We start from the raw sequence: 144,179 nt of genomic DNA, 5'->3' as shown, positions 1-144,179 counted from the left end.
GGGTAGATATTGCTGAGCTCTCTATACCAGAGCTGCCGTAAGGCCCCTTTCCGTGATGACGCATTCGGTCCCGCCTACCAAGAGAATAAAACCTTCACTCAAAAGGAAGATCCTCCTCTTTTTACCCTCTCAAGACGGTACGGTAAGATCTCCTTGTTGAGCTGTGTGTGTTGATAGAAAAGAGCTTCTCAAGTCGATTCCAGTCGGTTGTATTTCCCCTGCATTCATGCTGAAAGCTGGCTTTCTGAGAGTACAAGTGTCCTCCTCGGGGCTAGGCCTTGCCGCATCCCCACTGTCGAGTAGTTCTGCTGGCACAGACCTGCCACTACGATGGTTAGGGCCTTGTACGAAAGGTGTACTCTCCCTCTCTTTGCTATCTTTCTGTGTTTTGCTGTCTGTTTAAACTCACCCACGGTACTCTGTGCGCACGGTGCTTGGTAGGCAGGTCTCTAGTACGTCAGTGCACATAGTGCCCTCGGGTGCTCGGTGCACGAGGTGCCTCGTTGCCTTCTGCCTGTAGACACTGTAGGCTGCGCGCTGCCCCGGTCGTGTGATTGCACATAGTCCAAGCTAGACATCCCTGTCCAGTTACTAAGCTATATTTACTTTTTTTTCTGTGTAACAGCCTACATTGCTTTGAGATTGCAGTCTGCTTAAAACCTTACAGCACTCGTTGTTTTGTATTTTCCTCTGCAGTTTTAAAAGAAAAAGAGGCACGTGATCCTCCACCGGACCCCGGCTCTTCCTGCGCCCCGTTGTGGAGTTGTCTCTGCTGGACTGCCTCAGCCTGCCCGCTCGGTGCGCTTAATTTCAGTTCACCTGCGTTGCCATGGTGTCTGTTGTACTACCCTCACAGCTTGCTGTTGTGTGCATGTATGTGTGGTTTTATTTCACTGTCTTGCAGTTTAGAAATAAAAATAATACAAGCGTGATTCTCCACCGGGACCCAGCTCTGCTGGCCCTGCTGTTGACTGGCTTCCGCCGGCTTCTTTCAGCCCACATACTCGATGGGCTGGGAAAACCAGACAAAATCAGTTACCTGCGTTGCCATGGTAACAGTTAATTTTTTACCCGCACAGTTTGCTGTGGTGTGTGTGTTTCTTTACTGTTGGTGTTTTTTTACTGCCTTGCAGTTTGAAATAAGTAAATAATAAGCATGACTCTTCCATGGAAACCTAGCTCTGCTGTGTCCCGCTGTTCAGTTGAATCCACCAGCTTGTTTCGGCCCGACTACTATGCGCACTGTTTACAAAAACAAAACAGTGCTGTGGTGACTGCTATATTACCCTCACAACTTGCTATTGTGTGTGTATATTTGTTTTTCTTTACTGCCTTGCAGTTTAAAAAAAAAAAAAGTAATAGCAGCATAATTCCTCCACCAGGACCCAGCTCTGCAGGGTCCCAATGTTGAGTTGAATCAACAGGCTTATTTTAGCCTCCCCAAATGAAAGACTCACATGCCGCCTATGCATCAGGTTCTATCGTATCAATGTGATAGACCCTGCATTGCCTTCTGTAGGCACAAGGGTCCTTGACGGTGTAAGTTCACACCGCTAACCTTAGACAATGTTATGCGTCCCTCAGTTGCTGCCGTTCCTTCTCCCTCCCGACGGCTTTGGTATAAGTTATCCCATACCTATCTGGTGGTGGTTGTCTTCAAATTGAAAGGCAACGTTAGGTTACTTACTGTAACCCTGGTTCCCTGGAAGAGAAGGGATCTTCCTGTGCATGACGGTTTTATTCCCTTGGAAAGAGAAAGGGGCCTTTCGGTACCTCTGTTATAGAGAGCTCAGCAATACCTACCCAAAGGGCAGGAATATCCCATACCTATCTGGTGGTGGTCGTCTTCTCTTTCAGGGAATCAGGGTTACGGTAGGTAACCTAATGTTTTTTTTTTGTATGTCTGGCTATGTATCTATCTATAAACATGGTTGGAGCTGGTCATTGATTTGTGGCGGCCTGCTTTGAAATAGTGACACATTACCAGTTCTATAACATTGAAGAGCATCTTCATTCACATCTGAAATATTGTAAATACTGTCTCCTTTTTGTTAATTAGAATCACTTATGTTATTTTCTCTTTTAGTCATCACATCCTGGTGACAGTTTATAACTCAGATGTTTGAAGCACCTCTTAAAAGAGTTCTCATACAAGTCTTCTCTCCAAGTTCAGCTGGTAAACCAAAGTGTAATCATGAACCTGCCACCCCTGCAGTGTTGCAGTAGGACAGGTTATGGGTACACTCACGTGTGTCATGTTTGAGAGCCCTGTTGAGGCTACAGGATGCTTTGATCATCTAAGTTTTTAAAAAGTCACCAGGATCTAGTGGCTAAACCAGAAAATGATGTACAAATTGACTCTACACAAGAATACGTTAGTTAAGATGAATGTGAATTTGTTTATACCCATACCTAGCTTCTCTTTAAAACTTTGAACCACTTTTTACAAGCTAGGATGTGTGGGAGACATTATGTATGAACCCTGAAAAAAAAATGTTACTGAAAAGCAAATATAATCCTATTCGCCATTAATGGATTACACCCAGAGAGCATTTTATCCCAAGTTTATGGTTCATGTTCAGCACTGGACCTTCTCTGTACAGGTCTTCTGTATCCCTAGCAGGGTCTGCTTAGGAATTTGTAACAAAGTAAAACCATCTCATCACATTACATCTTGCTGGGCCAACCAGCAGCCTCTATTTCTTCTGTTCTGTTGACATTCTTACTGTACATTTTAATTCAATAACATACTTGTCAAAAATTTATCTTTGTATGTGCATCTGTAATGGGAGTCACAAGCTAATACAATTATATATGAGTGCATCTGTCTAGGCCTGTATTAGTTCCTTTCAGTTATTATTCCAAAGATGTGTTTTCACAGCTGTTTACTGTGGTTTCGGGAACTCTAAGCTTACTTCTATTGTGGCAGAGCAGCAGCTGTGTTAGTCTTCCCGTTACAGGAGTAAGTCCGTAATATATGGTCTAGTTAAAATAAAACCATCTCTTAAAATAAAGCCATCTCTAACATTGCCAAGTAGATGTATGCTAAATGCCTGATTCCTAGGTTTAAATACTAAGTTGAAAAGAAACTAAATTATAAAAGCTTTAGACTTGACTTATTTCAGATTTTATTTGTCTTTAGTTTGGCTCTAAAATATGTAATTAGACACCTTATTTTGAACAATATTGTTTTTATGGTTAAATTGAACATGCTTATTATGCCATATGTCCTCTAATCAGCTTTAGATCTAGCCTAAGAGAAGTCTACAAAGAAAAAGTCAAATTTAAAATTGCATATTATGGATGCAAAGGAGAACGATATTCAAGTGCTTCTCAGATCATCCATTTTCCTGTATGAAAGCCACAATTAGTGAAGACCAAGCCAGCATCTTATGTATGGTCGCATCTCCGCCTTTTTCAAAAGGTCACACGAGGTAGCGCGGGGGCATTGAAGACAGGTGAGTCACAGGAAAAGATGTGTTACAGAGAAGGAGAGTATCCGACTAGGGGAGTTACTGACAAATCTAAAAAATAGTGTAGAAATACATAAAAGTAATTGCAGATTGTTATAATAAAGCGATCAGCCAAAATCATTAAAACTTACTCATTGGCTATAAATAGCACAGGGGTGAACATCCTGAGCTCACCTAAGAGAGGAAGCTGGATTCTTTCTAGTAAGACATGTTTCATTTTAAGTATCTCAGTACAGTTGTTCTGTACTAATTTGCATACTAAAACATAGATTACACAACCTTTAATCATCCATGTGAAGTAGAAGAAGAATAACAAACAGCTTCTCGGCACTCGCCACAGATGATTATCCTGGCTTTAACTTTCTAAATAATAAAATAAAAATTGAGCATTAGTAGGGCATGATGGCTTTGGCTTTCACCAAGGAATAAGTGCTTAGGTGTATATCCAGTGAAACAAACAGATTGCTTTCATTAGGCTGAGAATAAGGTTGAGTGGTAGAACAGGAGAATTGTCAGCTTCGGCCATTAAGACAGCATGCAGTGTATTTTGAAGAAGTGAAATATAATTTTAGTTCCCTGAATTTAATGAATTTCTCAGACAAAATGTCTTTGGCATAATTTAAACCGTGCACTGCATACATATTTTACCGGCTGGAGAATTGTAATTAGATTTTTGTTTTGTTTTGTTTTTAATCCAGGTAATTTAATTTAAGGTTCCAGCCGTTATAAAGGATTAGAAATGGATCTTTTTAATTATCCTCATCTCAATCAAAACCTGGCCTAGTACCCTTGTACCCAATTATTTATTTAGTAATTTCTCGAGGTTCAATAGATTGCTTGTGTGCTTGCTTGCTCGCTGCTTGCTCTTTGCTAGCTTGTTTCCATAGCAACACTTGTTATTCCACAACAGCCTAAGATTCATGCCAATCACTCGCCTTGCCTGGTTGTCACAAAGACTGCTGTAGTGGGAACGTCAGACCAGAAGAAACACACAGTACTGCGAGAGGAAATGATAAATGGATGTGCTGCTGTGCGGTTTATTATTATAAAATAAAACAGTACAAAAAACAGGACACGGCACTGGCAGCCAAAACAAAGAGACAAGCAAAAACGAACTACACAGACAAACACGGTGAGCTGAAATTATGATTTACTTTACGTTATTATTTTATTACTACCTCCGTCTCCAATCCTGTTCTCCACTCACCAAACACACCACCCCGAGTGAGTGAAAACATGCAGCTATTATGCAGCTATACCGAGACTCGATTGCTAATCAATCATTCAATTGGAGTCGCGGTACAACTGCAGGTGAATTAATAAAGAGCAATTCCCTGTGCTCACATATTACATTTTATTTGCACGTGAAGTGCTGTGCAATCCTCGTGCCTAAATACAAATATACATTTTAAACACTCATGTTACACAAACCCGTTTATATCCCGTGTACCAATGACAATACACCAAAATTAACACACAACATACAACACAAAATACACACAGGGGCGGGCACTTTGCCACACTGGTATACAGGCTATGGAGACTTAAATTAGGAACTATTAGGAAATTAAGGTACAATTTTGCTGTGTAGCCGCTGTTCAATCTGGTTAGCCAATCACTGTGCCGCTACTCAATACACTTGAACTCATGACATAACCACCATTCTGTTACTTTGAGGAGATAATGTGCTGCTGCAACTGTTAATTTAGCTATAATATATATATAATATATATATATATATATATATATGATATCTATATATTAATATAATATATATAATATATAATATATATATATATCTATGATAATCACGTCTACTGAAACTGCACGGATGGTTTACAAAGGCTTTGCACATAAGCACAGTGACTTGGTATAATTGTATGAGTGAAAATCTGCTGTTGCAAAATTCCTTAGTGTTCTCCAAAATGATTGGAAACCTGCCTTTCATTATTTAGAGTACCCTAAATAGTCTCTAAATGTCATGTCTCAGTGCCATTTAATAAGAAGTGATGCATTTATTCACCTTAAACAACCCATGCCTGAGTCAGCACCTATACGAATAGGAGATAATCACTGCCAACCCCCTTTCTTTTAAGGATGTACACTTAGTGACCACTGAAATCTCTGCCACTTTATTCCAGTGCAGCTGACAGATAACAGTTTCTACCCACATTCATCTACATTTGAAAATAAGCATATATTATAATTGTCCAGTTAACTGCTTTATCAAAGAAAACCGCTCAACAGACAGCTAAATGTATAACTGAAAAGGTATATACTGGGTAATAAAGGGTATACTGTCAATAAATAAAATGCTGTCCTTATCAATTGAATAAGTAGAGATAACTCTGTAGCTAAAACATTGGGTTAGGATAATTACAATGGTATCACATTGTGTTAAGCCTGTTTTAACCAGCATTATTTCCATGTTCAGTGGTGCAAACAATATAATACAAATCTCACTGTGAAATCTGTGTCTGGTTAATTAAAACCCAACGCGAAAGATTCCAATTGCTCTAAATACCTTGCAAATTACTAGAATGCACGCTTCTTTTACTTGGTCCTGTGATAATTGTCATCACACAAAAAGGCAAAGCATTTCTGTCCAAAGAAATTAAATATGCTGACATTGGAGCTTTTGAGGCTTTTGATGTTACAGAAAAATATAGGAGCAAAAACAAAGAGGGCTGCAGGCAGTGATTGAAATTGATTCTTACATAAAATATGTCTCTCTGACACTGATGAAATGCATTACCCATCAATTGTTATTTAATTCATATTTTAACCCTTTATTCGAATCTGACAATATTTAGCACTGTATAAATGCATAATCCTTCAGAATGCATTTGAAAGCCAACATAACATGCTTATTAGTATTCTTTTTTCAATCAATTTTTTGCCGTAGCGTTTTATTTCCTAACCCAAGCCTGCTCTTTAAAATGGGTTTTATCTAATGATGTCCCTAAATGACATTTTGAATTGAAAATAATATCTTTCCCTTACTGTTTGAAGTGTCTCGTGGTTTAATTAAACATTAAGCTTCGTTTTTTTCTTTTCTTTTTTTATAGCTCGTTAAAACAAAAGCTTTGAAAACTACAAGATGTGTTATCGGGAATAGAAAGAGGCATTGTAAGCACAGGCGAAAAGGCCCCCAAACACACTCTTCCGATAATGAAATGAAAAATGCCTGTGTTGGCATTCAGTTTGCCTGTGGCTGAAAACAAGAGTACCTGGGTCATGTGATTACATTGTGCCGTACAGCAGGGCCATTAAAAAAATGGAGCCAAGCAGTGAAAGAGATAGTTGACTTTACCTTGCAGGTCAAATTGCATTAAGAGAGGTTTATATAAAATATAAAAAGTAAAGATGATGACAAAATATATTAGACTGGTAAAGGGTGATATCTTTGTAAAATGTCTTAAAATAGGGTCCAAACGGCATTTGCAGCGGCAGCTATGTTGAATTATATTTCTGTAATTAATGATCAATTGTATGATTTTTTTATTGTTATGCATTATGTATGTGACAAGACAATTGAAGCCTCACTCCCCTGGAAATTGAAGCAAAAAAAGAGGTTTCATGGAACCTCTAAAAATACATATCTGCCTTTAACACAACACATAGACAGGAATCATCTTGCACCAGAAATTAACAGACAGCCTCATACTTACTAATCATTTAAATAAGGCAAAAAGTGTCCTGTTTCTTTCTTCGTAACATGTCATTTATTATAAAGCCCACTGTCTTAAATCAGTAAGATTTGTTATGAAGTCTCTCAAGCTCCCTCTCCATTTTATTGTGTCTTGTGAATGAAACTGGCTGTCACATCTCCAAGCGATTTTGTCCTGTTGCATGAATGTTCTTGTAAATTGCCTTCTTGTTACTGGAGCAGCGCTGTATCACATATACCCTCGTTGCTGTGCTTTGAGAAATGTGTAAAATACATTTTCTCGCCAAATCTAAAGCTGGCACCAGGAAGTTGTGTTGATCAATCTATATCCTTTCCAGATTAAGACACTTGTTTTTTTCAGTGCATTTTACAGCACACACAAATCTACCTGGATTGCATCAACCACCTGTCCATAGTTACCCTGGCATTAACCCAACTGTAATCCATGGTGATTCAGGATTCCATTCCTTAACACTTGGGGTGTAATCTGTGGTTAGTTATTTTATGCAGTTTTGGATAGGGAAGTCAACCAAGTGCCTGTTAAGTATTAGTCTTATCTTAAATTTGCCCACCTGTGAACGCTGACTTTGATATGCAGCTTTTATATTATACAGAATGCATTTCAGGTTTGACAATTGTGTAACAAATAAACCAGTCATGTGAGTGGTAATCCATTTACACACGTGTGTGCGACATGTTGTAGGTGGCTGTTATGTTTTAAGGCTTGTCAATGTTATTTATGTGTTTCCAGTGTAAAATTAAATACAATGGTAACTCCAAACATACATAGTGCATAGACATGGCCAATTAGGCTGAAAAAGACCAAAACTAGGAAGCAATTGAAAATTAATAATTGTATGACCATGTGGCAATGTTGCCCCGCCTCTGTGTGTATTTCAGTGTTGTATATTACGTGTTGTGTGTTAATGTTGGTGTATAGTCATTGGTACACGGGATATAAATGGGTATGTGGAACACGAGTGGTGCTCCACAGACGTGCAGGTAAAATGTAATAATATGTGAGTACAGGGAATTGCACTTTATTAATTCATGTGCAGTTGTAAAGAGACTCCAGCTGAATGATTGATTAGCAATCGAGTCTCGGTACAGCTGCGTAAAAGCAGCATGTTTTCACTCACCCGGGGTTGTGTGTTCGGTGAGTGGAGATCGGGATTGGAGACGGAGGTAATAATAGTGATAGTAAATAGTAATATCAGCTCACTGTGTTTGTCTCTTTATTTGGGCTAAAGTGCCATGTCCTGTGTTTTGTTTGTCTTACAACCTTTTATTTTCTGTCTGTTCATTTATTAAATGCTGAGCAAAAACAATTGCTCAGCTTCACCAAACTCCACCTCTCTGTTGTTTATTTGTTGGTTCCTGGTTCTGGTCTGACGTCACCCACTACAGCCGTCTTTGTGACAGACCACCATAAAATAGCTTCTTTCTACTGAAGTGAAAGACAAGATAACGCCACTTTAGACTTAAACCTAATGACAAGAGAAAGCAAAGGAGCATGATGAGCGCTGGAATCGGTTTTTATATTCATTCTGAACACAACTTCCAACCAACTGAGACCTTCTCTTAGTGTTCCATACGGCTATATGTGTAACCATTGTTACTGGTAATTAATATGATGGTTGTAAGATACTGGTACAATATCATTTTGTGGGTTTTTTTGTTTTTTGGGGGGTTTTTTTTACAACCCTAGCCTCAACTCAAAGCTTGACCTACTCAAAAGAGAAAGAGATAAGTATCTTATTTAATTACTCTTGCTTGTTTTATGCAATTGAAATGGTTTTTATTCCTCTCAAAAAAATTGCCCTTGCAATCTTTGCTAAATAGTGACCCCAGAGTCAGGTAGGAGCAAGGAGGGAGGAAACTGTATGGTAAATATAAATATTCTTTCTGATAGAATGCAAAGAAGGCTAAGGTATGGACAAATACCTATACTGAATGCTTGGGAAATAAAAACTGATAATGACTGTGGGAAACTCCACTGCACCCAGCAACTAGAAAATACATTCATAATTCCTTGAACAAGCCTACGTATTAGAATCTGAATTTAGAAGTCAAGCACATGTTATGATTCCTCTCTTCTGAAGATATACCAATTTATTTCTCATGCACTTGTTGCTGTGTTGAGACTGTCTGACGAAGACTACAAGAGAAAATACACTCTCAGCATGATTAGAGGTAGCCACCGAACACTTATAAACACATAAGGCATTAAATCTAAATAAAAAACAGACATAACGTTGATGTTAATGTATTTAATCTTTTTGCATAGATTATGTTGTAGTTTAAATGTTTAGAATTCTTTTTCATCAACATTCTGAGTGCGACATCTACACCAAAACTATAAGTCTCGTTACTCCCAATAGAGTCCAGTGGTGACGTGGCTTACAATAAACATAATTTTCAAACTACTGTAAAACATTTTTATGACCAGGAGACTGAACATCAGTTTCTCATGTTACCTTTGCAACCATCAGAAGATTCCCAGACAGCGATTAAAAAGGTACAATATTTTTTCAGTAATAAAATATAATAAAACATTGAAGATGTTTATGACAAATGACCCCCGACTAATAAAACCCTCAGGTCCATCTGGACTCTGGTAAAGTAAAACTCCAAGGAAAAGGTTAGCTTTGAAGAAATACTACTGGAGCTTCCTGATAGTAATCGAGTTAACAATCAAGATACTCACAGTCTTGTAGTCACTTCCAGTGGATTTACAGTAGTAAGTGGAAACATGTATTTTATTTAATGTCTCTAAATCTATGTAATTCCGGAAGCATGTTAGATTGCCTAGTGGACACTTAGAGTAAGTAATGGGGTTCCGAAAAACATAGCGTTAGACGCCCCCACATGTTACTCCAACTGTTTAAATAACATACCTGTAAAAAAATTCTCCTTCGCTTATCAGTCATCAATCCTGGGTCCAGTTTATATGTAGTTGTTTTATGTGCCCACTGAGTGCCAAGACCACTAAACTAAAATCTCCCCTGAAGTGCAAATTCATGTCTGCTCTGTAACCTTAGGAGAGGTCATAGTGACATGTACAAAATAAAGCACAGTGGTGACCCTAGTTCATTTGGCAAAATGTTGTAGAAGTTAAAGAGGAAGTAGCAGGGTTAGGGAAAATAATGTTACACGCCCACCATGTGTTGCTCCAACTGTTTTAATAACATACCTGTAATTTTTCTTTTCATTGTTAACATCTTGACAACTTTTTACACGTCTAACTTTAAAGTCTGTTTTAAAGCTCTTTTCTAAATGTCTGCTCTAGTGCACTGGGTTTTGAGATCTGTCAAATCACTGTAGGAAGAGCAATTAAAAAAACAAAACAAAAAAAGCATAACACGTGTTCTGGCTTTTCTATTTCATGCCACATCGTGGATTGTTATTGCTGTTACCTGCTTGATGATTTGGGCAATAATTCTGACCCTACCAGTGCACTAGAGCAGCAACCCAGCAACGGGGTTGAAAACTAGTGATTTAAAGGAAAGATCTCAAACCCCTGTGAACTAGAGCAGACATTTTGAAAAGAACTTTGAAATAGACTGACAGGCTATGGAGATATAAAATATTGTACGGGTATGATGGGAACTTGGTTTAACACCCCTGCTCTTCTTTAGAAGAAAACCTTAAGATCTTTCATGTCCACGTAGTAAACAGAATCTTGTTTTAAAGGGTAAGTACTAGCTTGAAATAACATTTTGTATACTTACAATATTGACATAGAATGCCATGTTTTACATATTTTCTTTAACCAAAGGTGAGTTTCTTTGGAATTAGGTGATTTCTTTGAATTTCTGGAATTCAGAAGTACTCAAATTGAGACATCAACTAGGATCCTACAGGCACAGGAAATGTTAAGTGAATTCTGAAACAGTGCAACTGTTTTGTTTTGTTAGAATTGGTTTTAACGTGCCAAGGTTCATTATGAACAAAGAAGCAGTCATACATGGTTAGCGGTTTTCTGCACCGCTTATTAATGAGGCTCTAATGTACCAGCTGAACATTTTTAATCATGATCATTAAATGTGTTTTTCCAATAATCTATAGTGTTTGTCATAATTATATAAGCATCCTGTGTGACTCATTCTCGTCAACCCAAAACAGGAAAAAAAAACATAATCTAAGAGCAAACTGTTGTTAAAGATACATGCACATAAACTGGCACATTAAACCCTGCTTATATACTGAAGTAAAACAATACAACTATATGAACTTACTTCCAGAAACAGACCACCACATTGCACATATTTCATATCCTATGCATGGTTTGACATGTTTTTTTAAATATGCATTACCATCCTCTCTGTGCTTTACAGTACTTTTCTATGCTTTACCATGCTGCCATCATGCTTTATTGTACTATGCTATGATTTTACTATGAGAACCTGTTCTAAGAAATACCATATGCTAGACTTTTGCCTAGTCTGCCTTTATTACAGATCCAATGCAATGCCACAGAATATAGTTAGTTTTTAAATCAATAGTTTTGAAACAAAGCATTTTAATGAAATGCACTATGTTTGTTAGTGTGTTACTCCAAAGTGTAATTCAATTTAAACATTAGCTTTAATCTATGACAGTACTCATTTGAAAGAGGTTGATTGATTGATTGATTTTCTGATGCATAGGATTTAGTCACAAATAAATTTCACTCAGGTGTGCCTAAGGGTATAATTTGAGATGACACTATCTATAAAACCAACTGCTGTGTCATTTACTAACACACTGTTAATACAAAACAAGCTTTACAATCTTGCTATTAAAGTACCAATCTATTCTGATAAGAGCATACTACTCTGTCTGAGGGCCTTGTACAATCACACAGCACATAAACTGGATGCTTTGGCTGATAGATAGAAGCCGTTCATTGCTAGGAAAATTTCTGGCTGGTATTTTGTTATCCCTGTAGTTGTAAATAATTGATACACGTAGGTTAACATAAAGAAATAAGTAATTATGTTGGCTATCTTTCTAAAACAAGAAGAAGAATGTATTTAACAAAGTTATTTCCCCGATCATATAATTTTATTTTAATGTACCAGTATTTTGAAGTGCATACAACTTTAATACTGTAAACATACCTGTTTACCAGTCATCAATCCTCTCTATACACATATCTTGTTAATATTTCTTGCTGTAGGCACAAGACAGGTTTGGGTTTGGATCTCAGATTGAGAGTGACGTTGCCAGTGTGATCTCAGACTGCACCAGCTCTTTATACGAAGCACTGCTCTGTTTGAAACAAAAAGAAACGTTAGAAGAGAGGATCCAGATCAATTCTAAGCCAAAATGTCTTCATTCATTTATTTTACCTTAAAGCAGAATTGCTGCATCAACTCGTCTCTGAATATGGCTGGATCCCATATTGGACCAGACAACAGCAGAGCAGGAGACATCTTGTAGATTTCATGAAGTACTCAATGAAGGAGACAAGCATTTCCAGCCCAGGACGAACATGCAGCTGACAAAGCTCTGTTCTACAGCGGTGGGTATCAACGGCTCTTGAGGGCCTTTCAACTCCAGCTTTAGGAAATATAATGCAATTATTATATTAATATATAGCTATATATATATATATATATATATATATATATATATATATATATATATATATATATATATATATATATATAGAGAGAGAGAGAGAGAGAGAGAGAGAGAGAGAGAGAGAGAGAGAGAGAGAGAGCGCGAAAGAGAGAATCATAATTTATACCCTGTTTTTTGAAATGCAAATTTAAATTGCCCCTCACCGCTGCCAACCACTTAGATTAGGAGGATTGAATGGATGAACTCCGTTCCAGCTGTCAAGCCAATCCTTTTTCATGCAGTCGATGTTTCCAAGCTACTTGAGGTGAAGTCTTGCCTGTGAGGTCTCTGTTTGGATTCATCGGGCGCCAGACTAGTAGAGGTCGCTTAATCGCAAATTTAGGGAAGCAAAATGCATGTTCCTTGTGGGTCACCAGTCAGGATTGTGAGGGATTCAAACTACCTTCTCATGGTTCATGTGGACTTGCCCCTAACAATTTAGACTTGCCACATCATCAAGTAGTTTGTAGGGATAGAATTCAGATACAAACACACCTGAAACAGAGAGTCAGTTTGTAACGAGGATTAATGCCTAGCCTATTATGAAAACACTATTTTTACTTGTGACTTTTATACAAACCCAGGCCCCAGAGATGATCTGCTGTTAGATACAGTGATGCTGGTAAGTTGCAGTCACAACCCATAACCTCCCAAACTTCCTTATTTGGGGTTAACTTGAGTTATCTGGTTGCTAATGATTGACAGCTGATTACCCACAGGAGCACATCACAGGCCCTTTGCATCACCATGCAGCCTGCTTTTATCTAAAGGTCAGTGATTTTTCTGTTCTATCACATCCCTATAAACAGGCCAGATTGCCAAAAACAGAACGGCTGTTGTGCTTTTCGACGGAGGAGCCACGCGGCGCTGCTTATAAGGTGAAGAACGTCTTATACCAGTGAACACCTCAGACAGCTTTTTAACCCAAGGTCTTAATCATCCACCTCAGTACAGCGTTGGCAGCTCTGCATTTGCTAAATAATCAAATTTCGTCTATTTCCAATCCAGTTTAAAAAAATGAAAAGTGTTGTGAAATTCTTAAAGTTCTTCTGGATTTTCACCTTGTACATCTTCATTACTTGTCCACTGTACTGTTCTCACTTGCTTGCCTGTTTGTAAATGCATCTCATATACAAATCATAATAGTGGGTGGGATGTGATGCTTCATTATATCGGCAGAATGACAAATGACATTGCTTCATTTTATGAATTACATTTACATAATCAAGTACAGCTAAAAGGTGGATTGAATGCAATTCTAATGTGAGATGTAAATTATAATGTAGTTAGACTGAAGAAACAGAGGTCTTGGATTTGTTTAACAATGACTTTGGAATGGTGTGTCGCTCCTAGGTGAAAACTCATTTTGGTGCTTGTTAATTTGCATATCTTTCTTGCTTTCTAAAGATCTGCATCTAGCTGCCAAGGCTATTGATATAATGTCGCTATCATGAGCTGTATACTGTTTTTATACATTTCATTTTTTTTTTAATGAAAGATTGTGTTTATACCCTTATACATTTTCCCATAGTAAAATATTTGGACAGTATATTAAAGCATAGGTAAGCATGAAGCCCAGAGGGTTTGCATGGTACAGCATATTAAAAACATGGCAAACCATGGTAAACTATAGCCCCTTTCACACTGGCACTCCTACCAGGGACTAGACCCAGGTCCTAGCTAACCAGCTATCAATCCCACATACTGTGAATCCATGTACCTGGGACAGGTGGCCCACCTCAGGATGTGGGCTGACATGAGCGAGACAAAATGTTTGACAGCCATTCGTGAGCCGACAAATAACAAACAGCCATGCCTGCGTGAAAGTTTCACTTCTGCAAGGAACATTTCTGTTTACTCTGTTTAGCCATATTTGTGTTGCTTGAGACACACCATGAGCCGGATTTCAGCAGGGATGAAGAAACATTTGCTCTCAATCCAGAGATGCTTGGATGGAAGCGTCTGTAACAAGCTGCTTCCTGGGCATCGATACGCGCATTGTGTACTTCCATCTGTCACCCAGGTCAACCTTGCTTTATCAAAAGCAGTGTAAAATCACTTACCCAACCCTCATGACACTAGGTTCTGCCCGGGTGGGTTCTGGCCTGGGTAGATCATGCTATGTGAAAGGGGCTTATGAAAAATGCATATTATAGCCATGGGAAACGTATGGGAAAAGCATGAGAAAATATCATGCAAATTTACTTTGGCAAACTATTATAAGGGTCATTTCTGAATACCTTGCTGGATTGCTCTGTAAATGTGTATACACCTTCATAATTGTGTGGGATGAAATAGGCACAGATACAGATTTGTATACCAATATTTCCTCCAAAATCCACTATTGAATATGGAAATATTTGTGCATAATCTTTTTTAATCAAATATACCCAGGAGGAATTTCAACAGCAATATTTTAAAATGTATTTTAAAACTCAAAATTTTGAGGATTTCAACAGTATTATTTTGAGATTTTTTTTTCTTGAAATAACAGATGGAAATAGTTTATATGAAATTTACAGGCTAGTAAATAAATGTTTTAGCATCTTCCACTATGCGTTAAAAAAAAGAACATCAGTCAGATGTACTGGCATTCTACACCGAACCTTTGGATAGCAAGCAGAATTTTATTAAAATATTGCCACCAGCTGGGTCAAATGCTCAGTCTACAAAAGGTGGGTGCGCTATAATTTTCTAACTTTGCTACATCCTGTTTAACTTCTGCTGTTAGTTGGGAGATTTTAGTTTAGTGGTCCACATAAATTGGGCCCAGGACTGACGACTGATGAGCGAGGGAGAAATTCTCTCACAGTGCTTGACTTTGGTCAGTGTAGTTGCCATCATTCTAAAAAAAAATGGAGAAGGTCTAATCAATTAAGTGTAACAAATATGCATACAATACAAAGCTAAACAACACAGGCTGTCAAAAATACACATGCTCTGTAGTGTTAAGCCAATAACACCCAAGGTCCGAAAGTCTCCAAATTAGGGTAAGGAACGCCTGAGCTACCACAATGCCTTGTCGTGGTGTTCCAGTGAATAAGAGGACAATTATTCAGGTTATCAAGTCATCATTGCCAACCAGTATAGTGCACAACACTCTTGTCACTTGTCCCACATGTTAAGGAGAACATATATACATCCCAAGCCCTAAGGACATGCACCACAGCCATGCAGCCTTGCTTCCTGTTGTTGTTTCTAGAGAAGGACGAGCTGCAGACCAGAAGCTGTAAATGAATTTCAATGTTCCCTGTGGTGCCTCATGTGTAATATATGTGTTTGAGGATCATTCAAACTGCTATGATTTTTCACTGCCCTTCATTCTCTCTGATTGCAGATACAGACAATGAATCATGGACTCACTGGTCTGTTCTATCTAATACGCCCCAGAGAAACTTGACATTTACCAAGCGTGCGCTATACTGCACACCAACATCTCAAACAGCAAAATAATTGCATTTTTAAATACACAGACAGAAGGTTAATATGTCTGTTTGTAAAATGTACTTTCCTAGCCAGTGGTAAGGAAAAAACAATGGGTAATATCATATGAGAAATCTATAGCAAGATTAATTGTTCACTTGGTACTACATCCATCATGAAGGCTTGTGTGGGTATGCTGTTATTAATTAGGATGTTTTCTGGGGTTTTTTTTTTCATCTTAAATCAAATTACAGCTTGGTGAATACAAAGATCTACAGGGCTCTAATAGGTACAGGGCTACAAATAAACATCTAAAGGCGACTATTCACAGACCCATAACGTCACACAGCAATGCAAGACTGTTAGACAGCTGAATAATGGGAGTTCTCCTTTAAGTTCAGCATAGTTGCTTATTTGGGACCGTGGTGTCTATTAAATGAATATACAGTAAATTATCGTGGGTCTACATAACGCTGTTCAAATCATTAAAATCAAATCATGTTTGACCTATAACTTCTTTAGATGACAGTGCAGTGCACCCTGTCAGTGTCAATGGAGAACTAGTGAGAGTTCTAGTATGCTTTTGAGGAAGCTGGTGGAAATTGTAAGTAACTGTTTTGCTGTATTGTGGCACCTAGAGGCACCTAAAAGGGAATGTCACTTACATGGACTTAGAAGTAACTTTTCAAAACCTGTTTTGACAACAACAAAAAAATGGCTTGCCATTAATGAAACTGTTTTAGACTATTATTGGTTTCTTAACCGACTTTTTAGAAATGTTTTATGATCATTAATGCATATCCAAACTTTAACTTTTAGTTATCTTTTGATGAAACTTTTTTCAATGGGGTAACTGTATTTTTAAATTCAGCTTCAAAAAGTGATTTCCAGTATGGCTAACATGATTTGCAAAACACCATCTCGTTATTTATTTATATAAGTGACACGTTATTAAATGCACCCATTTTAATTAACGTCTTCGTTTTTTAGCTCTCTTTGTGCAAGGATTCATATCACATTTGAATGCGTATGAGACGTTTATATGTCAGAGCCAGAGACCCCCTTTGGGAATATTATCTCTATAAACTGCAGTGCAACCCACTTCTGAAGTGAATTACTCTCTATCTGTACCGCATGTCTGTTCACCAACCGGTGGACGAAAACTGGGGTTACTGACTGCAAAACAATACTCTACCACGTATTTGTGGTAAAGTAAATCACATTTTGTGGATGTATAGAAGGCGGGGTTACATTTAAACCATTTCTAATTTTATAATGTCATAAGAGATTTTCGATCTCGTCTTATTTAAAGGTAGGCAAGAGATGTATTTTCCCTACGCAGTATTTACGCAACATACGGGAAATCAACTGTATAGTCTCTGCAGAATTCCATTAATCTTATTTAATTAGCTTTTTTCTGTGTCACATGCATTGTGCCTGCCCTGTTGGTCTTTTCCCTGCCTTTTCAAAGAAGGAGCCTGTGATCATGATGATGCTCGCAGGTTTGAAGGAGCTGATGCTGGTCGGTCGCTATATGATCCGTGAGGATGACATCACAAAGCCATTGACGTAAGAAGCTGTTGAATGGGGGCATATTGTTAAATAATACATTTGGATTTGGTCACGTGAGTGAGCCTCTGCATAATTCAAGACATTTTTACATCACCGATCTCTCCCGTCAGTACAGATTCTGGATGCTTGCAAATACTGCGCCTAAAATGGAACTTGATAAAACCACCGTGATCCATTAATCCGAGGGTAAAATCGTGAGTTTTTATTTATTTATTTATTTATTTATTTCCTTTTTTGATCTTTTTGAGTAAAAATGGTGCAAATGGAGTAGCAGGTTTCATTACTTGGTTATATATATATATATATATATATATATATATATATATATATATATATATATATATATATATATATATATATATATGGAAACGAAACGGAAATGCTCAATATTCGAAATATCACCCGCTTTAAGCCCAACATGGGTCTGGCTATATTACTTTGCTGTGCGGGATGCTTTTCTGAACTCGTAATCATATATACAATATGTGTTCTGTATTTTGATGTATTACTATGAATCTATTGCAGCTATTAAATGCAGCCATTATAATGTGTTTTGTTATGGCATCATGATGCATTTTTTATGCTCAATGTAGTACAGATATATTCAGATTATTTATTAATGATCCATATTAATTCAGTGCTGGTACTGATATATGAATATATGAACATTATAACCATACAATGCAGAAAAAAGTGTATATAGTAAACTTTGAGCTAAAAGTGCGGCAACTGTCAAATGATATTTGATACACCGTAGTGCTAAGAAATATTGCAAGAGCAACAAATATTGTTTTACTATTTAATTAATATAAACAGAAATGTGTGTTAGATTTCTCTAAAAATGTGGTCCTTTTTATGTTAAATGTAAATAATAATAATAATAATAATAATAATAATAATAATAATAATAATAATAATACATCGTTGCCAAATTAATTTGAACGCTGTGACCAAATGTATGTGTTAGGGTAGGTAAATAAATTGAACATTTGTCATTAGCAGAGAACATCATTCATTTCTGGGTTGAACAATAGGGTAGGTTGCTGCATTGTGTTGTCATAGTCTTGTTAACGAAGGAACACAACCCCTTTGGAAACCTTGGCATTTGATATACAGCACAGGCTTTCGTTTTGACAAAAGTGCTATTGTGTTGCCGAGTACAATGGACGGTAATTGTCACAGCTGAGTATCACTGACCGAACTTGGACGTGTTAGAGGGGGGTTAATCTCTAAAGACATGCATGGTACCAGTTTAGAGTGGTTTCTCTGTAAATGCCCATCCCATAGGTGAGCGATAAAAATAGTATTTAATATCGCTGATTACTAACGTCCAGCCCCTTCAGCGTGCAGTTGATGCGCTCATTCACAGGAACTGACCATGGTGCTGAATGTAGCATCTTGGTTTCATTCAGCGTTAACCATTATTTACACGAAACGTCTCGCTGCTTTGAAGCTACGCTTAGGTAAAACAAACTCTATTATCACTCCAGTTGTAACGTAAGCACCTTCCCACATTATCAAAAACAGACCAGATATTAAAGCTATTTTATACTGTAGTGCAATACCGGCACAATATTAAAAGATATATGTGAAAGTGTAATATTGGATCACTGATAAATTCAGTATAATAATGATTTTACTATACCGTACTATATTATAAGGCTATACCGTAATGGTATAGGGGTCTATAACTGTACTTTAAAATCTAGTTTGCTATAATAAAGAAGGCTAGGTAGCAGTATGTGGTTGTGTTGAAAAAAAAAAGTTTTCTATTGTATGGGTATAGTTGCTACATATTTCTTTAAACACCAATGTACCTTAATGTATAATCTCTCTAGCAGAAACATACCTATTTGGTTCATGTAGATGGGGATATGGTGTAGAGTGCACAGAAGGCTGTGCATTATGGAATAAAGTAGCATTCAAACACTAAAGGATTATATTTGAATGTAATATTGAACATGATTGAGCAGCACTATATTTAAGTTTGTGTTTTGGAGAAGAGAACCATTAACCATAATAAGTATTATTATTATAGATGTTTTGATAACTCTTCAAACTCATAATATCTTATTTTTACTTCATACTTGAGGTCTCTTTAATTTGGTCAAGGCATTCTAATATGTATGGGGTTCTGGATTTGTGAAGTGCTGCCAAACCAAGGCAATACCTCAGTGTTATTAATCATTCATAGCTACCCCATACCTTGGATTTTCACCAAGCTTTCCATTAGGTATCAGCATTTATTGTCTTTTTTAAATCCTCCTTGTCTTGGCTGTTCTATAGAAAGTTACATTGTCTGATCCGCATCTTGAGTTATATTTACCCTTTCAAATATATATTTTTGGGGCTTGGTTATGCTGATACAGATACACTGTGTCCCTGAAGCTGTTTCATTCTAAGTTCCATTCTTTCCAAAATGAAGAAAAAGTGAAGGCAATTAGTTACTATCTTATTGCCATGACAGAATAGTTTTGGTATCAGTACTATTTGAACACATGCACAGTGCTCTTTTAACAGTCCTAAATTACACACTTTTATTGGATTTTGGTGTTTGGTGATGTTCTAACTTTTAAAAATGTATTTACACGATAGAGGCCATGTTGAAAAGGCATGTCATTTTCTAATAAGGTTAATATATAATTTATAACCAAATTACAACACAATTCTATGTATGAGCCTGTATGCAATATAGAGTTTTGTTGTTGCTAGGGATTTTTATGCATCATTTCTGAGTAGACTGACACCACTTAATTTAGTACATGCAAAAGCTTACATGCATATGGTAAAAGAATATGGAGGCAATCGGTTTGCTCTGTGACGTGATTGACTGAAGCCTTGACACAACTAAATGAATAGTGCAGGGCGGTGCTAGGCTTTACATTGATACAACACAAAGGTCAAACAAGAACATTAGCGAAATGTAATATTATCAGACTTACTTCTTCCTTGGCATTCTGAAACCAATGTTTCAGAATTACTGACATGTACAGCATTTTACCCAAATAAACCATCACATATTTCTCTTTGACGTGACTGGTGTGATTATTATTGGGGTTTTCTTCTTAACCCAGTGTATTACATATTAAACAACAACAAAAAATAAAACAACCAAAGACTTTTCACACTAGAAAAAATGGATGCTGGAGGTGTAAGGATGTTGTTAGTGCTAATAAGAAATCAGAACATTGATTTTAAAGCCATGTGTAGAGCTACTAACAATTCAGTGTATAGTAGCTCCAGGTCGATAATATTTTTATATTTGTCAGCTCAGCCATTTTAAGGCCCTGGTTAGTCTGAGTTTGTTTCCCACATTAATTATAATTAGAAGAACAGAAACAAGATTGATTTTCTAAATCGCCTGTTATGATGGGGTCTGAAACAAAGCAGGTTATAAGAAAAAAAAAGAAAATAGGAAAAATAAAGGTTAAGGCAGATTGTGCTTTTCTTTGCCAGCAACATGCTTCCCTGGAAGGGTATCTTACAAGTCTGTCCCATATAGAAACAGATGACCTCATTAAGAAGAGAGGACTGTACCATTTCCAACAAGGGGAGGGGGGGGAGAGGGGGGGGGGGGTTGTTGACATCCTGCTCTTTCTGAACTTCAGCAAGATGTTTAATTAAAAGATTGGCTGGGATTCAAAAAAAACAAAAACAAAGGTCTTGTTATTGTACCTTCTAAAGCGTGGAGCATATTGTGCAGCAAACCTGCAGTGTGTTGTGTGTTATTAACTTTTCATCTAAGTAAAACGGGGATCTGTTGACCTATTAAACATTAAACAGACTTTATACCGGATTACTAGATGGCACTATACCAAGCTTGTTCATTTATATACATAGCATCCCCCATGCACATGCAATTCAGGATGCTTTGCAAAAAATATAACAAACTAAAGAAAGCTCTAAACTGCTGGCTAATAAAAAGCCCCCAAAAAAATAAACAACCTGAATAGAACCGGGAAGAGAAAGCTGATGTAGTGACATCACAACTGGGAAAATAAGACAGGTGGATTTGGTTTGTGTAAGACTCATTATCATTTCCTGTTCACTAACCTATTTTATTTATTTTGTATCATTCTTTATCTGCATGGATCAGGCTTTCTGACTCCTCATTTTCAGTCATGGCAGTTGCTTCTGAAAATTCTCCTTAAAGCTGAATTTCTGAAGGGAGGTAGACAGCTGGGTTTATTTTTCAAACCACCTCACTTCAGAAATTCAGCTTAGGGTTCTTTTCATAAGCAGACCCATGGTTAAAAATCTTATTTTTGTCTGGAATAGTTACTAAGCATGGCAAATAAACATTGACACACAGCCTAGTGATCTGTTAACTAGAAAAGAGAATGATATGCATAACAGGATATTGAACAATTAAATATTATGAGACTGTGGATATAAATCCCTTTAAAATATATTCCGATGTATGTATCAATTGTATCCTCGGATACACTATTGCTAGTGAATTGTTTTATAGCACCAAAGAGAATAGTCAGCAGTCACATCTCCCTGCTTCAAGTGAGTCTTGTGTTTTGAGGCTGTGAGGGATAAACTCCTCACTGTGGCAGTGAAGGGTGGATACTTCTAATATGCTGCAGCTACTTGTTCTGCCAGACAGAAACCGCAGCTTGTGACTGCAACTGCATTGAAGGTAAATCAAATTTAAAAAAAAAAAAAACTGCCTGCAGTAATGTCAGAAGTAGCCTCCATAATGGATTCTGTAATTCAAAAACTAATATAGTAAAACCTCCCTTTTGAGTTACAAATATATTGAGACACACAGTAAAGATTCGGTCAAGTATTATGTCATTTTTTTTTTCACTTTCCTTAGTTTCCTTAGAAATGCATCACCTGTGCAGTGAATTGTGGGATTGTAGTCCTGGCGTTATCTCTGATTGAACCCAACAAAAACATGCAGATCCCAGACTCCACAGCGGCAGCTCGAGTTTAAGGAAAGGAAAGGTCACGTTTATAATCAGTTGCATTAGATAATTTTCCAATATATTTTCATCGTCAGTTTACAGCCTCTGTATGGCAGTAGCGCAGGAACAATGTCAGCACCCTGGATGAGAGGAAAATTTGCTTCCAATCAGCATTTAAAACAATCAATGCAGAGGTTAATTGATTGTTACTTGTTTTGATTTATTTAATACCTGCCGACGAATACATCTTAAAGGTAATTACTCGGAAAACTATAAGCACATCCCAAGTGTAAGGGGTGGGCTCCAGCCTTCCGGTTACATAAAGAGAATGGAATATATTCTGTCTCCATGGTAATACAGCATGACTGCCACAAAGTCCAGTCCCATAAATACTGTAAAGCACTGTAGGTTTCTATGTTAAACTGTTTAGTCTAACTTGGTTCTATTGTCATAACCATGTATTTATTGTGTTTCTTTCTATGTGTGGCAGGGCTACCTCTTGTTTTAAGAGAGCTGTCTTGAGCATTCTTTGTATGTAAGCGCCATATGTAAAAAGCCTATCAATAAATGTTCTTACTGCAATGCTTCTACAGCTTGCCTTTTGGTTTAATCTGTTTCCAATAAAGGCTATCGCAGCTGTTCATGACAAAAGTCACTGAAGAAGAATCAAGATCATGAATTCGTTTTTGAAGTCAGCTGGTTGTCATTTCTCAGTGGGATTTATGTTACAAAGTAGGTCACGTAGCCAAGAAGTTTTTAATCCAACTTAACTGGATGCAGAGTTCTGAATATTTAGTAATAATAATAATAATAATAATAACTGTTCATCACAGGGTACATACAAACATTCAAAGTCTGTTCAACTTTCCCTGGTTGGATCTTTTACAGGGCAATTAAATCTTCATCAACAAGCCATTATTTAACTACAGAGCTCCCTGAAAAACACAGTGTCCTGCCTTTTATTACACATGTTACAATGAAGCCCCAAATCCCTACATTGAAACAGATTGTGACAGGGCAGAAGCCTTGTGGGGGGGTGTAAGGTTGGCAGGGATGGGGTTAAATCTGTCCCTGCCAACACTCACAAGTGTGGTCATTCCTTAATTAGGTAACTAACTATAATATTTAACATTAGTAATATGACAGACTTCTTTGAAAACTGTAGCTACAGGCAAAGAACTACACAGGTAAACACAGTGCCAAGCTTCTCCTTATGCTTCACCAATGCATTTCTGTTTTCAGTGGACCTGTTCAGAGGGGCTGCGCCCAGTTCAAGGCTGCATCTCGGGCTGCCATCTGTGCTGTACAGTATGTGTCAAATAAGCATAGCAGACCAAGGCTACGTGGAAATTTTATTTTACTATTAAGAAATAACAAAAAGATAAACGAAAACCCAACAACATCAGGATGGCAGCTTTAATTAAAAATGTTCATGTTATTACAAAACTCTCTTTCGAAAGCTAGTGTTGATTTTCTGCACAACCTTCTTTTACTGAATGTCACACTTGTCACATTAAACAAAGCGAGTCAGCTGCCATATCAACCTTCTTCTTTAAGTTAATGCGTTGTGTGTAGGGTGTCTTTTAACATACAAAAGATGCCATCTTGTGCAGTTCAAGAACTGAAGCGAATCTGAGCTGGTGTTTTATGAGACACACAGCACATATGAATGAAAGACATAACACAAACTGGAGATGTCCCCTGGATAAAAGGGGTTAAAACTGCTCATTTTAAGTTGTAAGGCTGTCACTTTTTTGTTTTAGTTTCAGTGCTATCATGTCGTTTGTAAATTTCCATTGAAGTGTTCCTTGGCATCATCTGAAGTCAGTGGAAATGGTTGTTATCCTTACTAAGGGATTTTAGTAATGTATGGACCACTCTGGTAATTAAAAGTGCTGAGAAAGGGGCAGGTCTATCTTGCAGATGGAGCAGATTAATGTAACTAATATCATTAAAGTGAGTCTCTTTTAAAAGTTGTCTAAGCCTGCCAGATAACTAATTTGTCCTTGCCAGGAATGAAAATACTTGAGTTGATGATCCTTGAAAAAAAAGTGATCTCTGTCTTCCCTGCAATAAGATGATTAATGTCAGAATAAAATATTATAGGTTGGAAAATAGGAAGAGGCTGTTATTAGTTCAGCAAGATCGGCTAGACAAAGCTTTGAATCAGGAAGCATTTAAAATGGTGTCCAATACAACACAGTAAAATTATGACCTGTATTATGGCAGGTTTTCTGGTGCTATTGAATCAAACGTTCTGTCATAGAAGGAACAGACCTGTATTAACAAAAAATGCCAGAAACCTGTGTTATCATTCAATAATCCCTTTAATCTTAAACTCCTATAGATCGCCTCATTGAAAGTGTCATTGAATATCTCCTTATAACAGGAAAGAATGGCCACGTCAAACTTTCCCTAGTCAGTTACAAAAGGGACAGGCGACCTCAAAGACTGGTGCTTCAATGCTTGGTATGTTAAAGGTTTAAACCAGAAACCTCTTGTTCTATCTCACACTTGCCACGTCAAAAGATACCATTACTGACAACTGTCTTTTTCCCTTAATTTAATAAATAATAGCCCCAGGATTTTAAAACTCCATGGGCCCGATCTTCACGCAATCCCCATCGCAAAAAAATAGTGTTTTGGCACAAAATGTCTGATTTTTTGTTTTGTTTTTTTTTCTAATTTTTTTTTTTTATATAAGTCGTGCCGTGACAAAATCTACTATGGTAGCGCACTCTTTGATTTGTAAATGTAACGAGTTCATTCAACTACAAAGTAAACATCAATCAAGCATTTTTATATATACAATACATAGAAATGCATTATGTTATTCATTCTACTCATCTATTTGAACATCATGATTAAGCCCAGTTTGTAAGAATTTGAGTGTCGCCAGAATGGATTTTTTTCTTTATGACATTTTTTTTTTTCTGTAAGAATAATAATTAATTCAAAATATGCCCCTAAAATGTTAATTGTAGCCTACTATGATTTCTCAATAAATGAACAGTCTCAGTACAATTAGCTACATTGACATTCAGCAGACTGGGTAGCTGCATAAACAGCCAGAAGCTGCATGATTTTGTGGCTGAGAGTTGTAAGAAAACAGTCTCTGTACAATTAGCAACACAGACATTCAGCAAACTGTACAGCTGCATATTATTTTAGAGAGTTGTCTCTTGTTTTTATCGCTTCGCGTAGTTGACTAAACCATTTACTAAAACACCGACTCTTGTTGTTTTAAAAAAATTTTTATCAACTAAATGTATGAAAACTTGTTCATAAAACTAACAACAAATTTACACTACTTGGACTGACACAGAATTACATAAAATAACACATGATACAAGAAGAACAGGCTAACTTAACGACGATATATGAACCGATACTAGTGAGTATTCTCCCCAAATAATAATATATAATATATATATATATATATATATATATATATATATATATATATATATATATATATATAGATATATATAGATAGATAGATAGATAGATAGATAGATAGATATATATATGTGTGTGTGTGTATATATATATATATATATATATATATATATATATATATATATATATATATATATATATATATATTACTGCTATTGACTGTTGATCTACTAAAAAAATAGAAAGATATTGCATAGCTGGCAATCAGTTTGGGGTCATACACGTACTAATATATTTGTTCACAGTTTTTGCAAAGGCTTTGTTGGGCACAAAAGTCGTCGTGTTATATATTATAAATTATAAAACGATGACTTGTGTGTCTACAAAAAAAAAAGGTTTTCTGAATAAGGTGTCTAGAAGGGCTAGTATTCCGATAGTGTCCTAATACTAAGTGGGTATTCGGTATCACATTTTCGGAATAATGGTATCCAGAATATGGACGGATTCATTCAGAATACCCTGTTTACATGGCATGGAATAGCTATTCAAATTTTCCTCTATTCCGAATTGTGGCAGAGCAAAGCTCTGCCCTTTTTAAATTGGCAGGGATGGGGTTAATTTTCCCTACCTGACTGAAGATGAGTTCTCACGGTCTGTTTTGAATTTCACCCCTGCACTCCTTCCCTCACACCATTTTGTTTTCTTTTGTTATTTAATTATTTTGTTGTGTATAGATAATAAAAATAAATTATTTTATTTCTGTACACTGTATGTATTACTGTCTGTGAAATTCCATTTAATACACTCTCACCTCACACGAATACAACTGGAATCCTGATAGAACAGGACAACTGGAACAGCTGCCCGGATATATATATGGGTGCAGTCAATTGCACCTACCACGCGCGGCAGGTGCATGACCTCATAAAAACCCTTCATTATCTCCTCACTGTTTGCTCTGTTACTGGGGAATTTAATAGGTTCCTCAGCACGTCGCAGCAACGCGGTTATGAAGCGGTCGAGGTGGCGGGACACTGCTGTCCCAGTGGCCAGGATACACATACAGACAGACACTACCAATTGCTCAGACAAGGCATGACTGCGCAGGCTTGTTCTGGCCAGGTCATCATGCAGCATGAGACATGGATACCTGGTCACAACTTGTTATGTCGGGGTTGCTGTTGCTGGGTGTGTCTTGTATCATTCACATCCACATGTCGACAGACACGCTGCATGCTACCCACGTTTCCCATTGTTGCCTGTTTGTATTCAGTGCTGGAATGGTAGTGCGCGCGGAGTTAACGCAGGCCTTTTACAATCCTTATCCTGGATCACGCATATTGTCGGCCACTCCCCCCATATTGCGCGATGCATACATTTTATTTCTGCACAGCTCAGAATGGATTGTGACGCGCAAAAGGACGTTTCGAATATGGCAACTTATGGCAACGGCTATTTGCGATGCGCATACCCCTATGCGCAGTGCGCAAACCTTTCGAAGATCTGGCCCCATGTGTATTTTGAATGCTATTGAGCAATATGTAGTATTCTAAATTTAATCCAATACCAAATAACAGGTAGGAAAGGTAATGCTATTTAAAGTAATTCATTTTACAGAGAATATGCCTGTCACACACAAACCTAACCTAACATTTAAAACGTGTTTGATAACAGCGTCTTAAAATGTCCAGCTCTTCCGCAGAGTACATAAATACTGTTCTGTTTACTGTATGACAAGTTATCCGCTTACAGTGAAACAACGGCCTGCTGTGGAGGAAGGTAAACCCAACCTCTCCCCTGAAAAAAATAGTGTGTATCTTTCCATAATATATAACCTGGCATATTATTACATAATATATTCTTTATATTCTTACTGTTCCAGCACTTGGCCAGTGTATCACATCTGGGTTTTATTGAGTATTTTACAGCACAAGGTAATCAGCCTGAATTTCACCTAGGGGATTCATACTGTAGGTACTGTAAAATCCTATTAAATATCCAACTGTGGCTTATGTTGGGTATATGTTGGTCTCGTTAACCCATATGTCAACAGTTTTGACTAGTGCCTTCAGCATACTGCGCCTATGTTAATGTAAGGCTAACCAATGCAAAAACGTAGCAAGAGGGAAAAGAAGAATTGTCTGTAAGAATTATATGAGGTAGTAAAAAACAGTGGGGCTTCACAAAGCAAGGTAAGACTTATGTTCTAAAACGCTGTGTGTCTAAATGTGCTGGCACCACTTCTGTGAGTTCTAATAGCATTCAAAATATTTTTGGGATATTTCAGGTTGTGCTAGCTCTTGATCAATAAATGGTTTCTTTCTTTCTTTTATTCTGACAGCTGTGCCTGGGAAACTAGGTTTAGGATTGAGAATATCTGATGGATATTACACTTTGACGGGTTGAGGTTACAGCACCAAACAAAAAACAAACAGTACTGAACCCACAAGAAAAAGAAACAGGTGCTGGAGAATGGCAAAAATCTCAAAACACTCTGCATGAAATAAAAATATACAAAGAGTAAGGATAAGAGTGCTTGCCTTGATTTATACACGGGGGGTGAGGTCTGTCTCGAGATCTGGGAAGAGAATTTCTCATCCTCATTATCTTATATGCACCTACTGGTTCATTTAATAACAAGTGGTAACTAGGCAACTGCTGTGTAAAACTGGCTGCACAGCAGTAGTTGCTGCACAGTTCTTCTGGGGTTACTGCATTTACACTGCCAGACTCAGAAACCCAGCAATTATTTACAACATAACCACCACAATGCATGTCTGCTCTCTGAGTTCGCAATGGCTGTAATCACTCCTTTGCTGTAATTAGGAGTGTGGGTTAAAGGATGGACCCAGACTATGATTCTGTCTTTATCAGTGTCGGTTGGTAGGCGGAGGAGCGCTTTGAGTGCGCAAGGCCTTTTTCTGCGAGCTGTTGGTTTGCTTGTTCTCCAATGCTTTGCTTCATTTTCTGAACTTAACAATTATGGAAGGCGATAAAAAAAAAAAAATCTCAAATTATTGCTTTTGTTATCAGATTCTCGCTACTGTTTTCTAGGAATTAAATAGCACAGATAGAACTTCAGTCCTTTGTTCTAGCTTCTGTGAACCATTTTGTTGACAAGACTTCAATGGACCGTCTAATTCTGTACCATTTTATTGCAGTGCTATATTTCCAAGTCTAATGATCTGGGTCACTTAAGCAGCCTAGGCATTCATGAGAGACTAATATACCAAATACTGACTAATTATTTTAGTTTAATATTTTATGTATTACTTATGTTAGAGTTTGTGTTAAAAGTTGAATTATAATGTGTTGTTGAATGATAGATTGATGACTGGATTGCATGTGTGCTTGCTGTCCTCTGGGACCCTCATAAAAACAAGATGCTGCATTTCATGAGATTATCCTGGTGAGCAAAATTTAAAATAAATAAATAAATAAATAATACCTTATTTCCATCCGCCACTGAGATTGAGCTGAAAGCTATTTGAAATTGATCCTGTTAGTGTCCATCGACAGCAGAGCGATGACTATGACAGTTCAATTTTGGAATCCCTGAGTGGCTCACCTGGTAAAAGCAGAGCTGCACTGTTTGCAGGGTAAGTCCTACAGGCAGGGTAGTGCAGGTTTGCATCCTGGTTGTGGGAAGTCACCAGTCTTCGCTGGGGATTCAGGATGGAGTGGGTCCAGTGGGTTAGGGAGGCTAAGCTTTTTTCCTCCTGAGGCTGGTAGCTTGTTTACATCAGATCTCAAGTTGCTGGACATTAAAGAGAAAAGGGGCTTGGTCCTAGCATCAGAGGATGGCCATTGAAACTTCACTTATCCTGAGCTGTGTGGGGAATGGCTATGGTGAGGGAACATAATTGGAGATTCAAAATTGAAATGAACATCTTTAGGCCAATCACAGTTCTTCCATTGGGAGCTGTAAGTCTCCCTGCACTTAAAAGTCACTCTAACTGGACACCGATCGATTTCAAATTGAGTTCATCAACTTGATCTAGTGGAAGATGAAAACAATTCATAATCTCTGTAGTTTCTTCCAATGCTCCTCTAAACTAATTTACCTGTTTTTTTTTTGTTGTTTTGTTTTTGTGAAGCTGTCCATCAGTGGTGTTGCTGGGACTTAGAACAATTTTAGGTATTGCTCACCAAGTTTCTCAACACCGTCCCAACCATGTAAGGTGCAAAAAAGGGCAGAATTTCCCAATATTTATAGAAACAGGTAAAGAGTCAGCCACATACTTTCATTTAACATGAAGTATTGTGGTAAGGTAAAGGGGAAAGCATATAATCTATAGCAATGCAACAAGGGATTGGTTATTAAATGTTTTTTTAAAAGCCTTACTCCTTTAGACACTCGGTCAACAAGCATCCTTATCTATCCCAGCTTAAATGAAACAGTATTTTGGAAGTAGATGCTCAACAGATTACTATTAGCATTTAAACTCTATCAGGCCTTTGATATTGTGAAACATCTTAATAGCACATCTTAGTAGTCGGGGGAGGGGTGGGAGGCTAGATGTCTTTTACTGCCACAGGCCTTGGGTTCAAATCTGGGTCAGCTGACAAGTGAAATGGCAAGGCATCAGTCTTGCTTGAGAGAGCCCAAGATTGAATGGCAGGGGGTATTCAAGATTGTAGTGCACTCACAGAGCTTGTGGGTACTACAGTATAAGTGTAATACTTAAGCAGTAATTTAGATGTCAATTATTGGAAACCTACGTGTTTGTATTTCTTTTTTGCCATTTAATTCACACTGTCATGTGGAAACCAGTGAAAAATATAAAAGGCCCAAAAAGTTACTCAGAATTCTGTTAGGACAGCATCTCAAATAATGGTTATTTTGTCTGTTTCTTTTTTATAGGTGTCAGTCAATTAGCAAAATGCACAACCATTGAAGCATGTGGATAAAAGCTGATATGGATCTTCTGTAAAACAGAAAGACCATTTGCTCCCAACTGCTATTTACAGACACAAGGAGAGTCACGCCACCCTATTATTAACTCTGACATACCTGCTCCCATAGCTTCTCTTGTAACTCTGAATTAAAATGAGCGGGGCTTTCGCCAAGCTGGACCCAAGGCGAGTCCAATGGGGCTCCACATGGTACGCCTTTCACTCGCGGATCCTGCGCACCAAGCCAGTGGAGTCGATGCTGGATGGCGAAGGCAACGGCGCACCTCACAGCACCAAACTGGCACGGGTGCTCACCACCATGGACCTGGTCTCGTTGGGAGTTGGCAGCTGCGTGGGCACTGGGATGTACGTGGTATCTGGATTGGTTGCCAAGGAAATGGCTGGGCCAGGAGTCATTGTGTCCTTTATTATTGCAGCCGTGGCTTCCATCCTGTCAGGTACAGCGCACTTCACAATTGTCTTTGTGCTTAACTCATTACCCCTTGAATTATATTCTAATGTTTAATTAAATTGAAAATTAGATTAAAAGGGTTTCACTATGTTTAATCATATTGGTGAATTATTCACCCTTCATTGTCACCATATGGTAACAGTTCATTTAGTTGTATTCGGTGGGCTTAGCTAATTCTTGCTAGAAAATAGTTTAAACAGCTGGTGGTTGCTTTGGGGTTTTCCTTCTGAAAGTCATATTGCTTCTCTTTTAATACAGGTCTTTCAACCATGTGGCTGATTTTACTGTTTCAGTGTAAACGCTGGGTTTTCACTAGCACTAGATAGAACAAAATATGTGTTTTTTGCTGAAAAGAACATTACAATTCTTAAACTTCTGTATGGCCGAATAACTTTTCATGTCTTGGCAATTTAATTGAACATGTTTTTCTTTTATGAAAAAAACCCAAAAAACATTGCAACTATTTGAAGTAAAAACCTTTGAGATTCTGGTCCAATATTGATACGTTTGCTTACATTATATAAACACACTCGCTCTATGATAAACCTGTATGAGCAGACAGTGTACTGCTTTTCCAACTCCTAATTAAACATTCTGCCCAGCCCAAACGTAGCATTCTTTCCAGTAGATTATTTGGGCTACAACAGAAATGTGCTTACCAAACTCTAAAGAACCGTAACACAGTACTTTTTATTTTTAAGATGCAACTTGAGAACCACTAAAATAACGAACCCCTGCCTTGGGTACAGATTAGATTGTTTAGCACCATCCTTTGTCTACTTTACAGTTAATCAATGGTGCAGGAACTATTGAAAAAAAGAAAATAAACTGTATGTGCCTTCCAGTTATGACCAATTATGTTGCTATCATCATAACATGCACCATCTACCATGAAGTACCTTTCCTGAGACTTTAATGACTGTTTTCAATGGCTGGTATAGATCACTTGAACATCTCCCTGGTAACACACAGGATTTGCAAAATAAACAGTGTTTTTACACAACAGCCCTCCAACAAGAGTACAGTCGGTAGGAGCTTTAGAAAAGGCAGCTTTCACTGAGGAGACCTGGACTCTAAGCCACGGTGGACACCTGTACATTAGTACATTCATACTTGTTTTAAGAAAAGTGTGAAAAGTAATGCATGTACAGAGGCACCAGTTATTCAGTTACCCTATGATTTCATATGCATATGTATATAGTATAATAGTTTAATTGATAAAAAACAAGTATAGATTATATAAGTGTCCTCTCTTCAGTGCTGTAACCTACATTACAGCATGTGTTATTGCATACAGTACTACAGTTGTTATTAATTCAATCAGCATTAGATTGCATTGTGATCAAAATTAAGATATACCAAAGATCACATAAAGAGGTGTTTACAGTAAAACAGTGTTTTCTGTCACTACTAATGCAGCCTTACATATTACTGGGCAGACTATTTAGTTTAAACTGGTTGATTTAATTAACATGTTATGTCCTTAAAATCTGGTCATGGCATGCCATTGTTGCAATTTTTTTTTTTTTTCTCAAGTCATATGTAAATTGTATTGTTATTCACACATTTTTTTATATCTCTAGAACTATCATGAAACTTATGTTAACTGTCTAAAAATAATGTGCTATTTCCATTTAAGACCTTGGAATAGATAATGTGGCTCTCCCCCAGTGCTTGGGTACTTGAGTCATGTTGCCATGGTGTTACATTGTCTATCCCTAGACTCTCAGATAGAAATTGAGTACACAACATCCTGGCAGGGTTCTGGTTTGAATGAGCTATAAAGTAACATCAAAAGCCGCCTTGTGCGTGAGGTTGGAAATCAAAATCAAATTGAATTTATTATTTTTTTCCCTGTTGTAAAAATTAAATTAACTGTTGCGGGAGAGACAAGTGTGTGAAGTCTTTCTACCAGTCGCACAGTAATTGTAGAATTCAGTTGAGGAAACCGAGTGTTTCCATGAAATTTGTAATCCAGTGGCAGGATAAACTAGATCAAAGTCAATGCAAATACATTGTCACAACCCTGTCAATTTTCAAAGAAGGGATTCAGGCAGGTTTTCGGTTCTTGATTTAAAAAAGTGACATTTGATGAGACAAATGGGAATGCAAAGAAAGAACATAATTACAATTGCACAATTTGTGATAATCTCATGCCTCTGACAGTAATGGTAAACTACACTATGGTAAGTGCATTATATAACCATGGCAAAAGCATTGGGAAACTGCAGAATTACAACTGGTAAACTCCTATAAGGGTAATTCCCATAACTATGTGTCGATTATACACATGACTTTGACACTGTACATGGAAATTCAATTTTTTTAAGTTTGCATCTGCTTGATTTACATAACTGTTCTTACCAGAATTGAAAGAAAAAAAAATTAAAAACTATACGATATTAGTAAATTCCATTAAAACCTGCTGTGGATATTTGAGAAATTACATACCAAATCATTGCAGTGCCCACATTACATTATATAAATAACCTGGCTGCAAACAGAAAAGTAAACATTTGTTTCAGCATCTATAAAGGTTACTTCCATAGTTTCTTCAGAGGGAGATCACTGTGATAGTAAATACAGTCCAGGCCTGATTTTGATGGGTCATTAATTCCATTCAACCTGCGGAAATTCTCCATGTGGAAACTGTGCTGCTCTGAGCCAAATGAGTTGGCAACTGGAAGTGAGTCAGACTGAGGAGAGGTAGAGAATCCGTCATCTCCCTCAACGGGCCTCCAGCTTAACCCTGGGGAAGAACATGACACATAATGCAGGGCGGGGGAGCATTTCAGCATGTGGGGGGGGGCAGGCTAGGTGGTGCAGCTGGCCAATTCACTAGACTTCGCCACTGAAGGACATGGGTTTGAATCTGTCTCAAAACTTTTTTGCTTTTGTGAAATATAACACAAGAGAACAAAACATAATGAAATGTTTATATTTTCAGTATGAAATGTTTGAAAGTCCTCTTTAAAAAAAAATGGAGACCCTTATGCACTGATCCCATCTGTCTGTCTTTCAAACTGTATATGACGAACATGATAACTGCTTTGATTTTACACCAAAGCTCACCATGCTTTCATCATACACTTCCAGCCTCCTCCTTAGTTGTTTTAATAACATTTGACTATAAATCCAATATTTTTAACCTGTGATCTCATTACGAGATTATGAGGACCCTCTGTACTGTAAGTGTGTGCACTGGTTTTACAGTTGAAGGGATTCTGAAATACCAGCTGAAAGCAGGGTGTACCTGTAAGTAATCTTCAAAGTATTTTCTAATTCACATGAAAATTGGTCCCTGGTAAGACAATGTCAGACAGCCTATACAAATGCACATTCCTTGTAAAGCAGAGGCTTGCTTAATATAGGATTGAGTGATTATCTTGTGATGCTTTCCCATCAGGGGTGTGCTATGCTGAGTTTGGTGTGCGAGTCCCCAAGACGACAGGATCGGCCTACACCTACAGCTACGTGACAGTCGGGGAGTTTGTAGCTTTCTTCATTGGCTGGAACCTCATCCTGGAGTACCTGATTGGCACGGCTGCGGGTGCCAGTGCTCTCAGCAGCATGTTCGACTCCCTGGCCAATCACACCATCAGTCACTTCATGATAAACCACGTTGGAACTCTGAACGGCTTGGGTAAGCACTTATTATAATATACGCCATCACTGTGACATTTGAAAAAATAAACATTCTGAGAGAATTTCTGTATAGAGATTCAAAGGGCCAGCACTAGTGTATTTCAGTTTTCTTTTATTAATGTAAATAAATCACCTCATTTTATCTACCGAACTAAGCAGTTATTAAGCTACTGAACCCTAGAGCCAAGGGCCCAGTGTGATTAATGTCTGGCCATTCTCATCAGGCTTCTGACCAGTAGACAGGCTCTCTGCCAATACAGCACTCCTTATTGGTCCCCAGCTGAGACTGTCCACTTGCTGAAAGTGTGAACCCCATTTGCATGGCTCAACCTGTACACCAAACTGTAGTTCTTTAACTAGGTGAACCACTGGGGACTGCTACCTCATACGGTTTTATGAAAAACGGTCTATTCCCTTATATTACCTATTTCAGATAGTTGTTACCTTATACACCCATGGACATAGTAAAGATGCTGCAAATACATTATCAAAAAAGGCCCGCTTTGTTTTTGCTTGCTGGGCTCAAGGTGTTATTTTATATTTTATTCTTACTGCAGGGATTTTTAGCAGAAGCACGGCTGAGCTCAGAGAGATGTACTGGCAAGCAGGCTTTCAAGGGGAATGGAAGTCTGTGTCCCTCCAGCTAAAAGAAATATTTCAGGTCAAGAGAAAGGTCTGCTTTAGTAGGGATAAACAGAGACCAAGGAATGTTATGTTAGCGTAAATTCATCATAATTGCAGAAGCTTTTATAATATATATATTTTATATATATATATATATATATATATATATATTATATATATATATATATATATATATATATATATATACACACACACACACACACACACACACGCACACACATACAGTACTGTGCAAAAGTTTTAGGCAGGTGTGAAATAATGCTGTAAAGTAAGAATGCTTTCAAAAATAGACATGTTAATAGTTTATATTTATCAATTAACAAAATGCAAAGTGAGTGAACAGAAAAAAAATCTACATCAAATCAATATTTGGTGTACCCACCCTTTGCCTTCAAAACAGCATCAATTCTTCTAGGTACACTTGCACACAGTTTTTGAAGGAACTCGGCAGATAGGTTGGCCCAAACATCTTGGAGAACTAACCACAGTTCTTCTGTGGATTTAGGCAGCAGCCTCAGTTGCTTCTCTCTCTTCATGTAATCCCAGACAGACTCGATGGGCTTTGTGGGGGCCATACCATCACTTCCATGGCTCTTTGTTCTTCTTTACGCTGAAGATAGTTTTAATGACTTTTGCTGTATGTTTGGGGTTATTGTCATGCTGCAGAATAAATTTGGGGCCAATCAGATGCCTCCCTGATGGTATTGCATGATGGATAAGTATCTGTCTGAACTTCTCAGCATTGAGGAGACCATTAATTCTGACCAAATCCCCAACTCCATTTGTAGAAATGCAGCCCCAAACTTGCAAGGAACCTCCACCATGCTTCACTGTTGCCTGCAGACACTCATTCTTGTACCGCTGTCCAGCCCTTCGGCGAATAAACTGCCTTCTGCTACAGCCAAATATTGCAAATTTTGACTCATCAGTCCAGAGCACCTGCTGCCATTTTTCTGCACCCCAGTTCCTGTTTTTTCGTGCATAGTTGAGTCGCTTGGCCTTGTTTCCACTTCGGAGGTATGGCTTTTTGGCTGCAAGTCTTCCATGAAGGCCACTTCTGACCAGACTTCTCTGGACAGCAGATGGGTGTACCAGGGTCCCACTGTTTTCTGCCAATTCTGAGCTGATGGCATTGCTGGACATCTTCCGACTGTGAAGGGAAGTAAGCATGATGTGTCTTTCATCTGCTGCAGTAAGTTTCCTTGGCCGACCACTGCGTCTATGGTCCTCAATGTTGCCCCTTTCTTTGTGCTTTTTGAAAAGAGCTTGGACAGCGCATCTGGAAACCCCTGTCTGCAATGAAATTTCCGCCTGGGAGAGACCTTGCTGATGCAGTATAACTACCTTGTGTCTTGTTGCTGTGCTCAGTCTTGCCATGGTGTATGACTTTTGACAGTAAACTGTCTTCAGCAACCTCACCTTGTTAGCTGAGTTTGCCTGTTCCTCACCCAGTATTATTCCTCCTACACATCTGTTTGTGTTTCAGTTAATGATTGTGTTTCAACCTACATATTGAATTGATGATCATTAGCACCTGTTTGGTATAATTGTTTAATCATACACCTGACTATATGCCTACAAAATCCCTGACTTTGTGCAAGTGTACCTAGAAGAATTGATGCTGTTTTGAAGGCAAAGGGTGGTCACACCAAATATGGATTTGATTTAGATTTTACTTCTGTTCACTCACTTTGCATTTAGTTAATTGATAAATATTATCTATTAACATGTCTGTTTTTGAAAGCATTCTTACTTTACAGCATTTTTTCACACCTGCCTAAAACTTTTGCAGAGTACTGTGTATAGTTGTGTGAGTAGGAAAGTTATTCTGCTTCACAGGGTCATATCACACGTTTTACCACTTTGTCTCCAATAGCCACATTCTTTTCCCAGCTGTGTACACATTTAGAGGTATTACTGGCTGGTGCTGCAGCCATCTCATTAATGTAGCCTTTCTGAGGCTCAGGAAATGCTGGACGTTGTGCAGCTTTTACATGGAATGTGCGTCAATGCCAGAGGAGGAAAAACAGATACAACGGTGGGGAAAGTATGAAGCAGTCAATATGGCAGTCGGTTTTATAAAGTCTTTGTATTTCCTACAAAAGTAATCAATGTATAAAAGTAGTTGGAAACCCATTCAGCCACAATATACTGTACAGTTGCCAAAATAGCATCACATTTGAACATGTAAGAAGAATTTTCTTTACCTTCAATATCTACTTATTTGAAGAAGACACCTGTTGGCGCAAAAGCTAGTGTATTTTATACACTTTTTCATCTGATTGTATTAATGGTATTGCCAAAAAAGACCTGTGTTCTATTTGTATATGGACCAGCATAGGCTGTGGAGACAAAAATTGTCAATTTCAGTTCCAAGCAGTTTTACAGTATATTTTTGTCTTCAAGCTGGGTTTTAATGTCCATTGAAGTCAACTTCACAGGGCTGGGTTTTTGTTTCAAATTGAAATAGTAATGAAAAGCAAGCAAATTATTGTTATGTTTTCTTTTTTCACATTCTGCATGCTTTGTAGATAAATGGCATCTCAATGTTGCAGGTTTAAGAGTTTTGTTTGACAAACCCTCCTGACAAATAATCCACTGGGGCTTGGGTCGTCCTCGGATCCAATAAATGTAAATGCTGGTGCTGGTCCATGCAACCTTTACCTGAGAGCAAGTCAATCTATCCAAAACCATACGATATCATGGAGCTGAAATCGATCATTCACACTGCGGTACAGTTCACAAGTCAGACTACAAAGATAGCCTGTTTTTGTTGCACATTAACTTCTATTGCTATATGCATCTAACTTCTCCAAAAACGTATGGAAATAATAGCTATATTCCTATATCCCTGGAAACACTGTAGCGCATATTTTACAAACTGTGGTTATTTTTGTTATTATCATTTTGTCATTCCATTCAATTTAGGAATATTCAATGCAGCGTACAACCGAAAAGGCTGGGACACCAGATTAGATTTGTTTCTCCCCTGAACAGGGAACACAAGCAGTAGAATGAGCACAGATTAGATTTACGTGAACACGCTTTTTTTTTTTTTTAAATAATTCTGGCTAAAAAAAGATCATGTAATTTTGACAAGAAAAATGTGGCTTCATAACGTGTAACAGTTAGTATTTGTTTCACGTTAGAAAGCTGGTTCAGTTAATGGCGGCTTTGAAGTTAATGTTTGGTATTGCATCAGAGCTGTAATATCGATTTATAAACACACCCGTAATAAAAGAAAACAGATAAAGGGGGAAAATGCAGACTGCATAATGATATATCACGTGGTTAAAGCTGTTTGTTGTGTAGCACAACGTGTGATTGTGTAGAAATGAGTTTTTGCAAGAACTGCGTAACCAAATTTTGGGAGGTTTTTTGCGGACCACCTGGAGTTTACTCTCAAGGACCACAAGTGGTCAGGTTGGTAACCACTGTACTAGAGAAAATGAATAAATAAGGTTGGGATGTTTCCTGGAGCGTGGTGTACTGTCTGTGTGATGTGTTTAAAGGAGTGTCTACCTTTATGGTCTGGAGCCTAGTGCCTCAGGTTTGCTTCCTGTCAAAGGTATAACAGTTCTTTACTGCTATCATAGGGTCCCGAGAGTGCCATTTCTTTATACCATTAAGTCTGCACATAATCACCAAGCTGAAGTTTTGTGTTTGTAGTATCTTGTACTGGATCTGCTGATGAGGAGATTGTCATTTGGGAGAAATTTGAGAGTTCTGCTAAAGCTATTTAAACCACACACAACTGAAGCAACAAACTCCAGAATGTGCTTCCCAGGGTGCACAGAGCTGGCAACACTAAGAAACGAAACTCCTGCAGATCTTATCTCAAATTACAGAAACTTCAAAATAACAGGCCTGAGGTTTTAAGCTAATAAAATGAAATAGCCAGATTCTCCTGACATTAATCAGATACTTTAAAGTATTTAAGTTTCCCTGTATGCAGTATTATCTGATAATGATTGAGTAAATACATAATTGGGGAATGGCCATACCTGTGATTGCTGGCAGGGACAGATTTAACCCCATCCCTGCCAACCTTACATTCCCCCACACACACTGTTTACAGCAGAAGGGCTTTACCCTGCCACCATCTCAAATAATTAGGGATGTATTATTTCCTTCACAAAGATTAAAAGTTTGTAGAGAGAAGAATCTATGTTACAAAACCAAAAAATGTTGGATGGGAAAATGTTGGTCTTTGAACCTTATGGTTTGTGTTTTTGTGTCCAGCCCTTGCTTTTCCATTCAATTCAATGGGATGAGATGGATAAATGATTTAGTCTCAGTACATGGTATTGAAGTACTCTTGTAACTAGAAAGGCTGTCTCAGATATTACTGTATATGCATCTCACTGTACAAGGCCTCTTTTTTTAGGAGACTGTGTACGCAAACAGTCACGCAGACAGCACACAGAACATTCTTGAACTTCTACAGAAAAGTTACTACCAGTGTATTACCCTGAATAGAACCTGCAATCAAAGCTATGAGTAGGCTACAGCAATGGCAGTACAATGGATTTGGAACAAACATTGAACAGTGCAGTGTTCCTGATATGACAGTACTCTGGTGCTGAGAATATTGCAGTGGATGGCCAGTGTGCAATCATATCATTGTACTGTACTATACATGTTCAAATAATGTTCAAGAAATCCAGACCAGGAAAAAAACTAATTATTTACACCAGAAACAACACTGCACAGGGAACTCCTTCCATCCAGATGTATAATAAACCATTAAATTTGAATTTCTGCGCATGTACAGTAGATATTTTCTTTAATGTAACAGGTGCCCTTGAATGTATAAAACAGATTTTGCATAACTTTGCCTTTTTGACCTCAACTCCATTGAGAGCACCACTTTTAGAAGCTCACATGATAAATTCAAGGGAGGCACTCTAGGATTCTGGCTCCCAGTCTGATGAGAGGAGATGGATTTGTGTAGATTTCTAGGCGGTATTCCTACAAACTGTAGCTGGGTTGGCTCAGCCAGAATCTAGTCTTAGACCTCTCCCAATTTACCAATTCACTGTTAATGCAAAAAACAAAATAAAATTTCATGTTATGTAAATAGTTCCACTGACCACATTCCTTGCCTAACCCTAGGGTATGCAGGCAGGTTGAGTCATCATTCCAGTTCCACTTCTCTCTCAGTAATTGTGTCCGCCAGGCATTGTATGCAAGAGGTTTCTGAAATACAATGTGCAAAAGTAACTGCACCCCTGCTGTAAAAAAATACTTCAGTTAATTAAATTGCCATCCAACAGTAAGCAGATGTACCAAAGCAAGTAACTGTGTTTAACAGCAGATTTATTTGCGTGGTGGTCTGGTGTTGTTGACTGCTGATCACTGAGATCAGACCACCAAACTTTTCACTTGACATTGACCTGCCAGGATTCAAACCGGCCCTTCAGAGGTGGATATTTTGTAAATTATCCAACCACAGGAGTAGTTTTTAGTCAGTTGTCACAGTATAACCTGGCAGTGCCCCCAGCAGAGTGGAATCAACCAAGAATAGGGTCATAGGTCTAGAACACAGAAAATATAATAGTCTTGTTCTGGTCATGTGTGGTCCTGCTTTAACATCATTAGGTAATCTTGTCAGAAGTTTAAAATGGATATTTTACAAAATATTTTTATTATATATTATAATTTAGCAATAATGGGTTGTTTCTTGTTATTCTGTTCCTGGTAATGCACTTGTAAAATAAATAAAAGACTAAAATAACAGGTTCAATTATTTTACCATTACACACCTCTGTCTTTAGTTTACTTTAGACGCACCTTAAAGCTAACAGGACTTGAGAATCTCGAACCTTGCTTGAAATGGTAATATACTTTTCAAACAGCCTAAGCATTGTTTTTATGCACTAAAAACATTTGTTCGATTTATAATAGCATTTATCCTCCACAGTGGTAATTACCTGTAGATAATTTACCTCTTCTTACAGTAAGTGTCTTTGCCTTCAGTTCTGGGCACTTGATTGACACCACGGTCAGATATCCAGCAGGTAGAAAATTAAAACAGGAATATTAATCAAAGTGGGGACACAGAATGAAATAAACGATCGCCGCAGAGTGAATTGGTGCACCAAATAATGGACAATAAGGTTCGAAGGTTACCACCACAGTTCACAAGGGGAGAGCTGGGGACACCTATTAATTCTTAATGTGTTAGGTTTTCTGTCACCATTTCTACCAAAGATCGGTTCCCTTATCAAGATCAAATTTAAAACAGCAGAATGCAGCAGATGGCAGAAGTTGGGGGTGAAAATCTGCAACACAATTTGTTCTGAGGTGACCTGATTTGCATCTGTTACAGTCTTCATTTTTTCCCTTGCGTGATAAAGTAATCCTTAGACAGATATTCCATTCTGTGTGGTTAGATATGTTTTTGCCACAATAAAAAATGGCTAATGTGGTCTGACATAAATCAAATTCTATTTAATTTTGAAAATGTTAAAAAAAAAAAAAAAAATTACTTTATAAAATTAGACTGCATTAGGTTCCCCGGACACATGCCAGAAGGAGTGAGTGCAGCCGAGTGCGATCTCACGCAAGATACTGAGTGGTGCTGTCAGTGTCGAGTTTGTAACATCGTTGTTTTACAGGCAAAGGAGAGGAGTCATACCCAGACCTCCTGGCCTTGGTCATCGCTATCCTGGTGACAGTGGTCGTGGCGCTAGGAGTGAAGAACTCAATCGGGTTCAACAACGTCCTCAATGTTATTAACCTGGTGGTGTGGGTCTTCATTATGATTGCTGGGCTCTTCTTCGTCGACGGCAACAACTGGGACAATGCAAATTTTCTTCCTTTCGGATGGTCTGGGGTAAAGAAGTCCTTATCCATGACTTGAAACTCTCATAACCTATACAGAGGCATATATCCAAAATGTTCACTCCATGTAGACCCCATTTTGAATCAGTGCAAAAGCAAGTTATTTGAAAGGAATACAATTATTTGTGGTATAAATCTTTCAAGAAACAGCAACTGTATTAAGTCTTGCTTATAAAGATATTGCCCCGGATCTAGAAATTTCAGAAAATATGTTTAATTATACAGTAGTTGTTTCATTCCAGCTTTGTAAAATTTAAAGGTGTTTAACACAGTTTATTTGTATTACCACTAAATATTTCTTCACTTATTTACTGTGTTTAATAACTAAAGAGGGTCTGCCACCACACAGAATCTTACATAATGTTTACTTACAGGACACAGGGGTCATATTTTTAAAGCATTTAATCTTTAATTAATTCTTATTTTTTTTGTTAAATATACTTTGCTCCTTTTAAAAATAGGTTTTATAGGAGTTGAATACATTCTGTAACAAATGCTTCAGAAATATGCTATCTAGTTTCTTCCTCTGAATAGCTACTTTACAGCAATACAATTCTGAATGTTAATGCGTTTTTACTCATATTTTTAAAAAGAACCGATTTGCTAGAACTGTCATCAGCTGTGTGCATGTACGCTTGACTTAATTTGACAGATTTAAAATTGTTATTGAAAACTGCACTTTGTTACAGAATGAACTGTGGTATCCCATAGCAAAAGCATAGTAAAGTGCAAGCAAAGAGAGCGTGAAAGCATAGTATGGCACAGGCAAGCAAGGTAAAATACTAATTTGTATTATAAAAAATCTAATTTGCTGTTGTTGTGCCATAGTGCTGTCATTGGTAAAAAAAAAAAAAAAGAAAATAATGCCTTTTCATGGTGAAGCACAAGGAAATGCTCAACTGCTAAAATGGCTGTGGTAAACTAAACAAACACTAATCCAGTCATCTCTCTCTTGTCAGGTTTTACAAGGGGCAGCCACCTGCTTCTATGCCTTTATCGGTTTTGATATCATCGCTACCACAGGAGAAGAAGCTAAGAATCCCAACACTTCCATTCCGTACGCAATCACTGCCTCTCTGGTGACCTGCCTCACTGCATACGTCTCTGTGAGTAGCAGACCAACTGCTTTTAAATTACACATTGTTCTTGCTAGGGTAATAAGAAGAAGAAGAAGAAGAAGAAGAAGAAGAAGAAGAAGAAGAAGAAGAAGAAGAAGAATATAAAACCTTTATACCAGAGGTGCCATTTTACACACCAAACTGGAAATGCTTTTTGATAGAAATGTTGTCCTCATTCATAATAAGATTTTGCAGTGTGACTGTTGATACTGGATCAACATATGGTTTAGCCAATCACCTTGCTGCAGCAGGCTATAAACCAATGATGTCACTGTACAGTTAATTTTAAGGGGTTATGTTGTGTTCTGAGCTGCTGTGAGCCTATGGCTTGTGAAATATCATTGCTTTTTATTTTTGTAACATTTTGCGGTTTTTATTATAATATCTGAAAAATATATATATTTTTAAAATGTACACTGTAAGAACTGTTTCACTGTATGGTATGCTTATACATTATATACACTGTAATGAACTGGCATCTCTTCCCATTGAATTGAATGGAAAAGCAAGAACTGGACACAAAACACAAACCATAACATTTTGCCATTCAATTAAAGATGTCTTATAATGACGTCAGTATTATTAGCACATCAGCTGCTAGGAGGAGATTCGTTACAACCCCCCCACCCCACACACACACACACACACACCATTTAATCAAAGCTGATACTGTGTGTCATACAGTAGAGCATGAGACTCTTAATCTCAGGGTTGTAGGTTCAAGCCCCACGTTGGGTGCCACTGTGATGAATTGCCATCTCAGCCCACTGAATTGAATAGAAAGGTATGGGTTGGATGCAAACCATAAAGCATACCATTCAAAGACTAACAACTTATCATTTAACTAAAGAGCCAGCTCTGTAGTCGGGAGGCAAGTATGTGTCTTATGACGATGTCAGTATTATTAACTCATCAGCTGCTAGGAGAAGATCCATTAAAACATGCAATATACTGGGTGTCCAGTGGTACTCACTTGTAGCTCTTTCAATCCATGTCTTGGCATTTGTTCTAATCATGTCTTATATTATTACACTGACCAGCCCAGAGCCCTACTCCAAGGTCTTAAACTGTTTAACAGTACCTACAGCAGGTGTTTAGTCACGTGGTTAATGACCTGGAAAACACTGAAAAAAACTGTCTGTTTGTAGTGTAATGTATATTAATGCTAGCAAGAGTAATAGCTGTGGCAGCATCACTATTTTTTGTGTGCTGTTGTACACGTGAACCTTTAAATATACCAACAGTTTCATGAATATCAAACTTTATTAAATCCGTCAGGACAGACTTCAACAGAACATTGTTTAAATAACTCATGAGTTAAAGCTTTGTGTGTACAGTAGGGCCATGTCGCTAGGCTCTTGTGTAGAAACAGGACTGGTGATTAATCTACCAAAATCGTTTGCATTTATTATGAGTTCAAAGCAAATTAAAATAAATGTTAGATCTTAGTGGAAAATCAACAGGTGGCATGGTTCAGGTTTCAAGTTAGAGAACAACATCTAAATATTTTCTTTATACTGGGTCATTGTGCATTCTGTGCACAAAGTCCTTTTAGATTCTTAATAACTAGGGGTTTAAAATTAAATGTGAACGGCTGCCAGACTGAAGTTCCTGCTTCTTGTTTCCATGGTTACAGTTTGAGGCAGCAGACTCAAAGTGCATTGTAAACAGGGTCAAGAGAACGGCAGAACACCAGTGCCATGCCTTGTTAAGTCAAGTAGTCTATTATTTGATGTTTGTTTACATTGAACTGTATTTTCCATCTATTTGGTCGTGTTGCTTAAAAATCCTATTTTAAGTCTTCTGTTATGGATTCTTTAACTTGTCTAGTAATGTTGCATGTGGAAAGGATGGGTGTCAATAAGGCAGGCATTAAACTTTTAATTTTTTTCTGTTGATAGTAGTAAAGTCAAGGTGCCTTGCACCACTCGCTAGAATCCGGGGCTGATTAAAATAAGTATGTCTGTAACAAAGGGTAGCCACACTCAGGGTTTATTCACCAAAATATTTGTAACTTTTATTTGTGCAACATCAAGATTAAAAAGTGAACAAGTCAAATCAAGTTAGTAATGAAAAAGAGTGCAATACACATATGTTATGCTCTCGTTCAATTGTTATTAATTATTTAATTACTACTTCAGTCAAAAAAATTCAGTATAAAACGATATGCTCTCGTAATATTGAATCGACAATTTGACAAGGCATCCATGAGTTGAATGGAAAAATGTCATCAATGGATAAAATAAACATAGGTTTTCAGTCAGCATGACCTGTTTCAACAGCCACAATGTTATTCATGTAGTATCTCCAAATCACACCTCAATATTATGCTTTTTTTGTCTGTAGCACTAATATACAGTACAGTGCTACAGAAAAACTAGACAAGCATGCACATTTTGTACAGATTTTTTCTATGAGGTTTTTCACGCAAATGCCCTTGCCTGTAACTCCCACATAGAGACTGAATTCTGTTTATTATCATAGCAATAATACCTTAAAATGTCAAGTGTGACCTTCCCTTCAGGAATGCATTTGGTTATCCTCTATCTAGGCGGGTCTTTCCAGGTGTTTCCCCACTAGATCCCTTTAAATAATTAGATTTTATACTAGAATGGGCGGGCGATATCTTCTCCTTGCTAGTGGTGTCCACAACCATCTGGTGGAGACAAAGCCGAGAGGAGCTGAAGTAGTTTGATCCATGGGTCATAGTAGGTCAGTCGGGGTGTCAGCTGCTATAACTGGTCCCCCCGATACAGGTCATTCGATTCCAAATATCTATTCATCCAGGATCAATAGTATAATGGTGTCCTGGAAAGACTGCAGCAGTATATGCTCTATCATCCAACAAGTATTGGGACAGATGAATAAATTCAGAATGAATAGGCGTGGGGAATGTATTGCCAATTTGACCCCCACTCTGACCCTCTTTCACACAAAATATATTGGTATCTCTGAATTGATCATTGCACAACAGCCCACATTTTCAATTTCAATGTATTTTATTTATATTGCTCCTTTCATACCACAGTATCTCAAAGCACTTTACATGTCAGTTAAAACAGAAAGAAATACGCAATATCAAGAAGTAGCAAAAATGACAATAATAATAATAATAATAATAATAATAATAATAATAATAATAATAATAAAAGCTATTGAAGAATACAGGAAATTAATAAGAATGAGAAAACACAAATTTCAAAAAAAGTATGTTGAATAGATATAAATAATAATAATATTTGTAAGTCAGGTTAAAAAGGATAAACTATAAAAGTAAGTCTTTAATCTTGACTTAAAAATATTGACGAAGCAGCATCTCTAATAGAATAGAGAAAAGAGTTCCACAATCGGAGTCATTATAACTAAATGCACTTTCTCTAAACTGTGAACGGATTGATCATTACATTGTTTTTAAAGATGGTATTTAACTTGTATTTAACTTGGATGGATACCAAGGCATTTAGTAAGTCTGAATGAGGAACAGAATGCTGCACCCAAAATCAATTATAGTCACCCTACAGTAAACACAAAACAATACATCATCTTTTTAAAGAAAGTACGCCAACCCACTGTGACAGTAGAGATTTTGGAATGAAATCTACAAAACACAACAAGATTTTTTTGTGGGACTATGGGAGAATTCCAGGTTCACGCTATAATTTAACATTCCTTTTGACACAGGCAAGGCTTTCCTGGTTACTTATTTTTAATTCCAACTGTACTGTAAATTCCATAATCTTTCCAGCCTAATCCTCCAACCTCACAGAGCAGCTGAACAGATGGTGTCCCATGGAACAATTACAGGTCTTGAAAAGCACAAGATGAACCACATTAAGGGACTATTGCATTTAGAGTGTTAACTACAGAGGTTGGACAAAGCTTTTGAAATGTCTTCTAAGACACGCGTCACCATGGCAATGTTAAATTCTTTCTTTAATTCTTTTAGAGAGGTTGAGAGTGGGAGTCTAGAATGTGGCCATTGGTATCATTAGTTGAGACTATACAAATATTGTACCATATGAACTTCTTTACCATTCAAGCTGCTGTTTTTGTATCACTTGGTTGTCCACAGAAAAGGTCCATGCTTGCATGTCAGATTTTCATTCTCTCTCCCCATGTGTAGGTGAGTGTGATTTTGACCCTGATGGTTCCCTACAATGATATTGATGCAGAGTCCCCTCTCATGGAGATGTTTGTGGTCCATGGATTTCACGCAGCCAAGTATGTTGTGGCCATTGGCTCCATCGCTGGGTTGACTGTGAGTCTCCTGGGCTCCCTCTTCCCCATGCCCAGGATCATTTACGCCATGGCTGGAGATGGTTTGCTCTTCAGGTGTGTTCAAAATCCACATCTACTGTCTTTGCAACCCACCACTGCAGTGCTTGTTTTTTTTACTTTACACATATTTCTCAAGCACCACACAGTAGCAACAGAAAATCTATGCTTGCTTCTTCTTATACGATTTCCTGCGGTAAAGGTACATTTTCATGGTCTCACTGAAGGGCCACATTCTGGTAGATGATGTGAGTGAATCTTTTTCCATTAAGTAATAGTCTACCAGCAATTAAAGTACAAAAGAAGCAAAGAACAAAAATATATTTATTACAAAAATTAGGGGGGCAGTGAAAATGTTGCCAATGATAATAAATGATAAAAAATAGGTTGTCACTCATTTACTCTATTAGTGTTCCAACCTCAACCAAGCAAAAAAATCCAGAAACAGTGGCACATTTTTGTTGAGAGCGATTAAAGTTCAATATTAATCTTTTCTTTTTTAATTAAAGATTTTTTTCCCAAAATCAAGTTACCCTTTACCTAAAAGGTACAGAACTAATAATTCATTGGAATTGCACTAAATTATACATAAAAAAACTTAAGCGACTGTCTTTCCTGTAGGTTCCTGGCCCACGTGAGCAGCTACACGGAAACACCGGCTGTGGCCTGTGTCGTGTCCGGGTTCCTGGCCTCCCTGTTGGCCCTGCTGGTCAGCCTCAGGGACCTCATAGAGATGATGTCTATCGGCACCCTCCTAGCCTACACACTGGTGTCTGTTTGCGTCCTGCTGCTGCGTTACCAGCCAGAGAGCGACATTGACGGCTTTGTCAAGTTCCTCTCTGAGGAACACACCAAGAAGAAGGAAGGGATCCTAGCCGAGTGTGAGAAGGAGGCCTGCTCTCCAATGAGTGAGGGGGAGGAGTACGGTGGGCCACCAAGCAACACTTGTGGGGCCAAAAACCTGCCATCCCTGGGAGACAACGAAATGTTGATTGGCAAGTCTGACAAAACCAACTACAACGTCGATCATCCGAACTACGGTACTGTGGATATGACATCAGGGATAGAGGCTGATGAATCAGAGAATATATACCTTATCAAGCTGAAGAAGCTGATTGGTCCTCGCTACTACACCTTGAGGATTCGACTGGGCCTGCCCAGTAAAATGGATCGTCCCACCGTTGCCACCGGCAGTACTGTCACCAACTGCGTCCTGCTGCTTTTCATTCTGAACGTCATCTTCTGCTCCTTCATCATCTTTGGCTCCGACTACATCTCGGACCACAACTGGTGGGCTATTCTCTTGGTGGTCCTCATGGTTCTGCTGATTTGCGCCCTGGTCTTTGTCATCCTGCAACAGCCAGAGAATCCCAAGAAGCTCCCATACATGGCGCCATGTGTCCCCTTTGTGCCAGTCTTCGCCATGCTGGTTAACATTTACCTAATGCTCAAGCTCTCCGGCATCACCTGGATCCGTTTTGCAGTCTGGTGCTTCATTGGTAAGTGGTGTGCACTTTTATATGTATGGTGATTTTTGAGGATACTTGAGTCTTTATATTTCTGTTACTAAATACTTTAACACTAAAATGATGTTTCAGTGGTTCTTCGGTGGTGTGACTCTTTAATGGAATGGGTCCCACAGCGGTAACTGTATCATATTCTGCGATATCAATGGTATTAATCAGTACTATGTTGTAATATCAGTACTAGTGCCCTACCATATCAGAACCATTGTGTAGTTTGGGTTTCCCATCCATTTCCTAATGTTTTGTAACTGTTATAACACAAGTGTTACTCCCGTGAAAAATGACATTGCAGTGCTTATTTAGTTTTCTTTTCATGAAAATGTTTTCGCTGCAACTATGTGGGGATCAAGTGCTGTACAATAAGCCATTATACCCTGTGGGAGAGTAGCTTTCTACACCTCTCACAACTGCAGGCACGCCACCATTTTATTGGTGGCACTGTTAGGTTCTGACTCTGGATCTCGGACTTAGAGGGGGGTGGGTGGGTGTGGTGGTGGTACCACACGTGCGAGCTAGTCTAGAAGATGTACATTCTTTGTTGTTTTATTCTGACTCTGAATTCATTTAATTTAGTTTTCAAATAAAACATTCATAGAATACTACTGACATTTGAAATAATGTTCTATAAAACAGGCAAATGTAATTTGTGGAATATGTTAGTATCCAATAGCAGTTCTTGTTTTCTCCACCTCTATCATTTTTTTTCTGTTGTTCTTATAATGACCAACCAATTGATTATGTTGTAATCAAATGTACCAGCAAGTGATAGAAAAGGGACAAGGCAAATCTATTTTTTTCCAAACTGAGACAAAATCAATGGTTATCTTGAGGGGGACATTGTGGAATAGTGATTCATAAATTTCTAATGTAATTTTGTAAAGCTCATTAATGAGCAGCTGCACTGACAAATAACAAAATGTTTGTTCAGTATTATGGTTTTCAGAGCAGCAACTGTCCATGGGAGAATTTTTTTTTTTCATAGTTGTTAATACAAATCAGGGGATGGACAAAAAACATACCTGCCCTAACACTGTATAATGTTGCCATGGACAGCCAGGACAGCACTGATTCAACGTGACAAATCTGAATAATGTTCTGGATCTTCCTCAGTAATTACAGCCTACAATTCCTTCAGGCAAATATAAGAATGCAGCAGTTACTCATATTAAATGTAAATGATGGCATCACCTCATGGTGCCTTCTTAAGTCTAACTTGGACCAGGGGATATGCAGTCCAAGACTTGTCCACTCAAACTTCCTCACAAGCAGGGAGAGTTCAGCTAGCAGTGTTCTTGTAAACATTACATTACTTTACATACCATCTTTCTTGCTTTCCTGTACTATACAATATTGTTCTTGTTAGAAGCCTAGGCCATTCCACCCAAGTATCAACTCAACCAAATAAACTCCTGGAAAGGTCCTAAAGCACTTAATTGTATCATATACCCTATGAAAGTGTAACGTGGTACTAGTTACAAATATCAGTTATTTTAATGAATCTATTCCTCTTGTTTTGAATCAATTTGTTTATAATTCTCTGTTGCCGTCATCACATTTTGGTGACTTTTTAAAACTCAGATGTTGAAAGTGTCCCTCAAAAGGGCCTCAAAAGAGCTCTCAAACATGTCTCTTGCAACACTGCCCCTAGTGGATGTAAGAAATACATCAGAACAAATGTGGTATTTCGTATATATCCACTGGGTGGCAGTGTGTTGCAGGGGGGCAGGTTAATGGTTACATTTGAGGCCACAGGGTTTTTAAATTGTCACCAGGATTTGATGATCGAAACAGAAAATGACATGCAGTGTAAATCTCAACAAGAACAAGACTACATTAGGTTAGATAACTGTGACTTTTCTTACCCATACCAAACTGCTCTGTACACCTGGAATGGAACCTCAGGACCAGTTTGCCAACCTGTGCTTTCCGTGTCCAAAAAGTGCCCAAGAATATGTATGCATTTGTTAACAACTCCCCTGTGTGTGTGCATCTCCGCAGGCATACTGATATACTTCGGCTACGGGATATGGAACAGCACGCTGGAGATCTGCGCCAGGGAAGAGATCTTTCAACAGAGTACTTATCAGCGCTACGATGGGGACGTGGATGATAGCTTCACTGTGGACGATGGCTTCGGCTATCCAGAGGAAGGGGGCGGCCAGCACCAGGACTGGGGTGCTCCAGTGGACCGGGGGTACCATTACCAGCAGCAGCCAGCCATGCCTGACAGTGTAGACAACAGGACCTCGCACAGCAGTAAACCGAAAAGCAAAGGGAAATCTAGTCGGAATTCTCAAGCCCTGATCGCCAATGAGGAGCTAGATTACTCACCGGAGTAAAAATGTATTCAAATATGTTTAATGTTAAAGCAACCCTTGGGCTAGAATGTTTGCTTTTTTTATTTTGAAAGGTTTTTTTTGTTTTACTTTATTATTTTTTTTTTGTTATATATTTATTTGGATTTTTACAGACCTCAAGCAGCGTTCTATAGTTTAATGGTTCAAAGCTATTTGGAAAATCCGGGGTTCAATTTACCCGCGCAAAATTCATACCCAATAATCGCAGACAATGTCGTTGTTAGTTTCAGCTCAATTTCCAACAAATTGCTGCATTGGTTTCCAGCTAGCATTTGGTTTAAAACATGAAAGTACTGGAAAGGTTTTTACTTCAATTTATGGATAACTTACAAAAACTACTGATGTAATGCATTGGTTCTCCACAGTGAGAGATGGGCCCATACGTAGCATTAAAATGTTTGGAGATTAATACCTATACAGCTTTGAAAATGTATGGCATACCTGACTACTGGTATAGCTGGAATTAATGTTAAAGCAGAAGTTGGGTATCTACCGAAAGCTGTTTCCTCTACTGCGTTTACATGACATTTAGCCCAAGGGTGTGTGTGTAAACAAATAGTAACTGGACTTTGCTTGCAATAGTGCCTTCATGAGTCGGTGTTGTGTGCATTAACTTTTCCCCTAATTATCCTCCAGAGATAGTTTTACTATCTCTGGAAAAAGGGACAGCTTTAAGGTGTTATTTTTGGACGGGGTTTTATCTATGGAGATGTACCTCACTGTTCTAAACCCTGTCCTTTGCAAGCAGCCTGAATTTGTGTGTATTGACAATAGTCCGATGTACAAGTCAAAGGGTGTGTGAAATTTAAATGTCACTTGCTTGCATTTCTCCTCCAAACAAAAAAAAAGATAAGCATGAGTGGGATTTCAATGGCTGCACTGAATGTTGTGTCTTAATGTGCACCCCATCCAGCCTGTAGAGCCATCTCCATTCTTAATTCCTAGAGGGGCCTGCTATGTCCCAACTGTGTCCCTTTGTTTGTTCCCTTCCTGAAATATGTTGGTGTTGAAAAGCATGGCAAAGCAAAAAGGGATGCAGGAGAGGGAATGGCCTCAATGTTCTTCCAAGTTTTGTTTTAGGTGTTTTCTCTTACATTAAACAGCAGGTAATCAATTAAAGAGCCTTATCACTAGTCAGATACCTCTGGAAAGGATGTGGAAGTCATTTTAATCACTTAATCCATGTTATTAATGATACTTGACAACAGTGAGTAAAGTCAAACATACTTATTTATTAAGCTTACATTATTCAGTTATTAGACTCCATTGATTATTGGTTTTATTGATTATTATCTACTCATAGATGGAATATACTAGCCAGCTAGTTTAAAAACAGTTACAGAATAGGTGTGCATTATCTGCCTGAACGGGGGGTTATTCTTTGAGGAACAGACGTGAAGGCTGTCCTCTTGAATCTCCCAAATAGCCCAAGAAATGTATCGAGGTTTAGTGTATTTATATGCTACAGCTCCAACTCTAGGGTTAGGCCTTTATGTGTACAGAGCTAATTAGTTTTGTGTGTTGAGCACTGATTGGTTAAGGAGTTGTTATGTTCCCATCACTACCACCAATGAATTTCAAGCGTTTTATGTTCACTCTGCCACATAAACTACCTTGCTAGGACCGGTTTTAGCCAGACCACTAGCTTGTTATTGTGGTCCACACCCTATGTACGTGAACTTTCATAAACCGTATTTCAAACATACCATTTGACCCTTCACTTTCAATAATAAGTGAGATTACATAACTGTTCATAACTGCTGGCATCTGTTGTAGTTGCAGGTCTTGTGTTCACACTGCGTTTAATTCTTTAAAATTGTTAAAATTGTTTTGGACTTGCTATACTACATTTATATCTGGGAAGTTAAGGCCAAGGCAGGGCTCACTCGGCCTCTCATTGGCATTATTTCTGCTTGTATTGGCAAAACCACTTCAATTGGGCATTATACACCAGTATTTATCTGTTCTGTAACATGGCAACCAGAAGAAGCATAAAGTACACATGGCAAGTTAGGGTTCCCTGGAGCTATTTAGGCCCCTTACAGAAAACAAGCCAGTTTGCTGACGGTTTTGCATAATGCACAAAAAGTTGCTGCTGGTTCGAAACACAAACCGTCTGTACAAAAGAAATGAACACTATTTCAACTATTTTTGGCACTGTCTTTTTAGAACTGTTTGTGATTTTTGTCAAATGAGAGGTGATGCTCTAATGCTAAGTCATGAACGACTCAGAATTTGACTTCCACATTGCAGTGAATGGTGTTATTTTTTTTCATTTAGAGCAGAGACATTCATTATAATACAACTCTGCGACAGCTTTGGAATTATAATAAAGGTTCAACATGCTGAACTGAAATACTGTATGGTATCAGTGTGTAAATTACGAGCCTGCAAAACTATTTTGTTACAGTACGAAAAAATGTTGTCACTATTGCTTTTACAGTCAGCTACTGTGTGTTTCTCTTATCTCTGAATGAAAACGTATCCAGTACAATTTGTAAACTATCTTTGAGTCATTCCAGTTTCTTCGGTCTTTGTTTGAAAATGTTGAGATTGGCTTTTCTGCATATTAACATCTCTCTCTCTCTCTCTCTCTCTCTCTCTCTCTCTCTCTCTCTCTCTCTCTCTCCTCTCTCTCTCTCTCTCTCTCTCTATATATATATATATATATATATATATATATATATATATATTTTCTGCTGTGTATTTTGCAGTTCTGTTATGATGTTTCTGTACTATGGTTTGTTTATTTTTTCTTGCGTTTCCTTTGCTCTTTGGTGCACTATATAATGAGATATTGTGCAGGATCATGCAACAATGAAACTATTTATTGCTGATACATAATAGAGTGACTCTTATTTTACCGTTGTTGTTTTGAATGCAATATGTCAGTACTTGCTTTCAAATAAATATTTCACAAAAAGTGTATATTTTACTAAAAGCACACACCAAGTTTACTCTTGTCATTGGTGTATAATAGCAAGAGTTTCAAATCAGCAGTTCTTAGGTCTTCCTGAGGACCAGTAGAGAGCAAGCTGAGGATACATAACCACAACAAGCTCCCCTGTGGACCTGTATTTTAATTTTTAAGGAACAAGGAGTAACTTGTTTGGTTACATGGCACACGTTACTTACCAGCTGTTTGGAAACTACAGTATAAGTATAGATAGTCATTCTATATTTATACATTTGTCCTTTACAATTGGAAATGCACAACATGTTTAGAGACAACTCATTACTGTCTTCTGTGCTGATCCTATCCACAATATCTTCAACAAAATCGTACGTTGCTTTAATACTGTTTGCTCACATACTGTACCCTGGGTCATGAATAGACTAGGGTGAGAAATCAGATACCCCTTCAAACATTTCTTGAGACTCAACTCAAACCAGAGAGCTCCAGAGCTGAACATCATGTCCTTACATTATGCTGCTGTTTTGTTTTTACTGTCTACACAGGCTCAGAATAGTTGTTAGACGATTGTGTTGTTCGAATATGTCACAGGAGACAATTACAGTAAGCAATGAGTCTGTCCTAAACATTGCATGGTGTGAGGTTATGCTTTAATAAGTTCAATGAACTCACAACGAAGTTCATTGAACTCATAAGAATGTAGTAATCAGCTTGTGTCTACTGCTACATGTTAATGTATGGGTACGTGGGGAGATCCATGAGTGAACTATAATTTAGACAGCTGATAATATCACAGTATTTGATTGCATCGCAGCGGGTCCCAGAGGGAAAATGTATTGCTTTCTCAGAGAAATCATTGAGAATTTCTTATATGTGCCTGAATATAGTGTATTTCAAATGAGACATATTCCTGAAACATGAGAATGAAAAACAATAGTTAGAAAAACAGAAAATAGAAATACTTAGAATGTTACCCACTTTCTGAAATATTTATACAGAAAAAACTGAACAAAAGTCTTTATCTGAATAATATTCAGTCGATTTCAGTGTGCCAAGTGCTACATTGGGATGCAAAGCAAAATATTCTTTTAATCAGGTTTCTCCATCTGTTTCTGTCCTGTGCCATCGCACTTGTTTCACTTAGAGTGATGCCAGGTGTCTACAGTTTTCTGCCGATAGCTTGGTCTCAAGTGGGCATCTTAGTTTTTTTTCTGCCCTCTGGATAGTCTAGGATAACATTGCACATGGAGTTTCTGTCTTTGTGTAGCACAAGACCAAGCCAATTCCAGCATCTTAGTATAATTGTTTCTGCCACACACTTTATGTTGCACTGTCGGAGCAGCTCCTCAGTGCTGACTTTCATTGGCACTTGATAGAAAGTATCTTTAAATAGTTTTTGTCTCTATTGAGATCAAGCTGCAGTACATTGTCTATTACAATGTGGATAAGAACCTCTTCAGGTAAATTGTGGAATATCCATTTTAAATTCGATAGAAAAAGTTTATTAGCATTTAAAACAATTTAATATCTCTTATTTTTCTCAGTCTTTGTTTGAAATGTGCCTCTCTTGTTTCTCCAATAGCAAAAAAAAAAAAAAAAAAAAAAAACATTTGCGGATTCAAATGAGTCACGCATCTCTGAAAAGTGAGAGATCGAGATGAGAAGCACACTTTCTGATTGGGGTGATTCATATCAGGAAAACACTTCCCTATCTAAATAAAGGCATAGCTAAACATACCACTACAGACATACAGAACCTAACCTCTCTTCTGAAATTCTTCTGAAACACCACTATGGAACCAAGGTTGGGATATGGAAGTTTAATTATAGATACAGATAAATAATCCACTAAAATATGTAAAGGAAAAAAAAAGCATATTACAAAAAAATGGTAAAGCTTTCAAGTACACAAGAAAGCAAGTGTGTAACTCCGCATGTCCTTCAAATGTATTTACAGAAAGTTATTTTTAAATAGGCTAATTGCATTACTTAAGTTAATACAGGGATCAGAAAGCCAACAACAACAAAATAAAAATCTCTAACAAGAGTTATAGTCCTTGCTGTGCTTTTCACACATCAAAGCAGGAATGATTTGTTTTTATTCACACACTATTTCTGTGATATCTATAGCATATTATTACAGATCCTTCTGAATAATCACTTTCTGTGTTGCTACCCTTTCTGGACATGGACAAGTGAATGGGAAGACATATTTCTCAGAAAGAATGCTTAATTCCAATTCATTACGTTACTGTTTTGTTTTAATTGTCTTATCTTTTAATGGGCTTATGATTTCACTTTTTTTCCAGAGCTAATAGACACGTTTCTGTGCACAATTCTATTTAGAATATAAAAAATAACTAAAGGTAAACCAACACAATAATGAATCTCCTCCCAGCGGCTCATCAGTTAATAATACTAACATCAGCAGAAGACCTGTACTTATCTCTCGACTACAGAGCCCGCTCGTTAGTTGAATGGAAGGACAAGGGCTGAATCATATGGTTCAAAGATAAACATCTTACCATTCAACATAGTATTATATTATTATCATAATGACATATTATTATCATAATAGTGATCATTCATTACAACGGGTCAAAACTATAAAACAACAATCAGCCAGTGGGTGGTCGCAGCTGTCCTTCAATGTCCAATATGTTTGATAATGAAGCTGTTAGCTTTCCTTGACAGCAGCCTAGCAAGTGGACTTGTTAAATGACTGATTAATTGACAATGAGTCAACAGCCCTATCTCTCCTATTCCAGATATCATCTCACCTGGGAGAATGTGGCTGACAGACTGACACTATTTGCTCAGATACAGTTATTGCATCAACATTTAATGTGCTGGACTTTATGACCCGTCACAATACTGCCAAGTTCTAAAGCTGTGAATTGTAAATATTATTCTTATTTTTATTCTTATTTTATATATTAGAGTTGAAACAGACAATTACAGAGAGAAATGTATTTGTAAAATAAAAACAGATATATACAGCATGGGAAATACATTAAAGATATAAAAGACTAGAGAACAAACATCAGTAACCGCAGTATAACACCAGGTCCAAATGAAAAGCTGCAAATCCAAGTTTCCAGCAACCATTCTGTGTCCTGAAAACAAATAAATGGGCATTCCTCATTTGTGTAGTCGTAGATGTGGATGCACCTACCAACTGAGCCCTCTGTCTGACCGATTGTAATCTTACTTTAACTCAATCAGAATACATTTCAGCAAAGTAAACAGTCATATGAAAGACTTGGCACAAAATTGAGATTCACATACTGAAATGTGTATTTTTTTGTTGTCTGTGGAGTATTTTTGCTGTTAAAATTCATTGGTTTCACAATTTCCTCGTAAACATTTCTGAATTTACCATACTATTTAACATTGCAAGTAGTCCTACTTGACCATCTCGCTTTTGTGTTTTGTTTAGTTTTTCTTTGTGTTTGGGTGTATAACAACAAAGATTAGTGTCCGTTGTATCGTAATGGGAGAGCTTTGTAACTAGACACAATCCAATTTATTATCAATGTTTTTTTAGTTTCTTTACCAGTATATCACATGCTATCTCAGGTGAATTATGAGCAGTAATGAGTGTGAAAGGAGGCATTTATAATTTCTGTCACAAACCAATTCGATCCGACAAGTATAGAATGTGTTGCAATTCAAATTGACAGTTTTCACACTCTGCTATCACCCGTCTTTGGTTATTAAGATTTGTGCTTACAGACAAGCTTGAGGGGGCTTTTATCTCTCATGCACACAAAAAAGCATGATGTCATCTGTTCTCTGATCTTCTGATCAGACCTATACAGCTTGTGTTGCCACGCTGCAGTGGTTGAACAAGAAGAGAATTAATGTTCTTGAGTGGCCCAGTCAAAGACCTGACTTGAATCCAAACGAAGATTGCAGTCCATCGACGATCCCCAACAAACTTATCAGAACTGGAGCAATTTTCCCATGAAGAATGGACAAAAATGTCATCACCCTACTGTGCATAACAGTAATTGCTTCAAAAGCTGCTTCTATCAAGTACTGACTTAAGCAGCTGAATACTTATGCAACCAGTAAATTTTATTTTGTACATTTCGTACGTTTTGCTGACATTTATCCTCCTCCTCATACAACAGTGTTCAGTTTAACCACTACAGCTTTGAATAAAAAAAAGTTCATTTGAAAAACTGTGCATACATTATTTGTAATTCAACAAAATGTGATATTATTTTCCCAAAGCAACCAGTCAATAATTCGAGATTCTATCCCATATTCTAATGCAAAGAATGTATAGAAGAATATAATCAAAAATAGTCAGTGAGCCACTTTAGTAAAGCTCGGAGCTGGATTACATTAAGTCAGTACCTGTTGACAAATGTTGTGCCTTATAAACCATGATATACATTCACAGAGAATCAGTACAAATAATCAATAAATAGATTGTGCTCCTCTTGGCTGCAAATGTTTTCATTCTCCACTGATTAAAAGAAAAAAAAGATTATTCCTATTTAATGATGGTGAAGCTGCATAAAGAAGATTCTACTTTCTCATTGTTTTAACCATGTGTCCAAGAAATAACTGCTTTAATAATTGCAGTATAAAAACAGTTTCCTACAGATTACAGTCACGAAAGAAGTGGGTAATGCAGAAGACAGAAATTGTTAGAATTAATATGAATCTGTTAGACCACAAACCTGTCAATCAGACGTTGGTGGTGAATTACAACATTCTGTTAATGGGCTGAGTGTGGGTTACAGAGGCTAACCAAACTATCATTCATATCAAGCCAGGAGTATTTCAATATGAGATGTTGTAGTATTCTAGTCCTATACCAGCTTTGTAAAACAGCACTCTGACATCACCTGCTTACAACAAAGGAACATGCTGCTTTTCAACTCTCGCCCCACAGGACAAACAAATGCATGTCAAGTGAAGACGCAAAAACAAATAGAAAACGTCTAACTACACACTCCATAACAACACTGAAATGTATTTATTTACTTTGGGAAAATGTAATAATAGAATATCTAGGGTTATTGTCTGTGTCTCACCTCTTCTCACATATTGGTTTAAAATATTTTTCGAAGGTGTTGCCTATTAAACTATGTTTAAAATGTAAACGTTTCCTATATTATTATTATTATTATTATTATTATTATTATTATTATTATTATTATTATTATTATTATTATTATTATTAATCTTCTTCCCTTAGTGAAAACGAATTGTCCACTTCATTAAAAAAAAGTGTTGGGAAAAAAATGCACTTATTGTGATATTCTAGTTTTAGGGACCTTTTTTTTTTTTTTACATTAAGTAAATTGTTTTCTAGTACAACACAACAGTATGGAACACACATGATTTCCTGTCCCTGTTTATTTCCTGTGCTATATTGTATTTAGACCTTATGTCAGTGTGACATTAATGAGAGGTAAGAAAATGTACAATTCATTATTCATTCATATTTTAAGTAAGTATAAAATTTAAATTTTTTAATATATGAAAAATACTTTTTGTTACCTTTAATTTTACATCTATATATGGTCATCCAGTACATTTTGTTGCAAACTACTTGCACAGTGTCGCACTAAAACCATTACAGTAAATCACTGAAATGACACTTTTTGAAAAAAAAAACTTCGCTATAGTGGAAATTATATATTATATATATATATATATATATATATATATATATATATATATATATTAACCAACCAGGCTTTCACCGTGCTTCTATGTGTTTACCTTCCCGTTCCACAAGAAACAATTGTGGATTGAATCGGCGCAAACCCGGGACCTCTCGCACTAAAGTATAGCTCCCATACTTGCAAGATGTGTAGATTGGGTTTATGGCTTTGTATGTGATTACGTCATCTACCAGCCCTGCTGCTGCCTTACTTTCCCTGTGCACGCTACAGTAATATAATTGTACATAAGGATAATGCTACAGTGTCACAGGTACTTCGAATGGAGTCAATAAGAATCAACATAGAGAGATACAGGTTAATTAAACACACACACACACACACACACACACACACACACACACACACACACACACACACACACACACACACACATTAATTACTGATTAGAGTGGAATATATATTTCAAACGAACAAGATGAATAGGCTTATTAATAAATTACACAACTAAAGGGGATTATTAGCAGATTATTAAACCTATACTGTCTAACTAATTAGCCAAATGTCATCGTTCCTTTTATATTTGTTCCCTTTGTTGAAGGTTCCTAGTGGTTAACAATGAATTGATAAGATTAACATCAATGCCATTTGAAATTGGTACACACAAAGTGAAACCAAAAGTTAAATAATTAAATAGAAATCTTACAAAATAAACTACAAACACACATTATTAACAAACTGTACTTTAGAAGCACACAAAACAGTGTTAGCAAAACAAATATTACTTTGTAAAATATATGTACTAGTAAAATAACTTAACCAAGCTATGAAATTAGTCACATTAGTTATTCATGCTAAATTCACATCGAACAACAATAATTAAACAATATCCTTGAGGCGCTTTTCTTATTATTCTATTGTGGAATAGAATAATATATATATATATATGTGTGTGTGTGTGTGTGTGTGTCAGTATGTCAGTTAGCGACCGGCAGTGGTACAGATCAATGAACAGTACACAGTCTTCCCAGAGACCTCTACTCCCCAGCTCGTCCATTTACTTGCAGGTGGTAATATCAAACCTACAAGTCACGACCCCACTCACTGGTGGCAGTCGCAGTAATGACCCCAATCCATCCGAAACAGCTGAGTAAAAAACTGCAAACAGGTGGAAGCCATTGGAATGCACCTACAATTATCACCTTTAAAAAGTTTCTCGATACAAATAATAATAATAGGTATTATTGAAAAAAAACCTTTGAACGTGGTTAAATCTGAATGTATGTAAATGAAAAAAAAAACAATTACATTCCAAACCAGACAGAGTAAATTGTAGTATCAGTGATTTCACAGGATCCAAAAGAAAAAAAAAAAATGAACCTCAACTGGGAATAAAACTTCACCGTTACTTTTAATAACCAAGCGCTGGTAAGAAAAACAAAAATTCTGAGCCAATAGGGTTGATGGGATTTACAGCAGGTATTGCAGTGATAACTTTCTATAATGAAATGATGCTGTTTTTACATGTAGTGTGTGTTTTTTATACTCCTGCTGTGCCAATAGTATTTAATACTGTAAATATGTCATTTAGGCAAAAACTGAAAACAAGGTAACAATAAGAGTTCAGAATCTCTGTAGAGTATAGAATTACTCTGAGGTGTTTCTTTTAAGAGAGGTCACTGTATATGAAGCCTTTCTATTTTTTTTGCACAATTTATTCATGTGTTATGGAGTTCCTGTAAAGGCATTATGCCTTGTGTTTTTTTTTATATGCAGGTAACCCCTGTAGCCTATAAGTAGCAATTATGATGGATTAATCAACCCATATTAAAAAAATATGGAGGAAAATATTTTATAAACAATAAAAACACATGTCTATATAATAAGTAATTAATTTATATATATATATATTATATAAATATATATATATATATATATATATATATATATATAGAATATATGAATATATATATTTTAATTATGTAAAATACATACAAGTTTTTATATGTTTCAAAATACATTGTATGTCCATGTGGGCATGTAAAATACGGTAATGCTATTTACTTTTTTATTGAATTGTTATAAATATGAATTTTTACTAAAGACCTACCCTTTTCAAGGATAAGAACATGTTCCATTTGTTTGAGAGGGTTATAACTGTAGTGTACAAATGAAAATGATTATTTATATTATTTACATAGTATTTATTTAAATGATTTATTTTATATAAATGAATATATACCATAGATACTATAAGGGTATTATATATATATATATATATATATATATATATATCATATCTTTTCAGATCTAAAGTAAATCCCTTTGTTGAAAGACAAGTAAAAAAGTCATATTTACGAAATCCCTTTGTAGAAAGAAAAGTAAACATATAATCCGGATTAATGTTTTAAGCACCAACTCGTGTGTTTATTTGCTCTACAATCATTTAGTGATACCATAATAAATAACCAAAAGCATTGTTGTACATTTAATTATATATTTATTTGGTTGACATTATCCCCAAGGTATACATGTTCACATGTAATTATCTATATTCATTGCATAGTTTTAAAATTACTAAATAACACCAATCTCGGGTGGTTTATTTTCTGGCATTGTATGCAGTGTTTACTTAATGGCACCGTTATCATAGTTACTTTCATTTAGCACAAAAAAAGGACAGAGGTGCCATAAGCATTCAATTGAATCTTACAGGATACCATCTTATTAAGGCACTTCTGAGAATAAAGTTTGTCTGCCACCTAGAGGGCAAATGTCAAGCTTTTTTTCAAATGGGGAATTACACCGTATAACAAATTTTTTTAAAAATGTAAATACAGTATAAGTGTAAATCTCGAAAAACTACTCACTTCTAAATCTTTTGTTGTCAAAAGGGGGGGGGGGGGTGCTTTAGTTCACAGTTTCCATTTTGTTTAAATTACCATATAAAGTACATTATGTGAGTTCTATAGTCATTTGGCTATTTTGCCCATGCTGTTAAAAATCAAATTTCAAAAAAAAAAAAAAAAAAAAAAAAAAAAACAACATTCACTTGCTTGGTGTTCTTTACAGTACAAATGTGTTTTATTTGTCTTTCATAGGAACCCCTAAAATAGAGGGTTATGGGTTCAATATAAAATACCAAACCAATTGGTATTGATTTTATATTAATTTAATTTAAGGCCATTATATATTGTAGCTACCAGGTGCTCTCAAGATAATAATGATTTGTTATAGGACATAAACAAAATTAGTGCGTAACATTCATAATAGAGCTCAAAAACATGTTTATTTAAATACAGAAAGACAGACATCTCCTTAGACCCCTCCCCCACCCGCACTCACAGACTTTGTCTTGTTTGGCTCTCGTTTGTAATGAAGAATGTCTTAGCAAGTCTTATCACAATTGGATAAGCAGCGTTCTAGATTTACAGTTTCATCATAATTGAACAAGGGGTTCCCCTGTAAAACTCTAGATATGTAAACCTTTTTGTGTTCACATCTGCAGCTGGGGATAACACAAAAGTCTGTATGCAGAAATTGCAAAGGACAAAATGTTATTCACAAACACAAAGGGTTTGTAAAAAAAAAACAAACAAACAAAAAACAATAAAAAAAATTAAAAAAAAACATATCATGCTTTACAAACAACGTACACAGTACACAGTATGGTCTTTATTGTTTAGTGTGGTGAGTCTTTTGAATATGGCCCCTTCAATTTCTCCCTCACACCTGTGCGCTCTTGGCGTGGTTTGCAGAGGCTGTGGTGTCCTCGCCTTGTTTGGCATAGTAGTAACGGTCTTCATCGTACTGCGGAGATTCTCCCGAGCAGCAGCTGATCATAGAGCCTCCAAACAGGCAGAGCGCTGAGCCAACCCAGCCTGCGTACAGCGAGTAGCCGAACGTCATCAATCCAGAATCGTGGTGCACCCCGATCGGGAACCAGACAGTGGATATTATTCCGCAGAATGCTGGAAGGAAAGGGGAAAGGTATAAGCCAGCTGTCCACATATTTTCCACCAGTTGTTCCCTTGTAATGGTGCATGACAAAGGCGTGTTCCAAGACTACCCCCATGGCTTTTTACATGCTCACAATTTATATATTGTAACTGCCGCCCATTGAGCAAGAGAGCATACAGTAATAGACAGTGGGGCAGATTGACCAGTAAAAATTGATGTTTACCAGCTGTGTTTGCCAAAAGGGGTATATTCAATTTATCTAAATGATGAAGGATCTAAATACTGTTTAAATAATGAATATAGGTCCCATAATATGGTTTTTGTATATACACTACTGGTCCCCTGTTCCTCATGTAAAACAAAAAAGACACCACACAGGGGAGACTTACCTACCAGTAGAACGAGTACTCCTCCCAGTACTGAACGCTTGTGTTTTATTGATTGTGGTTCGCTGCCCAGAGTGATGCACGGTAGAGACATCATCACGAGGAGGATGGCAGGCAGCCCCAGGATAGAGGCTGTGATCATCAGGGCTCGAGACGTCTGAATGTAGGCTGGAAAAGATATGTATTGAAATTGTGAGCTTTCAAGAATGCAAGACAGAAGAATACAAGAGGTTTGCTACATATACAGCAGTGAACTATAACCCTCTTTGGCAGTACCAGTTTGTAACAGTTGCTGAGGGCTGCATAGATAACTGCCCTGTGCACAATTGACATGTACTGGCTCAAACATCCTATCTGCCATTTTTAAATCCGGACCACCAGGTCTATTGTATATAAAACCAGGTCTACTGTATATAAATGTCACACAAAACAGTATTAAACGAGAAACAATATATCTATCACACAATTAGGTGGCTGTATTCTTCCACTGTTCACACATTTAAAATGAACTCCAGAGAGAATGGTAATGCATTCCGTTATTCTCTAACAGTCTGTCTTTGTTTTTTAATGGCTTCGTACAACTGTACATTTAGTGAGGTGACTATGAACCATATTTATTGAACAACTGAACAAGTCAACTAAATTGCAAATATTTGAGTAATTACCAGTTAGCAAATACAGTATCAGTTTAAACATTACCTAATAAACCAACTAACTAATTTGGCATTAATTAATAATACATATCTAATCATTTTAAAGTAACTCCAGAAATCTGGACAATTACATCTTTAATAACTCTTATTTGTATTTTCAATTTCCATTAAGTAGGTGTTGGAAATTTGGGGCAACTGGGTCAACTATTAATAATAAGACAACATCATACAAAGAAGAGTCTTACCAGGCAATGAGAGGATTTGGTTGAGGGATTTGCAGTGGTAAAGCGCTGTGGAAATGACACAATCTGCCCACAGACCTCTGGCTCCCAGTTCGTCCATTTTCTTACAGGTAGAAACCCCGTACTTGCAGGTCAAAACCCATTCATTTGTGGCAGTGGCAACTATAATTCCAATCCAGCCGAAACAGCTGATCATAAACCCCGTTAATTGTAGACAGGCCATGGCAAAGACAACAATGAAGCCGTGTAAAATATCCGAGGCGCTTCGACAAGAGTTCGAAAGCAAATGGAAGAAAAACGACTTGGCAAGAAGTATTAAGTCAGGTGGGGATTCCAGATGTTCTTAAAATTAAAACTTGCTGTAAATATTCCACTAGTTACGCGTTTGCAGAAAGTAAATTGTCTGTGCTAGAAATACAAGATGCTGCTTTTATAGCCAATAACAAAACTTTCAGCCAATCACACGAACGAGAGGAAAATGTTAACTGTTCATGAACTTGCCATTTACAATCACGTTTCTCGATACAGTAACACCCAGTGCTTAACATCATTAACACACTAAAACAATTGACACTCAGGGTGTAGCTATATCCTTGATTCAAGGCAGTATCAAGTTTAATGAGTGTAAAGGTAACACTAAATGAATAACGAAACCGTTTCAAAATATTAGTACCAACCTGCTGGTATTTCATACTGTAATGCTAATATATATTATATAATAAGATATATATATATATATCTATATTATATATATAATATATATATATAGCACGTGCGTAGACAATAGGGGTATAATTATTCCTTAAAATGACCCAAAAAGAGAACTATCGCCAAATCTCTAGTTCCGTTTTTATGCTCTTTTATTTACATTATACATATTTCAATTGCATTAAAAGGTTCCATGATCCTTGAATTATTGTGTTCTATCGTTTATTTTTAATTGTGTATGTATCTTGCATTTCCTTAAAAAGTCAGGTTTAAAACGTTCGAAATGCTGAAGTCACCAATTTAACATATCTTCTCTTCAAAATTTTTTTTTTTTTTTTTTTTTTTTGTGACATGTGTTCTATTGTACCTACAACATAGTCACGCGTTTTTACATCGTTTAAATAATTAAAATATTATTTTTGATGCACGTTTTTCATTAAAGACTATTATTAAAACCTTTCTGCCATCTAGCGTTGATTAGAGTTTACAACAGTTGGTTCTAGATCAGGATAAATGAATCACCAGTTTTCTTATCGTAGCACTTGTGTTAAGAAATGTGAATACCTGGTGTGTGCTTCAATAATCCTTCACCAGTAGGTCTACGTGTACTTTTCTGGAGGTTTATTGCAGATTATAACCAAATGTATTTTTTATTACCAGCTATGGGTAGTATACAATTATCGAGATACCCTCAACAACTTCTGAATGTACAGTTGACAAACCAATCAGCGGGCAAGAGGATTTTGTAATCTGTAATATATAAAAATTGCATTTTCTTGTTGCAGTTCAGTTCCAGCAATGATAGCTGGACAGCTGAAAGGATAATAGGAAACAGATGGAAGGGAAGAAGGCATACAAAATGTACAGGAAGTATATCAGGGTTTTTATTATTATTATTATTATTATTATTATTATTATTATTATTATTATTATTATTATGAAGCTCATATTGACCTCTGTGAGCAGTACTATATTACAAACTGTAATAACATAAATGTAACGCTGAATTTTTTTTTTTTTCAATTAAAACCGCAATGGGAATGTTATCTATTTGTACAACCAAAAAAAAGTTATAATAAAAATTGTGCAAAATATATGAGGTGCAAAATTACTATTTCACTATAAATTATAACAAAATATATTGGACGTGGTTAGATCCAGCCGATTTTCACTTGAAGATGTGGCGATTCCCATTGTAACATCTTTTGTGGTGGGTATGAGCTTGTACTGTACAGCACTCTTCATGGTATTCTCTATTATATGAATGGGCTGGATTCAGCTTTTAAAAGCCCTTGCCTTTTTTCATTTCTGGAGTCCACGATTTGTAACTTCACCAGCCCAGATATGTATTTATTTATTAGATTAATTTACAGGGTTTTTGTTTTCTGCTTGGATAAACCATTAACTGTTAACATAGTCCACTTGGATTTGGCCATCATTTGCCATGGTTAGCCATCGTCAGGACTTGCTTTACATACAGTACTGTAGGACCGGGGTAATGTGTGACCATAAAAACATCATGGTGATGAATTCGTGGTCGTCCATAGAACACCATGAGGAACACCACGGCCATTAAATATATATATGTGTGTGTGTGTGTGCGTGCGTGCGTGCGTGCGTGCGTGCGTGTGTGCGTGTGTGTGTGTGTGTGTGTGCCTATAGAAAGTCTAAACTGTCTGAAGTAAAAAGTCTGAACTTTTTCACATTTTGTTGTGTCAGTGCCTCGGAGTTTCATGCATTTAAATGAGGATTTTTTTCCACTTATTTACACACCATACTCCACACTGTTAAGGGGAAAAAAGTTTTTATTGAGAAAAAAATATATATATTACAAATACAAAACTGAAAGATTATAATTGGATAAGTCTCCACCCTCGAGTTAATACTTGGTGGAAGCACCTTTGGCAGCAATTACAGCTGTGAGTCTGTTGGGATAGGTCTCTACCAACTTTGCACACCTTAGATTTGGCAATATTTGACCATTCCTCTTTACAAAACTATTCAAGCTCTGTCAAGTTCCTTGGGGAGCGTTGATGGAAAGCAATCTTCAAGTCATGCCACAAATTTTCAATTAGTTTTAGGTCAGGGCTCTGACTGGGCCACTCAAGGACATTTACCTTTTTGTTCCTTAGCCACTCCAGTGTAGCTTTGGCTGTGTGCTTTGGGTCATTGTCATGCTGAAAGGTGAACTGCCGTCCCAGTTTCAGCTTTCTTGCAGAGGGCAGCAGGTTTTCCTCAAGGACTTCTCTGTACTTTGCTTCATTCATTTTCCCTTCTATTCTGACAAGTGCCCCAGTCCCTGCCGATGCGAAACATCCCCATAACATGATCCTGCTTCCACCATGTGTCACAGTAGGGATGGAGTTCTTTGGGTGATGCGCTGTGTTGGGTTGTGCCAAACACAACGCTTTGCATTTAGGCCAAAAAGTTCCATTTTAGTTTTGTCAGACCACATAACTTTTTGCCAGATGGCTACAGTCTTTTTTTCTTTTTTTTGCATACTTCAAAATAGGATTCAAGGTGGGCATTCCCAAGTAATGGCTTCCTTCTTGCCACCCTACCATACAGGCCAGATTTGTGGAGTGCTTGGGATATTGTTGTCGCATGCACACTTTGAACAGTCTTGACCATAAAAACCTATAGCTCTTGCAAAGTTGCCATTGGTCTCTTGGTAGCCTCTCTGATCAGTCTCCTTCTTGCTCGGTCATCCAGTTTGGAGGGACGGCCTGATCTAGGCAAGGTCTTGGTGGTGTCATACACCTTCCACCTTCCAATAATCGTCTTCACCATGCTCCAAGACCTTTGATTTTTTTATTTATACCCATCCCCTGATCTGTGCCTTTCAACAACTTTGTCCCAGAGTTCTACCCAGCAGAGGGAACCTACAGGAACTGCTGAATTTATCCTGAAATCATGCGAATCACTACAATTTAACATAGGTGGAGGCCACTTAACTTGGTGCGTGATTTTGAAGGCGATTGGTTACATCTGAGATAATGTAATATTGCTATTACAAGGGGGGTGGACATTTATCCAACCAGGCTATTTCAGTTTTTATTTTGAATTAATTTTCTATAAATTTCTAGAATTTTTTTTTTTTTTCACTTGGAAGTTGTGGGGTAGGATGTGTAGATAAATGAAAAAAAAAATGTTTTATGCATTTTAATACCTGACTATAAGGCAACAAAAGGTGAAAACTTTGAAAGGGGGTGTAGACTTTCTATAGGCACTGTGTGTGTGTGTGTGTGTGTGTGTGTGTGTGTGTGTGTGTGTGTGTGTGTGTGCGCGCCCACACACACACACACACACACACACACACACACACACACACACACACACACACACACACACACACACACACACTTTCAGGAACCAGAGAGTCCCCTTGTAGATTTACAGCTTCATTTACATGCTTCATAGATAATGTAAGATGCCTTTATTTATGAAGGAATGATGTGAAGTTGGGAATATAAACAAAGCATGTCTTAACTTTAATTAAGAATTTTGCCCTCTTGGTACAGATTATCAGTAGCACTAAGATAAGTGAATAATACCTTGGATAAGAATGTCTACTGTACAGCATTAAAACAAGAGTGTGATTGCTATACCAAGCTACCCTGGTATCAGCTGCTCTTTGCATGGGGCAGCAGATCTGTTATAAGATAACAAGCAATATTCTTGTCTTTCCTATTATTCATGTTCAAGCTTATAGAACATATCCCTGTTAGTGATTTTGTTATTTCCTTCAAAACAAGGAAGGGAACTTTTTTTTTTAGAGCATTTTACAGCACTGGTATTGTATCGACCCCGATAGTAACTTTACAGAAAGGGTACCCCAGGAAATCTGACTACCTAAAGCTTCTTATACTGAAAACTAAATTCAAATAGGCATATTAGTATATTAGATTTGTATGCTTTTTGGCTATTTTGAAATGGAACAACTCAGTTTGGCCCCCTTGTTTGCTTTCATGGGGCTGTTTCGTGCTTGCGTACCATTCTGTGGTAAAATCTGTATCATATTCAGGTAATAAAAAAATATAGCACTAAAAATGCCTCCCTCTTTCACATCCTTCCTGTATGTAATTTACATCCTCTTGTATTCAAATTTTTTTTTTTTAAAGTTATTAATTCATCAAATATTCAGCAAAATAACTTTAGGGTCCTCAGACAAACCATATAGTACATTCCTTAAATTAGACAGCAGTAACAACAGAAAAATGTTGAGTCACATAAAAACACTTTTTTTCTTTCTTTACAAAAATCCTTCATAAAAATTCAGATATATTAATATAATACATTCAGTCATGGTCTACTGAAATATAAATGTTATGTACCTGCCACTTAAAATGCTAGCAGCACACCAGCAACAGGAAAAAGCTTGCAGACATTGCATGGACAAGCCAAATGCTCTTCCAATTCCTTCATATGGGAAGTTTCATTAGAGTATAATTCTGATGTCACATTCTGGGGCGAGGAGGGGCTACTATATATTTTTTTTGTTTCCTGCTTTGTGGCACATCATGCTAAATAAAGAATCTCTTTATTGCTCTCTATTCTCCCAGTTCAAACACATGCTTGCTCACTGTTGGCACTGAAGTGAATATCAGATGTTCACCTCACACTGTTGGCAGGTACTGTGCAGTATCTCTGGTGAGATCCAAGTTCAGATTAGTGGTGTTTCGCTACAGCGACAGAAGTCTGTTTGCTCCCGTTCCACTTCCTGTTAGGGCTCCTTTAGAGTGTTGATACGGGCGCAGATTTTCAGGGCTGGGCCCAGCTTGATATTCATGGCACTCATCAAGTGATCTTCCTTGAGAAGCAGCAGCGCCTGGCCGTCAATCTCCTGGGCGCGGAACTCAGCAGCAATGTCCTGGCAGCCTGTGGAAGGATGACATGCCATTACAGATCACTGCACCTGAACTGAGATGGGATTACTACTGAATTAAAGCGATTTCTAAGGCCCTGAAATCACAAGTATATGCTTGTTTGGGAGGGCCCGGGTCTGTCTATCTTTCACTAGACTTTACCCAATGCCAAGTCCATATACAACCATGAATTGTCTTTGAATAGACTTTAAACTGGATAATTTATTACACGTATTACTTTCTTTAAATTCATTGGTTCTCATTTCATTTTCACCGATCTGATTGGCCAAATTAGTACATGTAAGAATTAGAACGTGTACTAAATAACGTTTTTGACCCAGGTCGCCTTCCATAGAAATCCTGGTGAAAATAAAACTTGTAGTGTTGTGAGGTCAAACTGGCGGTAGTGTTAGACATGAGACATGTGAACACAGTAAGAAATTACATTTAAAAACAAAGAAGCCACAAATGAGAAGTCACCTGGTAAAGCATAAATAAAGGCCCAGACTTCATTGACTGTCCACTGCGTGGGATCGGACTGTACAGAGGGCAGGCTCTCATTACTGCCTGACGGGTGTCTCACTCTGAGCTCCCGCTCCCTCCCCTGTTCACTCTGTCGCCGCAGCCGTGTTGTCATGGCAACAGGAACTGTGTCTTCTTCAGGCGACTGGCTGCGAGCTGGTTGCATCCCACCTATGGCGGGATAAGTAGCTGGCAACTAAAATAAATAAATGAAGATAAACAGGCTTTTCCATTTCCAATTCCAATAAAAACTAATTTTAAGCCTATTTAAGGAAGCATTCCAAGCATAATCTACCAATCAAAGTTGGCAAAGACTGGCTTTAGCACGAGTAATTTAAATATCTGAAGCACGACTATCCAACTGCAATGAAACATGGTTTTTAGTGCGAGTTATTCAGAGTATCATATTATTAGAAGAAAGACAGCAGACACACCTTGATATTTACACAGAAGCACACAAGCATTCTAACTGTACTGCCTCCGATGCATTGCATATTTAACCCTTTGCAGTCCTATGTCGGACCATGTCCGACATTACCATTCTCTTTCCTATCCAATGTCGGACCCTGTCTGACATCATCAAAAAGACATAAAGCACGGGACTCTAGCTGACCGATAGGAGCTGAATGAAAGCGAAAAAAAAAGGGCATATCTCATAGCCCCATCCACTACGGACATAACAAAGTTAGCTGCTTCTGCATCCAGCCCTCAAAGAATATCACAGACATTTGCAGAGCTTTTTGGAGATGTTATAGTAATAAAATAATGAGTTCACATGGATCACATTATTGAGGAGTTTGGTGATAAAATGAGTGATCAGGTGAGGATTTATCAGTATGCACTCTATAAAGAGGTATGTAAAAAATACAATGAACAAGGGGTGGGGCTTGGCTGTAGATACTGTACTGAGTGTCCTTTTGCGATTCAGTGCCTTTTAAACCTGTTTTAGTCTGAAAAAAAAATATTTTTAAACAGCGCGCGTAAAACAAAAAGCACGTGCGAAAATAAATTGGACCTGACGCACCTGACAAGCGCTGAATAAATGGACTGCAAAGGGTTAAATATCATTGTCGTCCGTCCCCCCCGACCCTCCCCCAGCAAACCCAGTTTGCAGCAGACCCACCTGTCGGAGAAAGTGCTCCCTGGACCCCCCCTCTGCCCCTCTGGGTCGGCGCCCTCGTCGCCCATCTGGCTTCCGAGTCCAGCGGACCCCCTTGTCTGCTTTCAATAGGCTGACTCTTTTAGTGCAACTAACATTGAACCTGGAAAAGGAAGAACAGAAAACACACAGGATATGTAACACTGTACAATGTGTGTTCACACAGAAAGCACTGATGGGCAGCCTGCTAGCTAAATAAGAGATGCTCTGAATTGCTGTTGTTTTCAATAGATTGTGACTTATACTGGGAAGAGAGTAACCAGTATAATAATACAGAGAAAGTCAGACTGCCTCTAGATGGAGCCTTAAAGGGATAAGTTATATCATCTACATTTTCATATTATTTATTGTCTTTCCTGTTTAATATGCTGTTATAAGGTGTGTCCTTTGCCATCCCCTTTTATTGTTTCAGCTTAGATCCATATTTACCAAGAAAATATTCCAGCAAAAAACAAATATATTCTGAAGTGAGTTGGTTTGAAAATTGAACAGTAGGGATGTGCCACTTGGCTGTGATTTTTTGGCTTCTTTTTCTGTACAGACATTTTCCATTTACTTACTCAACGCTGCCACAGTCAGTCAGTAAACACATAACTCACATTTACTAAACCGTCAACAATGCTAAACTTAGAACATGCTAAAAGAAACCTCAGTGACAAATGTTTCAATTGGAAGAAAGTCGTTGAATTGACTTAAAGTTATTTGAGTATTTCTGAGCCCCTTAAACTTCACAGAGTTGGGACAGGAGACAAGTGAGTGAGAGAGTCTAGAGTGGTAGTAGCCTGAAGAACTGTAGCAGCCTGGTGAGCTGTAGCAGCCTGGTGAGCTGTAGCAGCCTGGCGAGCTGTAGCACCCTGGAGAGCTGTAGCAGCCTGGCGAGCTGTAGCACCCTGGAGAGCTGTAGCAGCCTGGAGAGCTGTAGCACCCTGAGAGCTGTAGCAGCCTGGCGAGCTGTAGCAGCCTGGTGAACTGTAGCACCCTGGAGAGCTGTAGCAGACTGGCGAGCTGTAGCACCCTGAGAGCTGTAGCAGCCTGGAGAGCTGTAGCACCCTGGAGAGCTGTAGCAGCCTGGAGAGCTGTAGCACCCTGAGAGCTGTAGCAGCCTGGCGAGCTGTAGCAGCCTGGCGAGCTGTAGCACCCTGAGAGCTGTAGCAGCCTGGCGAGCTGTAGCAGCCTGGTGAACTGTAGCACCCTGGAGAGCTGTAGCACCCTGAAGAACTGTAGCAGTCTGGAGAGCTGCAGCAGCCTGGCTCCACACTCTACTGTACATGTTTCTGTTTCTGCTGTGGTTAACACTGCCTCCACCACAGAATACAGGAAGCACATCTTTTACTGCTTAAAAGAAATAAACAAAACGGTTTGGGCTGACCCTATTAGACTACACCTTGTGGTGAGATTTATCAGAAATGCATGAGAGAAAATAATTCAGTATCGGGAAATGCATTTAGTGGTGCTGCTAAGTGGGTTAAATAAGTAATCAGGTCTTACGCTGAAGCAAGTGCAAAGGCAAAGGCTAGCAGCAAAATTAATGATTGAAGGTGAATAATTAAGTTACTGTGCCACTTTGCTCTGCTGATGTGGAAAGATAATTTACGCCAGATCTGGAATCTTCCAGGACTACCAGCACTGCTTCTAGAAGTGTTGCATTAACTACTTAATAGAACTAAAGATTAGCCTTGGGTGGACTTTCGTCACCTAGATTTAACAATGTGTCTTTGCACAACAGCAGTGGTCTCTGGTGACTTTACAGTAAATGAATAAATAAATAATGAAATACAACTCAACTATAACAAAATTAACAAATTCATATTTGTACCTTTTGGCACATGACTTGGAGCAGAATCGTTTTGACCTCAGGAATTTGTGTGCATATCCCATCTTCCTACAGAACTCGCATTTCAGCAGCTCTGTCACAGTTTCCTCCATTACCCCTATGAAAAAGAACAGAACCATATGAATATGATTTTAAGCAAGCAATGTGCTGCACGGACAGGGTAGAAATGTGCCCAATAGCCCCCTTTGGCTATTTGCTCAATCTAGTTATTGAGATGTATAATAAAATCATAATAACTGTGTCCAAAACTCTGTGCTTTTTCTATCATCCTTTTATACTAAACTCAGCATAGATTATCTTATACTTAACCCTGAAGAGGGGATCGGATGGCTTTTCCTATAAAAACCTATAGCCTAACATGCAGATGTTATGAGGTATCCCTTCCAGTCTTGCACTGGTCCTGATGAAAGGTACAAACCCTCAGCGATGATGTCATCCATGTCACTGTCTGTGGAGTGTTCTGGCTCTTCGGTCTCCATCATGGACTGTGGCTCCTCACTGTTGGGTTCCATCACCTGCTGCTCACACTCCTTCCCTTTCTTCTCAGTCAAGAGGGAAGAACGACTTACCTGTGACAAAACAAAACAACAAGCCGCAGTTCAGACCAGAATTAACCCATCAATACCGCTCAGGGTATTCGTGACAATGCCTTTGAACCTTTCAAATCTTTTATTATATACTTTATAAAAGGTTGTCCGTCACTTTACAGTCAAATAATGACAAGATTGTGAAACAATAAAGCTGTACAGTTACATACAAGTTTTTCCAGCAAATTCTTATCAGGCTTATCATTTTTGTTTGAGAACGTGACTATAACTTCTTCAGCAATAGCAGGAGTGGAACTGCTTGCAAGTACAGTACAGAGTTGATTATCCCAAAGTCTATTAACCTGATCGTCAACTAACCGGACCGCTGCTTGGTCCCAATACAACATGCAGTGTTACGTGTTTACAGCAATTTTCTGTTTGCAATGCACTCTGGTTGCTTTCAGCGTGTGGGTCAATATTCCCCCATTAGTCCAGATACTTGTCATTATACTGTATACTAAAATATAGGGGGAAGCCCACTGGGTCATGACCAAGTGACTAAGGGATTTCTGAGAAGGGACTATTGAGCACTATTGAGGTGTTGAAGTTAATCAAACATGCCTCAAAGGAGAATCCTGTCCAGTAGTCATACACACAGAATCAGTGAGGTGGATTCTATCAGGTCAATGCCTGATGCACACGTTCCACTTCCAAACCTCACTGTCTCATTGTGATCATGCAATGTCACTCCAACAGAGTTTTGGGCAACACTGGCAAAATGTATGTTTTCATCGGTTATTTCTGGTAATGAACCAGGCATTTGATATTCATTTCCTACAATCATTTCCATAAACTCTATCATAAAATCTGAATAAAATGTAATAACTAAGCCAAGATGACAAGTATTTTATTGGCAGAATATAACTAAAAGTCATAGGATCCATGAACATTGCATAATCTCATTTCCCATCAACAAAATATTTGCAAGCATATGACTGAACTGTTACCACAGGCACTCAGAAGCATCGCTAAGTATTGCCAATTAGTATTCACAGACTGATGTAGCCTACTTAGTGACTGCTAAAGATCACAGTAATACTTTGAGGCTGAGTGGTCCAGTGGTAAAAGAAACAGGCTTGTAACCAGGAGGTCCCCAGTTAGCTCAGCCACTGACTCGTTGTGTGACCCTGAGCAAGTCACTTAACCTCCTTGTGCTCCGTCTTTCAGGTGAGACCTTGCTGTAAGTGACTCTGCAGCTGATGCATAGTTCACACACCCTAGTCTCGTATGCTGTAAAGCGCTTTTTGAGGGTGGTCCACTATGAAAGGCGCTATATAAAAATAAAGATTATTATATAGTAACATAAATATAGTCAGTTACAGTTGTAGGCCTTTTTAAGTAATACCCTTTTTTTGCACATTAAAACAAAAATTGCAAAACATTTGAAAAAAGTTGTATGAATTCAACCATATTTTAATGGTCAATTTGACTGGCTCTTGTATTTTTTCCTGCAGCAGTTGCAGCTCAGTGATATCTCCCTCTAGTGGACGTACCGGGAATGGCTCGAGCCCCTCCTGGATGACAAAGCCCTCGATGAGGTGGGTGAGGATGTGTGGTTTGACAATCGCCTGTGGAAGCTTGTTCTCTGGGACAGGTTTGCTGGGGCTTGTGACCACAGCAGGCAGGAGAGTAGGGGGGAGAGGAGGAGGAGGAGGAGGAGGAGGAGGGGGAGGGGGAGGAGGAAGAGGAGGAGGGGGGGAGCTGTTGATGTAGGAGGGGTCCGAGGAGGATCTGATCACAGAGGTGTTGCTTGAGGTGTTCACACACGGAGGTCCAGGCAGACCTGGGGGGAAGAGAAAGAAAGTGAGGGAAGGGAGTCACTCAGCTGTTCATTAGGAAAGAAAATCTGGATCATTTATTTTGGTTTAAGGTTAGGATTAAGTGTGGGGTAAAACTGTCTTTAAGATTAGGTTTATGTGACCCCTTCTGCCATTCACTTTCACTGGGAATCCAAATCTTGTTACAGGTCCAGCTTGGAGAAACATCTCATTGACTACATTAAAGTAGAATAAAGAGTTACTTGAGGCAGCCTGTAGTTATTATTAAAGAGATTATTAATATTTTGCTTTTTACTTATTTAAAAGTCTATCATGGCAGGTTGTTCCCTATGATTATCCATCATTGTTTCTGCTTACATCATGATTTGCCATGCCTACTTACTATACCTGAAGGACAATCTTGCAATCTAAAAGTCTACTCTAGGCTGACTATGAGGAAGTGAGGCATTCGTGCTGCACCAACGCCCACAGATGCAGCACTGTGCACTGAAGCCTGTAGAACACAAATCTGCTTCCCCATCTCACATCCTCACAATCAGCCCAGTCTAATCAAAAGCCATTTTTGTTGGAATAGTAAGCATGACAAATTATGATAGATACAGAAACAACAATAGAAATACAGGTGAACGCTGAACTTAAAAAACACTGCTAAGATAAAATGCCCTTGAATGGCATGTTTACAACTCTGTCTAAAGAAATACTAAAAGAAACTAAAATCAGACTTTTTGTGAAGACACTGAAAATGACTTCCTAGTCAAAATGTTGGTTACTGAATTTTTTGTTTCGTTTAGTATTTGTTAAACAGCACTATAGTGTGTCGATTACTACTGTGTTTGTAAAACAAAAGAAGTAGCTTTGAAAAGCAGCATCATAAAATCCACAAAAAAGATATCTCAATCCCTCAATTTGCTGCCATTTCCTTTATATTTACCTGTTGAGACATCTTGAGTGGAGCTCTCCTCGCAGTCCCCGACATGACCAGCAGGGGGTGACAGAGCAGGAGGTGTTGGAGTTCTGTTCCCAGGTAGACACTCCTCCCCGTCTTCTCTCATCTCTTCACACATCCCCTCCACCCGGTAGACCTGCTTAACCCGACCCCCACCACACCCCCATACATGGAACGAGAGGAGCCACAAATCAGTGCCCAGAGACATAATCAAACAGCAACAAACACACACGTCCATTTTAAACATACCGGTAATGGAATAATCTCACCTCTCCTGTACTTCTAATATGTTTGAAAAGAAGCACATGTATTTTAATTAAAAATACATAAATCTGGTACCACACTGAGAGCTATCTATGCCATATTTTCAGGTAATCTGTTATGCTTTTACTTCTTAGGTCATTTTACCTTAGCAATATCTTCAGATAAAAACACATTACTGGCTGCAAAGCATGTCAGTCAATTGAGGAAGCAGCTAGCAGCTAGGCGTTGAAAATGTACTCTCCTACCTGAAAGTAAGGCCTTCAAACATATATATAGAGAATAAAAAATATAATAAAAATATATAAGTATATATATATATATATATAAATATAAATATATATATATATATATACACACATACATACACACAGTACTGTGCAATAGTTTTAGGCAGGTATGCTGTAAAGTAAGATTGCTTTCAAAAATAGACATGTTAATAGATTATATTTATCAATTAATTAAATGCAAAGTGAGTGAACAGAAGAAAAATCTAAATCAAATCCATATTTGGTGTGACCACCCTTTGCCTTCAAAACAGCATCAATTCTTCTAGGTACACTTGCACAAAGTCAGGGACTTTGTAGGCATATAGTCAGGTGTATGATTAAACAGTTATACCAAACAGGTGCTAATGATCATCAATTCAATATGAAGGTTGAAACACAGTCATTAACTGAAACAGAAACAGCTGTGTAGGAGGAATAAAACTGGGTGAGGAACAGCCAAACTCAGCTAACAAGGTGAGGTTGCTGAAGACAGTTTACTGTCAAAAGTCATACACCATGGCAAGACTGAGCACAGCAACAAGACACAAGGTAGTTATACTGCATCAGCAAGGTCTCTCCCAGGCAGAAATTTCAAGGCAGACAGGGGTTTCCAGATGTGCTGTCCAAGCTCTTTTGAAGAAACACAAAGAAATGGGCAATGCTGAGGACCGTAGACGCAGTGGTCGGCCAAGGAAACTTACTGCAGCATATGAAAGACACATCATGCTTACTACCCTTCGCAATCGGAAGATGTCCAGCAATGCCATCAGCTCAGAATCGGCAGAAAACAGTGGGACCCTGGTACACCCATTTACTGTCCGGAGAAGTCGGGTCAGAAGTGGCCTTCAGGCCAAAAAGCCATACCTCAGACATGGAAACAAGGCCAAGCGACTCAACTTAACAGTGAAGCATGGTGGAGGTTCCTTGCAAGTTTATGGCTGCATTTCTGCAAATGGAGTTGGGGATTTGGTCAGAATGTATGGTCTCCTCACTGCTGAGAAGTACAGGCAGATACTTATCCATCATGCAACACCATCAGGGAGGCATCTGATTGGCCCCAAATTTATTCTGCAGCATGACAACAATCCCAAACATACAGCAAAAGTCATTAAGAACTATCTTCAGCGTAAAGAAGAACAAGGAGTCCTGGAAGTGATGGTACAGCCCCCACAGAGCCCTGATCTCAACATCATCGAGTTTGTCTGGGATTACATGAAGAGAGAGAAGCAACTGAGGCTGCCTAAATCCACAGGAGAACTGTGGTTAGTTCTCCAAGATGTTTGGGCCAACCTACCTGCCAAGTTCCTTCAAAAACTGTGCGCAAGTGTACCTAGAAGAATTGATGCTGTTTTGAAGGCAAAGGGTGGTCATACCAAATATTGATTTGATGTAGATTAATCTTCTGTTCACTCACTTTGCATTTTGTTAATTGATAAATATAAACTATTAACATGTCTATTTTTGAAAGCATTCATACTTTACAGCATTTTTTCACACTTGCCTAAAACTTTTGCACAGTACTGTATATATATATATATATATATATATATATATATATATATACACACACACACACGTGCGTCTTTGAAAACATGTGAGTCCCAAAATATTTATGAATTATTTAATTCGCAAGAACCTCTTTAAGATCTTTTTATTGAAGAATGTGTGAGGGGCAAAGTTCAAACCCCCCCCCCCAAAGCATAAACACTGTCAATTGGAGGACGTAGAATATGTAGTTCCTGTGAACGAGACGATAATCGAACATGAAATAATCTTAATGTTGATGTAACTTTTTCTTTAAATTCTTAAGAGATTCAATGACAGGACAAAAAAAAAAAACACTAAATAGCTGAGTGTTTCTATCCAATGCAAAAATGAAATGCCCTGAAGGTCTTACCCCTGGAGCCTCCATGGGGGTGGGATGCTGCACTTGCAGGTTCACGGCTACAGTCTGGGGAGGGGGCAGCCCCTGGTAGGGCATTTGGACCAAGGCCTCGGCTGCCGGCAGCTCTTCCTCTGACACAAGCATCTGCCCAGGGTTCAGGATCTCCGACTGCACTGCCAAGGCCTGAACCGATTGCAAGGGGAGTGGCTGGAGCTGGGCAGGGGGAGTGTGGGACAGCTGGGGTAGAGGAGGAGGCGGTGAGGACATGGGGCCCAGGGAGGCCTGAGGGGGAGGAGGCTGCTGCTGATGTGGTGGCTGGGGAGGGAAGTTGATGGATGGTGAAATAAGAGTGGTGTAAGGAAGGGGGACAATGTGAGCTATCGGGGAAGTCACAGAAGGAAGGTGGGGCTGTATTACCTGGGCTGTGCTTAGAATGGGGGAGTGGGCGGGGCCTAACTGCACAGGAGCAGAGACCAGAGCGTGAGGCTGTGATTGGATAAGTGCTTGGGGCTGGATCACTATGGTAGGCGATTGACTGGTGGGGGACTGAGTAGGCGGAGGTGAAACCACGACTGTTTGCTGCTGCACTGGCTGTGATTGGCCAGGGGATGAGGTCAGGGGCAGGGCAGTGGCTGTGATGGAAGTGCAGTGCTGTGACTGGACAGAGATTGTAGTGGGGGGAGGAACCTGGGTCTGGATTGCCAAGGAGGGAGACGGAGCCTCTTGACGAAAGACCTGGAGTGCAATTGGTTGAACTTGGTGGGAGGGTGGTGGCTGCTGTTGGATGATCAGCTGGTGGGTTGGCCCTTTCTGTGGTTGAGCAGCGTGAACAGGGAGGGGCTGATGTTTGATAAGAGGATATGGGGCTGAAACAGAGACAAAAACACTAGCGATAAATGCAGCGTAGTAACTAATGCTTAAAAACTTTAAAATAGTAAGGGGAATGTAAAAAAGGTAATCACTTTGACATTTGAAGCAAATTACTCTTTAATAAACTGAAACTTCTTGCTAAGCATTTCATTTTCCAAGAAACGGCTCAGTTTGTACGTGTCTCACGTGTGGCTGCTGTACCTGGTGCTATGAGCTGGTGGGCTCCGGGCGGGCGGGTGAGGGTGGTGGGCTTGGGTTCGGTGGTGGGGTTCTCCCCCTTCTTGTTGCCTTCCATGAGGGGCTCCGGCTGCTGGTTGGGCTTTAGGGGGCACAAGGACATCTTGGGGTGGGCCACTGCCAGAGGCTGCCCCTGGGTGGTGGCTTTAAGGGGCACGCTTTGGGGGGAAGTGATGGTGCTGGGTTGGTGTGGACGCAGGGTCAAGTTCTGAATCTAAAAGATATCAAGTCAATGAGCATTGCAGCAGTATGACATTCTTATACTCCTGAACTGAAGCACACAAGGGTTCAGCCATGTCTACAAGAATGAAAAGACTATCTTCAGAGTTTCAGTTTGACCTAAATATTTTTTTAATTTTATATTAGCGTGTTCTCTGCAGTGGGCACCCCCCCCTTTTAATGATTGACCTCCCTGACTACACGACTCGCTGTCAAGCCTCTACCAAGTGAGCCACTTGTGAATCCCATCAACCAGCAAAAGGTGTCTATCAGGGATTGGTCATCTGTTTTAAGGGAGCTGCTTTTTTATTTCATTATTGTTTCCAATAAAGCTCCTCCATGACATTAACTCAACTCATTTTGTAATGATGACACGATCTTGTACGTTTAGTAAATGCAGCCCCTGTAGCTGGTCTGGTATTACTGTTTTGGGTTTCAGTTTACTAGAACTACAAACCCTCAAGCCTGCATGTTGACTCTGAAGCTGCTGTTTGAACCCAGGTCTGGCTCACCTGGGTAGCTGTAGTCTGGGAGCTGGATGTAGAAGAAAGTACAGGAATATCTGGCTGGACAGCAGCTACAGTGGCAGAGGGAGTGAGAATGAGCTGACACACAAGAGGGAGAGGGGGGAGAGAAAGAGAGAAGAGAGCTGGGGAATACAGGCAGGAAAGGCAGCAACAATGGCTAAGCAAATGTATTTAAAATGTGCTGAATAAACCCAAAATGTATTTAAAACTTCTTAAGAGTTTCAGAAACTAGACATTTTGTCCATTCTGCAAATAATTCTTAATAATAGAAAGTAATAATATTCTTCTATAATGACGGGTTCGTTTTTACATCAGCGACAGTCTCTGCCCTTGTGGTTTATACTGCAGGGCCTCTTGATAGAATGCCTAATTGTATAAATTATTGGTTTTCTTAGCTTTAGCAATTTTACCCTATTTCAGGAAATGTAAGACATTTTATATTCACCAGTAATTAATGATTATTGCTATATTATTCAGATTGATTATTTGCACATCCCCACTAGAACTAATTCGTCACAGTAACGAAACAATATTAAGATGTATTTATTAGTCTACCAGAAGTGACTATGCTTATGTGCGGTGGCACAACCTCTTATAAATGTCATCTTTGGCATTCTATTTCCTGTCAGTCCTGCTAAGCGAAGCAGTTTTTCTTGCCATTAGATGTAGGACGTGCACGTGGAAGGATATGCCAAACTCTGATCTACAGTACAGCAGCAGCACACATGAAGTAAACATTTATATTATTAATTTAAAATATTACTTCTATCAAAGACAAAACAAACATTGTGTTTATGGAAGCCAGAAAAGCAGGCCGTTCCTAAATTTTGAAATACTTTAATGTACTGCAAAAAGGAAAGGAAATTCAACTCTGTGAATAATCCACCAACCACCCAGGAATAGATGTTTTACTTCAATTTAAAATCATTCAAAACTAAACTGTACTTTCTTCACATTTTAACTATTTATTTATTTATTTATTTTAATTAAACTGTCCAATAGTTTCAAATGTCTGGACACAACTGTGACACAATAAGCCATCTGTTTTTATTGCTTGTAAACTAGACCAGAAAAACAGATAAGCAAAATAACTACAAAGATTAGTATATGACCATTTCAATTTTTAAGTATCCTGTAAGTACAGTCTGAGAGGTAAATGTGAACAATATATACCTCCCCTGGCACAAGCCATAGCTAATCAAATGAAACCTTAAATACCTTTTCGTTTATACTCTACTCCTCAAAGCAGTGCATTTGAACAAGATTTTTTTGAGTGGGGACATCCTGTATACTACAGTTGTGAAATACAAGAAAATCCCAGGACACCACGCAGCCTGGAAAAAAACAGTCATCCCTAAATTAAACCGATTACAAATTCTACATTTAATGAACTCCATTTGTATTGGATAATCGGAGGCCCTGCTGATGAAATACCAAAATCAGAACATTTCTAAACAGTCCCTGACAAAAGAGGGCCCAGTACAATCTGTGCATTTTCAAAAGCTTGCAGCATGTGTTTTACAGAGTTGCCGGCGGTGTGGTTTTCTTATAAGCAGCTCTGCGTTTGCGGAAGGCCTCCTTGGTGTCCCTTCTTACCATCTGAGCGCGCAGGTACATTTGAGCCTGGCTGGTGGTCAGGGTGGGGGAGCTGTTCCCCAGGAGCATGGACTGCTGTCCGAGGGCTCCCCCCCCGCCGCTGCCCGCCACGCTGGAGGTCTGACTCCGGCTGATCAGCTGCGCCACTGGAGACGTGGAGAGATTGATCTGCAGAGACACAACACCGGGACTGTGATACAGCCAGGGAGCTCTGCTTGGTGAGCCGGCAGGAACAAACCACTTCAATGTTGCTAGAAGCAAGGTGGTGCGTTCTGAAGCTCACAGCCAGGTAACTAGGCTTTCATTTAGTCCAATTTTCTGTAAGCTACATTTCCGTTATATAATTTCTGTTCGATATTCTGTTATGCGTGTACTGTATGGTTCTCTGTTACTGTTTCTGGTTAGATTGTTGTTTGCCTTGCTTATTAATTATTGCTTCTTAAAAGTCTACAAGGATATCTTTCTGAAGTGAGGTGGGAAAGCATGTTAGCGCTAAGCTGTGCACTGAAGCCTGTGGGACACTGACAGTGACATGCAACAAAGTATTGAATTGACTTGTAACAGTATGATCAGTCAGCTAAAAGCTGTAGCAGTTTCTATCCTTATGCTTCAATATGTGCCAACACTAATATAAGTGTCTCTTTGATTGGTTGATTAATACATACTACACCCCCTTGTAAAATGTTCACCTTTTGTCACCTTATAGCCTGGAATTAAAATGCATTAAAATAGTTTTTTTTTTTTCATTTATCATTTTTTTTTTTTCATTTATCTACACATCCTACCCCACAACTTCCAAGTGAAAAAAATATTCTAGACATTTGTAGAAAATGAATTAAAAATAAAAACTGAAACAGCTTGATTGGATAAGTGTTCACCCCCCTTGTAATAGCAATCCTAAATTAGCTCAGGTGTAACCAATCGCCTTCAAAATCACATACCAAGTTAAGTGGCCTACACCTGTGTTAAACTGTAGTGATTCACATCATTTCAGGATAAATGCAGCAGTTCCTGTAGGTTCCCTCTGATGGGTAGTGCCTTTCAAACCATGAGCACCAAGGCACTTTCAAAATAACTCAGGGACAAAGTTCTTGAAAGGCACAGATTAGGGGATGGGTATAAAAATATATCAAAGTCCTTGAACATCCCTTGGAGCACACAAGACGATTATTAAGAAGTGGAAGGTGTATGGCTTCACCAAGACCCTGCCTAGAACAGTCCCTCCAAGCAGTCCCTCCAAACTGGATGATGAGCAAGAAGGAGACTGATCAAAGAGGCTACCAAGGGGACAATGGCAACTTTGCAAGAGCCCTACAGGCTTTTATGGCCAAGACTGGTCATAGTGTGTATGTGACAACAATATCCCACGCACTCCACAAATCTGGCCTGTATGGTAGGGTGGCAAGAAGGAAGCCATTACTCAAGAAAGCCCACCTTGAATCCTATTTGAAGTATGCAAAAAAACACTCAGGAGATTCTGTAGCCATGTGGCAAAAAGTTTTATGGTCTGACGAAACAAAAATGGAACTTTTTGGCCTAAATGCAAAGCATTATGTTTGGTGCAAACCCAACACAGCGCATCACAGAAAGAACACCATCCCTACTGTGGAATCATATTATGGGGATGTTTCTCATCAGCAGGGACTGGGGCACTTGTCAGGATAGAAGGGAAAATGAATGAAGCAAAGTAGAGAAGTCATTTGCAAGAAAGCTGAAACTGGGACGGAAGTTCGCCTTTCAGCATGACAATGACCCAAAGCACACAGCCAAACCCACACTGGAGTGGCTAAGGAACAAAAAGGTAAATATCCTTGAGTGGCCCAGTCAGAGCCCCGATCCAAAACCAATCGAAAATTTGCGGCATGACTTGAAAATTGCTCTTCATCAACGCTCCCCAAGGAACTTGACAGAGCTTGAATAGTTTTGTAAAGAAGAATGGTTAAATATTGCCAAACCTAAGGTGTGCAAAGTTGGTAGAGACCTATCCCAACAGACTCACAGCTGTAATTGCTGCCAAAGGTGCTTCTACCAAGTATTAACTCAGGGGGGTGGAGACTTCTCCAATTATGATCTTTCAGTTATGTATTTTTTATATATAATCTTTTCTCAATAAAACCTTTTTTTCCCTTAACATTGTGGAGTATGGTGTGTAGATAAGTGGGAAAAAAATCCTCATTTAAATGCATGAAACTCTTTGAGGCACTGACACAACAAAATGTAAAAAAAGTTCAAGGGGGTGTAGACTTTCTAGGCACTGTATCTACAAAAATAAAGGGTTCGGCTTGGCTTACCTGTACCTGTAGAGCAGTGAGCTTTATAAATGTTTCCAATATTAAAAACACAGCAAAGTGTAATAAAGCATAGTGAAAACATGGTAAAGCACAGGCAAGCATTGTAAAGCCCTAAAGGTATTGTATTTGCACTATAAAACTAAATAAAGCTTTAGTCTTCTTTGAGAAGGTGTAAGATTATTTGGGATGTGGATTACTGTACAGTGAGGACCCAAAAGCCTAAGTGGAACAGCTAGTGCATCAATCCACTGCACCACGAGCTCCCAACTTAAGTTGTTAAAGGCAAGAAATGATCTTAAATTTAGTAATCGCTGTCATCTCGTCTTGGAATTCAGAGGTTAAGTCTGTTGAAGTTACAAGTGGGAAGCTGTCAGATCATGTACTTAGTCAGAGCAAGTATAACTGAAGCAATACCGTTATCTGTTAATAGAATCACAATCTTTCAGGAGCTTCAAACTGTTTTTTTTTTCTTTTACAAGAAAGCAGAACGTGGATCGGTTTAATGATGATACACACAGCTGCTGACTCAAAAAATACTCAAATAACGACCCACACTGTGGTTAACTGACAGTCCCTGATGTATCATCTTAGAACTGCATCTCTCTTAGGAAATGATATCGAAACATTCACTCCGAATTTATTTCAACATAAGCCACTTAATTTACAAATCATTGGCATGCTAGCAACTGTCTAGACATCCTTATCACTGTGTTAATGCAATTACTTTACCAATACAGTTAAACCTCTAAGTGTTTCGATAATCAAACTGTTCAGATAATCAATTACAACTGTAAAATTCTTTGACTTTCCCAATCAAGAAACATCATTCAACTTTACCTTTAAATATAAAACCTTCACTACTACACTTTTCTCTAAATACTAGAGATTGAGGTCTAAATAGAGCTTTTTCCATGACAACAAGGTAGAAGAACACTGCACACAACGAGACATGTTGCCAAGGGGCTGTTTAGATAACAGTATAAGATGATTTACGACATGTTTTTCGATCACACAGTAAATGTCATTGTTGATGTCTGTTTCAAATTTTCAGAGTTTAGATAATCAAGGTTTTACAGTACAGTCATAATAATTCCTATAAACGGTGTTCTAGACAGAAAACGGTTCATATTTCAAAACTACAAATAAGAAGTCAGAAGTCAATTTAGTTTTACCTTTGAATTCATGATTGAGTGTATAAGTCTAAAAAAGAAACAGGTGAGTAAAGAAAGATGCAGAGGACACAGGTGATATCATCCATTACTTTAAACACTCAAACCAAACGACATAGATAGATAGATAGATAGATAGAAGTACTAAAAAGAAAGTTGAAGTCTTTGTCATCATGTGATATGTAATATTTAATTAAGGATGCTTTCAGATACTGTACTTAATTTATAGAGACTGGCTTAAAAATTTTTTTTTTTTATGAAACAGGAAGTACTATTTTGTGAACTGGCCCTGCAAATATTTCTGGGTTTTATTTTGCAGGAGCACTAGTAGCAAAAAAGCTTACTTAAAAACATACATAGGATCATGTGCATGTATAGTACCTACTGTAATGATCACTTACCCAAAGATCTTTGTCCATATTTTAATAGGCCGCGAACTTGACAGTTTACAGACTGAGAACGTATTTATATTCTGTTCAGAAAGATCTCTGCTGTCATTTCCTCATGTTGTGTGAAACCCTTGCTGCAGCAGTGCGAAGGGAGATACAAACACATAGTGGCTGAAGGACTACCCACCGAAGGCTGTGAGACACTTGATTGCTGTGTGACACTCGCAGTGGGGGAAGAGGACTGCCTTCCTCCTGACAGCGTCGCCTGAGAATGAAGCACACATGACATGTCAACGCAGCCAAACACAATCAGGGCGATACAAATGTGTGACAGCGTGCAAGACTTCGCTAAATACATCAATTACTGTGTCTACAAGTAAGTGGTAAATATAACGACAACTAACCACCTATCCAAAAGCAAAAACAAACAACATAAAAAACTAAAATGCCTGTGGCTTTTGATTGAAGTGATCTCGCCTGCATGTAACCAGCGCTCAGTTAATTCTGGCTTCTGCCTCACACTGTATACAACGTATTACTTGTTTGTTCTACAGTTTGACCCTTTTGTTTATTAAGCTTGCAGCGCATCTGATGTTTTTTAGGCTTTCTTTCCATCTGCAGAGAGAAAGCAGTACAAAAAAAAAATGTTCCGAGTGTCACAGCTTCTTCTACAGTTTGCACAAGCTGCCGACCCTGGTGTCAGGTGCCCTGGTGTTTTTGTAACACTTCAAATGCATAAAGGAAGTACATTTTATGCTTTGGTGATTCTGAGGTCTAGGGGCCCTGTGACGAAGTGCCCGCCCCTGTGTATATTTTCTGTTATATGTTGTGTGTTAATGTTGGTGTATAGTCATTGGTACACGGGATATAAACGGGTCTGTGTAACACGAGTGTTTAAAATGTATATTTTTATTTAGGCACGAGGATTGCACAGCACTTGACGTGCAAGTAAAAAGTAATATGTGAGCACGGGGAATTGCACTTTATTAATTCACATGCAGTTGTACCGAGACTCCAATTGACTGATTGATTAGCAATCAAGTCTTGGTACAGCTGCATAAAAACAGCATGTTTTCACCCACTCGGGGTTGGGTGTTCGGTGAGTGTAGAAAGGGAGAGAGTTGGAGAGTTACAATTTCAATTGCTATTGCGTGCTGGTGGGACTAGCACGATACTTGTTTATTTAACTCACCATGTTTGTTTGTCGATCTGCTCACCGTATTTTTGTTTAGTATTAGCCCGATTTTGTTTGTCTGGTTATTTTGGCTACCAGTGCCGTGTCCTGTTTCTGTTTGTTTGTTCAACCATTTTATTTTTCAATAAACCAGCGCAAGCAAGTGCCATCATCATTTCACGTCCGTCCTGTGTTTGTGTATTTCATTCCTGTTCCTGGTTCTGACGCCGCCCACTTCGGCCGTCTTTGTTACAGGGCCCTTAGTAAACACAACTCTTCAGTAATGCTGTGTAGCTACATTTATATCAATGCTACGCTATTAACCAATAATCAGTATGCTTTTAGCACAAATATGAATATCAGTGTAAGCACCCAGTTTAGTTAGTGACCTTAGTCCAGCTTTAGTTAGTAACAGTCTGTCATTTTAATCAAGCTTCATTAAGCTTTATTCACCACAAGGGTGCTTTAGACTTTTAGAAAGTGACCAGGATGTGATGACTGAAACTGAAAATGATATACAAATCTGAATAACAAGGACTTATTAGATGAAAGCCTGTAAACAATGCCTGACAGATGTATGTTGGTTTAACAGTGATGGCTTAACTGACACTGTATATCACGTTGGGAAAGCATGCCCGCCCATCCTCTGAGCTGCATGAAAGTTCCCCACCTGCTGTACAGCTGCTAGGCTCTGAAACTGGCTGCTGCTGAGGTGCTGCTGCTGCAGTGCAGCTGTCCGGAGCATCAGGTGTTGCTGCTGCGCGGCGTACATTTGCTGCAGGTACTGAGCTGCCATGCTGGGGGGCTGGTGGATGGCCTGCTGGATCACCTGCGGGAGTGCAAGCAACACCAGCCACTTATTAGCTGCCAAGCAACTGCAGTAAGAGATGCCACTTCTGACACAGAAGCGGGAAAGCTGGTTTTGATAAACTACAAGATATTCTAGGTGGGGGTAGGGGGGGGTGGGGGGAGTGGCCTTTACCACCACAAATGTCATGAGGACTTCCGTTAATAAAGATATCACTATGGACTTTCAGATATACATATTACATGGTGATATCTTTACTAATGGCCACGTTATAGGCACATTCACAACAGAGAGGTCTGGTTCTTGTAAGAAAAGTTATCTCTGAGTAATAAAATTGAAAAGCATTCTCTATAACGAGTCCTAGGCTTTCATTCCTGGAATAGTAGGTTATTTGTACCCAGGTTCATCTAAAGTGGCTGGTTGCGTTCTGACAGAATACTGGGTGATTTGACATGGATGGAATAACTCAGTAGACCCAACATGGCACTCAACATTTCATAACTTCCCCTGTTCTATAAACCTTGGCCTGAGAAAGTCTGTAGCTGTGCTCGTTTGTGAGGGTACTGAAAGGGTAGTGATGGTGTACATTATTGGGGCAGGGTTCTGAGACCACCTGAATTGTTTTACCATTGGCTACAATGTGCCTTTTCTGTCATACCTAAGTGGGGACAGGTTACCTGGACAGCCTGCCTCTCGGTGGTGCTGCTGTAGAGAGACAGCTGTGGGGCCTGGGTCTGGGAGGGTGTGCTGGAGGTTGTGGTGGTGGCTGAGGTTGTAGTGCTCGTCTCGTTTTCCATTTCCAGCTTCTGTGGATGAATGCTATGGTGTACCTTGAACCGAGCTATATAAAGACAGTGTGTTAGCACAGCATTGGAAAATTGATGTGTGTCATATACAGGTTCCTGATATTTAATCGCCTACCTGTTAAATATATCTGTGTATTGTAATTTCTGCTTAGATTGTTATTTGCCGTGCTTACTAACTGTACCAGCAACAAAATCTTCTGACAAGGCTCTTTGAGGCTGATTGAGTTGGGGAAGCGTTTCGGCGTTCCCCCTTACTTGATCAGTCTTGGCCATAAAACCTTATCTCACATATCAGTATTGTCATTGGTTATTTAGAAACAAAAGTTTCTTTCCAAAAGTTTCCAATCATAAAAAAATAAAAATGATTTTTTTTGAGTGGCTGATGTATGTTTAGTAAAATAAAACATTTAACCTTTTCTGATGTATAATGGTATTTAAAACAGGATTCTTTCATCTGCCTATTTACTCTGGTCCCATCGCAGGGGGATATGTGAAAGATTACTGTACTTTCTATTACAGTCATAGGTTTTAATACATCTTTTTAATTAGTGTAGTGAGTATCTTAGTGAAGATTTTTAACCACATGCACGCTTATTTGTTTTGATTACTGTACTGGTGATTGTGGGACATTTTGAATGTCAGGTTATTGTGTGGGAGTTTATACCACCCATCACTTACTGCAGGTGAATCATGTTAACACAAATGTGTCTGTTCTAAGTGGTTGGCGACTGTACTACTGTATTTAAACAAATGGCAATGGCTTGTTCTGAAAAAAGGCAAGCTTCGCAAAATCTTCCCTGCAGTTAGCTTGTGCCAAACAGACAAGGGATTACACAGGTCATCAAGTGAATCACTAACAATTTGTTCCAGTACAAAACATCAGTTTAGGGTTTCTCCTTCAAAGATCCTCAACTCTCTGCACTGACTCTTGATATTCAGCCATACATCTTAATATCTTTTCATTCTGGTTAATTTTTTTCTTCTGTAACGATGCAGCAGCAAACCTAGATCATTTTTTTTTGTTGTTTACGGTTCACAGATTTGATTTGTGAGCATGACTCGGCTTACTTTAAAATATGCATTAAAAAATAAATACTGAGATTTAAAACAACAAACAAAAAATACATAGTGTAAACAGCATTGAGAATGCAGCCCGTTTTATCCTTGGTGCACATTCGAAATGGCAAAACAAGTCAATAACTGTATTTTTATCACTTATTTGAAATCCTGACACTGCTGCAAAGAAACTGCAAATCACAGTACAGAAACGAACAGGGAAAAGTGAATCATGTTCAACACTGCATGCATTGCGCATTACAGTACAGTATTTTTTCCATCTATAATCATTCTTGCAAGGATGTGACAAACAGATGCTAGAGCCTTTGGTAGCTGATAAAATGGAAGAGATCCTGACAGGAAGTAATCCATCTATAATATGTAATTGAGGTTATGCTGCTAAACACCGCAATTCACTTCAAATTCAGGACGCTTGGACCTATTTCATATCTAAACCATTCCAGCATTGAAGAACTGAGAAAGACTTCTAATGACACTTTGCCAAATAATGTTAGTAATGCAATAGTCTTTTCTAGGTAAATCACCACAACATAGTGACATCATTAAAGTGTCCAGATACTACTGCAAAGTAGGGCACCCTTATGTACAAATAACTGTGTACGTGTGCACTGTCTTCAGTAGTCAAACTCCTCAGTGCATAAACAGTGCTCTGATCTAGTAGGCAATATAGAATCAACTGGAAATAGCATACTGATTGAATTTAGTGGCTGTTGTATGTTTAGTAAAATAAAACATTTAACCTTTTCTGCTACATGTGTACTACAAATCTAAACTGAAACGTGTACACTTTTAAATGTAACACCTCTTCTATAGAGTAATTGCAAATCTATGACAATCATTTCCACACTGTGCAGGTGCAGAAGTGGACACAATGGGACTGTAGCATGGACTAGGGAAGACACAGGGCTGTAGCTGTTTTCCAGAAGCAACACACTACAATTCAAAAATCTGGATTGTGGCTGGCTTACGAAGGCTTAATCCCATAGTAAAACATACATTTGAAATGAAAAATGTAATATTCCATTTTAATCATTAGTTCAAAAAAAAAAAAAGTGCATATAAGTATATACAGTGGCTCTCAAAAGTGTTCCCCCCCCTTGATCAACACAAAAAAGTCCATAATGTCAAAGTGAAAAATAAAATCTACAAATTGTTCTAAATTAATTAGAAATACAAAACAGAAAATAATTGATTGCATAAGTATTCACCCCCTTTGCTATGACACACCTAAATAATTGATTGCATAAGTATTCACCCCCTTTGCTATGACATACCTATATATATATATATTATATATATAATCAATATATATATATATATATATATATATATATATATATATATATATATATATATATATATATATATATATATATATTATTATTATTATTATTATTATTATTACTACTACTACTTTGGAAATCTGTTACCTGTGTGGTGCAATGGATATGTTGCATGTTTTTGTACACAATTTCTAACTTGGCCGGTCTGGTGACAAGAATACTTCCCTCAGCTGTCACTAGATGGCAGCATTAACTACCATATTGTTGACTCAGCAAGGCCAGTTTCTCCTGGCTCCTATTCTGTCAGCTCAGCAGAAACTATTCATGCTTTTACGTTTCTAAATATACACTTTAAATGCAAGCAAGAGAATAAATATAACAAATGTTAAATATTTCGAAAAATGGTAACTACATAAAATCCATTATTACCACTTACAATTAGGAGGAAATCAGCTGCACTCAATAAGATATTAAAGGTACCAGTACCTAATTATCAATCAATCAATTTTATTTTTATATTATATTTTCTCCTGTAAAATATCTCAAAATGCTGTACATAGATTTACATTAAAATGACATTTTAAAAAAAGAAATAAAAAACAAAACACTTATGTGATAGATGTCAATTTGACATTGTATAATATTGGTGAGTATTTGTATTTAACATATTAGTTGGTACTCCAGAAACGAGGTATTTACTAATGGATTCTGAAGAGTGCACTGCTAAACCGACTTCATTTAACAACTCAAGATTCGGAGCAGTGCTGGTTGCCAAGGCCTTGTTTTCTGCAGTACAGAATGATGATCCTGCAGTGCACCATTTGAAAGCCCTGTAGCTCAAACAGGCTAAACCCAAACATACAACCCATTTGTTACTGCAATTTGTTTTTGTAATGCATTGTCTTAGTATGCTGGAATGTAGTGGGGTTTTACAGCATTTCTTTATTAGGCTGGCCATGGCATGCATGGTGAACTGTTCAGAAGGCCGTGACTCTCATAAATATGTTTTGTGTTTTTTTTCTGTTTTTTTTTTTTTTTTTTTTTTTTTTTTTTTAATAGTTATGTAGTAATAGCCCGTCGGGCAGAAATTACTGTGACGACTGCTCAAACTGTCAGACAGTCTTCTCATGTCCAACTGAAAACATATGAGGTATAGGCCTATCCGGATAATATATATTATATATATATATATATATATATATATATCTATATATATATATATATAATATATATTTATATTATGTTGACATTGTCAGATATAGTCAGCACCTTCAGCCTTGAGGACAAAGGAGTTTTTCAAAAGCTGGGCATATTCTGCATATCAAATACTTTTTACTTTCCCACATTTTATATTTAAAAAAATTGGGAGGTATATAATACACCTTAAAATATGCATTACTACAGTCAATTTGTCCAGTAAGTACACAAATATATTATGTATTAATGTATTTATTAAACTATAAAATAATTTTGAATTTGCTTATTAGAAACTCATTATCGTTGTGTCCATTTGCGATTCTTCAAAAAAGTTAAATTAATGCAACATTTGATTTAAAAATTCGAACTTTCTTTCAAATATTCCTATACTTGACGAGCTCGAACATGTTTGTATGAATAAAATATAAACACGTTTTAATTAGACTTCATGCTCATGGCACAAGCGTTATCACCCATGCATGAACCTTTTTTTTGTAAAATAAATAAATACATAAATTAGGAAATTAATTTATAGTTATTATTATTATTATTATTATTATTATTATTATTATTATTATTATTATTATTATTATTATTATTATATTTATTATCATGTGCAACATATTCACAGCTGTCGACAAATGGAAGACTTTCTCCACAGCTGTGAAGAACTGCTTCACTCTGTTGACGATATATATAATATATATATATATATATATAATAATATATATATTATATAATAATTTTCAAATACACATTACTACTGATTTACAAAGGTAGGCTAGAACCTGTTGAACACATTGTTTTAATAAATAAATACATGTTTAGTGATTCATCATTTTACTGTTTATGTCTAATATGGGCCTATAAAATAATATGTAAATATACTAGCTCTAGTTACAGAATTACCTGGATTTGACTTGCACAACTTTGTGTCTTCCAATAGCTGCTTTTAAATTTAAATATGTGGACCATTCAAATAAATTAATAAATCCAAATATTATTATAATATAGCTATTCAAATTACATGTAAAACGGTCAATTATATTAACAGAAGAAACATTTTTAAAACGCCTTAAAATGTAGAGGTTTAAATTGTTTATATGTTTATGTCCAACAAAAATCAAACAATACGTACAAACAAAACAACATTCTATTACAGTTGTTCGAATTCGGATTGCCTACGACGACTGTTTATATATATATATATATATATATATATATATATATATATATATATATATATAGATAGATAGATATAGATAGATAGATAGATAGATAGATAAAGATAGATAGATAGATAGATACAGATAGATAGATACATATATACAGATAGATAGATAGATAGATAGATAGATAGATAGATACACACACACACACACACCACTTATGTTAGCAAGCAGTTGTTAGTTCACTAACCAAAACGTTTAACTACCTGTTAAAAAGTCCAAGAAAAACCAGACAACATCGATAAGTTACTGGTTAGTGTTTTTTTTTTTTTTTAAGGTCCTGTTTTTTGTGTTTTGTTTTTTGATAAGGCAATGATGACACCTTGATATAAAATAAGTGTTCTTTCCTGCCAGCTGTTTGCAGTAGTACACAGTACGCGCTCATTCAAATTTATCACACCAGGAAAAGCTGCTAATTATTTATAGGGTTACTATTTCTACGAATTCCATAGCACCATTGAACATTTTAATTAAAGAACTGCTTCATCTGAGTAAACATTGTACACAAATAATAACTTTTAACATATATTGCATTTAACTGAAATAAAACATACTAAAGCATTACTAAAATGGTGCCTTAATTAATATGTAATAGGCCTAACAAATATGAAGTGAACAGTGTGTATATACCCATTTCGACTAGATCCAGACTACTAAACTTCTTTTAAGTTTTTGCCTCATGGATAACGCACATAATAATCAACGTTTATATCCATTAGGAAAACTGCGTGCTGTTAAAATAATAAAATGATGTCAGTTATGATAATCATTTTAAATAGAAACATTCGGCCAAATCTTTGCCTCGTTTCAATCCCGATTACCATAGACACTGCCATTACTAGTAGTCATGAAATAATAACAATGAAAAAGGAAAAGATGGCTTCAACAAAATGTGTTTGCAAATGTGTTAAAAAAATAATACATTGCTTTTGTCCAAGTGCTAAGCCTCCTTCTGAGATCATATGATAAAACATGCAAAAATATAAAACCACCGGAGATACGACAATATAAGTTGTTCCTTGCAGCTCTGAGAACAGATGATATATGTTAGATACCTGGAAGTTTGCAAACTGAGTTTGTGGATGCATTGAGAGAGCAAACAAAAAAAAACAAAAATACTAAAAACAATAGGAGAGCATCCTTAATTAAAACTACGATTCCCAGAGTTCAATATTTTTATAAAAAATTCTGTATATTTAAAAAAATTTATTATTTATTAAAAATAAAGACGCGCCAATCGGTTATATCTGTACATGCCTTATTTCCCGTCACTACACTGTGCTTTGGCATGACACACACACACACACACACACACACACACACACACACATATATATATATATATATATATATATATATATATATATATATATATATATATATTTTTTTTTTTTTAACAATTTAACTGTTATTTATTTTTTTTTTTTTTTTTTAACAAAACAGCATCAACCCCCCCAAAAAATGTAAAATTACATTTTTAATTGTACTCCTGCATTTAATTGAAATTGTACATTAATGGCGTAATATTTTTTTTTTATTATTATATTATTCAAGAAAATGTTGTTTTATTGACAACTCTGTGTATCTTTCTCCTACTCGTTTCTCTTCATGTAAAAAACAAAACACAAGCTAAACGCGCTGTCGCAACATCAAGTATCTAAGAAATGCGTGTAATGTGTATTCTGTATATAAATTCTCCGTTTGATCTAATTGCCCATATGACGCCGAACCAAACAATCCAGATCAAACCTATTGAAACCAAGCTATTTCAATATTTGTGCCTTTAATGCATAAATACAAGTTTTCTTAAAACTGTTTTACCTGCCTGGAATTATCATTAGACATGACCCATCCCGATAATCATCTGCCACCGATTCGGGCTGTCAAAGTCTCAGTTTTGTACTGCGTAAATACGCTCTAAAATGGAGATAAAAACTAAAAGCTACATATTGTAAGGAAGAAAAAAATAGACAGCACCACTTGCAGTATAGGAGGACTTTATACAACTAGATCTTCGCAATATTTTATACTGGGACTCTGTACAGTACAGTGCGAGTAGTCCCTCACTGTCTACAAATATGTTCAATATAGGGTTTATTTTTGATTATCTGAAGTAAAAAAAAAAAAAAAATGCGTGTAAATCTACATTACACCCGAACAAACACGTGTTTTTATTTATTTTTTATTTCATATTAAAAGTGGTGATTCTGTGTGAGACGTGTTGGATTTTTTTTTTTTTTTTTTTCAGCGTGGAGGAAAAATTAAATTAAATTTAATTTCTGAAAAACAAATCTGTTATTTTTAAATTTGAACCGATGCTCAGCCACAGACAGGCTCAGTGAGCCTAACGTGTAAGTAGTCTATACTCGTTTTAGTACACCGGTGTTTATGCAATATGTGTAATTTTTGTGAAAAGTACCTCTAAAAGTGAAAAAAAAAAAGTGTTTAAAAGTTTAACAATAGCTTAACGTTATCAGGGTCTTATAAGCAGCATTCATGTCTGCATTTTCTAACGTTAATTTGAAACATTAAAGGGTTTTTTTTCAAGTTCATAAAAATGGCTATAAAACCGTTGTCTAAAAATATTGATAGTACTGCTTAAATATAGGCTCGAGGGGGTATCAAGCCAGGTTATATGCGTTGATATTCAATTAATAATGTTGTTCCTCTTTTATTTGTGCCTAATCAAATATAAAAAATATTTATTTCCACAGTTCTGTTATGCTTTATCATAATTAAAATATTTGTAGACGGTTGTACATATACATTATTATTATTATTATTATTATTATTATTATTATTATTATTATTATTATTATTATTATTATATGTTTGGTGATTTATTTGGGGTTTCAGTACATGTGGAAATGTGTTTTGAAGTGACATTCATTCAAAGGGCCGTCTTGCCTGTCTGTCTATAAAGTGCTGCTAAATTGAATGTTCTGAAATGGCTATTCGTTCATTCTAAAACCTATTGCTTTATGTGGTCAAAATTAATGTACACATGCTTATTCACATACAGGGCAGATTACATTTTAGCGGGTGAAATGGGTTGTAGGAAAACAAATATTGTTCCATGTTGCTAGTTCGTTATTCCTGTTTATTATTTTTTTTTTTCAATCAATCAAAATATAAAATTGATCCAGAATCACTGTTTATTGCATGCATTTTTACATTCTTAAAACGAGTTTTTCGTCCTCAGCTAGAAGTTGGGTTTTCGCAGGACGTTTCCTAATTTCAAACTAGGCTAAATAAATGACACAACAGCAGACCATAGTGAAGAAAATAACAACATATTAAATGATAGTGTTATAAAAAGGGTTTTGCAAAAAAAAAATAGTTGTATGTGTTCTCGTCTCTTTAAAACAAACATGTAACTTGAGTTTCTCATTTTCATTTGAAAGCACCTGACTAGCAGGACAATTACAGGTGGTTGTCATAGTAACAGTGTTTCCTTACGTTGTTGCAACAACATACAAAGCGGATGTAGTCTTCTTATTGCTGCTTTCAATCTACCTTACACTACAAAGATGAAGTAGAGAACTACAAAATCCACTGTCCTTTGCCGTTTGTCTGTCATCGGTAGTATTGACAAATGCGCTTGTATTTTTATCCGATTAAACTATATATTTTTTTCATTCAGGAATTTTGGCTGTTAATTAGATTTGATACAATACATCCGACAGTCAAGACTGATAAAACGAAACAACGCGTGTCGAAAAGCAGTTATCAAAAGAAAAAAAATATATATATAATAACTTATTTTCTTGCACTTGACCGATAATGTCACACACGTTTGTCCACAAGCTGAGGACTGCGAAAGTTAAAGTACAGGCTAGGTTGAATAGAAACAGTGAAGTTAAAGGTGCCAATCGGAGTAGAAGTAGCAGCAATGCATCCACTGACGTTTCTAGTTTGGGCACGACAAATAGAAAAACAACTCTTCCAGCAACATCAAAACCACAGTCAGCAGTTAACCCACAAGGACAGCACGTACTGAAACGTCACACGGTGCCGCAGAAGTCCCCAAATAAAGCACAAAGGTAAATTGTTGTTATTTTGTTTGTTTATATAACCAAAATCCATGTATTGGAGTACAATTCAGTTAAAACTGCATTTGCATTTCTAATTTGAATATTATTGAATCCAAATGCTATGTTTTAAAAAGCAATGCATACAAAGGAAATGACCTGGAAACTGTATATTTTGACACCCCACTGGTAAACAGAATATGTAAACGCATCAACACACACGTTACAGTACCAACTTTGCACTAACAGTTGAGCATTTGTTCTAAATGAGTTGTGATGCCATTGGTGCTTGCCAATGCTGTTTCTTGGTCTCAAACAGAAATACCTAAAGTGAGATTGTCCAAACTAGTTTTACCAATGGATAAGCCTAGTGTGTGTGTGTATATATATATATATATATATATATATATATATATATATATATATATATATATATATATATATATATATATATATTCAACTAAATAAGCCATCAGAAATAATCAGTAAATGTTATTAAAACAAAACATTTTATATGGTAACTGCCATAACATCAAATTGACAAGCAGTCTGTGAATTCATTCAAGTCCTTCTAAAATAAAGAGGCAATTCTATATGTAGAACTGCACACAATAATTAACATTGTAGGGTGCTCAAATGTAAGGAAACAGTTTGCAGCTCTCCTGTTCTGTCCACCAGAACCCCAAAAATGACGTAACTGATGTAACCAGGTCCTGTAACTGATGTAACCATTCTGAAAAATGCATGGATGTGAATAACATGCTAGCTGAAGACCTCACGGACTTGAAGTGTCTGCAGAAGGTGTGATGTTTTCTTGAAAGGCATGTGCTCCGCAGGTATTCACAGGTACTGGTACATCAGTCCTTTTGAGAACAGATGAAGCAGGGTGCCACAGTACATCCCTTTGCCTAGGCTACTTCCATGCCACCTTTGCATGGATACAAAACAGTGACAAGCATCTCGGGCAGGGCTGTCATGGCTTCTTCAACTATGCCAGGGTAACACTTGCCTTCATACAGAATAATGCAGTACTGATTTACTGCCAATTCAATTATTTTCAATGGATTCTCTGCCACAGCTGCTTTGTCCGAATTTGCTGAAGCTTGCTCCACAATGCCAAACACGTTGGCCACTTTCCAGTCAGGTTTAATTTCTTCCAGAAATTGACCTACTTTGCTGACCTCAAGTTCCGTGTTGCTAAACTTTCTAGCATAGTGAATGCTGTACGTGTTTGGGATTTTCTTTGGACAGTTCTCTTCCCATCTGTTTGCCCATTCATCTTGCGCCTTCTTTATCACATTCTTTGCAATGTAAATGATGCGGACATTTGGGCATGCTTCTTTTGCTATATTAGCAAATTATTTTGCTGTATTAACAACAGCATGCTTTTGCAGAATGCACCTCCAAACTGCATGCTTTATCATGCCTCCCAACACCATCAACTGGCCCTTTACCGTGTGCTGTGGCAAAAAAGCTCCAATCAACTTGATGCAGATTACTGTGTGCACTGCTGGCATGGTAAGGATGGACAAGATGAATCTGTTTTTAAACTGGCTAGCAGCACCATCAGAAAATATGTGCAAGTTAGAGATGTTTGCTAAAGTTGAGGCTTCTTCAAGAATAGCTTGATTGTAGCAAATTATTGCAAATTTGTCATGGTGCAGTCCATCACTGATCACAACATAAGAAGTAGTACCAGTTTGAGTTTTGAGAACTGCTGTAATTCATCTTCTTGCTTTAATTGTGACGTTTTCTGAGAAATCTTCTTGCAGTACAGCTTCACATTCATTTAAATTCACCTTCAGTTTCTTAATTTGGTGAAGTTGCACCTTGGCAATAAAACTGTGGCGATGCAGAATGGTTAGCTGAGTTTTGAGCTCTTCTTTGGCATTGTGTAATGCTGACAAGCAGTTCTTTCTTATTGTTAGCCATCCATTGGTAGTAGTGTACAATTGTATCTTCAATATAGTTTCCTTGTATTACCTGATCAATGTAATTATCAAGGTCTAGGCATGTTTCACACTGGTCAAGGTAGCATTTCATCTGCCAGTTGCAAATTGACCCACTGACTAAGAGATTGCCATTGGGGATATTTTGGCAAACTTTTTTTCAATGGTTTTCTAATTTTTTCATTGGAATATTCATTTTTGAAGAGGCAGTGAGCTTCAAGAATAGACATCATCAACACTTCTTTCTGCATTCTCTTTTTTGTGCCATCTTCATTTCTGATTGTAACAGTCTTTTCGTCCAGGCAGTTGACGGGACAAGTAATCACTCTCATAAAAAGCGTAAAGCTGTCATTCTGTTTCATCAGCCTCAGGTCTTTTTTTGGAAGCTTGCTTATGTACCAGAAACAAACCAAATTTAGTTGCCAGTGTCTTTACCACTACGCTTTTCTTCCTGGGGCTCTTTGGAAGTGCCTGGTTTACTCGACTTACTGTCTTCCCTAGTGACTGAGCAGGAAAGAGAACTTTTGATGGCGAGTTTGTCAAATGATTCTCGTTAACTTCTGGTTCAAGTCATTTTCAAAGTTTTCTCCTGTACTTTCTCATTCTTTCTTTGGTCTTTTCTGCTTCCCTTTTCTTTCTTGCATTACTCCACTTGTCCCTGCATAATTTCTCCTGCTGTCCATTTTTTCTCTTCTGACATCCTTGCACAATAAGCATGCATTCTATCGGCTGCAGATATTGGAGGCATTTTACAACTTATGTTAATAATGTAAAAGCAAACAAGGAGGGCTGTTAGATTTCCTATTAAAACATTGCTCTCTGGTTGTCATCTTAAACACTTAAGTATAAATAATCAATCTGGTAAACCTTTTAAATGTTTAAGTGTTCTTTTAAAAATAATTTAAACGCAGTGCTAGAATGTTACATCAGTTACTTCCTAGTATAGTTACGTCAGTTGCAGGTTTTTTGAGTGATGTATATAAAATGTCCAATAAGCAAATATTGGAAACAGATACAGGTTCACATGTATGAGAACTTAAAGTAATCACAAAAATTCTGACGTGTCTTGTATTTAGTACAAGAGCTGTTATATATATTAATTTGTAACTGATGTAACACTGTCATGTGCACTTTTTATTGTAAAATATTTACCAAAAATGGACTAATATAAAATATATAATAGTATGGAAGCTAACCTTACTTAGTCCACTATATAAATCAACCACTTGCTTCTCACGAGATGTTAACTTGTTTACAGATGCTTCTGGAGTGCATATGGGTATTTTTTCATTAAATTATGTCAACAGCTGTAAAATTTTCTGAAATGACTGTCGGGTGACATGACCCAACAAGAAGCGTACAAATATAAATGATGTTATCTATACTTTGTTTTATGCCTAATTAAACCTTTTTTTTATTATTATTATTGCAGTCACTGTGCATTTACAGTAATCCCTCCAGACCAAAAGAAAAGGAATGAGCTTCAAAAAAGTATGTTTAAAGATACTGTTGCCCTGGTTTTTTATACATGCCATAAGTGTGTGTGTCTCTTCACTTTTCCAGTATAAAAAATACTATCTCCCCAGAAAAGGGTTCAGCTGTTATTTTAACATTTTAGAATGCAGGTGTTTTGTGGGTATCAGTGCTCTATTTCTTCATCTTTTGTCAGGCATTTGCTTAGACCAAATAAATATGAGAAACTAAGTAAATCAGGTAATTACTATTATTATTATATTTTTTTTACATTTAATGTTTTTGTTTCCCATCATCATTGTGAAGTCAGACTTTTTAGTTGTAATATATTCCCTTCACTTTTGAAACTGAAAAACCCTGAAGGGACAACAGAGAAGCACCCATTGTCCACATGCTTTGCCATCTTGCTTTCCTGTCAAAGTGAGAGAGGTTTCTTCTGAAAGGGAAACCCTGTCCAGAACAAGGGAATGTAATATACAAGTGGACACAAGATGGAAGAGAGGGCTGCTTATAGTGTTGTATCTTTATAGCTGGTTTAAAAGTCCACAGAAATAAAAAACTGAACTAAAAAAGAGACAGTGAATGCGATGCTGAAGCCAATTAAGTTTACTACAAGTCAATTCTATATTACTTTATAAAGTAGCATATAATGAACTGAAACATTGATGTTGCTATTGTAATACAGAAGCAGAAGCTGAGCTGACCGCTTTGGAGGACCTCAAAAAGAGAAGGTCCACAGGCCGCGTATCCATTACCCCGAGTACTGTAGGTGAGCAAAAAACTAACAAACTGCACCCACATTTATTCCTCATAGAACCAACCACAATGCTATAGAAAAGAGCTGTAAAGAAGCATCAAATTATTGTTTTCTGAGAAGAGAATGTCCCCTTGTTTACACAATAATAGGCCAAAAACATGTACTTTTTTCATTTGGACATAACAGCATAGTAATGTAACTTGCACAATGTGTATTATTTGATGGACCTTTGTGCACGGTACAGCTTTTCTGCACTTTCTACCCAGTAATCAAAAAAAATAATAATGTAATATAGCTAGCAGTATTGGAGCTCTAATTTATAAAGCAGCCTGACAGATCTTTCAACAGCTCACATCTCAAAAGCCCTTAGAGATACTGACTTTGTGTAATGTAAACTTTTTTGATAATTTGTTATTAAGTGTTTTCAGGTTGATGGAGACCAAATCTTTAGAGATACTGGCTTCACATCCTATCTCGGCAGCCAAAGAGGTCTTGACTTTATACCTGTAGGTTTACAAACTGTGCAGGTTAAACTTGTCACCATTGACCTCTGACCCAGTATGGCAAAACTGAGATCTGTATTTGATGCTTGTCCCAGTGAAGCTCTATTACGAGTGTTTCCAGTAAAATCAATACGCACTTCGCTGCCACATTTTGTTTGGTACATTTCACGTTACACTGTACTACAATATATTGTTTTTGTGTATTTGTGTGTGTTTTATGTATTACTGCACTTCTATATCATCCCACTAGGGAGCATATGTGTGCAATGAATAGCCATAGATGTCAAAAAGCCTTTTCCTTTTGGCAGGGATTAATTACATCTAGCACAAGAAACATCTACTGATCTTCACAATGGATAGACATTTCACAACTACAGAGTTGTTAGGAGGTGCAGATCTTGTTTGTAAATTACATAAAAAACTAATGAAGAACAGAATGAATCTCAGCACATTAAAAGGGAGACCAGCAATAACGTTCCTAAAGCACTGGTTGGCAGTCCTTTAAGGGACGGTCTGTGATTTACTCATGGACCACAGGTTAGGAATTTCTGGTGTAAAGGACAACAATTACAGGTTGAAGTTGTTATATTTTGCAGGGGGCAGTTTAACAATGGAAGAGGTAAGAAGAAAACAGCAGGAAGAGATGAAGATGGCAAAGTCACGGGTAAGGGAAAAAAAATTAGGGTTCATTTTTTGTCTCAATTAATCATTGTGAAATTGTTTTTATGAATGATATCTTAATTAAGCAATGTGTAAGTATTGTTATATTCATAGGTTTACCAGTTTTGTGCTACCTAAAATGTAATTTATATTATTGTCGTTTACATCAATAATGTACATTTAAAAATGTTGGGTTTGATAGTAAAATATATAGTTTAATTCTGCCTTTTTAGTTCATGTCTTAATAGGCAGGTTAGTAAACACTTGAATCACGCAGTCATAGAATAAGATTATAATATTATTTTATATATATAAATATGAAATGTATGTATGTAAAATTGTATCACTTGATAAAGTCAAGCTTATATTACTTTTGTAACCTAAAGCATTGTTCTTATATGTTTTACAGCTGAAAAGTAACAAACCTGGAACTTCATCTGCAGCTCAAGACTAAAGCAAATTGTTTGACTGATGTCTGATGTCATTTTCTGGGAACGTCTGGAAAAGTGTATTAAAATGGATTATTAAAAACAAAAGTTGCATTTGAGTTCCTTATATTTGCCATGAATGCATATGGGACCTATTGAATGTACAAGTTTATTATTATTATTATTATTATTATTATTATTATTATTATTATTATTATTAATAATAATAATAATAATAATAATAATAATAATAATAATAATAATGCAATAGTGATAAGTGATACAAGTTAATGAAACTGCATTTGCTCCTGATTTTCATGTTTCTTAAAGTAGCTGTTTTAAGAATACATTCAATTATTTTCTGACATGGATTAATTTGTAGTTACATATTTAAAACATATAATTTTAAAACTGTAAAATGCAGTGCATATTTGGATGTATTTGTTTTTTTTTGTAAAACGTTTAATTGATCAATCTGTTCTTGCATTTGTTTGATGGGTTTATGCCTCTGCCACCTTTTGACATTGGACTCTTGTACAAATATGCTTGTGGTGTATGGTATTTTCTTCAAAAGAATGCAGTAAAAGATTAACAGTATTTTTTTTTTTTGCCATTGTTGGTGACCTTTGCCTAAAATAGTCACTTATGATAGTCTGTTTGTTAAATCCATTTTCTTGCTAATAAATAATTGATTGTGCTAAATGTTAAACCCAAAAAACCCTAAAATAGATTTAGCATATTGAGTGCCCTACTCTAGAAGGTGTGATGTAAAGGGTCTGTGGTTGAGTTACATTAGTTGGAAAGTAAAGTAACAAGAACTGTCAGAACTTTATATGACCTTGTAAGAAATCTATTCTTCTAAATCTTGCTCCTTTCTATTTAAATGACCCTTCGACATTTATTTTCTTTAGATTTCTGGTGTCTTTAAAAGCCATTATTACACCAAGACTGAAGTATAGAGAAATGTGTATTTTATGTTCCTATGGAACCAGTCATACAATAAAACATGCAAAAGATTTTCATTAGCAGAGGTGTATTAAGATTATCAGAACCTCCTTATTCTTGAACTCCAGCTTGTGCCACTACAAGTGGAAATGCTCAGCTGAATTTATACATGGACGATAAATTCATCAACGGTGATGGTGACTCGTCATCTATTATGTGTATCCTTTGCAGAGGGGGTATAGCCTATATGCTACATAAGAAATAACTGAACAGGTTAAAAAAAAAACACTAAAGGTACTTCAAATGTTCTATTGCCCCATTTTCTTTTGAACCACCAGGACATCCACTACAAGTTACCCAATGCCGCATTTTCAGTGCTGTGGTTTCCAGATAGTAAAGACTAACCCCTTTTGGGATAATGGCTTCAAATTCACTACACAACTTTAGAACTCTCAGTCACACTGTCTATAGCTATCAGAGACCACTTGCAGTATAATAATAATAATAATAATAATAATAACAATAATTGGTTTGTCACACTTGTAATTGGCAATGAAAGTTTCAACACAGTAGAGATGGCATATTCACACTTTACTCACAATTAAGGGATTATGTTGCTCAAGACAAAATAGAGGATCTGATTTTAAATGGCAGGCTACTTGTGACGACTGAGTCACGGTGATGGGGTGTAACACGAGAAACGGCCAACTATGTGACGTGAGGGGGGGACAAAACAGTTAACACATAGCTATATTTATTTATATCCATGTCAAACTAGATATTTTCCGGCGTTGTGTAATTATTAGTGTGTATTATTCAAAATGACAAGTAAAAAACCCAATAAGTTCATTTATAAATATTTTTTCAACAATTGTTACTTAGTGCAAAACATTTTTATGGATTTTATTTTTTTTTTTTTCTGTCGTGCTAATTTCATTTTCCTGACTTTTTTTTTTTTTGCCTGGATTAACGAGTTTGTAGCCACTGTTCGGTGTACATGATATGTAGTTGTCAGTCTATACTTACAGATGAAAGTATATTTCTTCATTTAGCAAATGCAGCTGGCAATCTAATTTAATGCAACTTAAATACTGCATTACATCTCCTCTTTCCACAAAACAAATGTGTAATATTTGCACTACTAATCTTAATCCTGGCGGTTTTTGGTAATATGGGTTATTTTCACTCGCCCCTTTACAGTATAATGCAAATTTGTAGCATTTATATCTAGTGATAATTATTTTTAAAATGTGCAGAAAACCTAAATAAATGAATCTTTAAGTATCATTGTTTTCATTCCACGTGTTTTGTAATGGGTATTACTATTTCAAACCCACAATTTAACCATGTGTTCTGCCAAATGTCATTTACAGGTGATTGAAAGAATCAGTCGATTTATAATGTTGTATTAGAATAATGCATTCACATGCGCCGTACAAAATAAAAACGGTCAAAATTGAAACTACATATCCCAGCAGCACTGGTTGGTCTTTACTACGTACACTATCCATGTTTTGGTTCTGGTTATTTTCAAATACGGGGGAGGAGAATATTTCGATATTTCGTCTGTTGTTTAGCAATTTGAATAAACATATACCAGTATGCTTCAGATACATATTTTAATATTCTATGTGTCTAGATACTTAAGTATTCGTTTTGTTGGTCAAATAGAACTTCCCCAAGATTGAACGTGGTATGATCGGAATGCCATCAAGCTAAACCACTTTTAGGGAGGGAGGGAGCTGTAATAATCCTACTCATGTATCTTAACAGTTATGACGTTTTATTGGATATAATTTTGTAAAAAGCATATATTTTAGGTGTAGTTTAATTTTTTTTTTGTTTATTTATGCAAGCTATTTTTTGTTATAACGCCATATGCATGTAGTATACCCCCGCTCACACACCGCAATTGGAATAGTCGGTTGCGAGGCCTCTGAGTCGGGAGTGATTGTGTAGATGATTGTTCGAGTGATACTGTAAGTGTAGTTGGAGTTTAGTTGGGCGTTTGATAACATTGTGAGTTATATTTTAATATATTGATATCCCGTATATCACACATTGGAAGTCCCAGAAAGAGATTTCAGAAATTATCTTGGAGTCGTATTTCCCAGGGCTTATGATGCCGACACAGCGGGACAGTTGCATGTCCCAGCCCGCCGGAGAGAATGCACATCAAATCCGGGTAAAAGCTTACTACAAGGGGTAAGTGGAAATCCCTAAGTGGCGGCAAGGTTTGTGTGGGTAAGGTCAGTTTAAAACTATATTTTGAAAACAAATGTGATGGTCATTCACAGCACTACAGAGGACTATTCAGGTGAGTCCTTACGCTTTCCGCCCTATTCTGTAGCTACCCATCATTAAAAAAAAAAAAAAACGAGTATAACGTTAACCTACTCTCTAGGACGTGTGATGATAAAACACTGCATATTTTGGTATGCATTGACGCAGTATTTTGACGCCGATGTGAGTCTTTCCAGTAAACGTGTTCAGCGTCTGTGTTTACGTTATCGGAATTGCTTTCCACACCGAATTCAAGGTTCAAGTTTTGGGGTTGGTAAGATTCTTTGCTAACAATTGTCATCACGTTGACAGTGACATTTTTAGTTGCTAGTTTTAGCCCATATTCAGTCAGCCGGGACAGACTCCTCGCCCTGTGGTGACTGTTTCAGGGCCAGTCAAAAAAGGCATCTTCCTGTTGTGTACAGTTAGTACTTCTGCTGTGCCTGACTCTAGCGAAGAGTACCCAAGCCGTCGCAGCATGATGACAAGTGAAAACTGCATTAGGATCTGCGTCTGATGAATCCAGATTTCCTGAAGAATTCCACATTTCAATTTAAAAACAGAACACACGTGGCAGGGAGCTGTTGAATGTGGATGTATGGGTTATGTGTAGATATCTAAAGTTGTAGCTAATATAGGGTTAAACCAGTGATGGAAGTAAGGCTGCCATTGCATAGCGGTTTGATCCATTCCTGGTTTTACTAGGAACGTAATAACACACCCGTGCTTGTTACCTATACACTGGGGTTAATCAGGCTAATTTTAAAACCTGGAATTGGTGAGCATGTTATGCAATAGGAGTCTTATTTCCACCCTGGTTAAAAGTTAAGGTTAATTAAGGACGTCACGTTTTGGTTATCAGATTGCCATATTGTGAATAGGTACCTGTGTTTCATACACTCTGAAACCATTACTGGCTTTCTCTTCAGAGAGCTGAAACAGCACCCTGTCAATTTTAATGCTGGCAGTGTGTGACCTTTTGTGACAACTTCCATTGGATTCTGTGAAACATCTCCTAAACTGATGAACAGTTCTGAAAAAAAAAGAAAAAACTTTGGCTGCTAAACATCCACATCACGTGGTGGCATTTACTTTCTTTAGGATTCCGAATCCTTCGATAACAGGACATGGTACAGTTTTGATCAACAGTCAGCACAAAGGCTGTTCCTGTTAAGGCCAAGCTCAAGAGGAAGCAGTGCATACCTGACTTCAAACATTTTAATCCAGGACATTAAAAAAGGATAATTCCAGACACGTGCTTCCAAGGTAACTAGGACCAAACTATCAGGGCATGTCAATTACTTCATTGAGCAATAATGCTCAAATGGGTTTCCTAGCTGCATGTACACTATGAGGCTAAAATATGAAGCACATTAAAGTATACATCTTACAATAAATAAATAGAAATGTTAAATGCTGGTTCAAGTGAGTGTAAATTCAAGGACCAAAAAACCCCTAAATATTGAGAAAGTAAATCACAATCACAGTCCTTCGACTTATTGTGAATGACTGAGAGAATACACCATGTATGAGGTTTGAAAAAAAATATTCAAGGTATCTTAATTGGGGGGGGGGGGGGCTTCCGAGTGGCGCATCCAGCAAAGGCGCTCCACATGGATGTGCGCCATAGCCTGGGGATTGCATGTTCCAGTCCAAGCTATATCATAGACGACTGTTACTGGGAGCTCCCAGGGGCTGGCGCACAATTGGCCGAGCGCTGCCCAGCTAGGGAGGGCATAGGTCGGCAGGGGAATCCACAGCTTGCCGCGCTTCAACCGGCAGGGCATCTGAGGTTCTGCAGTGGAGGCTCCAGATCTATGTTGTCCTCCAGCACTATAGGTCTGGTGGCCTCGCTGTGGATCCGCGGTCCGAAAAATGATGGATTGGCACGTTTTGGAGGACACGTGCTCCAGCCTTCATTCCCCGAGTCGGAAGGGGGGGTTGCGAGCGGTGGGCCAAGGATACAGATAACAGTTGGTCACACTACCAAAAAAATTGGAGAAGACTAAATAAAAAATATATATATATATAATCTTAATCGAACCTTTTTTGTTGAATTTCTAAACCAAGAGTCATTATTAGTTTTAATGCTGTTTGTTGTAAAGGTCTATACTTCTGCATGCTATACAGGTAAGTTAGGCTTGCTCTTCAAAAGACTGGTAAAACTGGTTGTCTGCCAGAAATAAAGCATTATTTACCACTTGCAGTACATGACTATTCATGCTTATGCGGCATGCTAATCTGCCATTTTTTTTCTAGCTACATAAAGCAACATGTGGAGGCACCCGTATATTACTAAACATAGCCTTCCATATTAAATATACAAGGGAAAACTACCCATAAAAATGTTATTGCAGTGGGGTTCCAGAGTGGTGCATCCAGAAAAGGCGCGGAGTGCAGGATGCGTCCTATAGCCTGGAGATCGCCGGTTCAGGTCCATGTTATTCCATTGCTGACTGTGGACGGGAGTTCCCAGGGGGTGGTGCACAATTGGCTGAGCGCCGCCCAGGTGGGGAGGGCTTAGGTCGACTAGGGTGTCCACATCTTACCACGCACCAGCGATCCCTGTAGACTGGCCGTGGTCCTTTGACTTTGTTGCTATGAGGTGGCTGCATGGTGATTTACAGGACTCATGTTTTGCACTGTGTACTGAAGCTGACCCATAATGTGTATACATACTATTTACAGTATGTGTTCGGTTCAACTTTTATTTTCAGAAATGTATAGAGTAATAGTTTAATTAAACAAAAGTTGATGAGGTTTTCCTCCTAAAGGAGTTGTCTTTTCTATCCCAACAGTCTTTTATTTGTACAGTATTGTGTACATGTCTTGTTTACAAATTTAAATTTGTAATAAAAAATGATGAGCAGATTTCCTAAAAAAGCTGATTTCATAACTTAAAACAGTCTGGTTATGAGACTGTACAAAATACTAATTTTGTAATAAGACAAAAGTTCCTTGTGAACTGCCCTTTAGTCCTTTTTGACCCTATATGCACCAGATGCACAATAATTTCACTGTTTGGTACTTGGTCTCAGCAATAGCCTACAAGTATAATAGGGAGAATGATGTGTTTCATATCTAGAAATTCCACTGATGACTTTTGGCTTATTACTTTGCAGTGGTAACATGCAATATTGTCACAAAGGAACAATTCTTGCTGTAGAGAACTATTTTCCAAAGGGGGCCTTATTCTTACACTATGACATGCCTGTCACATGCTCTCAGTCACTCCCAAAATAATCAGTAGTTTGTTGAATATAAGTGCATATTAGAATTGTCAATGAGTTGACAAGAATATGTTGTATTACTTGTCAGATTGTAAAATATGTGGGTTCTTTATATTATATTGACCTTATACAGTATTAATCGGTTGAACAGTCATGCTGTTTCAGAATCTGAGTAAGGCCATATTAATGTGGCTAGTCATCGGCACTGGTCAACTATTACACCTGCTGACTCAGACAGAAAGTGCCCTGGAGTATTTGTGGATGGTTTAAAAAACAAAATTAAAATAAATAATAAACCCGGAGGGTTACTTTCTAAAAAATAAAACTGTTTGGTTCATGAAACCTAGCCTATTTCAGAATATGTTTCCTGTAAATCCATTTCATCAGTGTAATAAATAAGTAATGACGGTTTTGTTTTTCTTCCTGAGCTATAGCACTGTCAAGTGTAATAAATATTAATGCTTTTCAAACTATTCTTCCAGCACTGCATGTATCAGAGCTAACTGTTAGACTCACATTGTAGTGAGTGTCCATTGGAGAGGAAGATTACAGTTCCAAATAAATAAATAGAAAGGTTAATACACACGAAGGCTATGGAGTCAGTGACAAGAAATTATTGAAATGTAGAATTGACCATCATTGTGTGTGACAATTCAGCTTTAAAATGTAAAATAGTGTAGAACTGTGTAGATTCATCAGCAGTGCAAGTCATCTGAACACAGAAGAATGGAAAGCAGAGTTCACAAAAAGGTTAAAACTCTGTCTTCTACAGTAGCAGTAACATGATAAACAAGGGCTTCATTCTTATCTGCTTTATGCAAAACCGATGTTCCATTCTCTCCATAATATATAGCCAAGTTCAATTTGAATTCAAAATGCACAAATGTTCAGAAATGTTGCAAGCTTATTTGTCCTTTTCTTTTAATTGTCACTTTCATACACATTCTGTAAATTAGATGTTTTTGCCCTGCAGCTTTTAAAATGGCAAGCCTTTATCAGCTTTCCCTTCAGATTGCATTAAACCATAAAGTGAATCTAAGAACAAGAGCGCTTCACAAGAGAATATTAAAGGAGACAACAAAGTCAGTCGTAAATGATGAGCTGGAATTAAAGAAGTCTGCCTCCCCTGGGGGCAGCATGTTTTGAAGTGCTGGTCATTTCCATTCTAGTTGGTTTATTAAAAGTAGGTGTGCCAAGTTGGTGATTAATAGATATCCAGAGAGTGTCTGAAGCCAGCTGCAGGCAATCCCTAAATGAATGGCTCCTCTCCTACAGGCAGTTTCATAACCTTGCACATTCACTGAAGCCCCTGTGGATTCAGATATTCAACCAGTCTTTTACAGTAATAGTGCAACCTTTCAGTGAAAAATTAAATGAACAGCAATATATTTAGTAAATTAATTGTCCTGATGATAAAGACTGACACCCCAGCTTCTAGCCAACTTGGCACAGCTCGCACAAGCTTTTAAGTCTTTTGCCCACTCTTCACAACAACTGCTCAGTTGAATGGCGTCTTTTCAGCTCCCTCTTGGACTCGATCCAGCGTTGCATTGGACCAGGAGCCTTGATGCTGCCACCCCAGTATAAAAACAGTTAATCAAAATCAATCTTAATGGCATGCAACTGATGGGAACAGCATTGATGGGTGTCGCTGTCTGCAGTTAATGTGTGAGCTGTGCTGCACACAGTATAAGACTATTTTGTCTCTCGCGTGCACATGATTTGAAGACATTTATAAAGTGTTTGTTGTGTAAGCAATTGTAACCTGTGTTTGAAATCAGCTTGGGCACCGGGGTTAACCAGTCCTGGAAAGAGTGCCACCAGACCTCTGTTTAACATTTCACTGGAAGGTTAGATTACATATTTTTGAGGATTAAATCTGGTCAGTATCTGAACCAACTTGCCTTGTTATCAGTACAGCTTCTGATCAGCTTTTATAGACTGCGGAGTGTACATTATCTTTTTATCGACTATACATACAAACTGTCCATCTATACATACAAACTACATCTGTAGTCAGATATAACAGTAACAGTACCAGTACAGTGTGCATTTTCAAACTGGCTTTGAGTCAGCACTGCCCTTGCTTGGCAGTGACCTGTGCCAACACGGCCTACACATCTAAGATTTGAACTGGCTACCTCAAGATTAAAGGTATTGTATCCAACACACATTTATTTAAGTACCAAAGATGATCTTTGTAGAAGGTTTTCCAGTAGCTGTTAAAGTTTTTGTCTTGGGATTTTTTTTTTCCCTGCAGTGGCTTGCAGTATGTTTCACCGTGGCACTGAACACGCATTCATTTCTGGAGTTTGTTATTCAAAGGAGATTGGCTTGACATTGTACAGTGGTAGTGTGTTTCCTTTAATTAAAAGTTTATATTGAATCTGTGCTTCAGAGGTGGCAAATTATAAACCAGTGCAACTCTGTATTATATTGTTGTACATTATATTTTATTTGCTGAGAACAGCCCAATTACACTATCTCCTCAATGGAACTAAAGGTTAAATTGTGCTTTTCTGCAGTATACTGTACATGTAGTTTATAAGCTGTATCCGAATTCTTCCAGTTGTTGGATAGAAAGGAGTCATACTGTAAGTACAGAAAATTCCTCCTGGCTGACTCGTCAAAATTTAGTGCATGTCATTTGACACTGCCGTTCTTGGTAGATTTATATTTCCTCTTCCCTGTCAGTTTCACTCTCATGGTGTGCTCAGTAATGCGTTACAAAGGTCAGCTGGGAACTGGATTTTTAATTTTTTTAAATTTAAATGAGTTATAAAGTCACTTGACTTTCAAGTTGCTAGCGAGGACAGATTAGGCAGGTGATACTGGTACTGTAGTTCTTACAACAAAATTGTGGACAGTATGTTTTATTGTCTACTCCTGTGGGGCATATTCATGATAAGACATGCCATTTTTTTTTATTTAGTAAGTGTGAGCGGTAGGGGTAGCACCCACAGGTAAATAAAACAAAGCAGAGTTGGCGATACAGTTCCAAACAAGTGTGTTTGTGTGTGTGTGTGTGTGTGTGTGTGTGTGTGTGTGTGTGTGTGTGTGTGTGTGTGTGTGTGTGTGTGTGTGTGTGTATATATATATATATATATATATACACACACACACACACACACACACACACACACACACACACACACACACACACACACACACACAAGGGGAAACCAAAAAATAATTAAAGTGGAGACGCTGCAGGGAATACAGCCTCAGGGTCAGGTAAGAGCCCACAGTCCAGGCAGGAAGGAGCCATCCATGTCTTTATTACAGTCTCTTTTAATAAGGGTCGCTTCAACGTTAGCAGTCCTGGCTCTATAACAGTTGGAAACAAAGACTTCTAAAATCAGGTAAACAAGCTGTCATGATCCCTCATGTGTCTCTCCTCAACTAGCTCAGCCTCCCTGGAGAAACACAGTTCCCTATATGCTCCCTCCAATCCACTAAGCGGTGGTTCTTAATGAGGTGAAACCCGGAGCACCTGTGCTGCTCCCCTCATCAGGAAGCCTTCCTTAATAGGCAAATAGCCTAATGCTACTGCATCCTGACAAGGCAGGGAAGCTACTTTCTGTAGTTACACCTAATCTTAATCTTAAATTACATTTATTTCATTGTGCATTAAACAGAGAAAATACACTTCCTACCCAACCGAGTAATAAAAAGTTATTTTTGCTCTGTACTTTATCATAAATCTTCCTTTGACAGTCCGAAGTTCATATTCCCCAAATGTCACTATAAATATTGTATTTACTAGTGTTATAAGTTCTGTTATGTTTGACATACTGTATGTTCAACATTTGTCTCACCGATATTGTGGAAATGAGTTTGAAATAAATCAATATAACTTTGGTATTATGTTAATATGGAACGGCACACCAGACAAGAAAACTTTGTCTGTTTTAGTGCCGGTTATAGCCAGGTTTGTTTGTAGCCAGGCTGTGTGTGTTTATGAACCTGCTGTAGCTTATTGACTTGGAAAGGAAAGTATTTTTTTAGATCTGAAGCGTCGATGTTCATGCCTCGTTCTTGTGCTTTCCAGGGACATCATGATTACCAGCTTCGAGCCATCCATCTTGTACGAAGGTCTTTCCAATGAGGTGCGAGAGATGTGCTCCTTTGAGGATGACCAGCTTTTCACTATGAAGTGGATTGATGAAGAAGGTATTTTACCATAATAAACAAAATAGCTAATAAATAACAGAGGTACATGTATGTAAAACATACGCTGACCATGACGCTGGGTTCTACTGGAAGAAGTTGACAGATTGTATTCCCCTTATACTTGCACTCAGCTTCAAACAATTACCAGTTCTGATAAACTATATAGTACTAAAAATGACATAAAGCCAAACTTAAGAAAATGGAATATCAAAAAAGTTAGCCTTTACTCTAGATTTAGAAATATCCAATGAACCAGTCCCTGATAAACAGGGGAGGGGAATTTCTCAGTCTGGATGCACCTTTATTATGCAGATTAAAAATGACAATTTCTTGTTTAAAAATACGAATGTTATTATTCACTTTGCTCCAATGAATGCATTTTCTAGCATACTGTAGGTTTTTCCGGTTTGCTAAAAGTAAGTCTATTAAAAAGTGTTCCCCTGAAGAATGTTTGCCTACCACAATGAAAAGGAACAACTACAAAACTAAGCAAACAGCCCAGCCTAGAGTTCACAGTGTAAATGATATGATCTGTTAGTGACTAGCCTACAGTTCTTAAAGAGCAAATAGATCGTTTTGTAGGAGGTCAATGTATTCTTCCAAGTGTAAAGTTGTGAACAGAGACAGCCTTCTAGAGTTATTAGTGTTTATGTGTGTCTAAAGCACGTTTCGCTCACCTATACAGACCTTTGTTTCTTAAGCTAATTTATGACAGGCACATGCTAGTGCGTGTTACAGTATGTTGAGAAAATTTGAGAAACATCAGTAATTAAATACACTGCCATCTTTAGATAGAAAGATAAATATAGTAAGTCCTCAGTAGAACACGCTTAAAAGGGGAAAATAAGCAACACACAGAATGATTGCAAAGAACAGTGTTGTATTGCCTGCTGTACTAAAATAGTACAAACTTGTGCATAATACATAAAAAAAAAAAAAGCACATTGCCTGTCCTGACTTGCATACGTGTACAGATCGAGCTATCTAACCTGTTACTGCAGTTCTTTTGTTTCTGTGTCATTTCGTTGCTGCGCTGTGCTGAGCAAATTAGACTTTTTGAGTTGAAACAGTAAGCCACTGAATTGTCGTTGGCGCAAATGTTACTGAAGCTGTGTTTTTACTGTTCTTTTTAATCAAAGTAGTTTATGTGTTAGTTGGATATTTGCATTGCACCATTAGATATGTAAGCTGGTGTGCACCTGCCTATAGACTTAAGATAAATGGAAACTGGTATACAGTAGATACATTACAGTATTACGCAATACACAAAGTGTATGTACAAAACTATAAACTAAATTAGCGTATCATTGATTCAAAATTTGTATTGTTATTATTTAATATGGAACAAAAAACCCTATAATTCATTGAAAAAAATGCTAAGTGGCTGCTTGGGTGCCCTATCCATGTTTGGAAAGAGGAAACTGTGCCCTGGTATGGAGAGAGACCTGAATAGGTTTAAGCAAGTTGAAGGCTTGTGTGTATAGTACATATGTGCCATTGCCAGTGTCTCTTGTTTCTAGGGCAAATGTAAATTTTTTTTTTTATTTTGATTCCAGGTGACCCTTGTACTGTCTCTTCTCAGTTGGAGTTGGAAGAAGCTCTAAGGCTTTACGAACTGAACAAGGATTCGGAATTGATTATCCATGGTAAGTATAAAAATGGAGGCATATATACAATCATTCCAGGCTCTTAAAAAATAAATATTGAATGTAATTCTTTATTTTAATTGGATATTATGAAAACAATTATAGCTCAACAGTACAAGTGAAACGCAAACTCTAAATTCATACTGAATTAAAATTTTGGTTTGTAAGAAGTGTATGAATACTATGTCAAAGTGATTATAAAGGATTCATTCAAAAGTCTGAGGGGGTTCCCGAGTGGCCCATCCAGTAAAAAACGCTCCGCGTGGATGTGCCCTGTAGCCTGGAGATCGCAAGTTCGAATCCAGGCTATGTCATTGCTGATTGTGGCCAGGAGTTCCTAGGGGGTGTTGCTCAATTGGCCGAGCGCCGCCTGGGGGGAGGGAGGGCTAGGTTGGCCAGGGTGTCCTCAGCTCACCGCGCACCAGTGACCCCTGTGGCTTGCCTGTCAACCTCCCAGGGCTGCGTTGTCCTCCGACGCTGTAGCTCTGTAGCTGTAGCAGTGTGTAAGCAGTCTGAAGAAAGCCTCCACAAAAAAAGTGCCTCCCGAGCAGGATACCATAACACTACCCACCGATCAAGGAGTTAATCCTTGCAGATCCAAGTGGCTCCAAACCCAGGCTATCTCTCCTTATCATCTGTACTTTGACTGGACTTTCAACAAGCTGATAAACACCCTCCTAAAAACGGCAGCGAAATCCCAGCAGGGAGTAATCGAGAATCCCTTTTCAGCTTCTATTGTGAATCCATGGCAGCGGAACCTATTTTTCCACCCAAGAAAACTCCCCAGCCCCACTCAGCTGACAGCAGACAGACTGTCTCAGAAAAAGCTACCCTCACTGCCAGCACGTCATCATACCAGCAGGCATCCGTTCCAGCCAGTGAAATTTAACAGGAACATTGTCTCCTTTAATGAAGTAAAAGCATTCATGCAACCATTCGCGAATACCTTATCCTCAGTCAATACCAACCTTAGCAATTTGGATAAACGGCACAGCATAATTGAAGGTAAGGCTGGTTTCTCTGTTAATGGCTACATCTGAATTTCTGGATCATGGTGTGGGGAATTGCGGACATTTATCAGTCACGCTGAGATCAAGAGACCCCAGATTACTGAAAAGTCTAACTCTGGGGGAATTCGTCTTTTCCTTCACTACCTACAGAGATGTTCTATGTTCAGTATACCCAAACCGCAGACAAAAATTGGATCCTTACGAATTCTACATAGTGGAGCTACCTGCCAGATGTGGAAGGACCATGTTTTTACCACAAATCATTTTCAGCAAAAACAGCAGGTATTTTGGCAACAGATAACTGCTTAATCGACTGGACAAAACCTGATTTAGACCTATTCAGGATTTTCGGCGGTCTCTGAGCCAACGCATGTGGGGTCTGTGGTTCTACAGGCCACTCAGCCTCTCTCTGCCCTCAGCCTCCTCCAGACCAGCAATCTGCATCACTCCTCCCCGCTTTTCAAACAGAATCTCGATCCCTAACTCTATCCATTCTTCAGCCCCACCAGAGCAATCCACAAGGGAAGACAAATTCGGGCGAAGAATCCGATACGCAGGAGGAAAGCAAATAAGTAGGAATTATAATTTCGGTATTTGCTCGATGAGACAGTGCAAAAACATCCATATGTGCAGTTTCGGCAGGGACGCTCATTTAAAAGCCATGCGCCCAGTAGCGTCAAAGCGACTTTCTCCACTCCCATAAATATTTCCATTTTAAAACAAATGTATGAATCATCCAGACAAGAACTTTGTTAACTATTTAATTGATGGACTAGAGAATTCCAGTCAAATCCCTCCTCCTTCTAAACCAAAAACCTTCATTCTGCTATTCAAGAGCCCAAGACAGTACAGTCGCTTATTCAGAAAGAGATCAAAAAAGGATTTATGGTCGGCCCTGTTGCAGCTCCCCCATTTCCAATATTCAGGATTAACCCCATAGGCATCGCCACTCAGAAAATGTCAGAAAAAAAGCATCTCATCATAGACTTGTCAGCACCATGGGGATCAAGCGCCAGTGGCATTAGCTCGCTCCTTCCAATTTTCTCTACAGTACAATATCATATCGGATGCAGTTCATTCAAATTGGCAGGTTGCAGCTCCTGGTTACCAAAAGCAGATATATTGGACGCATTTAAAGTAATGCCAATCCATCCTTCACTTTGCCACCTGTTCAGGATATGCTGGGAAAAGAAATTCTATCTTTCTACTCTGTTAACTTTTGGCTGCTGCAGCAGCCCAAAAATATTTGATACTCTCTGAGGCTTTATGCGGGATACTTCTCAATTCATATCATGTTCTGGTTCTATCAGCAGACTACTCAATACAGCACAAGCATACATGGCTGCTTCACTCACTCCTTCCACCAGCTGGACCACCTATTTACATTTGGTGATGTAAAAATGGCAACAATATGTCTAACTGTATTTTTGTTTTTTTAAGATGCTCAGAATATATAGTTCCTTCTATTGCCAGCTTTCCTATGCTGGGTATTCACTGCCGTGATCTCATGTTCATCCTAGATTCCCAGTTTGTCTTCCTGTGCATTTCCAAAAAGGATCAGCTTCGGCAAGGTCAATTTATTCAGCTATCAAAAATTGACTCTCCTCTATGTCCATGTGCTTCCATTCAGAAATATATCACAGAACGCAAAGCTATTTCAAATTCAGACCCCTTGTTCATCGATTTCAAGCTGAACTGTTATATCCAGACATTGGTTCACATCTCATCTGTCTTCGTTGGTTTCCAGAGCAAGATTTCCCCCTCAATTCTGTACTCCTCAGTCATTCAGAATCGGGGCAGCATTCTGGACCTTATCAGCAGTTGAATCATACATACGTTCTTTTCCATCTGAGATATCTTTTACACATCAGTTTATTGCTAGTATGCCCGGGACGACCAAACGTTTCCCCCTGAAAAAAGGAGGGTTTTTCTTTCCACTGAGCAGAGGGTCTTCACATAGTCACTAGGAAGCCAATTACTAACCTTTGTGTTAAATGTTTCTTTCTTTTTGTTTGTATATGCATTGGCATTTCTTTAGTTTGTCTACACTTGTAGAAATCTTTAGCGGGGCGCTGAAGGTCCATCCTCTTGGGGGTTAGTGAGTCTCACTTCCACGACCTTTGTGCAAGCTATGCTTCCTTTACCTGCACTAGGGAGGTTCTCTTAGTAAGTTAGAGGGGAGGTCTGGCCAAACCTAACCTCTTAGCATCTCATGCGCTGTCACTCCTCTCACAATCCAAGGATCTAAGCTTATTCTAGCTAACCTCACAGAAGGAGCTCTTCCTTTGTAACACTGGGCAATCTTCTCGCTTCAGGTTCTTTGGGGGTGCCTCCTGGCCCAGCTTTGGAAGTCTATAATTCACTTAAACAAGGGCTGTTCTCAATGTGCCCGAGTTCCACTTTCTTTCTTCCTTTCAGGTTCTCAAGCCTCTATTTTATGCTCAGGGGATCTCCCTTGCGTGTCTGTTTTATGTACAGGGGATCTCCCCTGAATGTCTGTTTTATGTACAGGGGATCTCCCCTGCGTGTCTGGTCCCCCAAGTGGCAGATTTGTTCCACGATGGTAATTAACATTGCTTGGCCAAGATAGTCATGTTTTGTTTAATTAAGTGTATTTAATGGACAAAGCAAAGAAATGATTTGCTGTTTGGTTAAGAATTAGAATTGGTTAAGAATCTTAAATTGTCCACTCGTTTTTTAAAAAAATAAATAAAAAGGGCCATGAGTGTTCAGATGTATTTCATTTGTAAATAGTATATTTTTTCCTCTATAAAGTTTAATACTCTTAACAGCAATATCTATATAGTATAAAAAAAATATACATTATGCATTCCGATCTATGCTAGGAACCTGTCTGCCCCACTTTCCAAGGAATTTCAGACTTGGTAATCCCTAGTTGTAAGGCTCTCCACTGCTATATGCATCTTGCCAATATGCATTAAACTATTAATAAACCAGAGTTTGTGTTCTTTTCTTTGTAGTACTTCCATGTGTACCTGAAAAACCTGGAATGCCATGTCCTGGAGAAGACAGTGAGTCTACATATTTAGTTCCTGTAGTAAATATAATACTGTATAGATGGTACTATCGTTTCTGTTTTGTTCATAATACAGAATTTAAAATAACTGTCAAAGATGTCATGTAAAAGAAACCAATTCCTAAATCTCATTCTACTGTACAGTAGATAAGAGTGCTTTTCTCCTGTCTTTAATAAGTAATTTGATGGGGTACTGGTTTTATTTTACTCAAGGGGATTTAGTTTTTGTCCTGTAATATATGAATTATGAATTCTACTTTTGTTTTCCAGCAAATTCAAATACTGTTACAAAATTGAAATGAATATTTGAACATGAAAAAGCCATGATTGTCCCAGCATTAGTAAACAAAACAATAATAATCAGTTTTATTATGATTTTATTTTTACCCGATTATAAACGCTAAATCTGAAGCCAGTGCAATACAACTGTTGAGTGCTTGTTATATAGTTCATATATACATATACAGTGAAGACCAAAAGTTTTGCATCACCCTAGACTTGCTTTATGAAGTCGAATTAAGTCTGCTGAATAATGTTCCGTTAACATATTGAATTTGAAAAATTTGATATTTTTAAATCTAGCATTTCTGAAAAGATGTGACACAAATCTTTTAGAAGTAATCAAAAGGTGCCAATTAGAAATGGTAAGTGATTTAAGCTATATAAGCATGATTTTTACATAGATTTTGTTTTTGTTAACTTCAGAGCAAGCCATGGGGAAGAGCCATACCACCTCGGAAACACACTCCATTGTACTTCATAAGGAAGGCTTTACAGTCGTCAGACAGCCAACAGAGGTTATGTCAGCCAAAGCACAGAGTCTAGGATCATCCAGAAATACAAGAAGACTGGAAGCTATAAAGCTGAGGTCTGGATGCCCAAAAGTCAGCACTGCTCGACAGGATCAACACCTGTTGGAGTGAATGCGTCTGCGCACACTGTGAGACAGTCTCTTGGAGAATGGGCTGCCCCTTCTGAGCAAGAAAAACATCAGAGGTCGCCTGAAAGCTTGTCGCCCGTAGAAAGACTGGACCAAAGATGACTGGGCCTTATTAATTTTCTCTGACAAGTTCCCCTTCAGCTATTTTGGAAACCAAGGTGGAGTTAAAAAGCTACAAGGAGAAAGATACAAGCCAGTGTACTGTCCCAATGCTGAAGCATCCTGAAACTATCCATATCTGGGGAAGCTTTTCTACCAAAGGCACAGGATCCCTACACGTTTCACCCAAGGGGACAGCTATGAACAAGGATTGGTAACTGAAAACAGTACAAGAACATCTTCCTATGGTCTTGTACTGTTTTCAGTTACCAATCCTTGTTGGACTTCCAAAATGACAGAGCCCCTTTCCATCAAGCCTGACAAGTGAAGAAATGGTTAGAAGACCATATCACGCCACTGCAATTTCAACCTGGAAATTCACCGGATCTCGATTCCAATGAGAATTTTTGGGGTCTTACTGGACAGGAAATCAGGAACCGTCAACCATGCAACCGAAATTAGCTGGAATCGAGTGTAAAGGCTGCATGGAGTAATCTAAAGGATAACTCGACCAGCACCTCATTGAGTCCATGCCTGAGTGGATTAAGGAAAGTCTTAAAACGCAATGGAATACACTGCAAAGTACTACTATCATGGCTTCTGGTCGAATTTTGCAATATCATTTTGTAGTTTCGTTGATTACATGATGCTGAATTCAAGATCTAAATTGTGTTTATATATTATCGTAATCCTAAAATTCTAGAGTGATGTCAAACTTTTGGCCATAGCTCGAGTGTGTGTGTATTTATTTGTGTATTTATTGAATCTGACAGTGAAAACGACTATTTCTCTGATCAACGTATTTATTATGTCAGGCAACCTCAAATCAGTTATTACTTTCTCACTGCAGGACTGTATGTTGATACATTTGGTGAAAGAGGTTGGCAGTGGTGCAAAATTAACCAACCATCTTTGATCCACAGAATCCATCTATCGCAGGGGGGCCCGGCGTTGGAGGAAGCTCTACTATGCAAAGGGACACACCTTCCAGGCAAAGAGGTTTAACAGGGTGAGTGTTTTATCAATCCTGTTCTGGACGATGACTGCCTTTTTGTTTTGTTTGTTTGCACGTTTTAAAACAAGTTTTTCTTGTTACATCTCAATATTTATTTTTGTTTTGTGAGTAGGTTATTTTAGTAAATTGCTGTAAACGGTAGTTCTTTTTTTAAACATGTGTTTACAGGATCCTCATTTTAAGGGATTCCCAAACTTTGACTCAAGGCCCACTGTAACATTAGAGGAACCCCTCCCAATAATCTGTGTAAAATGTTGCTCTCCTTACAGTGACCCTCTTTTGATTTATAATTTAGTTTTGAAATTAATATTATGAATGAATGATATAGCTGAGGTTAAGGCCCCCATTTTTGAGCACAATTGATGGTGTTTGTGAATCCCAAATGTTCATACTCAAGGTCTACCTTTCAGATGTTTGTTTGTGACGTGGTTTTGTTTCCCTGTGGTTCAGCGAGCACACTGTGCCATTTGTACAGACCGGATCTGGGGACTGGGGCGCCAGGGGTACAAATGCATTAACTGCAAGCTCCTGGTCCACAAGAAGTGTCACAAACTGGTCACCATAGAATGTGGAAGACATGTTATACAGGTACGTACATGTGTGTTTCAATGGCTGCTCACTAAAGTATGACCTAAATAGTGCAACCCTTTTAACTCTGTATGAATCCAGCTGTTGCTTACCATCAAGGTTGATCTATTGCTGTCCATCACCAAGTATAATAAAGATTGGACCATTTTAAATTATTATATTAGAAGCAACTAGGCAGCATACAGAAAACAGTGGCTTATATCACTCTGAAAAACCTGCCTTGCAAGTCAACACCCTGAAACTTTGAAAGTGAGAACAGCAACCCACTAATTTGTGTTACTGTGCTTAAGACAACCCTGCTTCTAATACTGCTTGTGTATACATTCAAAACTCTTCTGGTATTGTCAAGAACAACTTGGTATGAGTATAAAATATTATTTACCTTAACTAATATATTCTTCTTTTTAAAAATGATACGAAGTGAATCTAAACAACAAGAATACATTAGTTCAGCTAACTCCGATATTTCAAACACATACCAGGTTGCTGTGTAATGCCTAGATAACTTTCATTTTCGTCTTCATGTTTTCAGGATCCTGCAGAGCCTGTGGGTTCATCTTCAACACACACTGATTTACTACCAGGTAAAGGATTTAATTAGTTATTGGGCAATCGTGATATTGAAATTATATATTGAATGTTTTTTATTTTTTTATTTTCTTGTATAAGTGGCATTTTAATATGTGTGTGTGTGTCTATATATAGTGTAGCGTGCATGGGGGAAGGCAGCAGCAGGGCTAGTAGGTAACCCTCGTTGCAATGGAGCTGGCCCTTTTGTATAGCGGTAGCTGCGGTATGCTTTAGTGTGAGAGATCCCGGGTACACGCCACCCCTCCACCAGGGTGTGGATTGCCTCACCCTGTTGTTTTTATTTGTATATGTACAGTAGCAGTCAAAAGTTTGCGTACACTTGCTGGAAACTAGGTTTTTTTCATGATTGACAATGTTTTACATCGTATACGTTTCTGTAAATATTTGAAAATGAAAACGCATGTTACAGTATACAAAACAAAACGCGTATGAAAGCAGTGTTCAAGAAAATTGAAAATTGGCCTCAAAATAGCCACCCTTTGCCTTAATAACAGCCTCACAAACACAAGGCGTTCGGTTAACAAGTTTCAGCAGGAAATCACCCGACATGTCTTCCCAGTTCTTCTGCAGCAATTCCCAGAGATGTAGGGCACTTGTGGGTAGTTTTGCTTTGACTCTTCTGTCCAGTTTGTCCCATACAAGTTCTGTGGGATTGAGGTCTGGAGACTGGGCAGGCCAGGTCATTAGATTGAGTTGTCCTTCACTTTCCTTCTTCGCCAGATAGTTCTTGCACAACTTTGAGGTGTGTTTCGGGTCATTATCTTTCTGAAGAATGAAGGACTGCCCAACTAGCCGTAATCCTGATGGAATGGCATGCCTCTGAAGTATGCTATGATAGCCATGCTGGTTGAGCTTGCCATGGACTTGGTAAAGATCACCAACTCTGTCACCATCAAAGCAACCCCAGACCATGACACTGCCTCCTCCATGCTTGACAGTGGGAACCACACATGCAAAACTCATGCGCTCACCCCCTCTGCGTCTTACAAATACTCAGCGGTTGGACCCAGATATTTCAAATTTTTACTCGTCAGTCCATAAGACCGACTTCCACTCCTCAAATGTCCAGTTTCTGTGTTTTTTGCCCCAGGCAAGTCTCTTCCTCTTATTCTGCACTCTTAACAGTGGTTTCTTTGAAGCAATTCTTCCAGTTAGGCCAGCTTCACGCAATCTCCTCTGAACAGTTGATGTTGAAACTTCTGTACTTCTAGTAGCATTTATCTGAGCTTGTATTTCAGGGTCAGTTAATCGCCAGTTTCGTAGACTTGTGACATGAATGAACTTGTTCTCTGATACTGAGGTCACCCTTGGCCTGCCTGACCTTGTTCGGTCCTCATGAGTGCCAGTTTCTTCAAATTGTTTGATGGTCTTGGCCACAGCAGTTACAGACACTTGCAAAGTTCTTGCGATTTTGTCTTAAAGATTGACCTTCATTTCTTAAAGTAATTACAGACTGTCTTTTTTCTTTGCTTAACTGAGCATATTTTGCCATTTTCTGCTCCCTTACATTCAGGAATGACAAACTTGTGCCTATGCTACCTATATGTATAGTAATCATGGACTCTCACCTGTTAACAATAATTGGTGACAAAAGGTTAATTAGGTAACATGCTAGTTAACTCAGAGAACATCTAACAAAGACACTTTTATACTTAGGCCAGTGTTCTAACACCGTGTTATACACATTTCAGACTTTTAACTGACTTGGGCTTCAGACAGAAATCCCCTTGCTTTGGGTGACCATTTCATTGAAATTGAGAAGATTGACATTTTCATTTAAAATTTTTATTTTTGAATGCAGTTCACTTATGATTATCAGCTTATATAAGTACACGTATCATATAATGAAATATTAAGTGTTTATAGACCAGTTTATACAGTTAAAAGCATAGATAATCATGAAAAAACTTTTGACGTACTGTGTATATAAGAAAAAGGTAATGTAGGTACACAAAAATTGCTGTAAACAAGCTGTTATAAAGAAGTTGACTTTTGAAAGAAACATTCCGGAGGATGATGACTTCAGAATAGGATGTTAATTCCAAGAGGTTCCAAAAGTGTCTAATTTGAAAATTAGTTTGCATTCTTTTTGCTTCATGCAACAGTGTTTGATCATTTTGTTTCTTTAAATGGATGTTAATGACTAGACTGGGGTGAGATTTGCAGATGCCCTGCAATGAATGCTCTGTTGCATCTTTGTGACCTCAAGTTCTTTGTGCCGGTATGTGAAAAGACTTTGAGAATATAAAATTAGATTTGTTAGATCCAAGCCTGATTTAAAATGCAGGAAAACTATATACAGCCATAGTTGGTTCGTACTGTCTGGTGTCTAATGGTTTTTATATAAAATATGCAATGCTTTATTTTTATTTGTCTAACATAGTATTCACTTTACACTTAGCAGTTATTTCTTACAAATCTTCAAGTCATGATGAAAATTTGGACCATGTTGGGGAAGAAAAGGAGGTAAGATAACTGGATTAGACTAACTTTATTGAAATGTAGTATTTGTTTATTCTTTTTTATTGCTATATTTAATATTATTGATAAATGGTGAAACAAAATATTTTGGCATTTTTATTTATTTTCTCTGTTCTACCTGAAATAACAACTACTAAAATAAAAACTACAGTATAGAATTGGTTAGTGTTGCATTATCATACGACTGAATTCCCAGTGGAACTTGGGTCCTGGTTTTTTCTCTTGTGACTTCCGCTTCTGGGCTCTCACCATTGTAAACTAAGAAATCCTAAAAACAATGACAGACCTTTGGACTACAATTCTTTTTCAGGTATTTCATCCTTGCTGGTGTTTGCTTCATCTAGAAAACTGACACATTTTAAATGCAATTGCTACGATGGCAGCATAGTTAAACAATTACCACCAGAACAGTTAGCGTTCTCCGGAAGATGAAAAATAAATGAGAGAATAATATTCACAGCACAAAAGCACAAGAGGTCATTTCTCTGGTATTGTCCTCCCCTTTCTATAAACTTAACTATAAACTAAATCCAGGACGCTTTACTGTCATTGTGATTCAAATAGCAGACCAAGTAGATCAGTCGTTTGAGCATGTCTTGCCTACTTTGTTTAGGTTTTGCTGTTGGAAAATAATTGTATTGATTCCCTTTAGAGAAGCCAATAAAATATATTCATGTTTCTTAATGCCATTAACTTTAGCAGTCTGAGAGGCTAAGGCTGCATAATATGTAAAAATAAAATAATGAGAAACAGATCATTTTGACTTGGTATTTTTTTTTTAAAACAAAGCCAAAGCTGCCTTTAAATGAAATGTTAGTCGCATAACAAGCAATCGATTTGGATAACATCAGTTTTGTTGTTTCTATGTGGTAGATTCTTAAAGGACTAATATCTGTCTTTTTTTTTTTTTCTTCCTGTGGCAGGCTATGAGCAGTAGAGAAAGGGGCAGAGCTCCTTCCAGTTTAGGACTGGCGGACTTTGATTTAATCCGTGTCATTGGCAGAGGCAGCTACGCCAAAGTGCTGTTGGTCCGTTTAAAAAAAACAGAACGCATCTACGCCATGAAAGTGGTGAAGAAGGAGCTTGTGAATGACGATGAGGTAACATGTTGTTCACAGATATTCAGCATTTTTTTTCATTATGTATTTAAGTGACTAATAGTCCCCTATTGATTCACTGCCCTATTCTTGTGGGGTGAAAGGGTCGTTGGTCTCCATGTCCAGCTAATCTTTCTCCTCTGAGACCTGCCATTTAGGGCTGTTTTTGGCAAAGAAATGCACACTATTTACTACACATGGGTAGTTTCAGCTGTAGGGGACCAAAGGTTTACTTGACCTTTTATTTATTTTTTGGTAAAGTGTTAAAATTGTCTTTATGCTTTTGTCTATCCTCCTAAATTTTTATAATAAATAAATAAAATTAAAAATCTTAAATGCACATTTTACTACTTTTAAATGTATACAGCACCCACCCAATCTCAATCACAGGTGTGATTTTATTTATTTATTTATTTATTTATTTATTTATTTATTTATTATCAACTAAAAATGGAAGAGAAAATGAAATGACCTGTAATAAAATCTTCTTTTTTTTTTGCGGATGCCACTATAGTGTTCTTTTTACATGGGGTGTTCTCACTCCAGTGTTTTGTTCCAATATTTGTGTGTGCGTCCAGTTGGAATTGTAAATCATGGGTATATAGGTAGAAAACCACTTGACTGGGCCAAAAACAACTAAATGGCAATTGCCTTTTTGACCAGTCTTAGGAACTTCACTGAGACCACCCAGACTTTTTCCAGGGATCCTCTTGCCCCGAGCCTTCAACACGCTTTGCTTTTGAAGCCTAATTGATTTCATGCTCTGGTCTTTCTTGTCTCCAAGGATATAGATTGGGTGCAGACGGAGAAACATGTGTTCGAGCAAGCATCAAACCACCCGTTCCTCGTGGGATTGCATTCCTGCTTCCAGACTGAGAGCAGGTGGGGATTCTCACTAAGCTAAAAAATAACACATTGCAGAATATATTTTTTATTTAAGCAGGGTGTCTCGGGTTTTATTCACAATTCAGTCACATACTGAACCTTTTCATCCAGTAGCCCTGCGGACCAGCGGTCTGCAAGAAAGTTTCCAAGATATTGATTGATTGATTGATTTTGTTACAGCTACAAGAATAAATCAAATCCTCAAATCCTTTATTTAACAAGGTAGGGCCAGCTGAGAACAGGTTCTCATTTACAGACGTGACCTGGGGGACTGAAGACTTGTTAAGTGAAGATGGAATTTAAGCAGGCTTGAGGTTTATTGACCTGTCATGGGATGACACCATGACACCAGGGTTAACACCACTGCTGCTGTTTGAAAGAATGCAGGGGGATTTCTAATGTCCACATTGTAGATTAAATAGATACACCTGTATTAAGTGCCCGACACCACTGCAGCCACTGATTTACCTTGGAGGTCACCTATCCAAATACTGACCATGCACAACCTTGCTTAGCTTCTGAGATCTGATTAGATCTGTGTTTGAAAGGAACCCATACATTTTCTGTGGTATAATGATGAGATTTGTTTCACCTCCAGAGAGGTGAAGATACTGTTGTGGCCAGGGTTAGGGATGGCATCCTATGGGTTGTGTCTTTTGTGCAATTTGACCCTTGATTCTAAATGTTAACCTGCTAATAGGTGCTCAGTGTTCACAGTTAAATGAGTATTATATGGGTTTCTTGGGTTTTCTAATGTTTCTTTTCTTGTGTTTAAAGATGACCTGTGTTTTTAAAATACTTTTCCTTTAAAATTCTTTTATTGCTATTTTAGATTGTTTTTTGTCATTGAATATGTCAATGGTGGAGATTTGATGTTTCACATGCAGCGGCAGAGAAAACTTCCAGAAGAGCACGCCAGGTATAAACCTCTATTACATGCTAACAATATTTTGCACTATATCTCTGTGCTCTGGACACAGCGATATAGTGGAGACGGAAGAACATACATCTGTGTGTATGTCACACTTGCATCTTTACATACATCTAGATTTATCCAGTTAAATTTGGTTAGGACATTGTTTAACACAAATTGAGTGTGTCGGAACAGTGGAACATATGGAGGAACCTGTCTGCTAGTCTGTCCATTCATGTAACACACTTACATTTTTTACATGTACATAAGAAACTGTATTTTCATAATACTGATAAAAACAGTTTTGTGATTTACTGCCATGGTGGTTAACTGTATTGCCACAAGTGTTTGCAATTCTATTAAGTTATTACAGTCTACCCAGCAGCAGATGGTACAGTAAATTCCAAGCTAGATGAGGGTGTCTTTACAGCTTAATAGTTAGTGAATTGGTTGAAAAATCACTTTCAGAATGCTTTTTTACTCTAAATGGGACAAAGACGTGAAGAATAACTTGTGCAGGTTTACTGTGATAAATAAATAATGGGTTTATTGTTCTTCAGGTTTTACTCTGCAGAAATCAGCTTGGCATTAAACTACCTTCATGAACATGGGATCATATACAGAGATCTGAAACTGGATAACGTCTTGCTTGAGTCAGAGGGACACATTAAACTCACTGATTACGGGATGTGTAAGGTGTGTGAGCAGTGCTTTGAAGAACAAAGTGTTTCCTGATGACTATTCAGATAACATCCACTATGCCACAAGACTCTAATTAAAGGAGTAATAACAACAGGGAGGGACATTTTTGTGGCAGGGTCAAGGGGCTTCATCTGATTCAAAGTGAAAATAAATTCTCAAACTTACTTTCAGAAAAACAATTAGGGATTTGTAAGGAAGTTGTTTTTCTAATGTAAAGTAAGACATGGTTATTAACTTGTTTTGCTTGTCCTGCTGACTCTGAACATGTTTGCTTTATGCATTTTAGGGTATTTCCAATATTGCGTTTGACCCAGGTATAAACATGGATTATTGATGTTCGTGTTCATCACTCCATTGGTCTCTAGTTTTTTATAGAAAAGATGCAGTGATTGTAGCCCATTTTTTGTTCTACTTTTCAAAATTGCAGATTTGTATTGCTTTAATTGTATTCAGTTATTTAGCTCTTAGCCCACAGAACATTCTTTATGCAAATATGAAGACTGTTTATCTTTTTCAACCCTGCAGGTCAGGTCTAGGAAAGATAACTGAAAACAGCAGACCCCTCTGTTAGGACAGTAACGATAACCCTGATATATTAATATGTCAGAAAACACTTTTGAAGTCAAACAAATTATTTTTAAAATAGACGATTGTGAACCGAAAATGTCACAATATAGCCGAGGGGGGCGTCCCTGATTTCAGTATTTGCTCTCTGTACCTTACCATTCTCTCTGGTGAGAAATCTTCACTGATCTTCTCTTTCAGGAAGGCTTGCGTCCTGGGGACACCACCAGCACATTCTGTGGTACTCCCAACTACATCGCCCCGGAGATCCTGCGAGGAGAAGATTATGGTAATATGTTCAAGCTGGCTTTTAATGAACTATTTAACTAATGTACAATGTGCATGCCAGTGTAACTAGAAAGAATAGAGGATATGTTGTGCCTTTTAATGTGCCAAAGCTTAACATATAGCCATAATTACTGTTTTGGAAGAAAACAGTATTTTTTAAGGGGAGGCTACAATAGCTAAGGTTTTAGCTGACTGGCGGCTGCAATAGCTAAGGTTTTAGCTGACTGGCGGTTTCAGTGTATTTTCTTCTGTGTACTTAGTGTTCATAATAGTGCTGGGTTTTTTTGTTTTGTTTTTTTTGTGTTGGATAGGTTTCAGTGTAGATTGGTGGGCGCTGGGAGTTCTGATGTTTGAAATGATGGCAGGAAGGTCCCCCTTTGACATTGTGGGAAGCTCTGACAACCCTGATCAGAATACAGAGGATTATCTATTTCAAGGTACAGTCTTTTTATTTTTTATACACAACACACAATTATGCATACCTGTTTTATAAAGAGTAAAAATAGGAAGCTTAAAATAAGAGATTGTAATTACAATTAAAGAGGATCTTGGTATGGTATCATAAATACCAGGTAGAAGAAAAGTTGTGTTTCTTACAGAGTGTCAATTACAGGTTAGTGGTTCCGCTCTGGTGTACTAAATGTTTCTGAGCGCTCTTGTGAGACCACAGTGCTGCTTTATTCTGAGTTTTAAAAAGTAACCAGGATGGAAGACAACCAAAAATTGATATAAAAAGTGAATCTAAACAACCATGAGGATTAAAATATGTTTCATATCCAAGGCGTAGACACTGGATTTTACAAACTAATTTTAATGATTTAAAAGACTAAAGTAGATCAATTAAACCATTCACTGTGTTAGGTTTTTTTTTGTTTATCTCCTTTTCAGGATTTTCAAACACATTTTTTTTTTCTTAAATCCCAGTTATTTTGGAAAAGCAAATCCGTATCCCACGTTCCCTGTCTGTCAAAGCTGCCAGTGTTCTAAAGGGTTTCCTTAACAAGGTATGATGTTTCTCTCGACCAGTCTTTTGACAGATCACGTATAGTATTGTGCATGTTGTATATGTTGTTAATTCAATGTGAATTTTTCTCCTGAAGGAACCCAAGGAACGTCTAGGCTGCCACCCTCAGACAGGTTTCGCTGACATCATGGGTCATCCATTCTTCAGAAATGTTGACTGGGACCTTGTAAGTAGCTTATAACCTTCACAAGGCTTCACGTGTCTCAATGGGACAAAATACTAGGGTGTTTATATATATATATATATATATATATATATATATATATATATATATATATATATATATATATATGATATTTTATAAAATTTTTTACATTTTGTAATAAATGCATCCGTGCCCCTCAACAATATTTACAAAGCACATTTAACTAAATCTTTGAACTGCACAATATTTCAACAGGAATTATAGTATTTCCTTTAACAAAGTAACTTAGATTTTTAATTTTAAAGGACATAGCAGTGAATAGTATTGACTTGATAAAGCAGAAATTAGAATCTCAGAATCAACTTTACTAAATTTATTAACTGTTGAAACTAATTTGGTTGTTTTTGTAAAGGTTTAAGCATTTAAATGTGGCTCTCCTGCTTGCACCGTGAAGTAAAAGATGTTAAGTTTGGTTTTGACATCCAGTAGCCGCCTTAAATCTCTGCCTATGCCACAAGTCCGCATTACAAAAACAGTATCAGGTATAAGGTTTCTCCAGTATTAGTGTTGAGTGCAGCCTCTGATTTGGGGTAATATTTATTTTTGTGCATTATTATTGCTAATCTGAATTGGTCAAGTGGGGAGACATGTCATGATGCATTTTCTAAATGATAAGTAAGCGAGTATTTGGTCATTAACAGTGCTAGACAGGTCCTGCAATCATACTGCCCATTCTATTTCTGATCAAGTATCAAGCATAGTATATTTAACTTCATATAATATCAGCAGATTTTACTGTGCATGCATTTTATAGGACATTAGTATCTGTAGAACAACATTGAAACTAAACAGCCCAAGCCTGACTTGCATTGTAAGACCAGGAGGGAGAATTTTATGCTTTGGGCTGACTGAAAATTTGTGTTGTTGCAGATGGAGCAGAAGCAAGTGGTTCCTCCCTTCAAACCCAACATCTCTGGAGAGTTTGGACTGGATAACTTCGATGCTCAGTTTACCAATGAACCTATACAGCTCACTCCAGATGATGAGTAAGTACTGGTACTTCTGTTCTGATATGCTTGAAGTATTTGTTATTATTGCTAGTTAGGATGTTTTTCATTGAAGAGAAGTCTTCATTATGTAGCCGAATCCCAGCTTAACCCCTAATTGTCAGTGACCTTCGGGCAGGTTTCTTTCCCATTGCTGCTTCAGTTCCTTTCTGTTGTAAAACAGTAAAAGCAGGGCCAATTTAGAGCTGAAAATGAGGAAGAATTGAAAAAAAGCAGCATTTTCAATAACTGCATTTATATTGGTGTTACATTTGCCCTTTTTTTGTAATATTGAAACACTTTTTTTGAGAAAATGTATGTTTAATACTGTTATGCAGTTTTCAGAAACAAAATACTTGTCTATCCCTGACAGCTTTATTGAATGTCATACAAAACCGACACTCGTGTTACATTGTGTAAAATTAAACTTACTATAAAGATTGATTGATTGAGCCTGATTTTGAACTGTATGCTCTAGCATCTAGAACAGGGTTTCCCAAACCTGGTCCAGGGGACCCCAGTTGTCTCCTGCTTTTCATTCCAACTGAGCTCTCAGTTACTGAACTAGACCCTTAATTGAACTAATTTGCTTAATTGGACCTTTTTAATTGTTCTCAGCTCCTACAAAGTACTTGTAAAATGTTATAGCTAACTTGAAATCTGCAACTGTTTAAGAGCTGAAAACAAGTAAAAAGGTCTAATTAAGCAAATTATTAGTTCAGTTAAGGTTTTAGTTAAGTAATTGAGAGCTTAGGTGGAATGTAAACCAAAAAACACATGGGGTACCCAGGACCAGGGCTTAGAAACCCTGATCTAGAAGAAAAACAATTTTATTTCAACAGTAAACTTGTGAGACTCATTGCATCCGTTATAGATTGTATATTTCTGTTACTAATTGTATTTATTTTTGCAGCGATATTGTCAGGAAGATTGATCAGTCCGAATTCGAAGGCTTTGAATACATCAACCCTCTTTTAATGTCTGCTGAAGAATGCGTCTAAATAGATTAAAAAAAAAAAAAATGTTGCATCAGACTCTCCTGCTATTGCCTATAAATGTCTGCATGGTTAATATACTATCTGAAATTTTAAATACTTAAGTTTACCATCAGCTGCTAATTATGCTGATCTCATGCCAGTTAGAATCCATAATCCTGGTGTAGCCTGTAACCAACTGTTACCGCAGATTTCATACTTTGATGCATACGTAAATTAATATTTAGATGGAAACCTATATTCATTGATCTTCAATACAAGTTTGACTATTTACTGTCAGTAAAATCTAAGATCTGTAAAGTAGAACTGGCATAGTATTTATATTACTGTATGTATTCAGGGTAGTATTAGAAGGTTTCTCTAAACTAAAAACCAAACCATGTTGAATTTAATATTGATGTACAATTGGTAGGTTGCTTAGCTATTTCCCTCACCAGTCCACAGGTTGTAATTGGCAGCAAAACTGTTGAAAATTAAACCATTCTACTCTTACAGGAATAATATACAAAACGATACATGAGCCCCTTGTGTGATAACGGCTGGAAAATAAGATGATACAGACTATGAAAGATTAAAGACTATTGGTTGCAGAGCTAAAAATGAGCAGTTATCTTCACAGCTTAGTTTTAGAAAATTGTTACAAAGGGACCTCTCCTTTTAAGTCACAGGACGGTGGGGAAAAAATGTATATATTTGTTAAACTGAATGGTACTACTGATAATGTGTTTTTAGATTAGAGCCCAAAACAAATACTTTCAATGGAGAACTTCCACAGACTTTCTGTGTTGAACAGGACCAAAAACATTTTTAGTTGTGAAAAAAAAAAAAAAAAAACAGATCTATATAAACAATGGCAGCTGTACGTGCCAGCACTTCATTGAGAGTTTCACAGCTGTTACTCAAAGTAGACATTTTTACAGTCTAAGGGAACACTTCTATTTTTTTTTTTTAATGCTGACCAAAGCCTTTTGGAATCCTTTTTGACAGCCTTTGAAGGAAAGAATGGTGGTTATAAAACTGTATATAGTAAGAGTATTTAGAAAGACAGTTCATTGTTTGAACTGCTGAGAATACTTTTTAAAACAAGCGTTTCACCCAGATGATGTCCAGAACCCTACTTGCTTCATTCTTTTCATTCAAATTCCATCTCTTATTTTATCAACCTCAATATTTAATGGAAAAGGATGACAACTAAATGCTTTCGCACTCAGAGTCTAAGAAACGGTATCACACTTACATAATCATTTCTGCCGAAGTCTAGCGTAATATATCACCTTCGTATTTGTGCATTTTCGAAATGTATAATTTATTGTCATACTAAAAAGTCAACAAATCAGCCTTAACGGTATTTACTTATTTTATTTTACCTGTACCAGCCCAGTTCAGGGGTAGTAACATAAGGACAAACCTTTTGAAATTAACTTGCAGACACTGTAATGCACTGAATGCATTAAAACCTTGAAGAAAATATTGGCTTTTATGCATATTAGGCTTTTTGAGTAGTCCCCAGCTCATCTTAATTTGCTGGTATTTAAACAAGCAGGGTAGCTAAAAGGTGGTGTGACCTGTTAGGAACCAGCTGGCTTGGCTGTGAAGAATCTGAGTGGAGCTGTATATTTACAACCGTCTAGTGAGCACTGATCTAAACAACAACTTTAGTGTGATTTTAAGGGTTGGAAACCTGTTTTAGCTTTTCTATAGATGAAGGATAGCTAAAGCTGTAGTGCCTCGGGCATCTACGAAAGGAAATCTACACAGACCACACAAAAATTGTGAGTTCGTCCTTTGCATGTCATCTGCAGTTCTGGTGTGACAATGCATGCCAAACCTGCAAATAAATGTATATTGGAACATTACTAATAGGTTGAGCAACCTGTACCCTGCTGGGAAAAAACAATTATGGCTTATCCCACTTCATTTCAGCTGGTGAATTGTATCATATTGCAATATGAAATAAAACTATATGCCATAGATGTAAAATTACCGGGTCACTGTATATGAAGCCAAGTAAATCAGGTAGCCTTGTATAGAGACTGGTAGTTTCAGTGGAGTCTCCTGTAGATTCACTCACTGCATGCACTTGTTGCAGAACCCCTTGGTATTGCTCATTTATTACCCAATGTCTAATGTACTGCTGTGTTTTTTGTTTCTTATCCCCTGTTAACAGTGAATAGGATCTGAAATACAAGAGAAGGTGTTTTGGGATAACGTGCATAGGACAGGTCATTTGAGATGGTTCTTTAGTGAGCAATTGTTACAGGCTGTAGTTTTCATTAACATCTCTTTAAAAAGTTGTGTTAAAGGCTGATGTTTTTTCTTTCGATTGCCATTAACTTTAGTATACCCTAACAGGGAATTTAGTCTTTACTCTCGCGTTTCACCTGTTATTTTTATATTGTTTTACAAACAAAAATCGTATAGGTACACTGAATGATGGGAGGGGGGACAAATGTATCAATTTTAATGTGTTATTTACTTATGTATTTTCTTTTTTTTACCTTTTACACTTTTTTTCCTAAAATGCTTTTCAAACGCTACTTATTTTTTTACATGCTGTTACAAATGCCATAACACTATCTCGTTTAATTGACTCAATTTGCTTTTATTGTAATTTTGTTTTGTTCACGGGTAAAATGTCTACAATATACTGTACTGCAGTCAAAGTGGAAAACAAGTCAGGTACCCGGGTAATCGGGGAACAGTCCAGCTAGCAAAGCACTTCTCTTTTATAATGAATCATTCTAACACATATGGAAATCTTACTGCTACTTTTTTTAAAGATTCAGGCGAGTAATGTGGTGGGGGTTGAGGCATAGTTGACTAGTGAATATATTAAATTGATTGGCAAAAAAGCACAATACTTTGTATTGCTTCAAAAAGAACTGTTGGTTTTATAAATGTTACTTGCATCTATGATTACCTGATGCAACCTGACTATTTCCACAATGACTGTTCAGATAATATAAATAGGGTTATGTTATTAATGATAAATTAATACGGCATTAATATGTTCTTGTTTGTTCGTCTAAAAATAGAATGTGGAAACGGTGCTGTACAATACCATAAATGCCAAATATACTTTGTTTTTCCTTTTAAAAAATGTGTCCTGTCCTGTTGTGTCTTAATTCCTGTTCTTCCTCAGGGTGTAATGGTGTTGTTCAAAGGTGTCGATTTTATAGGTACCTTAAAATAAGAATTAAAAAGTAAATAAATAGTCAGCAAAAAGGGACCTTGTGCTCCCTGCCTTACTCGCTCTCTGTCCTGTTTGTCACAGCTGGTCCTAATTTAACATAATTTATATATATGTTTACTTATTGATATAGGGGAGTGGTTGAGCTGCAACATCTTGTTTACAAATGGGTCCTCATTGCTGAAATACAGATGCATAAAAGCCTTGATTAAATCAACAATTGCCATGTACAGGCATTTTGAAAATGAACCATTAGAGCTTTTTAAAAATACCTATCTACCGAAAGCCAAGAGTATTATTATTATTATTATTATTATTATTTATTAGCAGGAGCCCTTATCCAGGGTGAATTGTAATTAGTGCCAAAATGTCACATTATAAAATATCACATTAGAGTATATGTTATCTTTTGTATAGGGAAGTATCTATCCTATAGCCGGCTGCTGTAGAAGATACACTTGTATTATCTATTCTTGAATCAGTCCTGGAAACTGAAGAGGGTGTGAAGTAAACCAGTTGACATTACATGTATACAGCAGTTACAGTTCAAAACAAATCTAACAATTACATTATTGTGAATCCATGGTCCATATCAGCACGCACACGATTTGAAGACCCTACAATGAAACTGATATTCTAATTAAAAGTTCTAACCTTATTTTACTTCCTGCTACAGGTAAGCATTGCATCAGTACCACTGTTTATCACCACTGGATTATAAGCTATGTTGTGTTCAGTTAGTGACAAAACAAGAAAAGGATGTTGATTGTCTGAGAGTATATGTAAAGCCAAAAATGAAATATTTACTATGAATTTCACTACATTCTTACGCAGTTTAGCATTCTGTGCATTCACCTGCAGGCACACAATGTTCCCTTTTCTTTGCCTCTGGGAACAGCAAATGGTGTTTGTGTTCCGATAACATTTTCAATGTGGGTGTATTCAGTTACAAAAAAAATATATATATATCAGAAACACTAGTTGTACAAAATTATATTTTTAAAAGAACATGGGTGCCCTTCAATTGTTAACATTTTTATAACCCCACCAATCCCTCTTTCAGTCTATAATATAGAAAGTCTGCACCACCTTTCAAAATGTTCACATTTTGTCACCTTATAGCCTGGAATTAAAATGCATTAAAAAATTTTTTTCATTTATCTACACATCCTACCCCACAACTTCCAAGTGGAAAAAAAAAAATTCTAGAAATTTTTAGAAAATTAATTAAAAATATAAACTGCAATAGCTTGCTTGGGTAAGTGTCCAACCCACTTGTAATAGCAATCCTAAATTAGCTTAGGTGTAACCAATCGCCTTCAAAATCACACACCAAGTTAAGTTGCCTCCACCTGTGTTAAATTGTAGTGATTCACATGATTTCAGGTTAAATTCAGCAGTTCCTGTAGGTTCCCTCTGCTGGGTAGGGCATTTCAAAGCAAAGACTCAACCATGAGCACCAAGGAGCTTTCAAAAGAACTCCAGGACAAAGTTGTTAAAAGGCACAGATCAGGGGATGGGTATAAAAAAAAAAATATCAAAGGCCTTGAATATCCCTTGGAGCACGGTCAAGATGATTATTAAGATGTGGAAGGTGTATGGCACCACCAAGACTCTGCCTAGATCAGGCCGTACCTCCAAACTGGATGACCAAGCAAGAAGGAGACTGATCCGAGAGGCTACCAAGAGGCCAATGGCAACTTTGCAAGAGCTACAGACTTTTATGGTCAAGACTGGTCAAAGTGTGCACGTGACAACAATATCATAAGCACTAAACAAATCTGGCCTGTATTTTACTCAAGAAAGCCCACCTTGAATCCCAATTAAAGTATTAAAAAAAACACAGATTCTGTAGCCATTTGGCAAAAAGTTTTCTGGTCTGACGAAAATAAAATGTAACTTTTTGGCCTAAATTCAAAGCATTATGTTTGGTGCAAACCCATCACAGTGCATCACCCAAAGAACATGATCTTTCAGTTTTGTATTTTTAATATATAATCTTTTTCTCAATGAAAAACTTTTTTCACCAAAGTGTGGAGTATGGTGTGTAGATAAGATGGAAAAAAAATCCTCATTTATATGCATGAAACTCTGAGGCACTGACAACAAAATGTGAAAAAAGTTCAAGGGGATGCAGACTTTCTATAGGCACTGTATATATATATATATATATATATTATATATAGATATCAGATATATAATATATATATCATATAATATATAATAGATTATATATAATATTAAAACGGCCAAAGCCCTTCCGTAGAGAACAATGAATTATGAATGTTAGATGTTGTGTTGTAAAATGTGTCTAGAAGGCACATTCTAGACACACTATGGCCGGCCAGCATCCTTGATTTTAATAGTACGCAAGAATAGACCACCACTGGTCTCAGGTCAAGCCCTGCAAGTTAAATTGATTCTTAATGGAACTAATTTGAAAAATGTGTATAATAACCCTTCAATATTTTTTTACACATGCTTCCAGAGAGCCCTGTAGCTGTCTATTAGTAGTGGGTATTGTAAAAGGTTTTGGAGAGCTGATGCTTTAAACCTGCAGCTACCAAATAACAGTATTTACTAAATTAATGTCCCATCACTCATAAAGCATTCACGCCTCATTAAACTGCTTTACATGTGTTAGGAACCAACCACTCTCTTTACACCAGGACAGAAGTACTAAAGCAAAATGACAAGTTTACAAGGATTAATCAACAATTTCATAATCACCTGTGATTACATGTGCTGTAAACATCCATAACATTGCTATTAGTGATGGAAACCCAAAGCTCCCAAGGAACGCTGAGTAATAAATAAATAATACAAGACCCCAGTCAATGCTTGGTAAAAAGACATCATTAATCCCTGGTAATACGATACCTTGTCAGCCCCACTAGTGTAAGCGATATCCTTAATGCAACACAAAGACAACAAAGGCAAATGGGGAAATAGTTTCACTTCTAGTAGATGAAGTCAAACACTTACAATGATGTAAAACAATGGTAAATTATATGTTTAAAACACACATTATAATCATTGGTTTAAAAATGCTAGACAAGTTTGAGTCAAATGATGCCATTTTCCAGATTGTAGTTCAAACATGGTCCTCAATATTTTTCATTGCAACACACATGGACCCATTTACCTGCAAACAAGCCTTTTCAAATGATAGACTACCTTACAAGGGCTGTGGGTCCAGCCGTGTACATCTTATCAAAGTTTTTTTTATGATAAAGTCAAGTTTATACAGCATTTGTAAAACGAAAATCAAAACATGATTTGTATTTATTTGTCTTCACAAAAAAGGACCTTGATAAACCTTGCCTTACGTTCTGTAATAATATATCCATTGCAAATCCTTTTACGGGGGAGTCACAGTTTGTGTTAAGACAACTCATGTTCCTTAATTATATGCACTTGTAGGACTTTATTCCTTTCCTCCTTGCAAGCTGGTGCATTTAGAGTAGGAATGATGTGTTTACAATATACAGACCCAAGCTCAAGTATTTTTACAAGCTGGTACAGTAAATAATTCGGTTTTGATGTCAGAAATGGGGCTGATATAGCTCCAGGAGATATGGTAATCCCAGTTAACAACCCATGAGCAACCCCTAAACTAGACACCATGTCTGGAGGTTAGGCTAATCTTTTTAGAAGATTAATATATTTGACGTGCATGTAAAGTGTAGAATTAAAGTACATACACACAAAAAGAAAACCATACTTTCCTGGTGTATTTGTATTCCGTGTGCTTATTTAAACTGTGACCCCAATTTATAAGAACACTTTCAAAAAAAGAAATAAAAAAAAACAACTAATAACCTAAATTGTCATTTCACTGCGCCTACCTGCATGTTGTTTTCAGAAAAAAATGCGGCAAACTTTCGGCTTGCACTAACCTAAATACAACAACTGCATGAACAGGATGCCTTTGCAGGGGTGACGTCAGCCGAGAAACTGACTCAAAACAGCTGAATGGAGGCAAAACTGAAGCGCAACGGCGCTCATTGTTTTATTAAATAAACAATAAAACAAGCAGTTACAACAAAACAAAAGGCAAAAACAAAAGGGTACATTGGCCAAACAAATAATAAGCAAAACAAATAGCACGCAAACTATAAGTGCTACTCTCTCTCTCTCTCTCTCTCTCTCTCTCTCTCTCTCTCTCTCTCTCTCTCTCTCTCTCTCTCTCTCTCTCTCTCTCTCTCTCTCTCTCTCTCTCTCTCTCTCTCTCTCTCTCTCTCTCTCTCTCTCTCTCTCTCTCTCTCTCTCTCTCTCTCTCTCTCTCTCTCTCTCTCTCCCTCTCAGACAGCTCTAGGCTTCTATACAGGTGACCATCTCCCGATTAGCAACAATTAAATCAATGAAGTAACTCGGGAGATAACCACCTTCTGCACGAAGTTTTTATGAATGGGGATTTTAACCCCATTCATGTGACTATATTATGAGACCGGCTTTTCGCCGCGCCCCTAAAATTGGTGTAAGTGTGACTGATATACTCTGGCCGCTTGCCACAGTCCTGTCTGCACACGACACATAATAATAATAATAATAATAATAATAATAATAATAATAATAATAATAATAATATACACAGGGCGGTGCAGATTGGTACTGACTGAAGTAATTGTATTGATTGAGTTTACTATATTTACTGCTAATGTTGGTGGTTGTGAATGTGGTGCTACTAGGCTCCATGAGAGCTGCCGATCCCTGCAGTGCAGTTTCCTTTCAAGTAGAATGACGAGTCTCGTGTCAGTAGATTCTACTGATTAAAATTGGTTTCGACCCCTCTACTGAGATTGGCGCTCAGCTTTAAATTCTCTACTACTGCCTCGTATAGTTTAAATACCGTATCTGGAGCTATTGTGGGGCTGTAGGGTGACCTCACGGGCTCGCAGTGCCGTCATCTACGCCGACTGACTCATTTTCAGCTACCGTCTAGCTCAGGCCTACGTGCCCTTCTCAGCCTTGACACCAATCAACAGCCCGGCACAGTCCGCCGGTGTCACTTCAACACTGACACCAACGGCTATTGGTCCTGCCACCTCGGCACCCACTACGGGCGCTGACTAAGGTCACCGACGCTGACAGCTTGGCACCGACGTATATTGCTCGGCACCGACGCCCCCGCACCATATCAGTGCACTTGGCATGGTCCTCTGCTGGTTTCCACCAGTGTGACCAGTGTGCAGCCAAGCTCCCTAATCAGGATGGGCACACCTCTTGTACTCGGTGCCTAGGGCCAGACCACGTGGCCAGGGTGCTGGCGGGTAACTTGGACTGCTCTCTCTGTCAGAGGTTCTCAAAAAGAACCAAACGCAGGAGGGCAGTCCTATCCTCAGCAGGTTTTCACTCCTCGGGGCAGCGAAGGATGAGATCCATGGTCCAGGGTCCTCCTCAAAGGGCCTCTGGAACCCCACCTGCTACTGTGACCAGGGAGGTCCCCCATACCCCTGGGTCACCCTCCCCTTCCCCACCACCAGTGCAGAGGCGTAGGCGCCCCTCAATTAAATTGCTTCGAGGAGCCCGCTCAGACAGTGAGAGCCCAGCAAACCATGCTAGAGACCCTGTTGCAATCTCAGGGTAGACTGCCCCCTACTACCGGACAGCCCCAGCTTCCCCACTCCCGCTCTCCATCCCCAGCCCCACTTAGACCCCCAAGCCCTGGCAAGCTGTCGTTTACGGCACTGGTGGCATCTTTGGCTGACCCAAGCCAAGTTGTAGAGACGGAGAAGGTTGCGTTGTTGGATGCCCCTATAACACCGGCAGATGTTCGGAGCAACCGTTGATGTGAGCCTTGAGAGGTCCCACAAGGCCACGGAGGTCGTTTCCAAATGTCCGTGCCTTCCTGCCTTAGGTGGCCTTCCCTGCCTGCTATGGCAACTGGGCCTGAACGCCGCCCTCCACCCCAGACCAAACTAACAGGCAGAGGAAAAGTCGGTGACAAGGGACCACCGCTGGCCAGGGGTAACCAGTTCTCCAGCTGGAGACCAAGGCCGGGTCCTAAAAAAGACGTGCCCCCTCCCAAGCCCAAGGGAGACTGCCCCTGAGGGGCTCCAGCTGCCACATTCCCCCCTTACAATTGGACTGACCACTGGACATGACTCATGGCAAGACTGCACCCAGGACTCCTGGGTGCTATTGACTATGAGACACGGTTAT

At 37.7% G+C, this 144,179-nt stretch overlaps 5 protein-coding genes across 14 annotated transcripts; 3 read left to right on the top strand and 2 right to left on the bottom strand.

The window, feature by feature from the left end:
- The first annotated feature begins 17,627 nt into the window (after positions 1-17,627).
- Positions 17,628-54,453, top strand: LOC121323550 (probable cationic amino acid transporter). Of its 3 annotated transcripts, none has more exons than XM_041264669.1 (8): positions 17,628-17,742; positions 30,925-31,414; positions 34,835-35,071; positions 42,339-42,556; positions 43,524-43,670; positions 47,806-48,014; positions 48,579-49,456; positions 51,482-54,453. In XM_041264669.1, the coding sequence occupies exons 2-8, from the start codon at positions 31,111-31,113 to the stop codon at positions 51,820-51,822; spliced, it is 2,334 nt and encodes a 777-aa protein (XP_041120603.1). In that variant the 5' UTR covers positions 17,628-17,742; positions 30,925-31,110; the 3' UTR covers positions 51,823-54,453. The 3 variants fall into 3 exon arrangements, with proteins under 3 accessions (XP_041120603.1, XP_041120602.1, XP_041120601.1); XM_041264668.1 differs by lacking the exon at positions 17,628-17,742 and adding an exon at positions 17,749-17,931; XM_041264667.1 differs by lacking the exon at positions 17,628-17,742 and adding an exon at positions 17,749-17,939.
- An 8,429-nt stretch (positions 54,454-62,882) lies between these two features.
- Positions 62,883-66,064, bottom strand: LOC121322600 (claudin-11-like). Its single transcript, XM_041262756.1, has 3 exons — positions 65,644-66,064; positions 64,749-64,913; positions 62,883-64,370 (listed from the first exon to the last, which is right to left on the bottom strand). Exons 1-3 carry the CDS (start codon positions 65,861-65,863, stop codon positions 64,126-64,128), a joined length of 630 nt encoding a protein of 209 aa, XP_041118690.1. The 5' UTR covers positions 65,864-66,064; the 3' UTR covers positions 62,883-64,125.
- A 4,509-nt stretch (positions 66,065-70,573) lies between these two features.
- LOC121322895 (polyhomeotic-like protein 3) lies at positions 70,574-97,255 on the bottom strand. Of its 6 annotated transcripts, none has more exons than XM_041263448.1 (15): positions 97,148-97,255; positions 90,412-90,575; positions 89,597-89,755; positions 87,940-88,017; positions 83,904-84,071; positions 82,293-82,385; positions 81,526-81,775; positions 80,467-81,320; positions 78,025-78,175; positions 76,809-77,098; positions 75,147-75,297; positions 74,711-74,825; positions 72,859-72,997; positions 71,694-71,931; positions 70,574-71,226 (listed from the first exon to the last, which is right to left on the bottom strand). In XM_041263448.1, the coding sequence occupies exons 2-15, from the start codon at positions 90,529-90,531 to the stop codon at positions 71,072-71,074; spliced, it is 2,961 nt and encodes a 986-aa protein (XP_041119382.1). In that variant the 5' UTR covers positions 90,532-90,575; positions 97,148-97,255; the 3' UTR covers positions 70,574-71,071. The 6 variants fall into 6 exon arrangements, with proteins under 6 accessions (XP_041119382.1, XP_041119381.1, XP_041119383.1 ...); XM_041263447.1 differs by having other exon boundaries at positions 97,152-97,255; XM_041263449.1 differs by lacking the exon at positions 82,293-82,385 and having other exon boundaries at positions 97,152-97,253.
- Positions 88,024-105,273, top strand: zgc:194621 (uncharacterized protein LOC795037 homolog). Of its 2 annotated transcripts, none has more exons than XM_041263454.1 (5): positions 88,024-88,128; positions 102,739-102,797; positions 103,465-103,548; positions 104,636-104,703; positions 105,109-105,273. In XM_041263454.1, exons 1-5 carry the CDS (start codon positions 88,040-88,042, stop codon positions 105,151-105,153), a joined length of 345 nt encoding a protein of 114 aa, XP_041119388.1. In that variant the 5' UTR covers positions 88,024-88,039; the 3' UTR covers positions 105,154-105,273. The 2 variants fall into 2 exon arrangements, with proteins under 2 accessions (XP_041119388.1, XP_041119387.1); XM_041263453.1 differs by lacking the exon at positions 88,024-88,128 and adding an exon at positions 98,876-99,369.
- A 2,733-nt stretch (positions 105,274-108,006) lies between these two features.
- Positions 108,007-137,596, top strand: LOC121323120 (protein kinase C iota type). 2 transcript variants are annotated; one of them, XM_041263919.1, is made up of 18 exons: positions 108,007-108,277; positions 115,637-115,758; positions 117,315-117,404; positions 121,396-121,446; positions 123,414-123,499; positions 123,956-124,093; positions 124,626-124,677; positions 127,089-127,150; positions 128,089-128,265; positions 129,047-129,144; positions 129,980-130,066; positions 130,621-130,756; positions 131,528-131,615; positions 131,926-132,051; positions 132,539-132,618; positions 132,715-132,804; positions 133,714-133,829; positions 134,743-137,596. In XM_041263919.1, exons 1-18 carry the CDS (start codon positions 108,192-108,194, stop codon positions 134,828-134,830), a joined length of 1,773 nt encoding a protein of 590 aa, XP_041119853.1. In that variant the 5' UTR covers positions 108,007-108,191; the 3' UTR covers positions 134,831-137,596. The 2 variants fall into 2 exon arrangements, with proteins under 2 accessions (XP_041119853.1, XP_041119852.1); XM_041263918.1 differs by having other exon boundaries at positions 127,086-127,150.
- The last annotated feature ends 6,583 nt before the right edge of the window (positions 137,597-144,179 follow it).

The sequence above is a fragment of the Polyodon spathula genome, chromosome 11 (genome assembly GCF_017654505.1).
Source record: "Polyodon spathula isolate WHYD16114869_AA chromosome 11, ASM1765450v1, whole genome shotgun sequence".
Lineage (NCBI taxonomy): Eukaryota > Metazoa > Chordata > Actinopteri > Acipenseriformes > Polyodontidae > Polyodon > Polyodon spathula.
This window is presented reverse-complemented; position numbering and strand designations above follow the sequence as displayed.

What these genes read in the sequence shown, in the direction of transcription:
- LOC121322895 (XM_041263447.1), bottom strand. An exon ending in GCCTAGCAGCTGTACAGCAG is followed by an intron (nt 88,018 to 89,596) that starts GTGGGGAACTTT and finishes CTTCATTCTCAG; the next exon opens with GCGACGCTGTCAGGAGGAAG. An exon ending in AGGGGCTCGAGCCATTCCCG is followed by an intron (nt 75,298 to 76,808) that starts GTACGTCCACTA and finishes GTTTTGTCACAG; the next exon opens with GTAAGTCGTTCTTCCCTCTT.
- LOC121323550 (XM_041264669.1), top strand. Translation starts at nt 31,111, where the DNA reads ATGAGCGGGGCTTTCGCCAAGCTGGACCCAAGGCGAGTCCAATGGGGC. An exon ending in TTCCTTTCGGATGGTCTGGG is followed by an intron (nt 42,557 to 43,523) that starts GTAAAGAAGTCC and finishes CTCTCTTGTCAG; the next exon opens with GTTTTACAAGGGGCAGCCAC. An exon ending in GCCTCACTGCATACGTCTCT is followed by an intron (nt 43,671 to 47,805) that starts GTGAGTAGCAGA and finishes CCCCATGTGTAG; the next exon opens with GTGAGTGTGATTTTGACCCT.
- LOC121323120 (XM_041263918.1), top strand. Translation starts at nt 108,192, where the DNA reads ATGATGCCGACACAGCGGGACAGTTGCATGTCCCAGCCCGCCGGAGAG. An exon ending in GTGGAAGACATGTTATACAG is followed by an intron (nt 124,094 to 124,625) that starts GTACGTACATGT and finishes TCATGTTTTCAG; the next exon opens with GATCCTGCAGAGCCTGTGGG. An exon ending in ATGTTGGGGAAGAAAAGGAG is followed by an intron (nt 127,151 to 128,088) that starts GTAAGATAACTG and finishes TTCCTGTGGCAG; the next exon opens with GCTATGAGCAGTAGAGAAAG.
- zgc:194621 (XM_041263453.1), top strand. Translation starts at nt 99,110, where the DNA reads ATGTCACACACGTTTGTCCACAAGCTGAGGACTGCGAAAGTTAAAGTA. An exon ending in TCCCCAAATAAAGCACAAAG is followed by an intron (nt 99,370 to 102,738) that starts GTAAATTGTTGT and finishes TTATTATTGCAG; the next exon opens with TCACTGTGCATTTACAGTAA. An exon ending in TGAAGATGGCAAAGTCACGG is followed by an intron (nt 104,704 to 105,108) that starts GTAAGGGAAAAA and finishes TATGTTTTACAG; the next exon opens with CTGAAAAGTAACAAACCTGG.
- LOC121322600 (XM_041262756.1), bottom strand. Translation starts at nt 65,863, where the DNA reads ATGGCCTGTCTACAATTAACGGGGTTTATGATCAGCTGTTTCGGCTGG. An exon ending in CCAAATCCTCTCATTGCCTG is followed by an intron (nt 64,914 to 65,643) that starts GTAAGACTCTTC and finishes TATCTTTTCCAG; the next exon opens with CCTACATTCAGACGTCTCGA. An exon ending in AGTACTCGTTCTACTGGTAG is followed by an intron (nt 64,371 to 64,748) that starts GTAAGTCTCCCC and finishes CTTTCCTTCCAG; the next exon opens with CATTCTGCGGAATAATATCC.